The sequence below is a fragment of the Mobula birostris genome, chromosome 6 (assembly GCF_030028105.1).
Source record: "Mobula birostris isolate sMobBir1 chromosome 6, sMobBir1.hap1, whole genome shotgun sequence".
NCBI lineage: Eukaryota > Metazoa > Chordata > Chondrichthyes > Myliobatiformes > Myliobatidae > Mobula > Mobula birostris.
In genome coordinates this window covers 68,888,607-69,032,785 of record NC_092375.1, presented here as the reverse complement: position 1 = coordinate 69,032,785, position 144,179 = coordinate 68,888,607, and the positions used below count along the sequence as shown (strand labels likewise).

Genomic DNA, 144,179 nt, shown 5'->3' with positions numbered 1-144,179 from the left:
GTCTGTTTGCAGCCGCCCAGGGGGAAGCATCAGTGTCAGGCACTCCACCGGAGTTCCAGAGGTGCTGTGGTGTAACGTCCATGCTGAAGGTGGTGCTGTCCCCCAGTGTTCACTTGGCAGAAGACAAACTATTGTCTTCAATGCCAGACTGCTGCAATATTTATGGACTCAGGGACTTGGACAATATATCTTTTGTGTGACTGTATTTTACTGCTATCTGATACGTGCTTGCTATTTTATATTTACTATATGTGACTTGTGCTATGTATGACTGTTGGTACTGTATTTTGCATGTGACCTTGGGGTAACCCTGTTTCATTAGACAATATTCATGGGTATTCATGTATGGTTGAATAATAATTAAACTTGAATTTGAATTGTCGATCAGATGGGCTGAGAATTAGCAGATGGAGCTAAAAGTGAGGTGTTGCCTTTCAGGAGTACTGATGAGGCTAGGATATACACCATGGAAGTTCCAAGAGAATATTGAGGAACGGACTGGCCTGGAAGATAGCATTATGGATAAATAACGTGGTTAAGAATGCATTTGGGGTGCTGGCCTTCATTAATCAAGGCATTGAATGCAAGATCATGGAGGTTAGCTCCAATATTATAAACCAGATGTCCGCAACCACCAGGCCACAAAGCATGCGCTACTGGGCCGCGAGGAAACGAAATGATTTTGTGATAGGAGTCAGCTGCACCTTTCCTCATTCCCTGTCACGCGCACTGTTGAGCTCGAACACACGCGAGGTCATTACCCATGCGTCATCCATTTCAGCGCAGGAAGGAGATCAACTCCTCGAGCGGCCATTTGGAAGGTGTTTAGGGGTTGCGAGGTTGCTGGAAGCTGGCTGTGTTTTGCTTGTGGTTTGGAACCTGTTGAGGGAAAGAGAGTGGGGAAGGAACAGAAATTGCTGGGAGGGGGGTCGTGTGGGTCCGGTAATGGCGGACAAGATAAGAGGGGGGGTTGAGGGAAAGAAAGTGGAGAAGGAGCGGGATAGGGACTTGGGATCAGAGGTAGGCAGCTGGGGAGAGGTGGATTATTGTGAAGAGAGAAATAAAGGGGATGAGGAGGTAGTGAGGGGTCAGATGAATAAAAACCAAGACAAAGGGAATAAAAGAATAAGAAATGATAGTGGAGAAAGCTCTGAAGGTGAGGAAGATGAACAAGCTCAGAGAGGAGGTGTTGTCATAATTAGGTTTAATGAGAAGGCTCAGGGACATATGAAGAAATTTAACCCATTTGGGCTAACAACAACTCTGGCAAATAAGATAGGGGAAATAGTATTTGAAAAAGTCCTTAACGATGGCAACTTATTGGTAAGATGTGTGAATGAGGAACAACTTGAGAAAACACTCAAACTAAAAGAGATAGGAAAATGCAAGGTGGAATACACTGGGAGGGTGGGAGCACAAAATAGTGGTTGTAAAGGAGTGATCACGGGGGTACCAATGAGTATAGATATGGAAGTGTTAAAGAGGAATATCAAAGGAGGGAAAGTAATGAATGTTCAAAGACTGAAAACAACAAAGGAGGGAGTGAAAAAGGAAGGTGAATCAGTATTGATTGAATTTGAAGAAGAAAGAGTGCCAAGGAAGGTGTTCCTGGGTTTCATGAGTTACCCCGTAAGGGTGTATGTGCCAAAGCCACTGAGGCGCTATAATTGTCAAAGGTTTGGACACATAGCTACAAACTGTAAAAGGCACAGGAGATGTGCTAGATGTGGGGGTGATCATGAATATGGAAAGTGTGGAACAGGAGTTCAACCAAAATGCTGCAATTGTGGAGGAGCTCATAATGTTGCATATAGTGGGTGTGAGGTTGTGAGACGGGAAGATAAAATTCAAGAAATAAGAGTGAAAAGAAAGATCACTTATGCAGAAGCTGTAAGAATGTCAACAGAACAGAATAATGCTCCTAATGAACAGGGAGCAATGGGGATACGAGAGATGCAACAAAGAACAAATGACAGGATTATGCAGACAAAAAGGCTCTAGTAACATTCATTGCAGGAGTGATTAATAGTACGGCTGAGGTAAAGTCAAAAAGTAACAAAATTCAGCTGGTGGTAAAAGCAGCAGTAAACCATTTAGGGTTAGTAGGACTGACATGGGAGGAAATGAGGGAGAACCTCACTAATCAGTCAAGCCAGGAAGTGTCATGTGTTGGTTAATACTAATTATGGTGATTCTTTTACAATGGAATGCAAGGAGCTTACTGGCCAATAGCCAGGAATTCAAGCACTTTATTAAAGAAATGGTGGTAAAACTGGATGTAGTGTGTATTCAGGAAACTTGGTTGAAACCAACTTTAGACTTTGTGGTATATGGGTATACAATGATAAGGAAAGATAGAAATCTAGGGGGAGGAGGGGGTTGTGCTATGTTAATCAAGCAAGGTATACCATATAGGGTACTGGAAAAAGGAGATGATCAGGAATACATAGTGGTGGAAGTGTGGGAGAGAGGGGAGGGAGTGGTTATAATTAACTACTACAATCCATGTAAAAGGTTGGATTTGGACAGCCTATTAAAGATACAAGGACAAAACAGACATAAAATAGTGTGGTGTGCAGATTTCAATGCTCATAGCACAATATGGGGGGATCAGATTACAGATCCAAATAGAAAGTTAATTGAAGATTTGATGGAAGAAAGGGATTTAGTGTGTATGAATGATGGTAGAGACACAAGGATAGATATAACAACAGGAACTGAGTCAGTGTTAGATATTACGTTAGTGTCTAATACCTTGGCTGGCATTAGTAACTGGGGAGTTTGGACTGCTTCAACAGTAGGCAGTGATCACTACCCAGTTTTGTGTTCAGTGGGTGAAAGAGTTGAAGTAAGACCAGGTGGCAGAATCCCAAAGTGGGTGTTTGGAGAAGCAGATTGGGGTAAGTTCCAGAAGTTGAGTGAAGAAGGATTGACAAAGATTGATATTTCTGGAGATGTAGATGAATTAAACAGTCAGGTGACTTCAGCAATTATTATGGCAGCAGAAGGATCTATACCCAGGAGTAAAAATAGGATGAATAGGAAACTGGTACCATGGTGGACAGAGGAATGTTGTCAGGCTGTAAAAAACAGAAATAGAGCATTCAGGCTAGTTAAAAGAACCCATAATATGCAGCATTTGGTTCAATATAAGACAGCACAGGCAGTGGTGAGAAGAACTATACGTCAAGCTAAAAGGGCAAGTTGGAGGAGTTTTTGCGACAAGATAGGAAGAACAACACCTGTGGGAGAGATATGGGGAATGATTAAGAGGATGGGAGGAGATAAAAGGGATTGGGAATATCCAGTAATGATATCTGAGGAGGAAACTGCAGCCTCCAGTAGGGATAAGGCTGAGATCATGGCCAAGTCATTTGTACTGACACACAGTTCAGAAAATTTGTCTGAAGAAGGGAGAAGGAGAAGGGAAAGAATAATGAGCCAACACTCAGGTGTGTTAAACAGGAGGGAAGGTACAGATGATATAATTGATGATCCATTTACATTAGCAGAAATGGTGAGAGCAATAAAGGGATCGAGACCAACCTCCCCAAGGAAATATCTGATATGCTCTGTGATGCTAAAAAATCTAGGAGAAGGAGTGCTCTTGAAGTTGCTGCATTTTTATAACAGAGTGTGGAAGGAGGGAAGATTACCAAGTGCATGGAAAGAAGCAGTAGTAATTCCAATAAGGAAGCCTGGCAAAGATCCGTCAAAACCCACTAGCTACAGACCAATTGCATTAACATCAAGTATATGTAAGATAATGGAAAGGATGATAACAGAAATGTTATCGTATGAGCTTGAGAAAAGGGGAATGCTGGCAAGTTATCAGAGTGATTTTAGAAAGGGAAGGAATTCCATGGACTCAGTGATAATGTTAGAGACTGAAATAAGGAAGGCCCAGGCAAACAGAGAGTCAGTCGTGGCAGTGTTCTTTGACATTGAAAAAGCCTATGATATGATGTGGAAGGAAGGATTATTAATTAAACTGCACAAGATGGGGGTTGGTGGGAGAGTCTTTAATTGGATTAAAGATTTTTTGTTTGGTAGAAAAATTCAAGTTTGGATTGGATCAGGATTATCAAAACGGTACATAGTGGAAAATGGCACACACAAGGTAGTGTGATTAGCCCGTTACTTTTCATCATTATGATCAATGATGTCTTCACAAAGGTACCAGTGGATATAGGTAGGTCACTGTTTGTGGATGATGGGGCCTTGTGGAAAAGAGGCAGGAACATGGACTATATAATCAGGAAACTACAAGAAGCAATTGATGAAGTGGTGGAGTGGAGTTATGATTGGGGATGTAGATTTTCAGTAGATAAAACTCAAACTGTATTTTTTACCAGGAAAAGAGTTGAGGTAGGGAAGAAGTTAAGGATGTATGAGGTTGAATTAGAAAGGGTTGCATCATTTAAATTTCTGGGAGTTATATTTGATTCACGATTAACATGGGCAGACCATATCAGGAAAGTTGAGGAGAAATGTAAAAAAGTAATAAATGTGATGAGATGTTTGACTGGTAGGGAATGGGGAGCAAGTTGTTCAGCTTTGAAGAGAATGTATGTGGCTTTAGTGAGATCTGTGTTGGACTATGGAAATATAGTATATGGATCAGCAGCTAGGTCTCTTATAAGGAAACCGGATGTGATTCAGGCTCAGGCCTTGAGAGTGTGCAGTGGGGCTTTTAAAACGTCACCGGTGTCAGCCCTACAGGTAGAAATGGGAATAATGACTTTGGAACTAAGAAGGATGCAACTGATGGCAAATTACTGGGCTAACTTGCAGGGGCACAATGATTCTCACCCTGCTAAAGGAGTATTGCAGGAGTGCTGGGAAAATGGGAGGTTTCAGAGGGATACCTTTAGTCGGGTAGGGAATGATATCGCGAAAGAATGTGGAGTGTTTGATCTAAGGATAAGTCCTTCAGTAGTTTATCCGGTTGTAGCTCCATGGAACCTTGTATGGCCTGACATAGACTGGCATTTGTTAAAAAGGAAAGAAAGATATAAAACAGATTTGGTAAATGCATTTAACTGTCATGTGATGGAAAAGTATAGTGATTATACTCACATTTATACAGATGGTGCGAAGGAACCTGAAACAGGAGTGACAGGGTTTGGGGTGGTTATACCAGCAAAAGAAATTGGAATCAGCAGAAGAACATCTAATAAGTTAGGGGTGTTTACAGTGGAGATGCTGGCGGTGTTGGTTGCATTGCAATGGGTGCAGAAAGCCAGACAAGCCAAAGCACTGATATGTTCAGATTCATCCTCAGTTCTAGCAAGTTTAAGGTCTTTTCACACAAACAATCGGCAAGATGTACTTTATAAAGTCCTTCAGTTAGTTACAAGAATTGCAAATCAGGGAGGTCAGGTAAAATTTCTATGGGTTCCAGCACATGTAGGGGTGAAGGGGAATGAGAGGGTGGATGAGTTGGCAAAGAGGGCATTAACGAAAGAAAATGTGGAAATGCACATTAGTATCAGTAAAGCAGGGGTTAAGTGTGTAAGCAGAGGTAAAGTCAACCGAATGTGGCAAGAAAGATGGGACAGGGAGGGGAAAGGGAGGCATTTATATCAAATACAAAAGAGTGCTGCAGGTACTAGGGTAGGTAGTGGAAACAGAAGAGAGGAAACTGTGTGGACTAGGTTAAGGCTGGGGCATTGTGCATTAAAAACATTGAAAATGATAGGGAAACACCAGACAGGATTGTGTAGGGAATGTCAGGAAGAGGAGTCAGTAGAACATGTAGTTTTGTGTTGCAGGAAGTATGGGATACAGAGAGAGATGATGAGAATTAAACTAAGGGAGTTGGGGGTGCAGGAATTCACATTAAAAGGGTTGCTGGGCATGGGTGAGAGAGCACAGGTCCGGGTATTTTTAGCGTTCTTAAGGGGTACAGGGGTTTTTTATAGGATATGACGGATAAACAGGAATAGGGTACTAGGATGGTCAAAGATGGGAGGGTAAAGTGTGTGTGTGTGTGTGTGTGTGTGTGAGCGAGCGAGATTGGGTGAAGGGATTTAGAATATATGTCTTAAGTGCACATTCCAGAGCAGAAGGTGGCGGTAATGCACCATTAAGCTGGATGCCAACTGCCGTAAAACAAGATACAGACAGACAGACAGAACTCTTCGAGCTTGCAAATGACGGCGGGCTGAAAAGTATGTTTGACATAACATCTCTGCCTGCATTCTGGATCAAAGTCAAGGCTAAATATCCTGAGATAGCCATGTAAGCACTGAAAACGTTGCTTCCATTTCCAACATCATATCGCTGCGAAGCAGAGTTTTCTGCAATGAATGCAACGAAAACTAAATTGCGGAATAGACTGGACATAAGGAACCCCTTTGAGTATCACTGTCTCCCATCACCCTTCAATGGCACCGACTTGTTGCAGGAAAACAAGCCCAGGGCTCCCACTGATTCAGCGATATTGGTGTGTTGCAATGATTTTATATGTTCATATGGGGAAAATATGTGCTGTGTGTTTAATATTAAATTCGTTAGATAAACCCATTTAGAAACGAAATTGAGTGCTTAGCCACTGATCACCGATATTCCGGTCGTGATTAACCCCCCCCCCCCCCCCCCCACCGAACAGAATGGGGAAAAAACCGGTAGGTAGACGAGCACTGGTGCCCGCGCAAGGCTTCATGGTCATTGTAGTCTTTCGCTGGGTAAACACAACGTATTTGACAGCTACTCTTGGCCGTTGGCAACCCTACCCGACCCCCGGTCAGCCGGTCTGCAACAATATTGTCGATAGTAAACCGGTCCGCAGTACAAAAAAGGTTGGGGACCGCTGTTATAAACCATTTGTCCGACCATGTAGTTCTTTACTAAAAATAGCACTGGAGTTGAGGATGCCATCGTCTACTTGCTGAACCGTGTCTACGCCCACCTGGACAAGCCAGCGAGCACTGTGAGGGTCATGTTTTTTGACTTCTCCAGTGCGTTCAACACCATCTGCCCTGCTCTGCTGGGGGAGAAGCTGACAGCGATGCAGGTGGATGCTTCCCTGGTGTCATGGATTCTTGATTACCTGACTGGCAGACCACAGTACGTGTGCTTGCAGTGATCAGCTGCACTGGGGCTCCACAGAGGACTGTCTTGTCTCCCTTTCTCTTCACCATTTACACCTCAGACTTCAACTACTGCACAGAGGCTTTTCACCTTCAGAAGTTTTCGGATGACTCTGCCATAGTTGGATGCATCAGCAAGGGAGATGAGGTTGAGTACAGGACTACAGTAGGAAACTTTGCCACATGGTGTGAGCAGAATTATCTGCAGCTTAATGTGAAAAAGACTAAGGAGCTGGTGGTAGACCTGAGGAGAGCTAAGGTACCGGTGACCCCTGTTTCCATCCAGGGGGTCAATGTGGACATGGTGGAGGATTACAAATACCTGGGGATACGAATTGACAATAAACTGGACTGGTCAAAGAACACTGAGGCTGTCTACAAGAAGGGTCAGAGCTGTCTGTATTTCCTGAGGAGACTGAGGTCCTTTAACATCTGCCGGACGATGCTGAGGATGTTCTACGAGTCTGTGGTGGCCAGTGCTATCATGTTTGCTGTTGTGTGCTGGGGCAGCAGGCTGAGGGTAGCAGACACCAACAGAATCAATAAACTCATTCGTAAGGCCAGTGATGTTGTGGGGATGGAACTGGACTCTCTCACGGTGGTGTCTGAAAAGAAGATGCTGTCCAAGTTGCATGCCATCTTGGACAATGTCTCCCATCCACTACATAATGTACTGGTTGGGCACAGGAGTACATTCAGCCAGAGACTCATTCCACCAAGATGCAATACAGAGTGTCATAGGAAGTCATTCCTGCCTGTGGCCATCAAACTTTACAACTCCTTCCTTGGAGGGTCAGACGCCCTGAGCCAATAGGCTGGTCCTGGACTTATTTCCTGGCATAATTTACATATTACTATTTAACTATGTATGGTTATATTACTATCTATTATTTATGGTGCAACTGTAATGAAAACCAATTTCCCCTGGCATCAATAAAGAATGACTATGACTATGGATGTTGCCTGGGATGGGGAGCTTCAGTCATCATGAGAGTTTGGAGATGCTGGGTCTGTTTTCCCAGGAGCAGAGGAGGACAAGAGGAGGATGAGAATTGACAAAGCTATATAAAATTTGAAGGGTATTAGATAGGGTAGGCTGCAGAAATTTTTTCCCTTTATCATAGGTGAATTACACAAAAGGACATAGATTAAGCGAAAGGAGATTTAGGAGGGATCTGAAGCGGGGGTCGGGGGTGGGGGGTGGGGGGGTGGTGGAGTGGGCTCTCTCATCCAGAGAGCAGCAAGCACTTGAAATGCACTTCTGGAGAAGGTAATGGGAACAGATACCAATAATCCTGAAGTATCTACACAATCATCTCAGCTCAGAAGGCTGCAGACTGAGTATTAGAATGGGATGGAATGAACTGGAATATAAAAATATAGGCACTCACTGTTCAGTCTGAATGGCCTGCTTACTTGCTGTATGACTGCATAATACATTGGATTCTGTGGAAATGATAAAGTATAGCTATAATTCAGCTATAAAAGAGCATCGTTACAGTGCAACAGTCAATTTGTAGATAGTGATCTTCATCAGAGAGCTAATGAACGAATAACATCGTGATCTATTTTGTCACATTGATTAAGGCAGCAGTGTTGACAAAGATACAAGTAAGACTGTCTGATCATATTTAAGTAGTGCCATGGGATAATTTGAAAATGCAAATATATCTGCCCAAATTGTAGTTGCTTTTAAAGTGAAGACATTTATCAACTGTCCTCTTTGATCAGCACGTTCTCCCTTTCCCAGGGCTTGCAGGATTAAGAGTTTCATTTTTAATTAGTGTAATGAAGATGTTAATTCACAATTTATTTCGACTTCTGTATTGCAATTTTTCACAAGCTAAAACTTAAATTTTAATTCTCTCTAACTTGACTTTTAGGGTGTATGTTTTATAGGTCCACAGAGCATGGAAACAGGCTCTTCAGCCCAACCAAGTTGTCTATCCAAGCTAGTTCTACTTTCCTGCAACCTGCTAAACTTTTTCTGTCCACTTATCCATCTAAATGTCTTTGAAACATGGTCATTGTAAAACGAAACACTGCAGGTGTTGGAAATCCCAAGCAACACACATAACATACTGGAGGAACTCAGCAAGTCAGGCAGCATCCATGGAAATGAATGAAGCAGTTGACGCTTCAGGCTGAGACTCTTCTTGAACCAAAAACGTTGACTGCTTAGTAGAGGGTGGTAATTGTACTTGCCTCTACTATTTCCTCTTGCAGCTAGTTCCATATACTCACCAGTCTCTCTGTGAAAAAGTTGCCTATCGTGTTCCTTAAAATTTTGTCCTCTCACCCTAACTCTGTGCCCTTTAGTTTTATACTCCCCTTCCCTGCAAAAAAAATGACTGTGACTATCCACGTTATTTATGGCCCCCATGATTTTATATACCACTGTAAGGTCACATCTCAGCCTCCTGTGCTCCAGGGAATGACGTCCCAGCTTATTCAGTCTCTCCTTGTAGCGCAGATCTTCCAGACCCAGAAATAGCCTTGTGAATCTTCTTTGCACTTTTCCTAACTGTATAATATCATTCCTATAGCTGGTCTCCCTTCCCTTTATTCGTGACATTTTCTGTTCTGTTTTGTGCTGGGTGCGGGGGTTTTGGGGATGGATGACCAGGATACCATTCTTTTCTGTGAAGGAGGAGTTGGGTTTGGTAGTTTTCACTGAACAACTTATGTTCTTTCTTTGTTTTGTGGCTATCTGGAGAAGATGAATTTCAGGGTTGTGCAGTATACAGGTACATGCTTTGATAATATATAAACCTTTGAACCTTTGAAGTGTTGTATACAAAGGGCTCAAAGGATACCTACCACTCATCCCACTACCATCAGGAAGGAAGTACAGAAGTGCCAGGTCAAGGTTTGCCAGGCTCGATAACAGCTTTTACCCTGCCGCCCCCAAGGCTGTGAGACCAATGAATACCCTGGTTCCACTGAGGATTCGTCACTGGGACAGTGAGCTGTTTACTGTTTACATTTTGTCTGTGCTGTGCACTTCACATGTATGTTGAATTATATTTTATAAACTTATTTGTGATAATGTTTTGTTTATTTTGTTTTATGTGATGTGTGTGATATATGTATTGTGTGTGCAACATGGTCTGGAAGAACATTCTTTCATTTGGTTTTATATATGTATGTTCAGATGAGAATAAAGTTGAATTGACCAGAACTGCGCACAGTACTCCAAATGTGGTTTCACCAATTACTTGTACATCTCAACTCTTGCACTTAATGCCCTGACCAATGAAGGCAAGCAAGTCAAATGCCTTCTTCACCTCCCTGTCTCCTCTGTCACCACTTTTGGGAAACTGTAGTGAGAGTGAAGCTCCAAGATTAATCAGGGTCTGTGAAGGAACAGTGATTTATTTCCAAGTTGGGGTGTTTTTCAAGTAGGACCCTCTCACCAGGGCTCGTATACAAACTCAGCTTGTTAGCTAACTCTGCTTACAGCCACGTGACTCAGCAGTGAGACCACCTTTCATAAGCAGTGTATGTCTAGGGTCGGTATGATTTAGGGTTCAACCAAGCAGGAAAGTCATAATGTTCCAATTAAAGGAACCTCGACTTGAGTGAATGCTGTGTAAATCCTGCCCATGCACAGTCATCGGTAGCCCGGAAATCACAGATCATACACCAGCATAAAATTATAGGGGAAATTGTCAACTCTAACAAACAGTTGCAGAAAGAAGAAAAGAAAAATAAAAGGGTGCATTAGAGTTAAACAAGTCCAATGTGCACATGACCATTGGAGCTGATACTGGAGTAGTAGGGGATGTATCTTTACTCAAATGCTGGACCCACAGTCTGCAGGAAAGCACCCACCACATTCTGAACTCCCCTCAGAGACCATCTCCAATGATCTGGCTCTCTATCAAGAGTATTGGCCCTTCCACCTTGGAGCTATTCATCTGCATAAAGCACTCCTTGCAATGGGGACTCTCCTTCCAATGGCATTCTGTGGCATCTTCCGTTGTGCCCTGCTCCACAGCTCCATCCAAAAGAGCACAAACCATATCACTGTCCATCACAAATCTCTCTCTCCACCCAGCTCCCTCTGGAACCTTCTCCTCATCCCGCATCCTGATTGGCTGACACTACATTCCTAAATTGAACAAAATATCTCCTCATCTTCAGCCGAAAACAAATCATTCTACCAGATAACTACTAAAATAAAGTACCGCACAGCATGGCAATGGAAATCTTAACCAGAGCATCATGCCTGTTGTGGTAGATGTTGTGGCTTTGGGAGATGGTGTTGAAGTAGCGCCAGTGAATAAATGTAGTGCACTTTGTAGAGAGTACTCACTGCAGCTGCTGGTGTGGAAATGAATGCTTAGGGACCTGTCAGATGAAAATACAGAAAGTGACACTAAAAAGAACTTACAAAAGATTTGGAGTAGATGGGAAGGAAACTGATAGGGAAATTTGCATTAATTTCTCTCCAGAAAGCTAAAATAGAAAAGTAATTGTAAAATTCAGTATCAAAATCACCAGTTCTGCACAAAGGACAGCATGGAATTTGTTCCCCGGAATACACAGAAACTATTCAATGCGAAATGTTAAAAAACTCACCATTATCTAATCTAACGCATAAAATCTCCAATTTTATATGTGAACTACTTTTTGTCTGTGAACTATTTTCTAGTCTATGGACTAAAATCAGTGTAAGAGCATATAGTTTGGTTCAGGAACCTCCCCTATTAAATGCCCCCATTTGTCTGAATGAAAGAAAAATGCCATCTTAGATATCTTGGGAAGTAGTTACCTTTAAAACAATCAAGGTGCCAGCACTCTCTCAAAAACATAACATTGACTCTGTGTAGTGAAGCAGGTACATTTAGACAACAGATATTGATACCTGTCCTGTGTGAGAGCAAGCTGCAATATTCCTCCATGAAACAGTACTCAGTCAAATTTGATATGGCTAGAGGACATTCCTGTGATTGACAGAAAACTCTCTTCTGACTGTCATTCAAGCCAAGAAATATGGATTATAGGAATGGCAAATCTGAGAGCAGTTTCTATTTTGTTGCTGTGATTGAAATAGGCAAATGCAGGTGTTGTCGATAACAACAATATCAGTAAGACCTGCTGGAAGGACATGTTGACTTATAACCACTCTTCACATTATCGTTGTGAAGCTTGAAATAAATGAGGTATCAGAAAATGATTTAATTATTTGTACTAAGAATTTTTTTAACAAGCTCTCATGTTTAATTACACTTCACAGTGACAGCATCTGATTTTGTGCAAATGAATATATTTCCTTATTTTGGACCTAGAAAATAATATTAATTGGTGAGCATGGTGTTTTAAGAACAGAGTGTTCATTAAATGACCACAAAGTCAGGCAGGGCACCTCTTTATATTAAAGCATGCCTGATGCATGCAATGTGTAATCAATCGTCCAGTGAGACATTTAAGCTAACCTAGCACGAGGGCTTAGCTTTAATACTGAAATTGATTTGTAACTAATTGGATTTTGCATATGTTGGTGGAATTGTTTTTTCACGCATTTTCCCCCCTAAACAGTAAGCAAGCAGCTTGGAACACAATGATTTGGAGTATCACTTAGATAAGGAAGGTCAGGATCATTATGTACAATCTCAAGCATTTCATACAGTTGCTAATGAAACCATTCTTTATGCACTTGATGGTGCTGAGCATCATTCCATTCCATTCACACAGCTGGGGACCTATCTAAGGCTGATCATTGAATACATTCTGCTTGAATCTCATTGGATAAGAATTGACCTTTGTTTGTAACTGTAACATTCAATTTTGTTCCCAAACTCCTCAGTGGTGATGGGAAACTTGCTTCCTCTGTTATGCTTAAGTGGGCTTTGATACACTAGGCAACAGTAAGGCTGTGTGAATTATAAACTATCTGAACCGACTAACTTTAAATCACTTAACTAGAGAAGCATGTCTGCATTTACTGTCAGTAAGATATTTTGGTACCGTTTAGTATAACTCAGCAGAGTTGTAAATTGATTGCTCTCATTATGAAAGTAGTAACAGCACAGAAAGAGACCACTCACTTCACTGTTTCTGTGCCAGTCAGAAACTGTGACATTTCCTCCTTATAAAATTAATGAGAAGTTTTAAAGTTATTCATTCTCTCTGTTATGTGTTTTCTATGCTTATTATTAGGCCCCCTCATATGAACAAAACAATACCAAGTTCTTAAAAGCTTGTGAACTTGCCCCAGGTAAATTTATGCTTCACAAAACACACAATTGCAGGAGGAATAGTAGACGACTTATATCGAAGGTGGTCTATAAATTTTGAAACTGCCAGAAGCTTGTGGATTTCTCTATGTATTGAGTGCCCAGATTCTGTTACCTTCAATAAATGAAGACAGCCAGGTTTTAATACTCAGCTGAATGTGATTTTGGCTTCTTACTACATAAAAATCTGACCTGCATGAAGTGTCAGCTGGAAAAATCATAAACACTTTTGATTTATATTTCTTTCACAGTCATACCATTCCTTCCAACTGTCTATGTTTTTAAGGCAGAGGTAGATAGATTCTTGATAAGAAAGGTTACTGAAGATAGGTAGAAATGAGGAGCTGAGTTTATGGTCAGACTTGCCATCACCTGATTGAACAGCAGAACAGGTTTGAGAGACTGCATGGTCTATTTCTGCTTCTTACATGTTTGTAATACAAGGTAAAGCTTTATCTATGTAAGTTCTTCATCTAACATCATCAGAATTCCCTTTTATAGTCTTCTTTTCCAGGTTTGGCTCAATGCTTCAGAGATATTTGCCTGCATTATTTCTTGTATTGATGCTAATGACGCTCTCACAACTTGATGGGCATATGGGTTTCTTCTCAATTCACCATTGGATTTGTCCATAACAGTTTTATATTCTTGACTTACTTACCTTAGTGATTTACATGTCTATCCCACAATTTGAAGCATATCATCTACTAAAGCTGTCATGCTAAACTAATCTATCTTGTCATCCAACAGCCTCTTTTCCACAAATATGATCTTTTTCCTGATCAGTTCTGATAAGTTTTTTTTTGCACATTCTGGTTTTTATTGAACATGAAGAACAAAATCATACATAATAAAATATGGCTTAACCAAATTCAATCCATTGGATCTTGGTAAAACTTTGTTGTATTATAGAAATTAATTCTTTTGCTTTGTTTACTTCTTAAAAATACTAATTTGATTGACTGTCTCTCTCTAGAGCTCTTAGAAAACATAGTTTTCCAGTTCTACTTTGTTTTGTGTTTTCTCCTTAAAACTCAACTTTTTCCATTTCCCAATTCCCAAGGCATGGCTATATTTCATTAGGAGTTCAGAAAGTTTGATATGTCACCAATGACTCATACCAACTTCTACAGTAGTACAATGAAGAGCATTATGACTGGTTGAATCACCATCTAATACAGAGGCTCCAATATGCAGGATTGAAAGAGACTGCAGAAGGTTGTAGTCTCAGCCAGCTCAATCGCAGACGTCTTTATCATCAAGGATGTCTTCAAATGGTAAAGCCTCAAGAAGGCAAACTCCATCATTAAGTCCCCTCACCACCCGACATGCCCTCTTGTCAATACTATCTTCGGGGAAGAAGTACAGGAGCCTGAAGACACACACTCAATGTTTTAGGAACAGCTTTGTCCCACTTGCCAATGAGTTTCTGAATGGTCTATGATTCTATGAACGCTACCTTTTGTACTATTTATTTATTTATTGTAACTTATAGTAATTTTTATATCTTGCAGTGCCCAGTTGACACAAAACAGCAAATTTCATGGCATATGTCAATGATAATAAACCTAATTCTGGTTTCTCCTTATTGTCTATGGTATAATGCATCCAGCCAAGATATTCTCCACTGTGCATCCATAGATGTTTTTCAAAGTTTTTGGTGTCATGCTGAATCTACACAAACTTCTAAGGAAGTAGAGGTGCTGCCTTGTTGACGATACTTGCATGCTGATCCCAGGACAGATTCTCAGATTTGGTAATGCCAAGGAATTTAAAGCTATAGGCTTTCTCCACCTCCGGTCCACTGATGAAGATTGGCTCATGGACCTCTGGTCTCCTCCTCTTGCAGATGGTAACCAACCGTTTGGTTTTGCTGATATTGAGTGAGGTTGTTGTTATGGCACCACTCTACCAGATTTTCAATCTCTCTCTTATAATTTGTCGACATCTTTGATTCGCCGATAACTTAGCCGCACAGTCATAGGTATAAATTGAGTAGAACAGGGGGCTAAGCAAGCAGCCTTGTTGTGCACCTGTGCTGATGGTGAGTAGAAAAAGAGATGTTGTTGCCAATCTGTATTAACTGGATCTGCCAGTGAGGAAATCAAGGATCCAATTGTACAGGGAGGTATTGAGGCCTAGGTCTGGGAGCTTACTGATGAGTTTCGAGGGGATGATAATAATGCATGCTGAACTGTAGTCAATGAAGAGCATCCTGACATATCCATCTTTGTTGTCCACGTATTCCAGAGCTAGGTGAAGAGCCAATGAAATAATATTTGTCGTTGACCAGTTGTGACTTAGGAAATTGGAGTGAATCCAAGTCACTCCTCAGGCTGGAATTAATATGCTTCATGACCAACCTTTCAAAACCACTTCATCATTGTAGATGTAAATGCTAGTGGATTAGAGTTCTTATTAGCTCTGGCTACTAAAGCAGGTGGGTACCTCAGACTGGTACAGTGAGAGGATGAGGATGTCCATAAACATTCTTGCCAGTTGATTAGCACAGGTCTTCAGTACCTGGCCAGGCACTTTCCATGGATTCACCATCCTGAAGGATCCTCCACACTGGCCTCACAGACTGAAATCTCAGGGTTGTTGGGAGCTGTGGGGGTTTGTGCAGGTCCCTCCCTGTTCTGTCAGTCGAAGTGAGTATAAAAGGCATTGAGCTCATCTGGGAGTGAAATATCTTTGCCATTTATGTCACTTGGTTTTGCTCTGTAGAAGGTGATGGCATTCAAGCCCTACAACCGTGATTCAAGTTTGGTTTGGAATTGCCATTTTGCATGTGAGATGCCGTTCTGAAGGTCGTACATGTATCTCTTTTACTTTCCTGTATCACTTGTTCTAGCTGGCCTTGGTTGAGGCCTAAACAGATTGTGAATACCTTGGTTCATCTGGTTGGGGAAAATTCTGAATAATTTTTTGAGGACACAATCATTCTTGTGTGTCTTTATAATGTCCATATCAACTTTGCCATATTTATTCAGGCCCACTGATGAGTCTTTGAACATGGCTGGTAACTTGAAGCAGTCCTTTAGCTGCTCCTCTGCCTTCTGTGATCGTCTATTTGTTGTCAATGCCTCTGGTGCCTCGCTGTTAAGTTGCTGCCAATATGGAAGTTGGAGGGGGATAGCCAGATGGTCAGATTTCCTAAAATGTCAAAATGCTGTTGCTGGATTTCAGGTCGGGACTCAATACTATTGTCCCACAAACCTTGGTGAACAAACTCCTACTCCTCAGTCTAAATACACCACTGTGCAACACACATCAAAGTTGCTGGTGAACGCAGCAGGCCAGGCAGCATCTCTAGGAAGAGGTGCAGTCGACGTTTCAGGCCGAGACCCTTCGTCAGGACTAACTGAAGGAAGAGTGAGTAAGAGATTTGAAAGTGGGAGGGGGAGGGGGAGATCCACTGTGCAACTGGGTTTTGGAGCAACAGACCCCAGACTGTATTCACAACAGCTCCTATCATTCTCAACACAGGTGCCCTCCAGGGCTGTGTGCTATACACACTACTTACGCATGCCTGCACAGCCAAACAGCCCAGTAATCACATTTGTCAAGTCAGCTGATGACACGACAGTGGTCGGGCTTATCTCCAACAATGATGAGATGGCCTACAAAGAGGAAGTGGAAGAGTCTGAGGCCTGGCGCCAGGCAAATAATATCTTCCTCAGTGGCAACAATACAAAGGAGATGGTTATCGATGTCAGGAAAACCTGCACTACTCATATCCAGCTTCATATCAGCGGCATAACAGTGGGAACACCTGCGAAAGAACATCTCACACAACCTCTCATGTCTCAGAACATATCTCACACACTCAAGAAAGCTTACCAACGCCTTTACTTTCTGAAGAGGTTGAAGAGAGTTGGTCTACACACACCAATACTTACAACCTTCTATAGATGCACAGTGGAGAGCACCCTAACATGCTACACCACTGTGTGCTATGGAAACTGCACTGTGGTGGACAGGAAACCTCGACAACAGGTAGTTAAAACTGTTCAATGCATCACCAGCACTAGCTTACCTGTCATCAAGAACAGATATACAGAAAGGTGCTGGAAAAAGGCCAGCAATATAATGAAGGATCCCACCCACCCTGCTCATGGACTGTTTGAACTACTCCCATCAGGGAAGAGGCAACACTGCATTCATATCAGGACCACCAGGCTCAGAAACAGTTCCTTCCCCTGAGCCATCACACTGATCAACGCCTCCACACATAAAGCCACCCCACCACCACTATGTTCACATCACTTAGCGTCTCTTTATGTACATACAATCAGTCTCTGTGTAGAACAGTTACTTGTACATTGTGTTTTATTGGATTTCTTTTATATTTATATTTCATGAAGGTTTCTTTAGTATTTATCTGGTTCTTTATGCCTAATGTGTTTTTTGTCCGCTACATTGGATCTGGAGTATCAATCATTTCGTTCTCCTTTACAGTCATTTACAGAAGAATGACAATAAACAATCTTGAAGGATGGAATGGTAGGCTTGCTTGATGATAGTATAGCAGTGGTCAAATATATTGACTCTCTGGTGCTGCAGCTGATGGTAGTTGGGCAGTGATTTCTTCAAACTAGGCTGATTGAAGTATCCGGCAAGGTTGATAAAGACATCAAGGTAGGACTTTTCTCAGAAAAAGTAGACCAAAAATATCAATAAAGAATGATAAGGATGGTTATAGGAGTAGATTGGTGCAAAAGGTAAAAACCTCAAAAGCTTCATCAAATAACAAGGAAAGACTAGTAAGGACAAATATCATAGTGTGAGAGGATCCTGGAGTACCCCTATTAACTGTTTGGAGAGAGACATTTATCATTGATGGTTTGTTTGGAATGGAGAGAGAGACAGAGTTAGTTACCACCGATATGTTGCTTTTGAAGAGAGAGAGAGAGAGGAAGATTAACAGTTGGACTGTCACTTTAAGGCATTGGAAGTAACTTGGATTTTTACTGAGTTGGGAGTTGGAGACAGCACCGAGCAGCTGGAAGGTTGCTATAGTGACCGAAGGTGGTGGACACTCAATGTTATGATTTTCAGCAGGTTGTTGATGTTACTTCCAAGGACTTGTTGCCTGCTTGTACTCCTTTACAGACAAAGGAGGGAGGGACTCTTTGAATGACAGGTGATGCTCAGCACAGAGAAATAAATAGGAGGTCAGATGATACAGACCTCAGGACACATGATCTGGACACTGAATGGGCATTGTTATGCCCGCAGAGAAAGTGGGTTTTGGAGGATCAATCAGGCGGATTGATCTAAATTGCTATTCCAGTTTGAAGGAGAAGGGGTTGACTGGTGGGGAGTTGTCTCTGTGTCCACCCTCGCCTGGGTGATAGCTCCACCACAGAAGACCGGTCCCCCTGGTTAAAGTCACAGTCGGTGACTTGTGAAGGATTTCAGAGGACGACGAGAAGATTGACGGTATCAGCTCACCTGAAGCCTCAACACACACACACACACACACACACACACACACACACACACACTCTCCCTCTCTCCTCTCTCCTCTCTCCTCTCTCCCCCCCCCCAACTAAATACCACGAACTGAACTTTACTCAACATCGTAAGACTGTATCTTTTTACCCCTAGACTTAAAGAAGCTTGGTTTTTCATACTTCTTTTTCCACACTTACTTTTATATATAATCATTAACCTGTTTGATTTATTTACATTTATATTACTGTATTGCGTAGTCACTAATAAATATTATTAGTTTATAGCAATACGAGACTCCAAAGTGTTTTCCATCTCTGCTGGTTCTTAACCCCCGTCACGGGGTACGTGACATAAATTGGGGCCTGCATCCGCGATATGAACAAATTGGTCGGGAGGCTGGTTTGAATTGATTGGGAAAAGTTCCTTTGATTTGGTTGTGTGGAAAACAGCAGAAATGGATGTTAGAGACTTTCTGAAATTACCAGACCTGGTGACTTTGAAGTTTGCTAATAAGTATGAGCTGCGGGACATTGCTAAAGAATTGAGAATTGAGCTAAAGAAGGGTGTGAGTAAGGTAGAAATTCAAAGGAAAGTAGTTGAATATTATATAGATAAGGGTACATTTGATGAGGAGGCGTTAGAAGTGTTCGTGGAAGGTGAATCTGCTGAGGATGAGCTTCAGCTTCTGTTGGAAATATTGAAGAGGGAGCCTGAATTGAAATTAAAACAGCTGGAGAGGGAGGCTGAAGAAGCAGCAAAACAGAGAGGAGAGGCAGCAAAACGGAGACAAGAGGCAGAAAGAGAGACGTGGCAGAAAGACAGAGACAGCTCGAGAGGGAGAAATGGCAACGTGAAGGTCACGTGGCAGAAAGGCAGAGACAGTTTAAAAGGGAGAGGTTGCAGCAAAGACGTTTAGTGTCGGACCCTGATGATTTTTACAGCTTGGAAGGACTTGTTTTGTGTGATGAATTTAAAAGTTGTATTCCTGATGAGGTAAGGGCATATCCTATGGCAGAGGATGCCCCTACCCTGAAGGGGTCTGTTGAGAAAGCAGACGAAGAAGTTTTAACCCACGAGGTTGAGTTTACTCCAGAAAGTTGGCCAGAGAATAGCTGGGAGGTTCGAGATGACCTTGAATTTGAAACTGGGACAAGTGATGACAGTCCAGAAGAGGCAGTTGTTCCAACTGAATGTGTTCAGGTTGTTGAAGTACCTGTGAGTTCACAGGATTCTGAACCTTGTGTTGAAACTCAGTCAAGGTCTGAGGTGTCTGACTTGGTTGGAAAGGAAAGCAGTTTTTGTGTGTCAGATGATCTTGGTTCAGTGAGTAAGGGGTTAACCTTGGTACCAGCGGAAAGTGAGGATTCTCAGTCATTTGTAGTAGACTGTGTTTTAGAACCTGTTGAGGTCAATGTTGTTGGAAGTAATGGGAAAAGTGCTGTTCCTGGACTTTTGGATAAAGTGCTGGAAAAGGTTGGAGTGGTTGTGTGACCTTTGACCCTGTTTGCAGGACAAAGGCCTGCTGAGACAGGATGCGCTAGTTGGTTGGATTTTGTTTGGACATTTGGAAGTATGCACCTGAAAGGTCATGCTGTTATTCAGTGTACTGTGATGGAAGCAAGGTGTAGTGAAGGTCGGAGAAAGTTGATAAAGAGATTATTTAGCCTCTTTCATATTCTCATCAGCCTGATGATGATGCAGAATTTGGTAAACAATGGAGGCATGTTGAAGGTTCTCCAAGATAAGAGTGTTTCATCAATTCAGCTAATGAGCAAAGCTGTTGTTGGGGCCTATAGCAAGACCAGAGGTTTAAATTATTATGATGTGTCAGAGACTTTTCTACCTTCCAGATTTCAGCAGGACTTAGAGGGTAGTACAGCTGATAAGGGTAAGGTGTATAAGAAAGGTTGGAGGTTCAGAGAGAGTCAGTGGGATGTTACCTTAAAGATGGGGTGTCGATGAGGAGGTGGAGACCAGCCACTGTGCCTGCAAGTCACGTGGTGGTTCTGGAAGGTTACAGGGCTGAAATTTTAAACATGGCTTACAGTATGCCTTTAGGTGGACATCATGGAGTGAGAGAGACAGGGAATAGGATTGTGAAGGAATTTTACTGGCCTACTTTAAGGAATGATGTAGTGAATTGTGTGGGCCCATGGCAAAAGACTGCAGCTGGTTATCAGCATGTGTTAACAATTGTGTGTGCTGTGTCTAGGTCCCCTGAAGTAATGTCTTTTGAAAACACCGAGACCAAGACTGTGGTAACAGCATACAGTAAGTTTTACACACTGGTAGGTCTGCCCAAAGAAATTCAATTTGACCAGGGTAATAACTTTACTTCGAGAGCATTCCAGGGGATAGCTAGAGAATTAGAAGCTAAACACATGGTGTCATTTACATATCACACAGAGTCCAAGGGAGCCTTGGAACGGCTCAACTCAACTCTTAAGACCATGATTAAAGCACATTGTGTGAGAAATGAGGAAAATTGGAATGAGGGGGTCCCCCTCTTCTTATTTAGTGGTGGAGATTCGGTTCAGAAGGCAGTGAAGGGTAATTTGTTGGAACCTGTGTTCAGTTACAGGCCAAAAGGACCTTTGACCCTACTCAGAGAACTCTGGAAGGGATGTAGGAAAGTTTACAAAATGTTCGAGTCAAAATAAGACGCTTGTTTACTGAAATTGCGGTTGGGAGAATTGTCGTAGAACAAATTGGAATCGTGAAATCTGATAATGGAATGGAGAAACATGTTTTCTCACTGAATCTAGACTCACCAAAATGTCAGAATTCCATTGTTTTGAAAAATATTACTGATAAGGCCCATCAGTTGGACCCAAAACTGAAAAAACAAGTAAAAGGACTAATTGATGTTTTGAAATGGTATCTTCACAGAGTGAACTTTGAGAAAAGTAAAGTGGTTGAAGAAGGAATTAAAACAAGAAAGAACAAATAAAGAGAATGGATGACGGTATTGATAGAGTGGGGAAGGCTAAATACCTTATTAAGATTGACTTGTTAAAAGGATACTGGGGTGTTCCTTTAACAGAGAGGGCTAAAGAGATATCAACATTTGTGACACAGTCTGGACTGTATGAATACAATGTTTTACACTTCGGGATGAAGAATGCTCCAGAAGCATTTCAAAGAATAATCAATTCTGTGATTGGAGGGTTAGAAAGCACAGGGGTTTATATCAATGATTTTGTGGTCTGGAATGACACGTGGGAAGAGCATATTGCAGCTGTAGAGAAACGGTTTGACAGACTTTCCAAGGCCAATCTTACGGTGAACCTTGCTAAAAGTGACTTTGGCCATGCCACAGTCACGTATCTGGGTTACGTGGTGGGCCAAGGCCAAATGGCTCCTGTACAGGCCAAGGCTCAATCTATTGCTGAAGTTCCTGTTCTGACTGACAAGAAAGCTTTAAGAAGGGTTTTAGGAATGGTTGGGTATTAAAGAAAATTATGGAAGAACTTTGCTGACATCGCTCTCCCCCTAACAAAGCTCCTAGGGAAGAGTGAAAGGTTTGAATGGAGTGACCTTTGCCAGGAGGCGTTTGAACGTTTGAAAACCATCCTGTGCTCAAAGCACCTGACTTTTCAAAGCCATTTTCTCTAACAACAGGTGTTAGTGATGAAGCTGCTGGGGCAGTACTGTTACAGAAGGGAGTGGATGACATTGAACATCCAGTAGCTTATTTCTTAAAGAACTTTAATGTAAACCAGAAAAATCATTCAACTGTTGAAAAGGAATTGCTAGCACTTATTCTGGCTTTACAATATCTTGAGGCCTATGATCAGAGACCTCAAAACCTTTCTGTTGCTCAGAGAGCACTTGTGGTTTACATGGGTTATAATCCGCTGGTGTTTTTAAATAAAATGAAGGATAAAAAATAGAAGGTTGTTAAATTGGAGTCTAGTATTGCAGGAAGGTGACTTAAAAAAAATCAAACATGTAAAAGGTACTGACAATGTTATAGCTGATTGCTTATCCCGATGTTAAGTTGAAAACTGTAACCATTTTTGCATTGTCATCTGATGTTTTTCCCTGTATTGTTTAAAACCCTGTGATGGACATTTAAAAAAAATCGTCTTCGACAATTTTTTTCCCTGAGGAAGGAGAATATGAGGGGATCCTGGAGTACCCCTATTAACTGTTTGGAGAGAGACATTTATCATTGATGGTTTGTTTGGAAAGGAGAGAGAGACAGAGTTAGTTACCACCGATATGTTGCTTTTGAAGAGAGAGAGAGAGACGAAGGTTAACAGTTGGACTGTCACTTTAAGGCATTGGAAGTAACTTTGGATTTTTATTGAGTTGGGAGTTGGAGACAGCACTGAGCAGCTCGAAGGTTGCTATGGTGACCGAAGGCGGTGGACACTCGATGTTATGATTTTCAGCAGGTTGTTGATGTTACTTCCAAGGGCTTGTTGCCTGCTTGTACTCCTTTACAGACAAAGGAGGGAGGGACTCTTTGAATGACAGGTGATGCTCAGCACAGAGAAATAAATAGGGGGTCAGATGATACAGACCTCAGGACACATGATCTGGACACTGAATGAGCATTGTTATGCCCACAGAGAAAGTGGGTTTTGGAGGATCAATCAGGCGGATTGATCCAACTTGCTGTTCCAGTTTGAAGGAGAAGGGGTTGACTGGTGGGGAGTTGTCTATGTGTCCACCCTTGCCTGGGTGATAGCTCCACCACAGAAGACTGGTCCTCCTGGTTAAAGTCACAGTCGGTGACTTGTAAAGGATTTCGGAGGACGATGAGAAGATCGACAGTATCAGCTCACCTGAAGACTCAACTCACACACTCTCTCTCTCGCTCTCTCTCTCCATCCGTCACTACTCAACTAAATACCACGAACTGAACTGAACTGAACTTTACTCATTATCGTAAGACTGTATCTTTTTACCCCTAGACTTAAAGAAGCTTGGTTTTTTCATACATATATATTCCACACTTACTTTTATATACAATCATTGTTAACCTGTTTGATTTATTTACATTTATATTACTGTATTGTGTAGTCACTAATAAATATTATTAGTTTATGGCAATACGAGACTCCAAAGTGTTTTCCATCTCTGCTGGTTCTTAACCCCCGTCACGGGGTACGTGACAATAGAAAGAGATGCAAATATTTATAGGAATTAAACAAATACTTTATATCTGTCTCACAGAAGACGACATGAACAACCTGTCAGAGAGCCAAAGTTCTAGTGAGAATGAGAGATTAAAAGAAATAAGTACAACACAAGGTGATGAAACTAGAAGTTATTATTTTCTTCCAAACTTCTATATACCTTGGAATTGTTCCTGTCGATGAGAGGCCAGCAAATATTGAGAAAAGGAAAAATAGGAAAAACTGTGAGCTGCTGACCTGTTGGCCTAATGTCAGTGGAAGGAAAGTGTTAAGAATGTAATAACAGAATAGAAATGAGTAGAATCAACATGAATTTATGATAGGAACAATAATATTTGACTAATCTACTGGAGATTTTTGAGGGTCTGAATAGTAGAATGGATAGGGAGAACCAGTGATTCTGATTATTTCGATTTTTGAAATGTTTTCAGTAAGAGCTCTCCAGAAGGGTAGTAAGCAAAGTCAGAGCACCAGAACAATACAGATGGGGATAACATACAGGTATGGATTGAGAATTGGTTAATGGACAGAAGGCAAAGAATGGGAATAAATGGACTGTGACTGGTGGGATACTCCAAATATTGGTACTTGCAATCCAACTATTCATGTAATATATCAGTGATTTGATAGAGGAAACTAAATATTATACTTCTGAATTTGTTAATGACAGAAGGCAGTGGGAATATGAGCAGGGAGGTGGATGTAAAGAGTCATATGAACAAGCAAGTGAATGGGTAAGAACATGGCAGATAATGTGGAAAATGTGAAGTTATTTTACTTTGGTGTAAAAATAAGAGTAGAGTATTTTTAATGGTGAGCAAGTGGATAACATTGGTACTCAAAGGAGCATGGATGTATACAAGTCACTGAAATATTATAGAGATCATAAAGCAATTTGGAAAGCAAAAGCTATGTTGGTCTTTATTTCAAGAGGAATATGGATATTGTGGTAAGGAACCATTGGGTTTATTATATTGGGCCTTGGTGAGACAGCATCTGGAGTACTGTGTACAGTCTTGGTTTGCTTACATAAAAAAGTATCTGTAGCAAATCTCTATTAGACTGGTTCCAAGAATGGAAGGTTTCTGAATGTAAGGAGAATGTTTCTCTTGGCTGTGGAACCAGAACCAATTATAATAACTTATCAACAGAGCATTTTTCATACAAACAACACAGTTCAAAGTGCTGTACAATGGGCTAAAATGCAAACATGAAAATATGTTAGTTGAAAGCAAGGATAAATAAATAGGTTTTGAGCTGGCATTTATAAGTTTTAACTGAATCTGCATCCTTTATAGTTTCAGGTATTGAGCTCCATAGTTTGGGAGTGCAGTTCAAAAAAGACGACCTACCAATTTACTTTTGAGGGCGATTGTTTAAATCTAAGAGACTAGAAGAAGAAGACCTGGGAGCTCAAACAGGATTGTAAAATGAAAACGATTCTGTTCTGTGATGTACTCTGATTCCAGACCACTTAGAGCTTTAAAAACGAATAAGTGGATTTTAAGATCAATTCTGAAAGATACAGGATACCAATGTAGAGTAGATGGGACAGGGGTGATATGCTCCCTCATTCTGGTATTCATTAATAGTCTAGCAATAGCATTCTGAACTTTTAGTGCAGAACATTGCTGCTAGATTGGTTTGGAAGGCCATTAAAAAGTGCACTGCAGTAATCTAGTCTATTCATTATAAAGCCGTGTATTGGTTTTTGAGCATCATTATGGACCTCCCTTTCTTGCGTTGAAATGCTGCTCTGGTCACTTTCTTTATGTGGGATTTAAAATTCAAATCTAAGTCAAAGATAACACTGAAACTAGCTACTTCTGCTTTAACAAGGGGAGACAAGTTGCCAGGTTTATCAAGATGTTTCTCTCTTTTGGCAGCTACCACAATCTCAGAGTAAGTGAGATGCCGGTTAGGACTGAACTGAGGAGAAGATTTTTTCATGCAGAGACTGGGGATTTCTCCACCTCGAATGAGTGTGAATTCAGAACAGAGGTTGATAGGTTTCTGCAAACTGAGGGAATGAGAGATATGGAGGTAATACATATTGAGCTAAACGATCAGCATGAAATGATGCAGCAGGGTCAGATGGCACATTCATGCTTCTTATTTTTAATAGTCCTGTTGCAATTATTTCTTTTTTTTTTACATTTCCATCTATTTGTCATGTGACAAGAATACACATAGATTAAGATGTTAGCTGTCCTGTGCTGGCACGAGTGGGATCAGCAGTTGGTCTGCCACCTGTCTTCAGGAGAAAGAGAGATAAGGAAAACAATGGAGCAGCATTTGGAGATGTTAATGAATTTGGAGAGTTTAACAGAAAGAGAGCTGTCAGGATCGGCTCCCCCTTTGAACCCTGAACTGTTTGAAGTGATGGACAGGCGATACCCCAGCAGGGGGATAAAAAGGGACAGGTTCGCTAAGGCAAGACATACACGACACCCCGAGGTAACGAGACCCTGGAAGCGGTGCGTCTCCCACAAGTCAGTGGGAAGTTTTGGAAGGCTGGTCACGGGACCAAGCCATAGACGCACAGGGTGGAAAGGCACGATCAGCGGGAACCTGGTGTGTGTCCACCCTTGCCTGGGTGCCAGGTTCACTGCAGAGAAACGATCAAATCTGGAAATGGAGGGGTCACGGTTGGTGACCTCAGAAGACATCACAAAGGGCTTGCCCGAAAGCTGACTGCGAAGAATATCGAAGGCCTGTGTGGAAGCCGTTTGAATATTCATTCGTTTTGCTCTCTCTCTCCTTCCCCCACACTGTCCATCTCCCATGGCAGTGATTACTGTGAACTGAACTGAATTCAATTGAACTGAACTTTGCGCCACTTTGAAACTGGTCATTTACCCCTAGACGACAATAGAGCTTGATTGATCCTGTTATCTTAATTCTGTGTACATGTGTGTTTATCATTGCTGAACTGTTGCATTTATTATCCTTTTGATTAGAGTACTGTGTTGCTTGTTTCTTTAATAAAACTTTCTTAGTTCTAATAATCCAGACTCCAACTGAGTGATCCATTTCTGCTGGTTGGGCAACCCAGTTACGGGGTACGTAGCAGTCAACATTCATTTTCCCCATTTGTCTTCCATAGTTTCATTCTAATCTGCTCAGAATTATCTTTCCTCTGTCTGTTCCTTCCGTAGTAGTTTTACGTGTGTCATTCTCAATTTTTATTATGGTGCATGTCATGGATATTGACACTTTTGCTAGGGAAATGCATCTTGGACAAATGGTAATAAATGGGTATAGAAGCGATCACTTACTACTGAATGCAACTCAGTACATTAAGTTAATGATGCCTAAAGGCAGAAGTATCAAAGGTGGGATCCATACAGTCCTGGTGACCAAATGCACTTGTCCCTCTATGAATTACAGTTTATGATTGAAATGGAAGACATAGCAGTATAAATAATGAGAAAAAGAACAAATTTATGTGGAGGAAAATTATCAACTAATATAGACTGAGGTTATGGCTCATAAGTCACTGTTAAATAATTGCAAGGCTGTATTTGTTTATGGGTCAGTGGTATTCTAACTTCAGGCAATGAAAATATTGGATTAATCACAGCTGTATGATATGCATTTCTGTGCAATGAGCTTCACAAAGTTGGCATCGAACTATCTGGTTTACCATGGAAATACACAGGATGTCATGAAGCTGTTTTATTTGAATAGTAGACAGGAATACGTGTAGAATAAGTCGACAGTGCCACGTGTGTTGGCACGTGGCCAAGTGGTTAAGGTGTCAGTCTAGTGATCTGAAGGTCACTAGTTCGAGCCTTGGCTGAGGCAGCGCGTGTGTCCTTGAGCAGGGCACTTAACCACACATTGCTCTGCAACGACACCGGTGCCAAGCTCTGTGGGTCCTAATGCCCTTCCCTTGGACAACATCGGTGGCATGGAGAGGGGAGACTTGCAGTATGGGCAACTGCTGGTCTTCCATACAACCTTGCCCAGGCCTGCGCCCTGGAAACCTTCCAAGGCGCAAATCCATGGTCTCATAGGACTAACGGATGCCTATAAGACAGGAATAAAATCACAAGTTGTATTTATTTTCTAACAACTTTATTTTTTTCTTCGATTCTTATCACTCATTAATTGTTTCACACAGGGAGTCACAATCTTCAAGCTGTAATGTTTGGAAATGTTATTTTATTTATGTCTTCTTTCTCTTTTTAATTTCATTCTCTGACCCTGAATGATATGCATTCACTCTTTCTAATTTACACTTTCTCCTCAGTCTTAGGGGCATTAATGTTATAATTCTCTCTGAAAATAAAAGATGTGCACATCTTTGCCAGTTTGCTCAGGTTGAAGAGAACCAATTTTCCTTGCTGTGGCATTACCACCCTAAACCTTCAACAGCCTGTTGTATAAAAAGTGCTCGAACCTGACTGCGCAAGAGCACATTTAAATACCTGCAGATGCTGTTAAATGGATTCCTACAAGACATTATAACCAATTAAAACAGTTTGATTGAGAAAGATTTTAAGGAGTGTCTCAAAGCACAAACGAATAAGATGGAGAAACTCAGACAGAAAAAAATTTAGTTGAAAATAGAGCCACCAATTGTGAAATCAGGGACTAGAGAGATAAAAGAATGTTTGGAGCTAGAGGATGCTATAAATAAATAGACCAAGGCTATGCAGGAGCGCGGAAACAAAGGCAAAGACTTTAATACTGACACATGGGACTTTGTTGATGAGCAAGCTTAATGGATGAATGGACATTGGTGTAAATGATGGTAACACAGAAGAGAGTTAAAGGTAGAGGGAAAAACAAAAGCTTCCAATGTTGAAAGCAATCTATTCAGCCAACAGACACATATCACTGGATTCCTCTGCATCAGCTGCATTTTCATTTGTATTTCTGAAAACGGGTTGGAAAGCAAATAGGTAAAGAAATCCTTGAGTTTGATGAGGATAGTTTGGCATGGATGCCTGCACAGCAAAGTTTGGAATGCTTCGCAGTGAAAGAAAACACCTAGGTCTTACGCATTTATATTTATTATTATTATGGTTTTTTAAAAATTATTATTTTTTGCACTCTTTATTATGTTTTGTTTGTGCAGAGTAACAATTATTTTGTTCACCTTTACACTTGCGTTCTGGAAATGACATTAAACAATCTTGGATCTTGGAATAGTCCACAGGATATCATATCATAGAACATAGAAATTTACAGCACATTACAGGTGCTTCGGCCCACAATGAATTTCTAGGCCTAGAATTTCTCTACCGCATAGCCGTCTATTTCTTTACGCTGCATGTACCTATCTAAGAGGCTCTTAAAAGACCCTGTTGTATCTGCTTCCTCCACCGCCGCCAGCAATGCATTCCACGCACCCACCACTTTCTTACCCCTGACATCCCCTGGGTATCTATTTGCAAGCACCTTAAAACTATGCCCCCTCGTGTTAACCATTTCAGCCCTGGGAAAAAGCCTCTAGCTATCCACACGAGCAATGCCCCTCATCAACTTATACACCTCTATCAGGTCACCTCTCATCCTCCATCTCTCCAAGGAGAAAAGGCCAAGTACACTCAACCTATTCTCCTAAGGTACACCCTCTAATCTAGGAAAATCTTTGCAATATCCTGAAAATTGATATCCTGAGAGTGACTTGTGAAGAGCTAAAATGATAGAGCGGATAGGCAGCATTCATTGATGCACTTCTCAAATTTTCATTATAACATTTTCTTTATTAACTCTATGTTAAGTTTAATTTTGTAGGGGTTCGTTATGCTGTAAGTTAAAATTTCAATTGCTACTGCATCTCGATGATTGTACTTTTTAATATTGTGCCTGGGCATAATAAAGGTTAAGATCAAATCCACATAATTGCTAAGTATAAAAATTAGGAGACAATTACACAAAGTATAGACATTTAAACCTCTTCAAAGGAAAAAAAGTAACTGAGTAACTGCCTGTGGAGACAACAGAATTAATCTTGAAAGTTATAATGGACAAAAGCATTTTTATTAATAATGAATATTGCAGAGGATTTTATTTTAACTGGTGCGAACTCAAACACACCTGTTTGTTCTCTTCCTTTTATCCTTGAGGGGTAGGGTTTAAAATCAACAAGAGGTGAGGTGAGTCTCCTCTCACTGATGACTAGCAATGATTTAATGTGAGTTGAGCTTTATTTATCTAAGCCCCTTTTCCCACTGGACATGGGTTCAAAATAAACAGTGCCACAGGTGACTTATATTAGCATTGTTGGAGGTGAAGATGCTATCAGAATTCGAGATATGGGGAGGAAAATTTAAAGTAGAAAAGTATTCCATTAAATCACTGACATTGCGTGCATATCAAAATGATACATTTTAATATATATTGAACTTGTTGAGCAATAACATTCTTAAATATAAAATGTTATATTGTTTAATATTATAATGAATGGAATCCTGAAACAATTTTACTTTTAATGTTAAGACAAAAACATCAGAAATTAAAACAGACAATATTGGAAAGACAACATATCCATGTGTTTGAAAGGGAAAGGAAAGCTTAAATAATGTTTTGTGTTGGGAGTGTTTTGTATTATATCAGAAGTAAGTTCCAAACTTTTTAACTCATTTGCTTAGCTTTCAAATACAGGTATACCTATTCTATATTTTCAACACTTTATTTTGTTTTTTCCTTAATATTTGTTCCTTACCCCAGTACTAAAAAAATGTTGCTGGCGTTGTTTTTGTAAAACCCTCATAAGTTTTCACATAGTTTAGTGCATGTGTACCAAAAAAGTTTGGTTAAAGGCTTTGGTGTAAATACGTTACAGTCTAATCAATACAAAGCCCTTTTATGGACATGCAAAATACAAGATTTTAGATAGCCAATCATGCCTAGTAATCCCAGCATTGCACAGTATTCAGAAGTACTAATGGATCAGATGAAAAATCAATGCACAGAACAATATAATAAGAGCCACAGGCATTTCAGCAGAATAATCAATCCCGTTAGACAAAATTTACACTCATTCTGAAATAGTATCTATTCTACCTATGCCATTGCAATTGTTGAATCATGCAATGCCCAAGTTCTAGATTTCTAATTTAAAAACAATTAAATGGGTTAAATTGTTTTTAATTGTTTGTACAGTATTTCAATTAACACTGGGGAAAAATTCCCAAGCCTTGTTTGCAGAAGACCACTGAACAAACAAGCATGATTAAAGACTGAAGATTAGCTTTATTTGTCACAGGTACATTGAAACAAACAGTGAAACGCATCAATGGCTAACACAATCCAAATATGTGCAGGGGGCAGCTTGTAAGTATTGCCTTCCTTCCTGCGCCAACATAGCATGCCCACAGCTTAATGACCGTAAACCTTGTGTGTTGGAATGTGGGAGGAAACCATAGCACATGGAGGAACCCCATGGAGTTATGGGGAGAACACACAAACTCCTTATAGACAGTGGTGGGAATTGAACCCCAACTCCGGATTGCTGGCACTGTAAAGCATTATGCTAACTGTTCTGCTACCGAGCCACCAACACAGGATTAGTTTTATGTTTGAAGATAGACAATATTTCTTTGAGTTCTACCCCATCATCCCTGGACGCTAAAGTTCAGATGCACCCAGAAGGCTTAGTTCTTTGTGAGGTAATGATTCAATACCCGCAGGTGAGATAAAATCTATTTACTTTGGGAAGGTTTCCATTTGACATGGATTCAAAGACAATAATTGCCATAAGTGGCCTGAGGAGAGAAGTTCAGCGTTGACTTGTAGTTATGTAGTTTGGAATATTTCTTTCCAGTGCAAATATCTTGATACTAGTGGAACTCAACACACCCGACAGTATCTGCTGAGGTAAATGCATTCTATTTCCACCACATATGCTGCCTGACTCTCTCAGTTTCTCCAGCATCTTGTTTATTGTTCCAGTTTTCAGGATGTGAAGACTCTTGTTATAATGATACGTAATCCAATATATATTGTAGACTCATTCACGTGCAACTAATGGAATACATGAAAACAGAATAAATAATCTTGAATCCAATTTTATCATAACTGTTCATTCTAAAACAAATGTTGAATCCAAATAAACAACTTTTTATGAGGTTTCCTAAAGCTAAAAGTCTTGAAGACAAATACTCATTAACTGGAGATAATCAATGCAGATTTTTCCAAACTCACTCATTTGTCTTAATCAGAAGTAATGAAGTAGCTTTCTATTGCACTATGATGGATCCAGATGTCTCAGTGGAAGCTGTCAGATCATTTCCTATTACATATGATTGTGGTTTTTGGCTTGCATGGCATTTCCAGATCTACATCTGTTCCTAATGAAGTAGCTGTACAAAAAACATTTGAGAACAGTTCAATTACTGTTAATTGAGACAGCTGAGTGCATTCATTCATTCTTGTAATCTCTCATCATGGACATCTGTGTCCAAGCTGTATTCTGCAGTAAAGTAAATCTGCAAATAACTCAGGTATCTACAAGTGGTTTCAGCTGCAAGTCATCACAGATCCAAAAGTCCAAGCTTAATCAAGCTGTCTTTTAATTTTAAAAAAATGCTTTACTGAAAGCCAATGCTGAATGGAGATCCAACACTTGGAAAACTCCATTCAGCTCATGCATCTTTAGACTAATTTTGGGGAGATGATGTGATTCTGATCAATGAATAATTTTGGGTGATGTCCATTATATTTAGAGTCCAGTGGGCACTGTTTCACTTAAAGTCGTGTCTATTGTCACTCGTTTGAAAGGACTTTTTTGGATAATTTCCCATGGACACAATGGATCTCGTTCACTTGCAATATTTATCCAAATCAATAAAGCACAAAACTTGCTTTAAATGACTTCTTGCCTTTATTGACTTGGTTCTGGTCATAGAGGCATAGTATCACATACCAACCATTAACCCAATTACACTCATTCCAATTTTATTCTTCTTGTTTCCCAATAGCTTCCCCTGATTCTCCCCAGTGTAGATTAACCCATTAACACAATAATTGGAGCAATTTATAGTAGCCAATTAATTTTCCAATCTATACATCTAAGGGATGTGTGGGAAAACCTCAGCACCCAGAGGAAACCCACAAGTTCACAGGGAAAACATACAAACAAACATGTGACGACTAGGAGTTATGATTGAATGTGGGTCACTGAAGCTGTGAGGAGCAGTTCTACAAATTGCAACACTCCTCTGTTTTTCCTGTCGATGATGAACAGTTCTACAAATTGTATGACTCCCTCTCTGTTTTTCCTGTCTGCTACCATTAAGGTAAAATTAATGGTCCATTAGGCACTCACTGTTTTGTAGAATCTTGGGCTTCTGTAACACTTGCAGTCCTTTGGGGATCGTCACCTTGTCGTGGTGGAGAGGCTTGTGTGTTCCTGAGATACCGAAGGCAATGCCATCTGGAGCCTAGCTCCTAGTAGGGTCACCCATGGCAATAAAGTCAGAAGACATAGGAGCAGAATTAGGCCATTTGGCCCATCGAGTCTACTCCACCATTCAATCATGATTGATCCTTTTTTTCTCCTCTTCAACCCCATTTCCCGGACGTCTCCCCGTAACCTTTGATGTCATGTTCAATCAAAAACCTATCAATCTCTGCCTTAAATACACCCAACGACCTGGCTGGCCTCCACAGATACATGTGGCAACAAATTCCACAAATTCACTACCCTCTGGCTAAAGAAATTTCTCCATATCTCTGTTTTGAATGAACACCCCTCTATCCTGAGGCTGTGCCCTCTTGTCCTAGACTCTCCCACCATGTGAAACATCCTTTCCACATCTACTCTCTCTATTCCTTTCAACATCCGAAAGGTTTCAATGAGGTCCCCCCTCATCCTTCTAAATTTCAGTGAGTACAGACCCAGAGCCATCAAACTTTCCTCGTGTGATAACCCTATCATTCCTGAAATGATCAGTCCTCTGGACCTTCTCCAAAGCCAACACATCTCTTCTAAGATGAGGAGCCCAAAACTATGCACAATATTCGTGAGGCCTCAGCAGTGCCTTATAAAGCCTCAGCATCACATTCCTTCTCTTGTGTTCTAGATCAAGTCAAGGGGGAGGTTATAGGCAGTGAGCGATCCAAGCAAGAGCTCAGTACTGGAGCAGGTGGAAGATGATAACCAATCATTACACCAGTGAAGGTGGTGAAGGCTGCAGCAGTGAAGAGTCACCAGTCATCTTGCACACCGTGCCCCCCAATCGGTCATGGGTCACGTGGTGGCTCCCTGTGCATTAACCTCCACACATTAAAAAAGTCACAGACACGCATTCTCCATTTTGACAGAACATTATACTTAACTCTAGTGGTTGCACTATAACTACTAATGTGGATAATGACCTGTCTCTTTCTCACTCTGTGAACTTACAGATAAACTTCTCAATAGCAGTCAATAAATGGTACCAAGAAATGGCAGGTTCCACCCTATTTTAGATCAAGGACATAAAAAAACAGGTTGAAACAGTGCGTGTTCATATCAGAGTTTCAATATCTCACTTTACACTCACCAGTTGAATGATGAGGTCATGGTTATTTGTAACCAAATGGGGCTGGCTTACGGCTGGCTGCTATCTGTTTACAGCTCACCTCACCTCTGACTTTTGTACAAAATGAGCTGGAGGTCAGATATCTGTTCATTCAGCCTCTTGAACTCACCACAGAGCTCAGTGGTGGAGCATCAAAATGCTTAAGAGAAGGCAGTTTGCGAAATGCAAACCTCCTCTTCCTGACATCAAATTGAACACTTTGCTTTCTACGTGGGAACTGGTGGTACCTTGAAATATGTACTGTACATGAGCTGCTGTGAGTTCTACCCAAAAGTAACAATGGGTTGACATTAACGCTATTACAATTTCCAGGCTATTACGTAACTTACTATAAGGTCTCTACAAGCTTTCTTGCCACAGGTAATGGATTCCAGGCTAAGTGGCAGCAAGTCAGGCTTTTCCCCTGAGCATCTCTCACTCCTTCCAGTAACTAGATTGCAATTGTGCTGGCAAACTGGTTTATGTATGAAAATAAGATACCTGCCATTCTTCTTTCTCTCAAAATTGTTAACATGGAAACGTCTTTCAGAGATTCCCCAGGTGATGTATTTTAACAACGATATGATCTGTTGTAATCAAAGCTCTTTCAGGTTTACAGTTTACAGTTATACAGCTGATATTAGGATGAACAAATTTAAGCTAATAATCTTTCAGCCTTGTATGACATGATGTGTTAATATTTAATCAAAGATTAAAAATGTAGAACTGGAAATGACAAAATAAATAAAACAGAACAATGAGGAAACAGTTATATTTTCAAACAAAATTTACATCAAAGTTTTACAAGACTCAAAAGTGTTACTCAACCTTGTGCAATTTGGAGAATTTATTTATTATGTTATGGGGATGATGTATAGATAAGGCAAGCAATTCATCTTACAGAAGGCATGTAATTGTACTAATTACAAAATATTGTTTCCATCACAGAAATCATTATCTTTCACATATTTGAAAGATCTATTTACTGCAAAAGAACTAGGTTAATTTTTTTTCTATATACAAATTACCACAATACGTTGTTTACACTTCATGCAGGTATAATTGTATATTTATGGCTCCATTAGATTTAACATTGATTAATTGTGTAAATCATCCTTAATTTGCATATAGATGTTCTCATTTTACCACTAACGACAGTATTATGTATGTTAGTACTTGGAGGTTTTAAAAAACCATTGTAATCGGAATACATTTTACATGGTAGTAATATGTAGCATGATAAAATAAAAATGATTTCAAGAAATATGCAGTGACAGCAGTATGTAAGTAATGAAACTTTTATTAAATAAAGGCTCCTGTAGCATTAAAATGCAAACAAGTTAAATTTAACAGACCTGCAGGTAATTATATATGCAGCCATTATTCTATTATCAAAAATGTACAAAAATAGTTTATCTTCAACAGAGTTAATTAGAAACATAAATCTGTAACTTATATATTATCAATTCATGTTGTAACTGACATTAAAATCAACGTGTTTAACAGAAGCTATAGTCAGGACTTAAATGGATTCACAGCTTTATCTTTTCTTTTATATTATCCTTAGCATGAATGGGTTTTATGCACCAATATGGTTATGAGGGCTCATTACTTGGTTGTGCATATTATGTACATTTTGCTGAATTAATGTGAGTTTTCATATATGACAAATCAAGTATTATGAAAATCACCTGCCAGTCTTGCATACTGGCTATCTTGCAATTGTACTCTTGAATAGTTATTGAATACTCTTGAATATTGTACTCTTTTTACTTAAACCACCACAGCAGTTTCTGTACAGTCAGGTTTATATTGTGTCTCATCTTACCAAACTCTTCAAATCTATTGGTTTAGAAAAGCGGCTAACCTTGGGTCCTCATAGTCCTTTTCAAGCCCACAGATGCGAACATGATGTCTCAGAAACAAATTGCACTCCAGTTTCTAATGTGCTGAAAGTGGGAGTACAGGAAGGGGATTGTGTCTGCTGGGGCTCATTAAATCAGTAAAGCAAGTAGGTACCCTAACAATTAATTTTGTAAGATGGAATGAACCTCAATATAGGTTGTCTCAGTTTCTTTAGATAATCCATAAATCATTGAAACTTATTCTTGAATATCATTTAGGTGGCTATTTCAATTAGAAGAGAATTTTTAAGCAGACATCAGTGCTGGTAGTAGAATAAAGAGTTTGCAAGTACCCTGCTCTACTACCTGAGCTAACTTCCCCCAGGGATTTGTTGCTGCATCTTAAGCATTCTCTAATGGGATGATCTCAGACACATATCCTGCTTCTCCTACTTTTCATTTATGAAGTTACAGTGTAAAAGACAGTGCTGAAGAAAGCTGCGAACTGCGTTGCAGTGGATGGTAAAGGCAGACTAAGTACTGTGGGAAATGCTGGAGTTGTGCTGCAGGTCAGACAGTTTCTGGAAGATATAAATCATGTATTTGAAATTAAAATGGGCACCCACAGAAATTTAAAATTCTCCATACCCGAGCTACTGAAAGAGGTGTTTATGACCTAGAAATCCTTTTGCACTTTATAATAGGTGTTAACCTGATGCTCACAGCATCTTGTGAGACCATAGGGGATTGACCTACTAACATGTTACTCTAAATATTAGAATCTCTTGTCATTTATATTAATAAGAGGAGAAGCAAAGATCTCTGTATGTCTCAATGCATTGCTGAACCTTTTGGAGGGGAAAAAAGAGCCTATTTGCATGTAAGGGACATGGCCATAGAGCTACACACGTCAAAGTTGCTGGTGAACGGATGGGGTACGAGGGGGAGGTGGGGCATTAGCGGAAGTTAGAGAAGTCAATGTTCATGCCATCAGGTTGGAGTCTACCCAGAGGGAATATAAGGTGTTGTTCCTCCAACCTGAGTGTGGCTTTATCTTTACAGTAGAGGAGGCCGTGGATAGATGTGTCAGAATGGGAATGGGATGTGGAATTAAAATGTGTGGCCACTGGGAGATCCATATTGAGCTAAATGGCCACGTGATCAGATTTTCAGCTCTGCCATTTCAGAGATGAGGCAGCTTTTCTTTGAACTAATGTCATGGCATTATTTTCAGACCTTTGTTAGAGTAGGCATTTAGTTTAGTGTCTGATCAGAAATGCAGGCCCTTAGACTGTGCAGCATTCTTTCAGCACTGCCCTCACATCTGCTGCATTAAGGGCTTAAACCTGGAGTAGCCTTGTGCTTTTGAAATCTTGCATGTGCAAGAACTGAAACAATTACTTATGAAACAGGAACAAAACCTGACAGCACCATAATCATACATAATGTTGAAAGGAAAAATGTTATTAAAAATCGGGTAGTTTAGCAGCAATGGTGGAGAGTTAATAGTTTAGCTCACAGTAGCATAGGAATCAGTGGAACACTGGGTTCAATTCCCACCACTGTCGGTAGGATTTTGTGTGTTCCTCCTGTGACTGTGTGGGTTTCCACGACTGTTCTGGTTTTCTCCCACATGCGGATTCGTGGTGTAATTGGTCATATGGGTGTAATTGAGCTCATTGGCTGGAAGGGCCTATTATCATGCTGTACTTCTAAACAAATAAATTTTGAAAATGTTTCAGAAATTGACAGAATTTCAGCAAATACCAAGCCAAGGAAATGATAGCACTGAGCGTGTCATGGAATGGATGAGCGGATGGAATAAAAGCATTAAAAATAAGGTGAAGGGAAGTAGATATGTGGGAAAAGAACAGAATAATGGTGCAAGGGCAAAAAAAGAGGAGAAAATGGAAGTTATAAAGAAACAAAATATAGTTCTGGAGGAGGAATGAATGAACAGGTACAGGAGAAGGGGGCAGAGGCTTGACAAATGTGTTGAGGATATCACTCCCATGGTCCATGAATGTACAGGAAGGAAGGGAGGAAAATGCTGTGGTGAGGATCAGCTACTTAGTCAATCAGCTGACTGCAACGCGTGTTAAAAGGAAGAAAATTTCTAAAAATCAGGTGGTTTAGCAGCATTGCTGGAGAGGGGAAGAGTTAACATTTTAGCTCAATGGCCTTTCATCAGAACAGAGATGTTTCCTTCCTTTATCCTGAGTGATACAAGACCTGGTCATCCTCAGTTCCACAGGCTTTAGGATAAAGGACCTGCTCACAGAATAGAAGACACATAAAAATGTGTAGAAGAGATAACTGTTTTGTTCTGAAACATAGATTAGGAATATCAGCGAAGATCCACAGCAGCTGAAGGCAGTATAAGGTCTGGAAGGTTTTAACTTACCCCCTAGAGAAATGTAGTGCTCTTCAAGCTTGCAATTTGCTTCACTGGAAGAGTGTGAGCATCTGAGAACAAAGGAGGAGAGGGTGCAGCACCAAAACAGCGAGAATCCTTGCACCGTGCTTCTGAACAGAAATGACAGATTGAGTGATGAGATCGAACACAGACTGCTCACGGAGTAAAATTGGGAGAAGTGATGATTCCGAAGCTGGCGGTGAGATGGAGAAAAATTCCCCATATTGCAGAGCTTTAGCAAAGCCATTACAAAAAGAATCATGCCAGTTGTGGTATATATAACAATGAAAAAAACGACTGTGGATTTAGGGCTGCTGTCCCTTAGTAAGGCTTGTGTCATGTGACTAATGGTTCTCTGGACTACCAGATTTGTTGAAGATATCAGAGAATGTCTATAAAAAGTGAATAATTGACACACATAGTTCTTACATTGCTTGTGCCTCATGAATGTGTCTAAATTCTGTGGTGGATTGCTTTATTATGAATAAACTGTTACGCATTCCTTAATTCAGCAGTCCCCAACCACCGGGCTGCAAAGCATGTGCTACCGGGCCGCGAGGAAACGATATGATTTGGCGATATGAGTCAGCTGCACCATTCCTCATTCTCTGTCACGCCCACTGTTGAACTCGAACACACGCGAGGCCATTACCCGCGCGTCATCCATGTCAGCGCTGGAAGGAGATCAACTCCTCGAGCTTGCAAATGATGGTGGGCTGAAAGGTATGTTTGACATAACATCTCTGCCGGCATTCTAGATCAAAGTCAAGGCTAAATATCCGGAGATAGCCACGAAAACACTGAAAACGTTGCTTCCATTTCCAACATATCTCTGCAATGAATGCAACGAAAACTAAATTGCAGAATAGACTGGACATAAGGAACCCCCTTCGAGTATCACTGTCTCCCATCACCCCTCGATGGCACCGTCTTGTTGCAGGGAAACAAGCCCAGGGCTCCCACTGATTCAGTGATATTGGTGTGTTGCAATGATTTTATATGTTCATACGGGAAAAATATGTGCTGTCTGTTTAATATCCAAATGTTACTTAAAATGTTATAATGCTATTGACTTATAAGTGACATATAACCATATAACAATTAAAGCATGGAAACAGGCCATCTCTGCCTTTCTAGTCCATGCTACTCTCACCTAGTCCCACTGACCTGCACTCAGCCCATAACCCTCCATTCCTTTCCTGTCCATATATCTATCCAACTTAACTTTAAATGATAATATCGAACCTGCCTCTACCACTTCTACTGGAAGTTCGTTCAATACTTACTTCAAGCTCCCCTGTCCTCCCCTGATAATTGACTTATCGCTATATTCATGCGAGGAAAATATGTGCTGTGTGTTTAATATTAAATTCGTTAGATAAACCCTTTTAGAAAGGAAATTGAGTGTATTAGCCACTTATTACCAATATTCCGATCGTGATTAACACCCCCCCCAAACAGAATCACCAAAACGATTTGTAGAAAAAAATCGGCACATACAAGCATGCGCACTGGTGCCCGCGCAAGGCTTCATGGTCATTGTAGTCTTTCTCGGAGGTAAACAAACATATTTGACTGCTACTCTTGTCCATTGGCAACCCTACCTACCCCCCCCCCCCCCCCCCAGTTGTCTGGTCTGCAAGAATATTGTCAATAATAAACCGGTCCGCGTTGCAAAAAAGGTTGGGGACCCCTGCCTTAATTGGCCAATTTGGAAAAATGGTCAACAATTATGTGGTGGACATAAACCCACTAGCTATTTGGAAGGAACTGCAGGAAAGAATGAAAATTCATAACCCAATATTGGTTCTTTTAACTGTAATCATTAGTCAAGGAACAGGTATAATGATATTTGATGTCAGCCCCATTTTCACCTGTTTTTATCACACAGAGAACAAATTTTGTTTTAGCCTGCGGGTTACAGAGAACTTCCACTGCTGAGAAACATTCCTTTCTGAAAAAAACATTGGGATAATTTATAGGATTAACCTATGTTTATAAAAAGACAGATTCAAAATATATAATCCTTCAAAACTGTTGATGGGGAAAAGCATCAGAAAAAAGCATAACATATTCAGAGTTTTAACATGAGAGGAGATGGAGGCTGTGTTTAGAGCATTAACAGCCAGTGATAAATCTTGTTGCACAGTAGAGTGTGTTAATGATCTATCTGACAGAATTAAGTGACTTGTCAATATCCATTCTAATAACTTGATGCACAGCTAATCCCAAATACACTTTGTTCTTTTGAGAATATTTATAAATTAAAGTTGTTATGCTATTATTTGCAATATGCTCCCTAGGCTGGCTGTTGCTAGGCTGTTATTTGTTCATTTAAGAGAATCTTGGAAGGAATTAGATAGAATGCAAATTAGGACATTTCATTGGCTTTCTAAGTAGGAGATGAAAAGTCACACATTACATTGAGGTGTGCTCAATATTAAATAAAAGAAAATTAAAAGAGCATTACAGTTGCCCAGGTTTTCTTAAGAAGTGCCAGAAACTCCGAATGGATCTGCCAGTATTTTCCCCTACTACGTCAGGAAGTGTGTAGAAGTCCTGAACTTCCTGTGGAGAGCTCACTCGAAGTTTCCCTGTGCTGTTTAGACTTTGGCCTCCTTGGAACATCAACATGTGCCAGGGAAGCTACCTGTTGAACATTAAGCAGGTAAGAGCTGGCACAGGCCCAGCAATTTTACTCAGTCCTGTTGATAGGAACAATCGCAGGGATGGGAGGCAGCATGCGTCTTTTAAGTTGTTCATTCAAATCTTTAGCTTTCTAGTTTGTATCAATATCAGAGGCATTCACAAACCTTAAAATTGATTGACAGCTTTAATGTCAATGAGATTGGAGATACTGCGATCCAAACAGAACAGTGGATGGAGCTTCTTCAGTGTCATTTATGCCTGGTAGGACTTGCTCCTCATGATCTTTGCTGACCAAGAGCTGGCTGTGGTTGAAATTTGCTGCTGGAAGATCTCAGGCTGGGGAAGGGTAGAACTAGGATGTAGTGAAGTGTAATGTGGGCTCTATGTTTCCAGGAAATTCCTGGTCACTGTCTCTCAGATGGTGAGCCAGTGCATTTCTCTTTGTCAATTAGACCATAAGACCATAAATATAGAAGCAAATTGAGGCCACTCTACCAGGTTCTGACAACTACCGACAGTGTAGGGGCAATTTATGGTGGCCAGCTTTCTTTGGGATGTAGGAAGAAACCAGAGCCCCTGAAGGAAACCCATGCAGTCACAAGGAGAACATGCAAACTCCACACATGTAACATCCAAAATCAGGATTGAACACTGCTTTCTGGCACTGTGAACTCAATTCTATTGGCTGAACCACTGTGCATGCAATGTGCTCTTTCTTTCTGAGGAATTTGGTGCACAGTCAGGGAGGTATGGGTTTAAGGTGGCTGTTAAAGTTGATGGAGAGAATTTTACATGCTGTGCTGAAAAAATGGAACCAACTAACAGCAGGCACTGCTGAGGCAAACAACAGAGGCATTTTGAGGTGGGTGGTGGTGTTGTGGGCCTGGTGGTTCAATAAATATACAAGCAAAAGAAACAAAGATTCCTTAATGGAAATAGAGTGGTTTGAAAATTAAAATGAGGGCAGGCTCAAGTGAACTTAAAAACTAGCATGGATTAGTTTGGCCAAATAGCTTGTTCCCACACTGTAAATTCCATATAAATTTGATTAGTGTGAGATAAAAAATTGCATTAGACAATCAGCTAACAGCAATGTTATTGTCAACACATCCTTTACATCACCCAGCTCCATGCTGTCAACTCAGGGCAAGGTGCCATAGTGTTCATGTGTGCAGAACCTACAAGGAAAAAGCAAGGATGGTAATAAGACTGAACGAACAACATATTTTTCTCCTGACACTTTGTCCTCTGCTAGAGTCAAATGGTAATAAGACTGAACGAACAACGTATTTTTCTCCTGACACTTTGTCCTCTGCTAGAGATGGGCTTTGAAATGTGTTCCATGGCCTTTTTTGTCCAGGGCAGTCGTATGTATTTAAGGGGAGGCTTTGTGACTGCTACTTTTAGAGAGTTCCCAAATGGCTCCAATACCATTTCGACTATGCCACCTTCCCATCACTTTCTAGAAGTAAAGATCTTCACATTGGTTACTCTTAGGTTTATTGGATTTAGGCTAATGATCTATACTTGCAGATTAGACAAAGTAACGTGCTCCATCTGAATAATTTTGGAACAAAGATGGGGATTAAAATAAGTAAGATTTTCTAATGAATGTTCCAGTTTTATTTTGTTTGTCCGAGTTACTATTGATTCCTGTCATGGAGGGAAGTGCAGTGCATGTTGGTTTGGAGTCAGTATAAGTTTTGTAAAAATTAAAAATTAACTGCAGATTCTGGAAATATGAAACAATAGCAGAAGATTCTGGAAGCACTCAGCAAGCCAGGCAACATCAATGGAAAGAGTTAATTTTTCATCAGAACTGTAAAAAACTCTCTTCCGAGTTCTGATGATGGACTTTGTACTCAAGATGTTTATTCTATTTTTCTTTCCATAAATGCTGTCTGGCCTGCTGAGTATTTCCAGCAATTTCTGTTTTTGTAGTGGATAATTTTGCATTGTGCAAAGTTGAAACTACTTTGTAATTGCACTCCTGATAATTTCCACCCACTATTTCATTTATCTTGATCACACAAGCACAAAGTATGTCTCATAAAATGGCACTAAGGCCTCATTATTAGGAATAGGATCAAATCTCTTTTAGGGCATAAAATCTATTCAGCTATTTGAGTTGCATTTTTAAAATATTAAGCTTTATAATTAAATGATCAGAGTTTTGCAAAAGCTATTCTTTCGGTGAAATAATTGAAATCAAATCTGGTGAGGGTATAGTTATGTTTGTAACATCAGCAGATTAATCATTTGAGTCATATTCTTTTCCTGGTTTGTGTCATTTTTGTAGGTGTCAACTCATGTAGCTGGGATAAAGACTCCAATGTATACATTTTGTAAGATCTACATACATTGTATGCTAATTAGTAAATTTAAACAAGGCATTATTATTACTCACATTTTTCATGTATTTTGAAAGTGTCATGTTACAAAATTAACTTGTCAGGACTATCACTCCTAGAACTCAATTATTCCTCGTGTTACAAATCTGATATAATAATTTATAAACCTTGTGGTAGCACTTCGTATATCAAACTCTTTAAAGTCTTAGCGAGTTGTGAGGAAGTAGTATGTAAGTGGAGTCTTTCATTCAGTGTAGCTTTCAGACAGACAGACTGGAACCTTGCTTTTTGATCCATTAATTTATCCCTTGGGGAGCTGATAGAGAAGCTGCAATTAGGATGCAGCAAACCTGTGTCAGGGGGCTCAAACTGAAAATGGGTGTGTGGGGAAGGATGTCAGTCAGGGTTACCGTTATTTGTCCAGTTATTATAATCTCCAAAAATGTGTAAGCAATGACATGAATGCGCAATTTGGTCAGAAGCAGATTTTCTTTTTGGTATCAGGTTTGATCCAACATCTGATATCCATTGTTAAGACACACACATGAATTGTGGCTGTAAAGTACTCCAGCATTTTTGGAACTTTATGTTAGCAATGATCTGATGCTATCAGGAGAAGTGAGGAAATCAAATCTGGAAGGGATGTTTTGCTTTAAGAGCAGTCTGTGTAACTGGAAGATCTCCCAGTCTTTTTTAAAGAAAGGGGCTTCCCTTCCTCCACCATCAACTCTGCTCTCAAACGCCTCTCCCCCAATTCACGCACATTTGCTCTCACTCCATCCTCCCGCTACCCCACTAGGAATAGGTTTCCCTTTGTCCTCACCTACCACCCCACCAGCCTCCGGGTCCAAGATACTGTTCTCCGTAACTTCCGCCACCTCCAACGCGATCCCACCACTAAGCAAATCCTTCCCTCCCCCACTCTCTACTTTCCGCAGGGATCGCTCCCTACGCAACTCCCTTGTCCATTCGTCCCTCCCCATCCCTCCCCACCGATCTCCCTCCCGGCACTTATCCTTGTAGGCGGAACAAGTGCTACACATGCCCTTACACTTCCTCCCTTACCATCATTCAGGGCCCCAGACAGTCCTTCCAGGTGAGGCGACACTTCACCTGTGAGTTGGCTGGAGTGACATACTGCGTCTGGTGCTCCCGAAGTGGCCTTCTATATATTAGCGAGACCCGACGCAGACTGGGAGATTGTTTCGCTGAACACCTACGCTCTGTCCGCCAGAGAAAGCAGGATCTCCCAGTGGCCACACATTTTAATTCCACGTCCCATTCCCATTCTGATATGTCTATCCACGGCCTCCTCTACTGTAAAGATGAAGCCACACTCAAGATGGAGGAACAACACCTTATATTCCGTCTGGGTAGCCTCCAACCTGATGGCATGAACATTGACTTCTCTAACTTCCGCTAATGCCCCACCTCCCCCTTGTACCCCATCTGTTATTTATTTATATACACACATTCTTTTTCTCTCGCGCCTTTTTCTCCCTCTGTCCCTCTCACTATACTCCTTGCCCATCCTCTGGGTTTTCCCCCCGTCCCCCTTTTCTTTCTCCCTGGGCCTCCTGTCCCATGATCCTCTCATATCCCTTTTGCCAATCAACTGTCCAGCTCTTGGCTCCATCCCTCCCCCTCCTGTCTTCTCCTATTATTTTGGATCTCCCCCTCCTCCTCCCACTTTCAAATCTCTTACTAGCTCCTCTTTCAGTTAGTCCTGACGAAGGGCCTCGGCCCGAAACATCGACTGTACCTCTTCCTGGAGATGCTGTCTGGCCTGCTGCGTTCACCAGCAACTTTGATGTGTGTTGCTTGAATTTCCAGCATCTGCAGAATTCCTCATGTTTGCGTTTCTGTCTGTGGTGGGAAAGCTGTTGGAAAAGATTCTTAGAGATAGGATCTATAGGCATTTAGAGAATCATGGTCTGATCAGGGACAGTCAGCATGGCTTTGTGAAGGGCAGATCGTGTCTAACAAGCCTGATAGAGTTCTTTGAGGAGGTGACCAGGCATATAGATGAGGGTAGTGCAGTGGATATTATCAATATGGATTTTAGTAAGGCATTTGACAAGGTTCCACACGCTAGGCTTATTCAGAAAGTTAGAAGGCATGGGATCCAGGGAAGTTTGGCCAGGTGGATTCAGAATTGGCTTGCCTGCAGAAGGCAGAGGGTGGTGGTGGAGGGAGTACATTCAGATTGGAGGATTGTGACTAGTGGTGTCCCACAAGGATCTGTTCGTGGACCTCTACTTTTCGTGATTTTTATTAACGACCTGGATGTGGGGGTAGAAGGGTGGGTTGGCAAGTTTGCAGACGACAAAAAAGGTTGGTGGTGTTGTAGGTAGTGTAGAGGATTGTCAAAGATTGCAGAGAGACATTGATAGGATGCAGAAGTGGGCTGAGAAGTGGCAGATGGAGTTCAACCTGGAGAAGTGTGAGGTGATACACTTTGGAAGGACAAACTCCAAGGCAGAGTACAGAGTAAATGGCAGGATACTTGATAGTGTGGAGAAGCAGAGGGATCTCGGGGTCAGATGGGAAGAGGAAGAAGGAAAGAGAGGTGATGATAGAGGATTCAGGACTGAAGGCAACAGAGAGGAGATTTCCTGGATATGAAAGAGACTCCCAGATGTTTTTTTACCTCCAAGGATCCAGGATCAAAGACATCTCAGATCGCATCCATAGCATTCTTAAGGGGGAGGGTGGACAACTGCAAGTCGTATATATTGATACAATTGACATAGGTAGGAAAAGGGACGTGAAGTCCTGAAGAGCAAATAGAAGGAGCTAGGTAGGAATCCTAAAGCAGCACCTCATGGGCAATAATCTCTGGATTGCAGCCTGTGCCATGCACTGGTATGGATAATAATAGGATAATTTAGCAAGTGTATGTGTGGCTGAAGAGCTGGTTTCAGATTTGTGAATCATTGAAAACTCTTCCAGAGAAGGTATATCCTGTACAAAAGGGACAGGTTATACCTTAATTCAAGGGAGACCAATATCCTTGTGGGCAGATTTGCTTGAGCTATTGGGAAGGATTTAAACTAGTTTGGCAGGGGATGGGAAGGTCAGAAAATAGGCAGAAGGTGTAATGGTAGATTCAGCATGCGGACAGACTGTGAGGAAGAATAGGTACTGGATGGGGTATAATTGCAGTCAGTAGGATGTGTTGAAGTGAGTCTATTTTAATGCAAAGAGTATCAGGAACATGGGTGATGCACTTATAATATAGATCAGCACATGGAACTACAATGTTGTGATATTATAGAGACTTGGCTAACAGAATGGCTGTTGGCTGTTCCAAGGTTTAGATGTTTCGAAACGTACAGGGACAAGGTAAAAGAGAGGGGAAGAGGCATTATGAGAAGGGGATTGCATTTTTATACGTACCATAGTGGGAAGAGGTATTGTCCAGGTAGCTGTGAGAGTCCATGGGTTTATAGTGGACGTCAGTAGATAAGCTGTCTCCAGACATAGAGACAGAGAGATTGAGAAAGGGGAGGGAGGTGTCAGAAATGGACTGGGTAAATTTGAGAGCAGGGTGGAAGTTGGAGCCAAATTTGCATATATTGCATTATTACAAAATTACAGTATTACATGTATTTGTTGGTGAAAGTATGTGAACCTCTGGGGTAATGCCTTCTTCAAAAGCTATTTGGAGTCAGGTGTTCCAATCAATGTGGTAAGGTTGGAGGTGTGGGTTGTGGACGTGCCCTGCCCTATAAAAAAGGCTCACCAAGTTGGGTTACTGATAGAGTCTGCTGTTCTCAAGAAAGATCTGTTTATGTGCACCATGCCGTGATCAAAACAACTTTCAGAGGACCTTAAAAGAAGAATTCTAGAGATAATTTTTCTCAATAAGTAAATGAACAAGTATAATATTTTGTGTCATTTATTTAATTGGGTTCTCTTTATCTCATTTTAGGACTTAATGTGAAGATCTGATCACATTTTAGGTCATATTTATGCCAAAATAGAGAAAATTCTACAGGGTTCACAAACTTTCTAGCACACTGTATGTTCCAGTAAGAATTGTGACGAAAGGGGGTTACAAAGAGTACACATTCATTAAGAAGTTAACTGTCCTGTGCTGGCACCAGTGGGATCAACAGTTGATCTGCCACCTGTCTTCAGGAGAAAGAGAGATAAGGAAGACAATGGAGCAGCATTTGGAAACGTTAATGAAGAGACGAGAGAGTTTAACAGAAGGAGACACCGGTCTAAGAACTGTCAAGATCGGCTCCGTTTTGAACCCTGAACTGTTTGAAGTGTGATGGACAGGCGATACCACAGCAGGGGGATAAAAAGGGACAGGTTCACTAAGGCAGGACACACACAGCACCACCAGGTAACGAGACCCTGGAAGCGGTGCGCCTCCCACAAGTCGGTGGGAGTTTTTGGAGGGCTGATCGCGGGACCAAGCCATAGATGCACAGGGTGGAAAGGTACGATTGGCGGGAAGCTGGTGTGTGTCCGCCCTTGCCTGGGTGCCAGGTTCACTGCAGAGGAACGATCATATCTGAAACGGAGGGGTCACAGTCGGTGACCTCAGAAGACATTACAAAGGGCTCGCCCGAAAGCTGACTGTGAGGAATATCGAAGGTCTGTTTGAAATCCGATTTGAATATTCACTCGCTCTCTCTCTCTCTCTCCCCCACGGCGATGGCGATTACTGCGAACTGAACTAAACTGAACTCTGTCACTTTGAAACTGGTCATTTACCCCTAGACGACGATAGAGCTTGATTGATCCTATTATCCTAGTTCTGTGTACATGTGTGCTTATTCATTGCTAACCTGTTGCATTTATATCCTTAATATTAGAGTACTGTGTTGCTTATTTCTTTAATAAAACTTTCTTAGTTCCAGTAATCCAGACTCCAACTGAGTGATCCATTTCTGCTGGTTTGGCAACCCAGTTACAGGGTACGTAACATAAGTGGGGTTCTCGTCTGCGATTTTGAACGCTAAATTTGGGACAGGGTAAATTGATTGGGTTAAAATTCCCGAAAGAAAGAAAAGACAAACAGCAGAAATGGAGATTGAGGAATTTATAAAGGCGCCGACCTTGGAGGCATTAGAGGATGCCAGGAAAGCGGAATTGGCAGCTGTGGCCAAACGGTTGAGCCTTGTTAGGGGGAAGTCGACAATGAGAAGAGAGGAGATACACAGAGGTATCGTAGAGCACTATGTATCTAAAGGTGTGTTTCCCCAAGGGGCGCTGGAGGTGGTGTCTATTGAAAAACCTGGTGGAGACGCGGTACAGGTGCAGATTGAAAAACTGAGACTCGAGCACGAGTTCCAGGTACGGCAGCTAGAACACGAAGAGAAACAGTTAGAAAGGCAGGAGAGAGAGAGACAGTTAGAACGGCAGGAGAAAGAGAAAGAGAAGCAGTTGGAGCGAGAAGAGAGGCAGACGGAAAGGAAATTTGAGCTGGAGAAGTTAAAGATGATGGCAGAGCAGGGGCCCGTGCCGAACCAAGGTGGAGGGTTCAGGGCGACCCAAGAGGTTAGGCTGGTTCCCCCATTTGACGATACTGATGTGGATCGGTACTTTCTCCATTCCGAAAAAGTTGCTACAAGTCAGGACTGGCTGAGGGATAAGTGGGCTGTTTTGCTTCAGAGTGTACTTAAAGGAAAAGCCCAACAAGCTTACTCAGCTTTGTCCGCGGAAGATGCCCAGAGGTATGAGGTGGTGAAAGAGGCTATCCTCAGGATTTATGAGTTGGTCCCGGAGGCATACCGGCAGAGGTTCCAGGATGCGAGGAAGCAGTGGGACCGCACGTATTTAGAATTTGCCCATGAGATGCAGACATATTGTGAACGTTGGTGCGCCTCGAAGGGGGTGGATGGGGATTATGACAGACTGCTACAGCTTATCCTGATTGAGCAGTTTAAAGGTTGTGTCCCTGAAGGTATGAGACCCTACCTAGATGAGAAAGAGGCAGCCACGTTAGCCGCAACTGCTAAGTTAGCGGATGAGTACGCGTTGATGCATAAAATGAAGTTTGCCCCAAGTAAAGGCTACCAGAAGGGTAGTCAGGACGGCGGGGAGAGTCCGCCAGAAAAGTCAGAAAATAAGCCGGGGACTAGTGAGAAGGATAAGGTAGACCGGGAGCAGTCAGGTAGGAAGTCTCCTGGGTCGTCTGTTTTAATTGTGGGAAAGTCGGACACTTTGCGTCCAGGTGCTTTGCCCCAAAGAAGGAGACGGGAAAAGGAAATACGGCGATTTTGACTGGCTGTATTGAGCTGGTAAACAAAACGCTAGGAGAGGGAAGGTCTGCCAAAGTTCAGGAAGGGCGCGAGAGGTTTATCTCCGCCGGATTGGTGTCGGTGAAGGGGGGGTTAAACCCAGTTCCAGTGTGGATCTGGAGAGACACGGGAGCGTGTCAGTCATTGATATTGAAGAGTGTATTAGAGTTTAGTTCAGAGACCCAGACTGGGGAAGTCAAGGTCAAAGGTATTGGGGAAAGGACAGAGGCAGTCCCTTTGCGCCAGATACACCTACAAAGCAACTTGGTCTCTGGACTAGTCACGATTGGGGTGAGGCCCGAATTACCGATGAAAGGCATGGAAGTCTTACTCGGTAATGACCTCGCCGGGGGAATTCTGTTCCCAGCCATGAGATTGACAAGTCAGCCTGCCAGCATTGAGGCCCCGCCCATGGACTCACAGGTTCTTCCTGTTTGCGCAGTAACTCGCTGTTTGACCAGAGAGACTGCTGAGACGTTTCTGCCAGCCTTGTACGAGGAGGGAGTAGAAAGTGAAAAGAAGGAACGTACTGAAACAGGAGGAAGTGGGGAAATTAAGGTAGATTTATCATTAGAAAAGAAGGACTTTATACAGGCACAGGAGCGAGACGAGGAAACAGCTCTCTGTGAAACAGGATTAGGGAGGGAGACAGTGAATTATGGTGTGAAGGGGGAGGTGCTAAGGAAGGAAGGGAGACCAAGTACCGCAGATGAGGAATGGGGGATGGTGCCAAAAATCTCTGGGGATGAGATTTTTAACCTGACCCACAAGGTACCCCTCAGTGGACATTTTGAGGTGCTGAAGGAAACAGTCGGCGGAATCATGAAAGAGGTTTACTGGCTGCACAGGAGGAAGGATGTTATTGATTATGGCAGACGCGAACTGAGACTGTCACAGGCTTTTGATATGCTAATGAACCTAGTCGGTGTTAGCGCGGAAATCAATGAAGCTAGGGTCCCCCTGATAAGGGAAAAAAACCATTTTGAAAGGATGAGTATGGTATCGACCAGATGGGAGAAGGCTATTGTCTTGGCCAGCTCTGCTGATAAAGTCTCTCCCTTAATCCCCGAACAAAGCGACTCTTTAGGACAAGTAATTAAACGGCTCGCACATGTGTGTTTGATTGTCCCGAGGCGATGCAAAGAACTGGGACATTGGGTGGTGTTTGTCCGCTAGGTCGGCCTAGTGAGCAACAGCCCTATAGAATGAGTAATTCAGTGACGAAAGGGCTAACGAACACAGAAGTGTATATTGGCAATGTAATACGGCTGTCTGAAGCCAGCTTGATAGTGAACCTTGAAAAAATGAATTTGGCCACACGAAGGTCACTTGTCTGGGAATTGTGGTAACACAGGGGCAGCTGGCAGCGATACAAGCTAAGGTGCGAGCTATCTCTGACATTCCAACCCCGACAGACAAGAGGGCCCTCAGAAGGCTCTTGGAGATGGTGGGGTACTGTAGGAAGTTTTGCAATAACTCTGCGGTCACTACCCCTTCCCCTCCTACTAAGCCCTTGCGAGAGAAAACTAAGTCGGAATGGCATGACCCTTGTTATTGTGGTCCGGGACAAAACCAAATGAGAGGTTACATTGATCGCAATTCATCAGTGTTTTTGGTCACTATGAAGTTTGCTAAGTTGGAGCCTAAGGGATTATTAATAACACATATAAAAGGAACAGAAAATGTGATGGCTGGCTGACTGTCTGTCAGGTGTTGACAACTTCAAGCTCGCTGTATTAGCCAAATAGCTGATAACGATGTATATTTGTGTGTGTATCAAATAATGTATTCATGTTTGTAATTTTTACCCTGGTAAAAATCCTTAAAGGTGAGGGGTGTGACAAAAGAGGGTTACAAAGAGTACACATAGATTAAGATGTTAACTGTCCTGTGCTGGCACCAGTGGGATCAACAGTTGATCTGCCACCTGTCTTCAGGAGAAAGAGAGATAAGGAAGACAATGGAGCAGCATTTGGAAATGTTAATGAAGAGACGAGAGAGTTTAACGGAAGGAGACACCGGTCTGAGAACTGTCAAGATCGGCTCCTTTTTGAACCCTGAACTGTTTGAAGTGTGATGGACAGGCGATACCCCAGCAGGGGGATAAAAAGGGACAGGTTCACTAAGGCAGGACACACACGACACCACGAGGTAACGAGACCCTGGAAGCGGTGCGCCTCCCACAAGTCGGTGGGAGTTTTTGGAGGGCTGATCGCGGGACCAAGCCATAGATGCACAGGGTGGAAAGGTACGATTGGTGGGAAGCTGGTGTGTGTCCGCCCTTGCCTGGGTGCCAGGTTCACTGCAGAGGAACGATCGTATCTGAAACAGAGGGGTCACAGTCAGTGACCTCAGAAGACATTACAAAGGGCTCGCCCGAAAGCTGACTGTGAGGAATATCGAAGGTCTGTTTGGAATCTGATTTGAATATTCATTCGCTCTCTCTCTCCCCCACGGCGATGGCGATTACTGCGAACTGAACTAAACTGAACTCTGTCACTTTGAAACTGGTCATTTACCCCTAGACGACGATAGAGCTTGATTGATCCTATTATCCTAGTTCTGTGTTCATGTGTGTTTATTCATTGCTAACCTGTTGCATTTATATCCTTACTATTAGAGTACTGTGTTGCTTATTTGTTTAATAAAACTTTCTTAGTTCCAGTAATCCAGACTCCAACTGAGTGATCCATTTCTGCTGGTTTGGCAACCCAGTTACGGGGTACGTAACAGAATAAACCCAGCTATTCAATTTCTGTGTAGCCCATCATTCCAGGCAACTATCTGGTGAATCTCTTCTGCACTCTTTCTATTGTTACAGCACCCTCTCTCCAGTGTGGCAAATGGAGCTGTACCCAACACTCCAGTGTAGTCTAACCAATGTTTCATACAGCTATAACATGACACCATAACTCTTATACTCAATATCTCAGCCTACGAAACCAAGCAGACAAAATGTCTTCCTTGTTTTCCTATGCAGCTAGGTTACCATTTTCAGTGAGCTATAGACTTGCACCCAAAGGTCCCTCTATGCATCAATACTCCTAAAGTTCTTACCATTTACTGTACATATCCTACAAGGATTTGCTTTCCAAGGTGCATTAGCTCATTCCATTTACCATTCCTCTGGTTAACTTCCTGACTGATCTGTGTCCCGCTGTACACTTAGGCTACCTTCTTTGCTATCTACAACCTCCACAATTTTTTGCAACACACACAAAATGCTAGAGGAGCTCAACAGACCAGGCAGCATCAATAGGAAAAAGTGCAGTTTACATTTTGGGCCGAGACCCTTCAGCAGGCACAAATTTTTACCTCTTCTGTAAATATGCTATCAGACACATGCATTCTGATCCAAGACATATGTACGTCCAGTATAATTAGCATACCTTTGAGTGTTTTGGGAATAAATATTTGTGAAATAGTTGATTAGTTTTCTTTACAATATTCTATTTTATTTTTGTTTCACAGCTCAAAGTCCAATTGTGAAGACAAAGGAAAAAAATAACAGCAGTTTTCGGAGAAAGTCTTTCCTTCACTTGTACAACAAATTTAAATGATATTCTACAGGTGACCTGGCAAAATTTAAATTGTCAAACAGAGGAAAACATCGCCATCTATAATGAAAAGATTGGACCCAAAGTATTTGGACCATTTATGGATAGGGTGTCTATTTTGACATCAAGGCTGCAAGAATCCACCCTTGTACTTTCTGGAGTGAGACATGAAGATAAAGGATGTTATCAGTGTCTCTTCACGACATTCCCAGATGGATCAAATATTGGGAAGACCTGCCTGAATGTACTTGGTAAGACTTGTACAAATAAAAATAAAGTATGTCTTCAACCACCGAAGTCCACTTGGCTCATTAAGTTATCTCCTTCCACATTCCCTATGTGACTACTTAATCATGAATGCAAACTCGTGCAAGATTCCAGAATTTTTTTTAATTCTTGCATCATTCAAACTAACCTATTCAAATAAAACTCTCAATCTTTTTTTGTTAATTGTTATCTTGAAATAGAATTAATTGAATTAAAATCATCTATGATAGTCTATTCTGTAATTTCATTATCTCATGTAAAAGTGACTAAAATATTTACTTTTTACTTAAAAATATGACTGATATTTACTTACCTGAAGTTGATGTTAATTGGTAAGAATAAGCAATAAGTTATGTCTAGTCGATAATAGGGATTGTCTATTACTACTGAAAATTCAATTTGGATCATTTTGAAACACATATCTCATGGTGTGTTGATTAATTAAGATGTTTTATTTCCCATGAGGCTGACCTTGCAGCTGAGAAGCAATCAGGCAATTTAGCAGTCTACAGTCCACGGGTTTAACTGGATCACGGATAGGATGTTGCTCAGTTATGTGCTTAGCATCGTATGTTCTTAAACCATTGTACTTTCCTTGTTGCACTGACAGGTATTCTGCCTGGATCAGTAATTATGAGAGTACTTTGTGTAGTGCTAAGGAAACCATGTGGTCAGTTGTTAAATTGCAGGACTAGTAAGATGAAATAGAAGTTAATTCAAATTTCATTTGAGGACCTGAGGTAAACAGTGGGTTAAATAATCTAGATTCAAAATAGTGCTGTCCACAATATGCACTAATAAAGCTGTTGCCCCAGAGCTCCAGTGCCCGGATTCAATCTTGACCTCAGGTATTTGGACATTCTCTCCATGACCACACGGATTTCCTTTGGCTGCAGTGGTTTCCATTCACACATCAAAGATGTGCAGATTGATAGATTGGCCGCAGTAAATTGCACGAATGACAGGAATGTTGAGGGGAGAATAAAATGGGACTACTGTGAATGGATGCTTGCTGCTTAGTGAAACTTGGTGGGGAGGAAAGCTTGTTTCTGTGCTGTAATCCATTGATATCATTGGAATGGATTTCAAGGCAGACTATCACATAGTTAATGTAATAATGTATTTAGTAGTGTAGGATATTCCTGGGTTAAGAATTTTCAACTTATGAACACCCCTACATACAGGCATGCTCACAAAATTCAAATTCAAGAATTCAATGTACATACTTACAAACAGCAGAATTAGTTTCTTCTCACTCCACTTTTTAAAATTGTTCTTTCTTTATCAGTCATGTGTGCTTTTGATGCCACTCCTTGTAGTACTGTGGAGGTATGGTTACCATTGGTTATGATACCAAGTGATTTTTATTTTGTTGTTTATTTTCCATCATGGACAAAATCAACTTATGGACATCTATAAAAACATGAATGACCTGTAGCAACTGGGGATAAACTTTTATGTATGTAGTTTCCTAGTAGCTCACTAACAATGTCTTACCAAACTATAGCTGTTTTATCCCCACAAAGAATATCACAGATATTGCTCTTTATCTTTTAGACTTAAAATAATGAGTAACAATGGGAGTTCAAGAGTTCAGATGAGTAATTTCTGGCACTTTTGTTAAGAAACATGAAAAGGTTATATTCATGATGCTCCAGAAATAAGGCATTGCTATTAAAAGCACCAGAGATAGATAATGGGGCAGTGACTGGGAACCAAATACAGAGTTATGTGCTTTTTCATCGAGAAGAAATGTCAGGTGTGAGCCCTGCAGGAAAAGTAAAGTGCAGTACCAAAAGGACTTTACTGTACATATTTGATCCTTGCACGTAATCAGGGAATAATGGGTGTGGTACCTGCAGTGCTATAGAAACCAATATGATAACTGAGATAAAGATCAGCTGTCTTGCATCTTCTGACATGATATTCAGGTATATAAAAAAAGTATTTTTGGTGCTGTCCTGCAACAGATTCTTCTAGTTTTCCAGTTCAAGTGTTGTTGCCTATGAAAACTTATTACAGATTGAGGTGTGAACTATTTAAGGATTAGTTTAATAATGTTATTAATAATAAATGATTTGCAATCACTATTGGCCAGGGTCAGGAGAAAACTTGCCCTGTCCATTGTAAAGAGCTTTGTATCAGAGGAGCAGTCAGGGTCTCAATTTACCAATTCAGTTGAAAAGTACACTTCCAATACAGTGCTGCTCCTTCAAATCAGCACGGAAGTACAAGTCCAGGGTTTGTGCTTTGGGCTTTGGAGTGGAACAAAGCTGATGAGAATCATTTTACCAACTGTGGTAAAATCATTCATACCAATTTGAAAACTTCAAGGTCTTGACAGGAAATTTTAACTGTATTCTGTTTCCATTTCACAGCAAAAAGTCCACCTGAAGAGACTCAAGAGAATAAGACAGCAGTTATAAGTGCAGATGTTAACTTCAGCTGTACAACACAATTAGAAAATATTTAACAGGTTATCTGGAAAAAGCTAAGAGGTCAATCTGAGGAAAATATCATCAAGTTTAATGTAAAACTCAATACATATGAGAAACGTGATAAAAGAGCTTCTTTTATATCAACAAATGAGCCAGTGTACACAATAAAACTATCTGGAATAAAGCTTGAAGATGAAGGATGTTATCAATGTCTCTTTAATACATCTGAAATTGATTCAAGCTCTGGCAAGACCTGCCTCACTGTAACTGGTAAGTATAATACATTAATGAGCAGAAAAATGAAACAAAGACATGGACAACATTTCTGTCAATGAGTTATTAGATTTTTGAACAATACTGAAAACACTTAGCAGATGGAGTAATAAGTATGGAGGGAGAAAATGAGTTTTCATTTCAGTCAAAGACCTGGGCAAATTAATTACCTATAGTAAATTTGCAAAAATGTCAGAGGTAGTAATTCATCCCAGTCTGTATCATTTAAACAAACAAAACTGAGGATTATTGGAGTTATACTTTAAAACTTCTAAACTACTTTAAAGTTTCTAAAATTCATTTCACTGAAGTTAATGGAAGTAAATTTACCCAAGGGAGAATTAAGTGCCTAGAGAAGTGCTCCAAAAGTCAACAATTTGACAATTCTGAAATCACACAGGTTTAGTCTCTAGCTCATCAGTTAATACTTGCCAAGCTCCCTACAATTCCACCTTCCAACCCCTCCTGCAAAGACTTGAGTTTCCCGCTTCCTTCCCACTCACCAGGACCCTGACCTTGGTATCTTTGTCAGCCATAGGTGTGGCACGGGAGGATAGTTAATATTGTGCCTTTATTTAAGAAGAGCAGCAGGGTTACTTCAGCAAACTGCAGGCAAGTGAGTCTTGCATAAGTGGTGGGAAAGTTATTGGAAGGGATTTTCAGAGGAAGAGTTTATTAGCATTTGGAAGGATGAGGACTGATTAGCAGAATCACATCTCACAAATTAAATAGTTTTTTATTGAAGATGTAACCAAGAGACACGTGAGCACAGCAGTAGATGTTTTCTGCATGGACATTGTAGCAAAGTCTTCCACGTGGTAGACTGTGACAGAAGGTTAGAACACATGGATTCAGAGTGAGAAGGTTCAATAGATGAGGAAGCAGAGAGTGATAGTGTAGGGTTGCTTTTCCAGATGGGAGGCCTGTGATCTGTAGTGTGCTGCAGGGATCATTGCTGGATCCTCTGTTGTTTGCCACATAATGATTTGGATGAGAATGTAGGTAGCGTGATTGAGTAAGTTTGTAGATGGTGTAAAAAAGATGGTGGAGTCATTGATACTGAAGAAGGTGAAACTACAACAGGATAGAGATCAACTGAGAAAGGGAATGGCAGATGGAATTTAACTTGGACACAGAGATTGTGCAGATGGTGGAAATAGTTCCCTGAAAATGGGAATACAAGTAGACAGGGTAGTGAAGAAGGCATATGGCATGCTTAGATTCATTGGCTGAGGCACTGAATAGGGATGTTGGCACTTCAGGTGTCAGTTGTACAAAAGTTTGCTTAGTCTGCACTTGGAATATTATGTGCGGTTCTGGTCAGCGTGCTACAGGAAATATACAATTAAAACAGAGGCTGCAGAAAAGATTCATAATTATGTTGCCTGGAGCAGAGAACTTGAGTTAGCAGAAGGAATTGGATACACTGGGTCTGTTTCCCCTAGACTGTAGCAAGCTGGGAGGAGACATGATTAGAGGTATGTAGAATTATGAGAGGCATAAATAGCATAGATAGCAATGTCTGTTTCCCGTGGTGGAAATGACTAAAATCAGAAGCATAGATTTAAGGTGACCAAGAGAAGGTTTAAAAGGGATCTGAGGAGCACATTTTTCACACCCAGAATAGTTGGTAAATGGAATGATCTGTCAGAGGAGGTGATGAAATATATATATGAGGCATCTTGACAGGTACTTAAATGAGCCAGGGAGAGAGAGATATGGAATTCATGCAGGCAAATGGAATGACTATAAATAGACATGATGGTGAGAATACATGTGGTAGACTGAAGGGCCTGTTTCTATTCTGTACAACTCTGACAATGACTCTGGTAGACAGGTTGTCTAAAGGCAGACGATGGTTAATAATGACCCATAAAGTATTCACTGTGGTTTATTAATAATGAAGATTATGGGATTAAAAAGCCACATATACAATTTAAAATTGCAGATATGTGTAGATGGAACCATAAAATTACAAAAATGATATTTACAATTTGAAAATTTACCAAAACTGCAGCAAATAGATCTCACATTTGAATCCTCCATACCTCAGATAAAAATCCTGTACTACCAGTTTGAGAGTGAGAAGTTAAAATCAGGTGTATCAGTATTACAGTGGAGTAAAGAGAATTACCGAGGCATGAGAGAGGAGCTTGCCAAAGCTGATTGGAAAGTGACGCTAGCAGAGATGACAGCAGAACAGCAATGGGTGGAGTTTTTGGAAGCAATTCAGAAGTCACAGAATCAATACATCTCAAAGAAGAAGAAGTATTCTAAAGGGAGGATGAGGCAACTGTAGCTGTCAAGGGAAGTGGATGACAGCATAAGAGCAAAAGAGAGGGCGTATAATACAGCAAAGCTTAGTGGGAAGTTAGAGAAGTGGGAAGGTTTTAAACACCAACTGAAGGCAACTATAAGGAGAGAAAAGTTAATATATTAAGGTAAGCTGGCAAAAAATATAAAAAAGGATACCAAAAGATTTTTTTCACATATGTAAAGAGTAAAAGAGAGGCAAGAATGAATATCAGACTGCTGGAAAATGATTCCTGAGATGTAGTCATGGGGGAGAAAAAAATTGCAGATGAACTTAAAAAGTATTTTGTTCACTGTGGAAAACACCAGTAGTACGCCAACAATTTGAGAGCATCAGAGGGCAGATGTCAGTATGGATGCTCTTACCAAGGAGAAGTAAGTTGCTCTTATTGAGGAGAAGCTGAAACGTTTGGAAGTAGATAAGACAGCTTGACCAGATGGACTACACCCCAGGGTTCTGAAAATGGTACCTGAAGAGATTGTGGTGGCATTTTTAATGACCTTTCAAGAATGGTTAGATTCTAGAATGTTTCTGGAGGACTAGAAAATCGCAAGTGTCTCTCTACTCTTTAAGAAGGGAGGAAGGCATAAAAAAGGAAATTATAGACCAGTTAGCCCTACATTAGTGGTTGTAAATATGTTGGAAACCATTATTAAGGAGTTACCTGGAGTACTTGGAGGAATATGGTAAAATAAGTGAATGTCAGCATGGTTTCCTTAAGGGGAAATCTTGCCTGACAAACCTGCTGGGATTCTTTGAGGAAATAACAGCCAGGATAGGTGAAGGAGAGTCAGTGGATGTTGCTTACTTGGATTTTCAGAAGGCCTTTGACAAGGCTGCTAAACAAGATAGGAGCCCATGGCATTGTAGGAAAGGTAGAAGACTGATTGAAGGCAGAGTCAGAATGAAGGGTGCCTATATGTGTTGACTGCCTGGGACTAGCAGTGTTCCACAGGGGTCTATGTTGGGATAGCTTTTCACTTCATATGTCAATGATTTGGAGTTTGAAATTGATGTTTTGCTGGCTAAGTTTGCGGACGATACAAAGATAGGTGGAGGGATAGGTACTGCTGAGGAAGCAGGGAGTCAGCAGAAGGACTTGGACGGATTAGGAGAATTGGCAAGGAAGTGGAGGATTGATACAGTGTAGGAAAGAATATAGTCATGCACTTTGGTAGAAGGAATAAAAGTGTCGACTATTTTCCAAATGGGGAGCAAATTCAGAATTCAGAGGTTCAAAGGGACTTGAGAGAACTCATGCAGTGTTCCCTAAAGATTAACTTGCAAGTTGAGTCGGTGGTAAGGAAGGCAAATGCATTGTCAGTATTCATTTCGGGAGGACTGCAATATAAACGCAAGGATGTAATGCTAAGGCTTTATAAGGCATTGGTCAGACTGCACTTGGAGCATTGTGTGCAGTTTTGGGCCCCTTGTCTAAGAAAAGATGTGCTGGCATTGGAGAGGGTCCAGAAAATATTCACAAAAATGATCCCAGGAATGAAAGAATCAATATATGAGCAGAGTTTGATGGCTCTAGGCCAGTATTCACTGGAGTTTAGAAGAATGAGGGGCTCCCTCATTGAAACCTATTGAATATTTTAAGTCTTTGAACGAGTGGGTGTTCCCTTGTGCGGGAGTCCAGGCCCAGAGGGCACAGCCTCAAAATAGAGGGATGTCCCTTTACAACAACTACGAGGAGGAAATGCTTTTGCCAGAAGGTGGTGAATCTGTGGAATTCATTGCTACAGATGGCTGTGGAGGCGAAATCGTTTGATGTATTTAAAGTGGAGATTGATAGGTTCTTGAGTAGTAAGGTCGTCAAAGGTTACAGGTAGAAGGCAGGAGAACAGGATTGGGAAGGATAATAAATCAGAAATGATGGAATGGTGGAGCAGACTCAATGGACCGAATAGCCTAATTCTGTTCCTATCTTTCATGGCCTTATGGTTTTAATCAATCTATAGAGATTCCAATTGGAGAGGGTGTGGTACAGGATCTCTTATTAGAGAATGAGTCAGGGCAGGTGACTGAAATATGTATAGGCGAACACTTTGGATCTGGTGATCATAATTCCATTAGTTTGAAGATAATCACATAGAAGGATAGAACTAGCCCTTGGTTTGAGATTTTAAATGGAGAAAAGCCAATTTTGATGCCATCAGAAAGGATCTGGCAAGTGTGGATTGGGTTAGGTTGTTTTCTGGCAAAGGGATCTTTGGTAAATGGGGGACCTTCAAAAGTGAAATACTGAGAGTGCAGAGTTTGTATGTTCCTTGTAAGAATGAAAGGCAAGTCTAACGGGTTTAGGGAACCTTGGTTTCAAAGGATATTGAGGCCCTGGTTAAGAAGAAGAAGAAGTTTTAGCACAGCAAGTATAGGCAGCAAGGAACAAATGAGATGCTTGAAGAGTATAATGAATGCAAGAGAACACTTAAAAGGAAAATCAGGAGGGCTAAAAGAAGGCATTAGCTTGCTCTGGCAAACAATGTGAAGGAGAATCCCAAGGGCTTCTACAGATATATTAAGATCAAAAGGATAGCAATGGACCAAATTAGTCCACATGAGATCAGTGTGGTAATTTATACAAAAGAGATAGAGGGTGTGTTAGATTTTAAATAGAGTTTTTGATTATTTATTCTCGAGAGATGGATGCAGAGACTATAGAACTGAGGCAAAACATTACTGAATTCATAGACTGTATCTGAATTACAGAGAAGGACGTGCTTGCTGTCTTGAGGGAAAATTATGGTAGGTAATTCCCAGGGCCTGATAAGGCGTCCTCTTGGTCTATATGGGAGGCCAGTGCAGAAATTGCAGAGGCCCAGCCAGAGATAGTTAAAGCATCCTTAGCCACAGGTGAGGGGCTGGAGGTCTGGAGGGCTGGAGGATAGCTAATGTTGTTTCATTGTTCAAGAAAGGCTCTTGGAGTAAGCCTGGAAATTATAGGCTAGTGAGCCTGACTTGAATAGTGGGTGAATTATAGGAAGGTATTGTAAGGGAATGGATATATATGTAAGTATTTGGATAGCCAGGGCCTTTGACAAAGTCTGGCACAGAAGGCTGGTCCAGAAGTATCAGTTGCTTGGCATTAGACCATAAGACCATTAGACATGAGAGTAGAATTAGGCCATTCAGCCCATCGAGTCTACTCCGGCATTTCAGCATGGCTGATCCCAGATCCCATTCAACCCCATACACCTGCCCTCTCACCATATCCCTTGATGCCCTGACCAGTCAGGAATCTATCAACTTCTGCTTTAAATATACCCATGAGTTGGCCTCAACCTACAGACTCACCACTCTGGCTGAAAAAAATCCCTCCTTTCAGGATGAAGTAGTAAATTGGATTCAAGATTAGCTTTGCAGAAGACACCAGGGTAGATGGTAGCCTTTCTGTTACTGGTCGTGTGCCAGAGATTAATGCTGGGTCCGTTGTTCTTTGTCAACTAAGTGATCTGGATGATAAAGTGGCAAACTGGATCAGCAAATTTGTGGATAACCTTAAGAATGTGAGCATAGCGGACAGCAAAGAAGGTTATCAAAGCCTACAGTGGGATGTATAAAAGCTGGGAAAAATGGGCTAAAAATGGCAGATGAAATTAATGCATTAAGTAGTGTCACATGTAAATAGGGTCATAAAGAGAGCTTCTGGCATGTTGGCTTTAATAAATGAAAGTACTGAATACAGGAGTTGGTATGTTATGTTGAAGTTGCATGGGACGTTGGTGAGGCCAAATTTGGAGTGCTGTGTGAAGTTTAGGTCACCTACCTACAGGAAAGATATCAATAAGATTGAAAGAGTACAAAAAAACATATTACGAGGATGCTACTGCGACTTAATGATCTGAGTTACCTGTACAGGTTGAATAGTTTAGTACTGTACTTTATTCCCGGGACTGTAGGAGAATGAAGGAAGATTTGAAAGAATATACAAAATTATGAGATTTATAGATATGGTAACTGCAAGCAGGCTTTTTTCCACTGAAGATAAGCAAGCCTGGAAGTAGGTTATATGTTAAGGGTGAAAGGTGAAATATTTAAGGAGCCATGAGGGAAAAATTCTTCACTCAGAGGGTGTAGAGAGAGAGTGTGTGTGTGTGTGAAGCTTCCAGCTGATGTAGTGGATTTCAACATTTAAAAGTAGTTTGGATAAGCATATGAATGGGAGGGGTATGGAGGTCTATGGTCCAGGTGCAGGTCATTGGAACTAGGCAGAATGACAGTTTGGCGCAGGATTGATGGGCCAAATGGCCTGTTTCTGTGCTTTAGTGCTCTGTGACTCTATGACTAAGCTATGGAAATCCCTAATTGGATTAGTACAGAGGTAGTATGAGCAATTCTGGGTGCCACACCTTGAAAATAATGTATTGACCTTTGGCAGAATGCACTATAAATTTACCAAAATCATACATGAACAAGAAATTCACTAGAAATTACACAAATATGTTGTGTTATCTATTGTTTGTAAAACTTATAAAGTTAAGCTATGATTTGATCAAATCTTTCAAGTTAATAATGGGGAAAATGGAGTGCAGCTTTTTGACTAAATGGGAAGTCTTGGACATGTGGCATGGTCTAAGCAATTAGGGGTCCTGTCAGAAGTGAAGTTAGGAAATGCATGCATAGGCAAAGAGTTGAAGAAGCTTGTGATATCATTTTATAAAAATCACGTGTTTTTTGGTATTTTGTTATTTTTAAACCTGAGTTTGGTAGATTTTTGGTAACCAAGTTTATTTGAAGTTATCGGTCAATGGATAAGCATGGCCATTCCTTTAAATGCCAGAAAAGTTTGGGAGGCTACTGATGTTCCCATGTTCCCATAGTTCAATGCTCTGGTTGAAGTCTCCTGAATAAAGGGAACTTCACCTGGAAGTGTAGGCAGTGGAAGAAGTTCTTGGTATCATTTTGAGCTTGAAATGTTTGCAATATAGAAATGTGTGGTTGAAGCTGAGGCCTTTGTTGAGGATGGACTATTCAAGGTCTCAAAGGAGAAGCTGAAGATCTGAAGAAGGGATGAAAGACAGAATCAACTGAAGAAATGGAAGGGTCATTTTTTGTCTTATTCTAGTGTAAGCTCATTAGACTAAAACTGAAACTCTGATTTTTTGTCTTTGCTACCTGACCTGCTGAGGATCTGCATCAACATTTAACCTCATTTTAGATTCAGAGCATCTGCAGTATCTTGTTTCTGCTGCTTGGAACCCCAAAATCATACGGCAATCATAGAGCTTGTCTCCCCGAGCAATCTGAAAAGTATGACATGTTCTTCGGCTGAATTATTGGTTTTAAGAGTATTCCATGAAGAGCAGATGTGTCAAGCAGCAATCTTCTTAGAGGTTCTAGGTGGAAGTGTCATTTTGTTATTTAACAGTAGACACAAAAATTAATCTCAACTAACTACATGGTCGTTATTATGTTTTGTCTCCAAGAAGCTTCCTTAACTATCAAAATGTCACTGTTGCTGTCTGACGCTTTGGAAGCTGTCCAATAAAGGCAACACTTTGTATCACTTTCATCAGTACCAGGGCAGATGGGACTTATCAGCTGTGCTTGACAGCTTATCTGGGAGAAGGGAAACTCTGACCTCAAACCTCTGCTGCCTTCCAGCTATAACCACTGTTGGGGAGGCCTTTGGGAATAAACTCCAAGAAAAAATTCTGGAGCTGGAATCTCTAATGCAACCCTGTGCTGTGTTCAATGTCGACCGACAACTCCTGCAATGCTGTTCCTGTTATCAAGCCGTATTAGTCTCTGCCATTCCTGTAAGTTCATCAGCTGCATGGAGAGAGGGGGCCTGCAGCATGAACAACAGCTTGTTCTCCATATCGTGCTATCCTGGCTTGCATATCAACTATGTTGATAGCTAGGATGCAACATCCATAGTCATTCCCAACCAGCGGAGGCCCTCACATCAATAAAGGAAATCGAAATTCATCTTGAAGAATAACCCAGCTGCCCTGGGCACTTGCAAACTTTAGGCATCAGCCTCTATAATCTTTGAAAGATCTTGCAGAAAAGTTATATTTCAGGCATCTGAATTATGACAAATGCACAGGGTCCAGTAAATTAAGAGTAGTAGATCATTCAGCCTTTCTGTGCCTTCTCCACCATTCCATAGAAACACAGCTAATCGTTATCTTAATATCAGATTCCTGCTCTCTCCCAATACCTTTAATGCCTTTAGCATTAAGAATTTTCTTTCACTACTTATAAAATATATTTATGACCTTTCCTGTTTAGCCCTTCATGCTGGTGAATTCCACAGGTTCATCATCTTCTGAGTGAAGAAATTTTTCCTCATCTCAGTTTCAAGTGCCTCAGCCCTTATCCTGAGACTGGAACTCCTCACAGCCCACAGCCAAGGAAGACATTCTTGCTTGCCATCTATCTTGCCTTGTCAGCATTTCAATTAGGTTTCTTCTTATTCTTCTGTACTACCATGGATACAAACATAGTAAACCTAATATCTCCTCATTACAGCAGTCCCTACGTTAACCTTCACTGCACTCCCTCTATGGCAAGTGTATTGTTTCTTAGTTAAGGAGACCCAAAACTGTAGACAAGGTCCTAAATGCAGTTTCACCAAGGTCTTGTAGAATTGTATCAGGGCATCCTTGTTCCTGTACTCTATCCTCTTGCTTTCAAGGCTAAAATACTTTGCATTCTTAAATACTTGCTGCATTTAGTTGATACCTTCTGTAATTGGTGTACATGGATCCCCAAGTTTCTTTCTACCTCGACACTTCCCAATCTAAAACCATTTAACATGTCTTTCTGTTTTCTTGCTGAATGGAAAACATTTATCCATATTATACCACACCTAGTAAGATACTGTCCACTCACTCCATCAACTTCAGCTGCCTTGAAGCCTCTTTGTATCCTCCCATCAATGTGGTTCAGTGTCACCAGCATACGTTGAAATATTATGTTTAGTTCCTCACCCAACATGTGAATATACATGGCACCTGGCACTCAGAAGTCCCACTTATTATGAGGAAGGGTCCTTGATTTGAAACATTACCTGGCATCTCTTTCTACAGATTTTGTTTGACTGGCTGCGTACTTCCAGCATTTCTATTTTTGTTTTGGATTACAGCATTCACCATTTTATTTGCTGTCCATCTATTTATTCCTGTTCTATTTTCTGTTTACTAATTTGTGCCAATACATTGTTCCCAGTACTTATTAAAGGCTTTCTAAGGACCAGGTGAATCACACCCACTGATTTTCCCCTTATCAATCCTAACAGCTACATCCTCAAAACCTCCAGTGGGTTTGTCAAACATAACTTCCCTCCCAAAAATCTGTGTTGACTGTGTGTAATCCCATTGATATTTTCGAAGTGTAATGATATCCATTTCTTTTTAATAGTATCTATCATTTTCTTCATGACTAATGTTAGGGTAAGCTGTCTGCAGGTTCATGTTTTCCCTCTTTTTTTTCCAATATTCATGTTCTTCTTTGGTCACACCTCAGCATCAAGGACAACTGGCTTCTGCTTCACCTTTGTGGATTCCAGGGTGACAAATGAGGCCAGTGTGGGAAGCAGCAACTCTGACAGTTGGAGCAAGAGGCCAAGCAGCCATTGGGAGCAGAAGGCCACACAGTATTTGAAGGGGAGAAAAAGAAACATATTTAATGTTTCAGGTCACAGACCTTAGAGTCAGAACTGCAAGGGAGAGAAAATATATATATTAAATTATGGGATGGAGTAGAGGAGGGCTTATTGGATAGGACAACTAATTTTACAACTTGTGTCACTGACAATAAATCTGATTCTGGTTCTGACAAAGATTATATCTCTGTAAGGATGATGCCAAAGTTGCCCTATTGATCAACTGGAAACAACATAATCAAGTTGATGAGTTAATGGAAACTTTAGGGAGAGAAATAACATGGTCCTTTTCTCATAAAAATCATGAAATGACAGCAGTAAAGAGAGCGAATCACAGACAACGGAATGTAAATGTCAAAAACTGAAGGGCTGCAGAATATACTCAACAGATCAGATTGTACTGAGAGAGAAAAACTGATTCAATATCACAGATGGATAGATGACCTGACCCATTAATTTCAACTGCCTCTAGTTTTGAAACTCAACTCTTGAATTTCCAAATCCCTCTACATCTTTCTCCCCTCTTCACTTGCCTCTGATTCCATATCTCCGGCCAGTTCCATTCTGTGCTGTTCACATCATCCCTTCTGAACTTGTCCTTTTTCCCCTAATGGTGCTAGTTAAACATCCTCCCCTCCATTAGACTAATTCATTCCAATTTCAACAGACAGCTGCAAATTTCAACATAAAACTGGCTGCAATTCCCTTGAAATTCCTTTGAGAAGTTTCAAAATGCCAGGAAAATAAGTCAGAGGAAACAAATATGCTCTGTATGTTTCAGAAAAAGAATGACATTTCACAATCTTCCAGACTTAAATTTGTTCTGCAATTGAAAATGAAAAGGTTAATCTGCTATTTTCAATTATTTAATACTTCTTTTTTTGCTTTTCAGCACATGCATCACAACTTAGAACAGAACGTTATTTTTGGATTATTTTAGGACCACTGGCAATTTCTATAGTTTTTAATATTGTGTTTCCACTGGAATAAGAACACAAGAAGCTAAAAAAAGGTAAGGAAATTCCTTTTTGTTTTCACAGAATCACAAATTTGATGCCGACTGCTAAAGGGAGACATTTTTTAGCACGTTTTTGACAGGTTCTTTTCCCATCATATTATAGTTGAAAAGTGCTTGTGTAAGAACACACTGGAAGTCGAATTATTGATGTGGCAAGGTCCAAGAGAGACCTTGGGGTACATTTGGACCAACAGTGATATTCTTAGCTAGTGAAAATTCAGATAGTGAAACAATACAAGGAAGTGAAAAAGAGTGAAATCAAGTCAAACTCAAGTCTTCTGTTGGTTGGGGTCGACCATGGATGTTGTGTCCTAGCTGTATACGCAAGCCCGGGCAGTACGATATGGAGAGCGAACTGTTGCCCATGAATCCAAAGGAACAGCAGAGATCAATACAGTTTGGCTCCAGTGGTGTTGCCAGGAGTTGCCAGTCAACATTGAACTCAACGTAGGGCTGTCTTGGGGATTCCAGCTGTGAATTTTTCCTCAGGGTTTATTCCTGACGCTTTCCCCATGAGTGGTTATAGGCACAAGACAGTGGAGGTTTGAGATCAGAGTTTTCTTTCTACTAGATAAGCTGCCAATCCTAGCTGATGAGAGCCATCTGCCCGGAGTAACTGGTTTTAAGGCATCTTTGCCTCTCCTCCTGTCAGTAGAAATAGTTCTGCTGGCCTTTGAAGCTAAACCACATGTGAAGGCCAGGAGATAGATTTGGTTGTCAGAAGCTATTTGAGAAGCATACCATTGGGTTATTTTAATAGTTAGTGGGAGCTCATCGCCACTACATCTTCCCCTGGCTGTAGCAAACGTAAGGAACCTCAAGTCAAATTAGGTGAGGCAAAGTAAGACAGGCTCAAAGAGAGTCTGCTTTGCCACTCCAACATGACTGATTTATTTTCACTCTCAATTCCATTCTCCTGTCTTCTTCCTTTACTAATCAAGAACCTATCAACCTCTGTTTTAAATATACCCAATGACTTTGCTTCCACAGCCATCTGTGGCAATAAGTACCACCGATTCAGAACCCTTTGGCTAAAGGAATTTCTTCTTATCTCTATACAAATGGACAACTTTCTATTTTAAGGCCGTGTCCTCTGAATCTAAGGTCTCCCACTACTGAAACGTCATCTCGACATCCACTCTATGTACTTCTTTAAATATTTCGGTTTCAATGAGATCCCTTTCATTTTTCTCAGTTCTCTTGAGTTATTTTGAGTACAGGGCTTCAAATGTTTCTTCTATGTTAACCCTTTTCACACCAGAGATCATTCTTCTGAACTTTCTCTGGACTCCCTCCAGTACCAGCACATACTTTCTTAGATAGGGGACCCAAAGCTGCTCACAATACTTCAGATGTGGTCTGGCCAACGCCTTATAGAGTCTCAGCATTACATCCTTGATTTTATATACCAGTCCTCTCAAAATTGTATTGCATTTGCCTTTCTTACTACCAATTCAATCTGCAAGATAAAATTTAGGTAATCTTGCATGAGGACTCCCAAGACCCTTCACATCTCTGATTTCTGATTTCACTCCTCAGTTCAAGATAGTCTCTGTCTTTACTACTTCTACCAAAGCACATGACATACATATTCCAACAATGTATTCTATCAGGCACTTCTTTGCCCAATCTCCTAATCTGTTCAAAACCTTTTGCATACTCCTGCTTCGAAAACACAGCCTACACCCCTATCTCTGTATCATCTGCAAACTTCGCCACAAAGCCAACAATTCCATCATCTAGATTATTAACATATAATGTGAGGAGTAGCAAACCAAACACTGAACCCTACAGGACACCACTAGTAACTGGCAGCCAACCAGAAAATGCCCTCCCTTAATTCTCACTCTTTGCCTTCTGCAAGGTAGCCAATATTCTTTCCTGTAATACCATGGGTTCTTATCTTGTTCAGCAGCATTGTAACATTGTGCTTTTACATCACATTTCTATCTCCCATTGTAATTTGTACATCATGGCTGCTGTTTGGAAGCCTGTATATAACTCCAATCAGGGTAATTTTACCCTTGCAGTTTCTCAACTCTTCCCACAAGGATTCTACATCCTCTGGTCTTATGCCACTTCTTTCTAATGATTTGATTTTTTTTTAACCAACAAATGTTGATGTGTACTGCTTCTTTGAATGCTATTGTTGACATTTTGGGTCAAATCTTGTATCAGCATCTGACACAGTGTTTCAGTTGAAATGTAGACTGACTAGTTGTAAGTGTTAAATGAAGGTGGAAACTGGGACTGTAGTGTGTTGAAAGTTCAGGTTACCGTTCAAGTTGTCATATCAACTATATACATGTATACTGCCAAACAAGACAATGTTCCTCCAGATCAAGGTGCACAACACAATACATATAACTCACAGACAACACATAAAGTAGTATTACCACAAATAAATTAACAAATCATAAGGTGCATTTACAACACAAGTTAAAAGATAAACAGTATAACACTACCGGTGCTTCATACAGTACGCGCTGAGACCTGGGTGGTGGCAGGGAGTTTAGTAGCCCCACGTCTTGGGGGAAATTGTTGTTTCTCATCCTAACAATGCTTGTCCTAATGCTATGATACCTCCTGTCTGATGGTAGGGGGTCAAAGAGATTGTTAGATGGATGGGAGGGATCATTAAGAATGCTAAGTGCCCTGCGTACACAGCACTCCTGGTAAATATCTCAGATGGGTGGAAAAGAGATCCCAATGATCCTCTCAACAGTCCTTGCAATCCCTTGTAGATTCTTACAGTGAGATGCCTTGCAGTTACCATAACAGATGATGATGCAGCTGGTCAGCCCACTCTCGATGGTGCTACTGTAAAAATTGATTGGGGGCTCACCTCAGTCTCCTCAGGAAGTGGAGGTACTACTGTGCTTTCTTTTCTGAAGAGGTGGTTGAGGCACCAGGTAAGATCATTAGTTATGTGCACTCCCAGAAACTTGATGTTCTTAACTCTCTCCACAGAGAAGTGGTCAGCCTGCACCTTCCGAAAATCCACAAACATCTCTTTTGTGTGACATGCATTACCCTGTGAGCTAGATGCTGAACCATCTGGATTTTTGACCAGTCAGAGAGTTAATTATTGGAGTTTTATTGCATGGTGGCTAATATCTGGCTGCAGATCAGACACTAGGGACTGGCACTAGTAATGCCATCACTCTGAAATAATGTGTACTTTCACTGAGATCTGATATAAGATAAAACATGTCATCAGTCTTCACATGGAAATCTGACTCTTCCAACTTTGACTATTGTTATGGTCTTTTTCTGTCACTTTTCTGTCTCGTAGAGACTGCCATGATTGATTGGGGAAAATGTTTCAGAACTCACCCAAAGTTTTCATAATTTTTAACCAATATATTCTTTTCTTCTGAGTGGTTTTCTTGATGCTTTAACAACTTTGATTAGGGGACGTGAGTACAAGTGAAAATTAAATTACTTTGAATTAATTTACATATTCCAAAGGAATTAATATTGATAACCTAACATGCAAAACCAACAGACTTGTGAATAAACACGCTTGGAAATCATTGAAAAAGCAGCTTTTTTTGGTGCTGTGAAAAATTGCAGAAGGAGCAGAAACAAATTAACTGCAATTACGTTTCTTGTAGAATTCTGTTTAACTTCTATTAGTTATCCTAACTTAAAAGGACAATCCTGGTGGCCAAGCATGATACCTCTATTATATTAGAGCCATGAAATGAAAAAAGAAATACTTTATGCTTTATTGTTGCCGAACAATTGGTACTAGAATGTACAATCATCACAGCGATATTTGATTCTGCACTTCCCACTCCCTTGATTACAAATATTAAATATTAAGAATATTAAAAATAGTTAAAATTAGTAAATATTAAAAATTTAAATTATAAATCATAAATAGAAAATAGAAAAATTGGAAGTAAGGTAGTGCAAAAAAAAACGAGAGGCAGGTCCGGATATTCGGAGGGTATGGCCCAGATCCGGGTCAGGATCCATTCAGCAGAATATCACAGTTGGAAAGAAGCTGTTCCCAAATCTGGCCATACGAGTCTTCAAGCTCCTGAGCCTTATCCCGGAGGGAACAGGGACGAAAAGTGTGTTGGCTGGGTGGGTCATGTCCTTGATTATCCTGGCAGCACTGCTCCGACAGCGTGCGGTGTAAATTGAGTCCACGGACGGAAGGTTGGTTTGTGTGATGTGCGGCGCTGTGTTCACGATCTTCTGGAGCTTCTTTCGGTCTTGGGCAGGACAACTTCCATACCAGGTTGTGATGCACCCTAGAAGAATGCATTCTATGGTGCATCTATAAAAATTAGTGAGGGGTTTTAGGGGACAGGCCAAATTTCTTTAGTTTTCTCAGGAAGTAAAGGCACTGGTGGGCCTTCTTGGCAGTGAACTCTGCTTGGATGGACCAAGACAGGTCATAGTTGGAAATGAATACTCTATTCAGCAGATACCGATTTTTTTGTTTTGTTAACTGGTCTGAAACTCACACAAACAACAGAAGGGAACATCTAGAAAGAAAATCTAACTGGTATAAAGTTTGAGAAAAGTGGGTGCACACCTCTTTAGAAAGCCCCAGAACAGAAGTCCCAACAAATTGAATGCACAATTGCCTGCCTGTCTGAAGCTAGTTTGGGTTGATAGATATATTGATGGGAATTCTGTAAAATTACTCAAGAAACTCTGAAAGGGGAATAACAAGGGGCTGGAGCCTATTTTGATTATTAAAGTTATTTGGAGTTTAACATGAGATCATGCACTTCAGTAGGAAGAATTGAAAAGCAGATTATTATCTAACCCAGAGAGAGACTACATATGTTGTGGTCCTATTGATTCTTATGGAGATAGTTTTAAGTATTTTTCAGCACCAGATTTTTTTTTTTTTTTGTTTGTTACTGGAGCCACATTCTCTTCTGAATTGCATCTGCTGTTATCAGACTGTAATGAGATTTGGATGAAAATTTGAAAAACTGTAGATTTTGGAAATATAAAATAAAACAGCGAATGCTGGAAGTACTCAGGAGAACAGGTCACGCCTGATGTACAAGTTTCAGGTTTGGAACCTTCATCAGAGCTGAGGAAAAGTTAAAATAAACTTATTAAGCTGCAGAGAGAAAAAGGGAAAGAGTTGATAAGGAATAAAACCATAGTGTCCATGGCGATAAACTATAAAGTTAGGTGATCTAGAAAATGAGTAAATATAAGCAGTTGAAAGTGAGAACAGAGATGAATGATTGTGAAAGTTTCAAAATGCAGAGCAGATCAGGCTGGGCATGTCCTCCACAAATAGAAGATAAAAAGTAAATAAAAGATTAAAAAAATAACAGATTGAGCTACTGTCACAGATGGATGAGTGACATGGATATAAATATCAAGCTACCTGAAGCTGTAGAATTAATATTGAGTCCAGAAAGCTGCAGTATATCTAGGTGGGAGATGAGAAGATATCTCTCAAGCTTGGTGTTGGACTTCATTGCAACAGTAGGTTTCTCTGACTGTATCAGTTCTCTACTTCCATTGCCTTGCAGATATACCTACTGATGGAGAAGGCTTTGGAAGTAAACCCTGTAGAAAAATCCGGAGCTGGAATCCCTGAGGTAGCCCTACGTTGAGTTCAACACTGACTGTTAAGTGTTAACTCCTGTGATTCTGGACTATATTGGTCTCTGCTGTCCCTTTGGATGCATCAGCTGCATGGTGGGGGGTGCGGGGAGGGGGGGAGCTTGCTACAGGAGCAACAGCTTGCTCTCCATATTGTACTGCCCTGGCTTGCGTATCATGCAGACAGCTGGGGTGCAACATCCATGGTTGACCCGAACCAACGGAGGACCTCAAATTCGTTCTCAATGTATTAGAATGTCTTTGTTCTCTTCATTTTACAACTCCTGCATTCTTTGATCTATGCTGTCACTCCCTAATTGCACCTATTCCCTCATCAACCACTTATTCTCCTTTTGCAGCTTATCCCTCTGGTCAACCCAGTTTTCCCCTATTTTAGGTATCCCACTCCCCCACGCTCCCTATAACTGTACCAGCTCCTTTTGTTTTCCTTCCCAATTCTGATGTAGGGTCATCGACCAGAAATGTTAACTCTGTTTCTCTTTCACTTGATCGGACCTGCTCAGTATTTCCAATGTTTTCTGCTTTTATTTTGAATGATGGTTATTAATACTAACCACATGCAATGTGCAGTTCCCAGAAATTGGGCATTTCCTCAAATTACTGTGATATATCTGTAACTTTTAACAATATTTTTTTTCTGGGGAAGTGTTTGGCTCTTTGGAAAAGTAAATATACCTAAATATTTTAGTGGGTATTTCTTGCAGTGTTTGTTGTAGATATATTTTTAAATAGATCTAATTAAACTTGTCATAATATCTTAAAAACATTGTGTACAATTGAAACATGCAACAGCTGGCTCCCATGATGGTTCATTAATTTCACCTAGAGAATAGCCGAGCTAATGTAGATCAGGAAGAGTAACCAACCAACCATCCAGCAGTTGGTCTACCATTCGGTGTCCAAGCAGCTTGCAAAAATGCAACTGAACTTATCCAGGCGCAACATGCAACAACAGGAAGCTGGCAGAAACACTCAGAACATAAACAGCAGCCTGCTACCAAAGCCACGCACTCAGTAAAATCTGCAAACAGACTGAAGTTTGGCACCAGAAACACTCCTTAGCCCATTGGAGGTGAGGGAAGAAAGAATCCGAGGGAGACTACTGGACATTTATTTACAGAAGCTGTTGAAGAGTAACCTGCAAAATAGGTAACTGATATGTCTGCTCAGATAATTGAAGTACTATTCTGAAGATGACTTTCAAAGGCTTTACGAAATACTCTGATTCCTTTTTCAGTAGCTGGAAGACAACAAAAATAAAATGGCTTTGCATAGAGTAAATGGTTAAGGCTGCTGAACCATGAAAGTTTGCTCAGGGTTTTCATGCACAAAATGATGCCATAATGATAATGCAGTGAATAATTTTGGTCTCGTGGTGAAGTACAGAGACCTGAAGCATGCAGAATAAATAAATCATTTCCCTCCTCCTCATTTATCTTGCAGCCTCTCCAGTCACTGCTCAACTACCAGTTGCTGGTCCTTCCCTTCCACTCCACCAAAGTGTTTCTGTTCTTTGCATCAACTCTGCTCATCAGATTTTTTCTGCCTTTTCCACCAAGGAAACAACAGATAATAAAGTTTTGCATTCCTATAGCATAACTCTTGAGTTCAGATTGCAATGTACTTTAGGAGTGTAGCCATTGCTTTAATGTAAAATATGCATCAGCTAGTTAGTGCAGAACAAACTGACACAAACAGCAGGGGGCCTCTATGGAAAGTCTTATCTTTGTGTAAGGGGGTTTCGACTTTTATGTTACTGCGGAGGCTAATTAAAATGGCGTCTTTGTTATGTTAATGTTGGGAATGCAGCTTTGTTATATGAATATCAGGGGCAGAAGAACTGAGGGAGTTGAATGTAGTCCTTGTTCGAACAAGGTAGGAGGAAGTTTAGGGAAGGTAGCCGTGGAAGCCTGTAGGTTTGTAATTGTTTATAGTTAACTTATCCCATGAGATGGGAACAGAGGGATCTATCAAGGGAGCAGAAAAGTTAGATAACAGAACACAGAGCAGTATAGCATGGGACAGGCCATTGGCTCCAGAACTTTGTGCTGATCTTGATGGCAATTTATACTCAATATTCTCCTCCTCCTGTTTATCATCATAGCCATATGTTTATCTAAAAGCCTCTTAAACTTTACCAAACTGCCTGCTTCCACTACTCTGGTAAGCCATTCCAGGTATATACCACTCTCTGCATTTTAAAAAATTGCCCCTTACATTGCGTTTAAACTCCTCTGAAATCTTAAAAGCATTATAATGAGAGAGTAACAATGAGAAATTGAAATAAAAATTTATGATGATGACAAGAAGAACATAAATCTACCTCAGCAGTATTGTTTACTAACTTCAGTTGAAATTTTGAAAAGCTAGTCTGTGTGACGGCTTTATCAACTTAGACAAAAGACCCCCAGATGTTTATGAGGAGCAGTTTACAAGTTTGTCTGTACTGGGAGAATCTTTGTCTTGTCTAAGTTTGATGTCTGGGTCTGATTTTGTTCTTGTCTTTTTGGCATAGTGGCCATCAGTGCCTTGCTTGGCTACTTCTGCATTAGGTTTGGAGTCATATATTGTAACTTAGGTTTCCTACAGTAAAAGGCATGAGTCAAACAAATGGAGCTTCATTATATTCTGGCCATATTGTGACCCTCCTTTCTAATAATTAACTTGTTTTAAAAGTCCAGGATATTAACTGAGTTTTAAGTTTCACTTTTGCCAATGTGGGATTTGAACTGCAGCATCTCAAGTATTAGTACAGGCCCAATGAATGACAGGTCAGGTAACTGAACAGCTGCACTGCCACCACCTGCAGTCTCACTGCAACCTCTGAGGCTTCAGAGAAGTATATTTTAATATTTGCAGAAGGTCTAAACACTGAAAATAACTGAATGTAAATTCAATGGTATTTTTGGAAGGCAAAAGCACTTATTTCAATGTGAAAATACAGTAAAAGTGAAAAACAATTATTTTGGGCTGTGTCATAAAGTGAGCTGTGTGTGCAGTAATTTAGGTGCAGCACTTACTTTTAATCACAGTTTATTAGTATGGCATTGGTTTTCTTCTGCTTGATGATTACGGGCTCCATTGGCTAATTGGCTGTCTATTGGTCCTATACCAGCAGGGTCCACATCAATTGAAGAATGAATTTGGCAATACATGAATGTTACACACAGTTGGTGGGGAGGAAGAGTTAAAGTAAGAAAATGTTTCACATGGGGAAGAAACACTGGTACAGGTGATGAACTTAGTACTATATGATTATATTGTTTCAATGTTTCTTTAAAAGTACTTAGAATAAATCTGGTATCGTAAGGTACTATCAGTAATGATGATAGTAATGAATAGCTTGTAAGAAAAGTCACTGTTCACTGATACATTTCAGGAAAAGACATACATTGCCCTCACGCATTCTACTTTAGATTTTAGACCCTCCCATGTGGTTGATACTCAGTTACCCACTGAAATGGCCTAGAAAACTATTTGTATTAGAGGGCATTTGTGATGGATAATACATGCTAGCCTTACTAGCAATGCCCAGATGCTGTGAACAAACAAACAAAAAAAACAGACTCAGATAAAAATCTCAGTGATTGTACAGCTTGTTCTATATTATATGCAGTGGTCTAGAATTACTTCTCTTTTATCACATAGGCCAAATCACAGATCACAACTAATCCAAAGAAAGAGAATGTCACAGTACAGGACTCCCATGTCTGGCCATTTACCTATCGCCTCCATGCTGCCCCCACACCCCACTAACACCATCAGCACTTTTGCCTCAGTAATTTCTCAAAGATAAGTAGGCAAATAATAATGTAATGCATAAGGTAATGTTTTGAGTTATGGTTTGGCTTTCTGCCGGTACCTATTCCATAATTTTATGTGTGATTTGTGTTAGTATCTTTATGTAGAGTTAAACGGTGTGGAATAAAGACTATTTGGCTCAACTGACTCATACTGACCAAGATGCCAATGTAGATTAATCCTAATTGTCTGCATTGGGCCTGTATCCCTCTAGACTTTTTCTATCCATGTACCTGTCTTTCAGATGTTGTCATTGCAACTGTTTCTACCAAATCCTCTGGCAGCTCATTTCCTATCCACCACCATCTGGGATCACCTTTGCATCCAACCCCTCTCATCTGAAACCTATGCCTTCTAGTTTTCCCTCTCCTACGAGGGGAAAATGACTGACATTCCACTTTATTATGCCCTTCATAATTTTATAGACCTCTTTAAGGTCACTCCTCAGCTTCCTACACTCCAGGGAAAACACCCCAACCTATCCAATATTTACTGATTACTCAAGCCCTATAGTTCCACCAACATTCCTGTGAATCATTTTCTTGCAACCTCCTTCTGATAGCATCACTACCAGAACAGCACACAATATTCCAAGTGTAGTGAAACGAAAGACTTGTACCACTGTAACATGACACCATAAATGCTAAACTTAGTGCCTCAGCTGATGAAAGTAAGCTTACCATGTGGCTTCTTCATCACTCTCTCTACTTGCTTTGTGATTTCATGGCATTATATATGAGTACAACAAGGTCTTGCTATTTAATAGTGCTTGCCAGGGCCCTGTGTTTCTCTGTTTTATGTCTTGGCTTGGTTTAACTTCTCAAAATGCTTAACTTTTTATTGATGCAATTTAATTAGATATTTAAAAAATTTCTTTGGAATTCCCACTGACTTTCACTATATTCAATGAGGAAGTTGCTTAGTTTCCTGTTAGGAGCATAGAACATAGAAAATAGGTGCAGGAGTAGGCCATTCGGCCCTTCGAGCCTGCACCGCCATTCAGTATGATCATGGCTGATTGATTATTTATATATTCTAAACATGTATTGTACTAAAATGTTGGGGTGAGCCTAAATTCTGGCAAAGAAGTGTTAAGGTAGTACAAAATCTATTTCCTTTTTGAAAATATGGTTGCCGATGAAAAAAAACTATTCTTACATCAGATGTGGTTTTGATTATCAAAGACTTGCATGCTAAAGATAAGCTCTTGGTTTCCTAATCTCTGAAGCTGATTGAAGGCTGGATTTTGGAGTTGTATTCTATGGTCTTGTTTCTTCTACCAAATCAATTTATAACTGAAAGGGTCATGGATGGATCATCCATCATTATTCCCCTGTTATCAGTGACTATGTCTAAGAAGTTAGGAAGCTAACCACTACATTCCATACAAAAAAACCCCTCACCATTACTAGTAATAGGGAATGAGTCCCACAGAAGACTCCTTTCTCCAATGAAAGCCGTAAGAGTTTTCATTGATCCTCTTTGGCCTTCCATTCCTTTGTTGGTGCAAAAGACCCTGGCTTGATTCTAGTGAATGTTCATTGGATAAGTATTCAGAGGACAAGACTATTGATCCAAAGAGATGGGAAACTTAAATTCCAGTGAAAAAGAAAGATAATTGTAATTTAAAAAATGGAGTGTCTGGATTGCTATATAAAAATGCTTAGGCAGATGCACCTACGTTCTTCCTTTGTCCTCAGTTCAGTTCACGTGTGGAATATAATAAAAGAAATTAAAGAAGCTTGTATTCAAATGATAATATCCATAATGGAGGGCATGTAAGCTAAATAATGCCATCAAGAAGAATACCTGAGATTATTATCCAGTATGATATGCAGGTGACCATAGACTGACCAAAGTGGTTGAGTTTTAAAGCCATTAGAAATAGCAAGCCATTTAGCTTGGGGAGATAATTTTAATCATCTTTGAAAATAAATCTTGGTCTTCTAGTAACGTCTAGAACAACTGAACAACTTAAAGAATCTAAAGCACATTGAAGAAAGAACCTGCATTAATTTTCCATCACTATCTCTTAATGGTTTAAGTATTTGGAAGGAAGATATCAAGTTTCATAATGGCCTTGATTTGGGACAGAAATGTTAGCAATGTCATTGACGTTCATTGCTACTGCTCTATGAATTTAAACCAACTGTGGTTTTCATGCATACATGATAATGTTGAATTGAAAAATTTCTATTGGAGATTTGCTTTGCCTTTGCACATTGTGCTGTATGCAGTAAGGATGAAATTAATCGAACAAATGCAAACGTAAGCTTTTAGCAAACAAATCTCACTGTAACATACACTGAATAACTTATACTTGGTTAAACAAGGTCTAAGTGAGTTTTTAATAGTGAACTAAGCTGTAATGACTTTTTAGCAACCTCTAAGGCAATAAAACATTAATTTTATGTTTGTGCAGTGTAATTTCCTTTCTGAATATTAAAAATTTAAGGGATTTTAAATCAAGCAATGGAGATCAGAAATTCACTTACATGGAGCAACGTTTTTGTTCCTTACACAGGTAAATACCTTCTAAAACATATGAATAAGCAGATACATAAAAGTTGCTGGTGAACGCAGCAGGCCAGGCAGCATCTCTAGGAAGAGGTGCAGTTGACGTTTTAGGCCGAGACCCGTCGTCAGGAACGAAGGGTCTCGGCCTGAAACGTCGACTGCACCTCTTCCTAGAGATGCTGCCTGGCCTGCTGCGTTCACCAGCAGCTTTTATGTGTGTTGCTTGAATTTCCAGCATCTGCAGAATTCCTGTTGTTTGAATAAGCAGATAGCAGATTGCATACAACACACCTTGTGTTTTTTACTGCAAAAGTAGTTTTTACAAGTGAGGCCTATAATCAGTGTGGATCATTCCCACTAAAACATTTTAATTGGAAAATTAAGGCCTCCTTCAGTGCTGGTCAGAAGGGACTAACTTTATTTTATCCTTTACATTGAACTCCAAAATAGATGGATCGCTTATGGATTTTCATTACAGTCTGATTTCAACCACCAACCCACTCCCCCTCCCACTCCTCATCCCCCATCCTTCTACCCCTCTCCCCCCTCTCCCCCCTCCCTTCTCTCCTCTTCTCTCTCTGTAATGCATCTATTTCTTTTAGAGCAATGGCTCCCCTTATAATTGTATCTGAACTATAACTTACCTATCTGCATTCATTCTCTCTCTTTCCCCCCCTCCCCCCTCCCCCCACCCCTCTCTCCCCCACTCTCTCCCTCTCCTCCTCTCTCCTCCCTCTCTCTCCCCCACCCCCTCTCCCTTCTCTCCTCTTCTCTCTCTCTAATGGGTCTATTTCTTTTACAGCAATGGCTCTCCTTATAACTGCATCTGAACTGATAACTTACCAATCTGCATTCATTCTCTCTCTCTCTCTCTCTCTCTCTCTCTCTCTCCCCCCCCCCATGTGAATACTGCAGTTAAAGCCATTCTGTGTGCATGCTTTTAATTATTTGATATGTAGCTGCACAGACAAAACACTGTGTAAAGTCATGAGGGGCATAGATAAATGATAGAGTCAAAGGTCAGAAGGGAAGGATTTAATAGGAATTTGCTAGGCAACATTTTTATAGCCAAGTGGGTATGTACAGTGTATGGAATTAGCTGCCAGAGCAAGTGGTTGAGGCATATACAACACAATTTTGAAAAGACATTTGGAGAGGTACATTGATAGGAAGAGTTTTGAAGTATATGGGCCAACTGCAGGCATATGCGACGAACTTGGATGAGCATCTGGGCTGATATGGACCAGTTGGTCTGAAGGGCCTGTTTCCATTCTTTTTGACTCATCCCCATTAGCAACTCCATCCAGCACCTGAACACACTGTGCTCCAGCTCACTGCCTTAGATTTGGAATGATACGTTCATTGTTGAAAAGGCCTTCCTTTGCTTTTGGGTTTGTGTATTTCTCTGCAGAAGGACCTCACACAAAATTGGTGGAGGAGCCTCAAACACCTTTATTACAAAGTATTACTGGCATGCAGGTATTACTAGCACATACGCTAAAAAGTTATTTTTTAATGATACTTCAGCTTCCACTTTAATCATTTACATATGTTTGTATCTATATTGGGCATTTTGTGCATATATATGAAACATTTTTACTTTAGTTTGATGCATGAAAGAATTTTTAATATGTCAGCCAGCTTGATGATGCCCCACCTACTGGGTACCAGAGAAACAAATGAACAGACATTTTCACAGCAGCAGGTGCAGAGAAAAGGGAAGTTTTTGCACAGAAATCGTAGATCAGTGAGGTTGAGCTTTTTAGGAGGTAGGAGGAAATAGCATTGACTTGCGGCTGATAACAAATTATTAGCCACAAAATATTGTGCTCAGCTACAGGCACCAAGGTATTCTGGGCATGTTAAGTCAGCAAAACAATTCTCACATAAACTATGGAAGACATCAAAGACTTCTGATTTTTCTTTTTGCATTAATGTTGTGACACACACTTCCAAGGGACTGTGTTGCTTAAATTCTGAGAAAAATAATTTGTTCCTCCCATGTCATCTATAAAACACATCTGGCTTTTATCTCACGTTAAGCACGTTAAGACTGGTCATGGAAATAAACTATTTTGAACAATAAAAGCCTATATCTGTTGTTTCAAAAGCATGTGTAACTACCCCAACCCCACCTGATGTCAATGAGAGCTCATTTGTTTTGCTGACTCTAAGTAAAATGTTATTGTCATGACACCATGTTACTGAGCTATCTCCTTCCTGTACTCAAACTCACCATTATTTGAGTAACAACCGCTACAGTGCAAGCTTGTAGGTGGAGTTGGGGCAGAATCGGGCCACACAGTCATGAGAGAGCAGGCAGTAGAATAGAGTGCTGAGGACACAACCTTGTACAACATCAGCGCTGACAATAATTGTGGTAAGGGTGTTATTGGCTATCCTACTGATTGTGCTCTGCTGGTCAGGAAATTGAGCATCCAGTGGCAAGGGGAGATATTGACTCCTAGGTCTTAGAGTTTGGTGATGAGTTTGTTTGCAATTATAGTATTAAAGGTGGAGCTGTAGTTAATAAGCAATAGTCTAATGTAGGTGCCTTTACTTTCTAGATGTAAACAATTTGCATGAAAATATTGATAGATAGAGAATACAAAATATAGCAGATAAAATATATGAGGGAAGATAACTTGTTCACTTTTGAAGGAAGAGTGATAAAATTGATTTTTATTTAAATAGAGAAAGACTGCAGAAAGTTGCAATACTGAGGGATTCTCATTAAAGAAACACAAAAGGCTAGTATATCCAGGTGCACAAGATGGTTAATGATGCTGACTACTATTTGAGGATGGTTGGAGTATAACAGAAATGAAGTGTTATATAATTTTAATGAAGAACTAGTTATATTATTGAGTGTTTTGCTTCCCTTATTCATGACAAGATATAACTGGAGGCAGTTTAGAAAAGGTTCGCTGAGATTCCCTCTAAATTTTTTTTAACTTCTGTGTGGACCAACCATTGCTCTGAGCAGGAAACTTTTACATAGATTGAAAGCTGCACGGCACTTTAAATTGTTAAATGTTAAGAAAATTATAGCTGTACAGCAACAAGAACTATGTGTGCGGGAGCATTTCAGTTGCTGCGTGGCCATGCACCCCTGCAGCTTAGAGGGAACAGTGACTGGGATGATCCTATGTGTATGGGGGTAATGATCCTTTGAGGAAAGGTTGAACAGGCTGGGACTATACATCAATGGAATTTAAAATAATGATGGATGATCTAACTGAATCACCTCAAGTCCTTAGAGGGCTGGACAGGATAAAAAGTTATAAAAAGGTTTTCCTTTGTAAGAGAGTCTAGGAAAGAGAATGTAGTCTCATTTAAGACCAAGAAGAGGAAGAACTTCTGCCCTCAAAGTGTTGTGAGTCTTTGAAATTCTTTACTGCAGAAAACAGTGGTGGTTGAATCCTGGAATGTATTCAAAGCTGAGTTAGCTCAGTAAATGAATCAAGGAATCTGGGTATAGTGTGGGAAAATGGACTTGTAGAATGTCAAATCAGCCATGATCGTATTAAAGGGCAGAGCAGGCTCAGTAGATCAAAAAGTGCACTTCCATTGCTGTTCTTGTGGTCTCAAAGGCCCACTCCTAAAAGAGCTAGTGAAATCAATAAACAATGTTTTCAATACCTTGCATGTTATAAGTGATGGCTAATTCTCACACAAACATAGACATGCCCTTCCAAATGCTATGGTACTTAGTAAAATTATAGTATCATTTTATTGCATTTTGGTGTCTTAATTTTATTCATTTACAATATGGGTTTTTTTTAGAGTTGCATCTTATTTGAAGATTAAGACATCTTGTTCAACAATGGCAGCTCAAATGACAGAGCAGGAAAAATCAGTCATCTGATTACAAGCACTTTGACACCAAAACAAAATTTACACAAAGGTAAATATTAAAATATGCTGCTTCTCTATGTATTTGTTATTCCCTTATAAGATTGCCAGAGAATTTGAATAAAATATTGCACAGTGGGTAATTGCAATTAAACATTTACTGTATATCATTCAAATTTAATTCCTTTTAAAATAATCTCAATATTGTGACCAATTGTTTTTAAATAGCTAAAATCTGTCTTAACAAGACTTGGGGAAAAAAGATTTTTTATTTGTTTACATCTAAAATGTAAATTTGATGTATTAATATACTGTCAGGATCATTTCTTTATTCAGAAGCTATATTTGTTTATTTTCACAAATATCTTGCTGGTTTAATTTCTGGTAACTATATCTTATTACTAAAATATCAAATGTTGCATTCTGTAAGTAACTTTCTTATCAGTTTTATTTAGGAAGTTGTAATTGTCTTTTTGAGTTGTCAGTCATCTGCATGTAACATTCAGTTTTTTTCTGTGTATGTTTTACTGTTAGTAGGTATAATATGAAGAAATGAAAAAAATTATTACTTAGCTTTGAACATTTAACATAAAGCACATCGTTTTATTCCCAGCTGACTGTTCAATTTTGTACGTTGGAAAATTGATGTAACTAACTTCATCAAAACTTCCCATGAGGAACGTTATAACCAAAAGGTAACATCATACAACTGTGTGCTCGATAGACCAATGTTTGAGCATACTTAATAAGGCGATTAAGTTTAACCACATAATTGTTGTGACTAAAGTTACATGTAAACCAGAATATGTAAAAGCATTAGGAGTCCTCCATTCAAACGCATTAATAAACATGTTTTTAAACATAATTTGATGGCACTGTTATTGTTTTGGAGAAGAACGTACTAATTGTTCCCTACCTGCTTGTGTGATTATAATATGGTGCTGAATGGACAGTTGAGTCATGCTGTGTGTCTGTTTTGCAGTAACAACATTGTCACCTTCTGCCCAATTATTGTCTTAATCTAAATATCTGCCTAGCAAATAAACCACTAACCTTTTGGATAGATATTGTCACTCACTGCATTGCTACAGTGATCAATTGTGAATTTCCATCTTAGTGATTCATTTGATCACTTAAGCCTGTGAATCTAGTTTAAACATACAGGGAGATGCTTGTATCAGGCAGGCATCTTGAATTCAATTTTTATGTCAGTGCTAATATGAGATCTGGGCAGAGACTGAATGGATTAACAGAGCAATGAAACATAGCTAAGCAACAATATCAGAGCTGTGTAATTCTGCAGCATCTGGTCATGACTTTTGTGAGCATGTAAACTGCTAGCAAAAGAAGATGGCCTGAATTTGAATACATAATGGCTGAAATCAGGATCTTCAAGTATAGATACAGTACAGGATTTACTGAGCAATGTGAAAATGATCCGGATATGTTCACAAAACATAGGACACATTCAATCCACCCAATTAGTTTACACTCAAACATCAACAAAGTAATGGATGGTGTCAGAAACAGAATTATAAAGTGATAATTGAGCATCAGTGCGAAGGTTGGGTACCCAAAGGGCCACTGGCTTCAGAGCACACCACAGCCAAGTGTGATCAAGGAGCTGAGTTGCAAACAGAAGGTGAGCATGCCTGACCTTGACATCATGGCAACCTTTGACAAAGGGGCACAAGCAGGAAAGCACTCCAATGGACAGAGTTGTACATTGCACAAAGGAAGATCATCATGGTTTTGGAAGTCAATCGACCCAGCCCAATGACATCATGATAGGATTTCCTCAGGGTCAAACATCGTCAGCTGTTTTATCAGTGACCTACCTTCCACATTAAGGTCAGAAGTAAGGATATTTTCTGATGATTTTTGATGATAAGTTACTTTAAAAATGAAGTGGTCCACACCTAAATCCAGAATGACCTGAGCCATCATAAGTGGCAGATAACATTTGCACCATAATGTGCTAGGGAAATGTTACTTCCATCAAGAAAACTCAGCTACACGACATTTAATAGCATTATCACTGTTCAGTTCACCACCATCAACAACCTGGGGGTCATCAATGATCAGAATATCAACTGGACCAACCTCATAAACACAGTGGCTACAAAGCTGGTCAAAGGCTGGATATTTTGTTGTGAACAATTTACCTCTAACACCTTAGGGCCTTTCCACCATCTAAAGCAACAAGTCAATAACATGATGGAATACCCTCTGCGTGCCTGGATGAGTGAGGCCCCAATGACTCAGGAAGATCAACAGCGTCTAAGATAAATCCACTTGCTTAATCATTATCCTATCCACCACCTTAAAAATGTATTCTCCCTATCACTATTTACAGTAATATAATGTGTGCTATCAAAAACATGCATTTGCTTCCCCAAGCTGCTCCCAAATCTATTACCTTTATTTATCTATACTCCCAAGGAGAACAGGGCATTAAGTGCATGTTCCCCTCAGGTCACACAACATCCTGATTTAGAAGTACTCTATTTATCCATTCTTTCTTCATTCCTCACTACAAACCTGGAATCCCTATGTTACAGGGTTCCTTGGGGTACGATCACAAAAATATCTTCAGTAGTTCAAGAATGCAGCTCAACCCCACACCCTCTTATACTAGTCAGGCCACACTTGGGAGTATTGTTAACAGTTTTGGGGCCCATATCTCAGAAAGGATGTGTTGTCGTTGGAGAGAGTACAGAGGAGGTTCACAAGGGTGATTATGGGAATGAAAGGGTTAACACATGAGAAGCGTTTGGCAGCTTTGGGCATGAATTTAGAAGAATGTGGGGGGCATCTCATTGAAACCTACTGAACGTTGAAAGGACTAGATAGGTTGGATGTGGAGAGAATGTTTCCTATGGTGGGGGTATCCAGACCTAAAGGGCAGAGCCTCTTGTTACTTGTTACGTACACCTGTTCGGGCACATTCTCCAGATACCATATAAGGTAACTGTAGACTTCAGCCATGAGCAGATGTCATCACATGGTTCCCAACCTTCACAGAGTGTTTCAACCCTTAACCATGGCACTCTCCAGTTGGTGGGCAGGCAGTGGTGTACAAATCACTGCCCATCTGCTCCTGGCTTCCAGCTCCCCTCCTCTCACCTACTCCAAATCCAACAAGAGGCTCGTTCTGCCTACGAGCTGCTTGTTTTTTGCTCCTTTCATCCAGGCCCAGAGCTGACAACAACCGCCATGCTGATTTGGCTGGGAAACCTCTGCAGTCGATCTCCACGGGGAACAACCATGCCTGTCATCCCTTGTCTCTACCCTCCTGCACTAAGGGCTGATACTTCAAGGCCTTTCTCCCATGGGCCTCTTCCCATCCCTTCCCCTACAGCACAGTCAGCTCAACCAGAATTATTTCCTGTCTTCAGTTGACCACAGTACAACGTCCGGGCATAGGGTTGTGTGCACCACATCCGGGAACTGCAATCTCCTTCCCACATAGACCCTCATCTCCCAGGACCTGGCCGTTAGCAGCAGATTGGGCTTTGGTTGTTTGGTTACGAAAGGGGTCTTGCCGGACAGCACTGGGGTGCAAGCAGGATATCGCTATTAAGTATTTATCAAGCTTTAATGAGGGCCACATTGGATTAAGGAAGTGTAGTATGCATGTCAGCTGCAGAAAGTAATTTAAAAATGCTGGATGTTGAGCAAGCTCAGGCCCTCAGGATATGTACTGGTGCATTCAGAACATCACCTATATCAGCTCTTCAAGTCGAAATGGGGGAAGTACCATTAAGACTTAGAAGAATAAAGCTAATGCTAAATTACTGGGTTAACGTCATGGGACATAACGACTCACATCCAGCTAAAGCTATATTAAGACTGCTGGGAACATAATAAGTCAAATTATAGTAGCTTTGAATGGATCGGGGATGCAGCAGCACAAAAATATTGTCCACACAAAATGGTATATAGCCCTGCAGTTCCAATATCTGATGTTCCTCCATGGCTCTTTACAATGCATACAGCAGATAAAAACCTGCAACAACTTTTAAAAAAAGAAGTCCAACTATAGAATCAAACAGATAGTACAAGAATACAAAGACTTGCATTTTAGAAATGAACTTGTAATATTTACAGATGGATCAAAAGACCCTAGATCTGGCCACACAGGTATTGCAGTCTACATTCCTCAGTGCAAAACCAGTATCAGAAAAAGAACATCAAACCATTTATCAGTGTATACAATGGAATTAATGGCACTACTGAATGCATTATCTTGGACGGAAGAAAATATTATCAAAAAGGCTGTAACCTGTTCAGACGGTTTATCTGCATTAACCTCGATCAAATCAAGAAAATCAGAAAGTAGACAGGATATTTTATTGGAGATTCTATGCAAGTTATATACACTGACCAAAAAAGGGGTAGGAGTAAGCTTTCTTTGGATTCCTGCTCATTGTGAAGTGGAGGGTAATGAAAAGGTGGATAGTATAGCTGAACAATCGCTCAAATCATCTATAATAGCGGTCCAGATCGCTCTCAGCAAAGCGGAAGTCAAGAGCATTATTAAAACACGTATTGAGGAGACATGGCAGAAGGATTGGGATGAGATTAGATTTGATTAGATTAGATTAGATTATAAAGACTCACAGTCCTCTTTATTGTCATTTTTATTGTCAGAGTGTAACAGGGAGACAACTGTACAAAATACAGAGGAAAGTCAGATACAAAAGATTGTCAAGTGAATATAGAAAGACAAAAATGATCGTCAGTTGTCTGAGAATTGGACACACTAGTCTTAATTACTCAATACACAAAATAGAGAAACATGCAGCTGGGTTGTGTGAATACTGTAATCAACCAGATACAGTTGAACATGTATTGATAAAATGAAAGAAGTATCAAAAAGAAAGAGTGAAGATGATAGGAGTACTTAAGATAAACAAAAAAACTGATGTGGATATAGAAGACACCTTAAGTGGGAATTCAAGAGAAATACAGATCTGTATCATGAAGTGTCTGAAAGACCCGGATTTGTTATATGGAATATAGGGAATGCAATTCTTTTCCCTTCTCCTGCTTATCTAACGATCCACACTCCAGTCTAGCAGGTGGTGGTAATGCACCTTAAAGCTGGTTTGCCAACCGCCATTAAACAACACAAGAAGAAGAAGAAGAAGGAGGCCTGGCTCCCTCTTTGATGAAGGTGATGGGCTTCCTCAGATCTGTGCCAGCCATCCTCTTCTTGCATCTCTCTCACTCTAGTGTGTCAGCAAGAGCCAGAAGCACCTTATCATGGCGCCACGTATACCGTCCTTGAGTTAGAGCTGTTTTACACCCGGACAGTATATGAGCCAGTGTCCCCTTTTGACCACAGGGCTTACAGTTCAGGTCCTCTCTCATCTCCCATGTGTACAGATGTAATGGCGAAGGAAGGGTGTCATACACGGATCACAAGAGGAAGGAAATACGGAAGGGCTCCAGACTCCTTAACTCTGCCCATGAGATCTTGCGCTTGGGCAGATCCCATTTTGTCCAGGCACCCTGGGACCCTTGTTCTACTGCCTTTGACATCCGCTTCTTTTCCTCACGGATCCGTACTTCTGCCTGTACCATGTCACGCCTGTTCCTTATGCTTGAATTGAATGGCGACCTTTTAGAACAGAGGTAAGGAGGAATTCTTTTAGCCAGAGAGTCGTAAATCTGTGGAATGTTCTGCCACAGACTCTGGTGGAGGCCAAGTCTGTGCAGATATTTAAGGTGGAAGTTGATCGTTTCCTGATCGATCAAGGCATCAAAGGATATGACGAGAAGGCAGGTGTATGGGGTTGGGTGGGATCTGGGATCAGCCATGATGGAATGGCAGAGCAGACTTGATGGGCTGAATGGCCTAATTCTGCTGCTATGTCTTATAGTCTGATGGTCTTAACCACAAAATAATCTGCAGATGCTGTTGTCAAAGGAACACTCACAATGCACTGGAGGAACTCAGCAGGTCAGTCAGCATCAGTTGAAAAGATTAGTCGACGTTTCGGGCCGAAACCCTTTGTCGGCCCGAAACGTCGGCTAATCTTTTCAATTGATGCTGACTGACCTGCTGAGTTCCTCCAGCGCATTGTGAGTGTTCGTCTGATGGTCTTGTGGTCTCTCAAGTACAACCTGCCTTGGCAGCAATGTTATAATCCTAAAAAATAAATAAATGCAATACTTTTCTGAGACAGTTACCTAAGATCTATCATCTTTGGCATATGGTCATTATTTGGCAGATTAGATAATTCTCTTCGATACAGATATGTGGCATTTTTCAGGGGAGCAATTAAATCATTTTAAGCTTCTTGCAATAAGGAGTCATAAACAGAATAAAATTTCCATTTTTGGATGTTCAATAGCGTTGTCTCTGCGGAGTAGACAGTGGGCTGTTTTAATTACAGACACGAGCATTAGGTTGGTTTTGTTTTATATTTAAGAAGTGATTCAAATGCTGAGACTAATTTAGGAAAATCACATGCTCTTTTGACCTGTCCATTAATTTCTACTCAATGTGGGAAACACTTGCCTTGAAAATGCTAGGCCTATTTGGCACCATTTGTGCCATTTTCTACCATTACTGATTTATAGGTATTAAATGCCGCACCACTGTAATGTTGATGGAAACAATAAATGTTTGTGATGAATAGGGTAACAATTAACGAATCGCTGTGTACATCATGATTGCATAAAGAGCATCAAATACTCTTTGGTGGCCCCTTTAAAGGCACTGAAAACATACTCTGATAACATCCTTTTTCTGGTATATTGAAGGATTAATTTTCACTCTTAGAGGCCAGTTCTAAGTCCTCATTTTTTAAAATTTTCTGTTGCAGGTTTGCCATTCCTTTCACCCTATTTCTAAAGAGGTTAAAAGTGAACTCTAAATATCTGGAAGGTGTCACATTAACTGCGATCTTCCTGCCATCACAGGAGTTATTCAGCATTTCCAGCATTGCCTTCTTTTTTATTTCATATTTCCAATGTTTGCACTTGGGTTTTTAGTTTATATTTTTATAGTTCCTTCGGAATACCATCCTCTGGTACATATGGAGGACAAGCTGGACAAGAGGGTCACCGTACTGATGTGCCAGGACTAGTATTTACAGGATCCGCTCTGCTAGTACTGGGTTAAGGAAAGAAACCAAGATATCTTACAGTGCCTAAGAAGTACTTATAAAAATCACAAAGATGCTGCATTTTCTTTTGTAGTGTCTCCATTAAATAGCATTACTAAGAGTATGACGACACATAAAATAAATGAAAGAACGTTGCCAATGCAGACATCATGCATTACAATGGAATTTCTCACTATCTCATAGATCTAACAGATCACCTTCAGTATCCTCCAGATGCGGTTAAGATGCTTTAAGGCAAAAAGCATCTCCACTCCTCTGTATGTGACAGGGTACCATGGGTGCAAGCAGTGTTCTCTGATTCAGTGCACTGATATCCCTAGGGTCATCATCCTCAGGTCATTGGAGTGCATACTGGATAGTGGAAATTATTGCCTGTTAACTTTTCTTTTTCATTTTATGATTTGATCTTTTTTTTAGATTATGAGGACACGCTGTCCTCTCTTATTGTCATTTAGTAATGCATGCATTAAGAAATGATACAATGTTCCTCTGATCTGATCGTCAGTTGTTTCCCACTCTCTAAAAAGAATGCACAGTTGATGAATTTAGTTCACTTCGATGAGAAGGTTCCGAGATGTCTAAATATCTCTTTACAGATTAATAGAAAAGGTTAAAAAATTGTAATAGACGGAAAAGCATGAAACCTATATTTTCTGATATGTAGGGTCTGCAGTGATGCACGATTTAAAATCTGGTCTGCTGAAATAATAAGTTCCAGTTCTTTCGCATCACTTCCATAATCTACCGACGGACGAGAGTGAAATGAGGGATTCACTCGGTGCGGCTGCGCTAAAATGCTAATACAGGGCCGGAGCGAGCGGCTTGAAATGTAGTGACGTCACTGAGCTGCCAGGTGACGTACATCTCGTTACAATGTTGCCGGGACAACGATGAATCACAATAACCACGTGGTTGCAAGCGCGGCAAAAACTTAGCATTCGTGTTTGACACAGCTAGTAGCGAGCGAACGGCAATCACGGTTACGACAGAGTGGTGAGCATCCAGGAACCGAGCTCGGGTGAGATCAGTGCGGCTTGGAGCCGAGTGTACCTCCCGTAACTCTCTTCAAAGCAGGAATGGTGGAGGCCGGCGCCGCTGCAGAAAGCAGTCGCAGAGATTTGTTGCGTGGTTTAGTTGGGCGGCGTGAACTTCATCTTTTCTTTGTCCGAGATTGGGGTTAACCACTGGAGGCTTTCATCGGTACTTTGGGGAGGTTCAGGGAATCCCTGAAGACATCTCGCCTGCTGAAGATCTTTAGTGGGGTGGAGGGGGCGTCGCTTTGGACATTATTTCACTTGAAATTATTTCACAAAATCATTTTTGCTGCAAATCTTACATATTTTTGTGATGTTTTTGATTTGTTTCAAATAAATTACTTTACCGAGTAAGTTATTCATAGATTGCACGTTATTATTGGGTTAGCACTGCTCATGGATAATAGCGTTCCGTTAATATGTTTCAGAATCACTCATCTCTAATGTCATACTTTGTTTTCTTTGCTTACTATCTTCACCCTACTTGCTTTGTCAAAGTAGCCCTATGATGTGAACGATCATTGTATTTGTATTCTATGACAAAGATTTGCCTGAAAGTGACATTAGGATTTTTTTTTTCACTCAGCCAAAGGTTATGATCTGGAATTCATCTCTTACTAGCTCTTCTTTCAGTTAGTCCTGACGAAGGGTCTCGGCCCGAAATGTCGACTGTACCTCTTCCTAGAGAAGCTCCCAGGACCCAGGTTATTGAGAGAGGCAAGAGGTAAGATTGCTGGGGCCTTGACCAATATCTTCCTGTCCTCCCTAGCCAATATGGAAGTTATAGATCTGGGTTGTAGTTCCACTTCAATGGTAGGAATGTTACACAGGTTGATAGGTTGAGTTCAGGAGTTGGGAAGTTGTGTTGAATCTTTATATAGACCACATCTAGAGTATTGCATTCAGTTCCAGTTGCCCCTTTATAGGAATGATGTTGGGGCTTTGGAGAGGGTACAGATGAGCTTTAGCAGGATACTGCTTGAATTGGATTACATTGCTATAGGAGATGTTGGACAAAATTGCAATGTTTTCTCTGGAATGGTGGAGGCTGAGGAGAGTCTTATAGAGGTTTATAAGATTATGAGAGGCGTAACTATGAGCGGCCAGTGTATTGTTCACAGGGTTGAAATGCCTCATATTAGAGGGCATGTATTTAATGTGAGAAGGGGTAAGTTCAGAGGAGATACGCGGGGTTAGTGCTTTTACACAGAGACTGGAGGGTGCTTGGAGTGCATTGCTTGGGGTGATAGTGGAGCCAAGTACAATCATGGCATCCAAGAGGCTCTTATATAGTTGAATGAATGTGCAGGAAGTGGAAAAATATGGCATTGGGTAACTTGGATAATTAATATGGAGGTTTACCAGTAAATTAATTAAAAAATCATTCTTACTGGAAATCTGAAACAAAAACATAAATGCTGAGTATGTTCATTAGGTCAGGCAGTGACAGTGTTTTGTTTCTCTTTCCACTGATGCAACCTGATTTGCTGAGAATGCATACAGGTGTATTTTGCATTTGCCAACCTAGGTTGAAAGGGCTTGGTCATTAATGCCCAAACTAAAATTTAATTTACGTTTTCTTCATACTTTAAACTTTAGTCATTTTTTTTGCATGAAGTAGCATAGAGTTTGTTATTTCTAATTTTGAAAGTGCTTTCTTGTAAATGAGTTGATGTAAGCTCTCTTTATTCTGTTGCAGATACTGATTTCTAGTTGGTTTATCTGCAGCTGAAGTTTGATCCTGCAGTATTTCAGAGAAGAAATGTTTAGTCTCCTGACTAATTGTTGCTGCTGGCTGAAACGTTGGCGAGAACCTGTCAGGTATGATTTTAAATTTGCTTTGACTGAATTTCTTGTCAACAACGCTACATGATTGATCTGTGTACAATTGGATTGGAAAAGCAACTTCTCCTGAATGACAAGCTTCATTCTAATAAAGCCAAGGATATTTCCAAAATAAACTCCCCTCAAAAATGCAGTATTTTTCAAAAAGTTGCACAGCAATAATTCCTATCTGTATGTCAGACAGCAACATAAATTATACTATCAAAGGAAGGGAATTCGCCATTTCTAACATTAAATATTTACCTAATATTCTAGTTGTGCTTCAGTGTCTTTAGCGCTCTCAGTTATTTGTTATCAATGTAAGTTTGCTTGTGATTAATCTATTAATGTTGCTTAGATGTCTATGTGGTTAAAAACAAGTGGGTATGAATGGGGAAAGGTAATTGTTCACCTCAAAATTAATATTAGCGTTAGGCACATAAGATACAAAAAGAGGGTACCATGAATGCTGACAATAGAATCATTTGTTTTCAATCATCATTTTCATTTAACACTTAAATTATTTTTTATGCATGGAAGAACTGGGTTATGGGCACAGTGAGTAAATTTTTCTGTGGGTTGAATGCTACAATTTGTTTCTCTTTCTTATCTCCAGCGAAATTGGACATTCTCCCACATCTGTACTAACCTCGTGCAGATGCAAGTCTTCAACTCTCTTGGTTCACCTTGTCCTAATACTTTAGTATTTCCATCCCCCATCAAAAAGGTGTTAAGTCTCCATATTTTCTCTTTTAGCTCCTCCCACTTTCTCCAAACTCGGGGTGTAGCCCTCAGGGCCGTATTTAGTGGGTCCGGGGCCCCTGGGCTGGAGGCCCTGATGGGCCCCTGCCGACACCGTAAAATGCTACTGTACCAAGCAAAAAAAAGGCAAGAACAAGAGCAAAGGTCGTACTGGTCTAAATATCAAAGCTGATCCTGCATTTCTAAATTTCTGTATGTGCACCTTCAAAGACGGGTCAAACTCACTTATTACCTCTAGAATGCCCATGTAGTTGCCGTTACAGGCCTGCCAAATATGTCACTGGAACCTTCGATAGCCAGTCCCCTCTCGATCAAAAACTTCACAACCACCACCTCTCTTCTCAATACGTCGGTCCAGTAGACACACTCTGCCTCAAACTGTTTTTGCAGTTCTGTATCTATTCTTCCGCTGTCAGACGCTAGTGTAACATAGGTCAGTATTGTTTTCCTGGGTGTTCGCTATTTTCATGCTCTCCTATGCGCTCAGCGGCATGTTTCCAGTCGTAAAGCCAGTTTCGAGGATGGACTGACAGTTACCATCACTGAAGATGCGGCAAAACAAAACAGACAGCCAGTGGAAGGGGAATATAAGAGCCATTGCCTTGATACGTACTCACCATTTACCAGCTTCTGAAAGTGAAATTTGGAGAAAAAACCTCTCTGCTGTTTGTCTACTCGTTCCGAAGCTATGATATCCACATCGTTATTCTGGCAGGACTCCGGGCCTTTCTTAGCCCAGTACACTCGGACTGGATCATCTAACGTTTCCTTTCTCCAGCAGGCAGGATCAGTGCTGTAAGGATCCTCAGTAGCGGTAACGTTAACATTAATGGTTAATGTTAATTAAAGGTTAATGACTTGGTTGTTCGGAGGCCTCTGTGGTCGAGAATCCCAAAGTCATGCTCTCTGCCTCTTCAACGTTAGCTGCTGGCAAGGACGGTGGTCCTGTGCTAACGCTGGTTGTGAAAAGTAATTTAAAATAGAAACATGCACTAGCACATACACACATGATATTACAGTATAACAAATGAAACATAGGAGAACTGAATCTGCCACCAGTATAGATGATAAGCCAATGATCAAGTATCAAAAGTAATGCAGCACATTTATTTTACAGGAAGGTTACTCTACTAATGGTGGGATTGGATAATGCTGGAAAAACTGCAACTATAAAAGGGATTCAAGGAGGTAAGCAATCTCTGGAAAGACATTACGTTTTTACTCTAATTCTCTTCTAGTTGTAGGATTCAAAACACTAAGTTTAACTCAATTTTATCTAATAGGTTCAAAGGTCAAGTTTGATATCAGAGAAATGTATACAATATACATCCTGAAATGCTTTTTCTTCGCAAAACACCCACAAAAACAGAGAAGTGCCCCAAAGGATGAATGATAGTTAAATGTGAGAACCCCAAAGTCCACCCCCAAGCTCCCCCCGCATGTAAGTGGCAGTGAGCAACGATCCCCCCTCCCCCAAACAGCAAAAATAAATTCTCATCGGTACAATCACCGAACCCAAGCGTGTGCTAAGCAATAGCAAAGACACAGATCAAAGTTACCCCAAAAGCTTTCCATTTCATCCGAGTTCGACAACCCACAGGTTCTCTCTCTCCCTGGCAAGGGAGAGGGAGGTGTCCCCCATTTTCACGGCAAGCGGGAGACATAACAACAACTCGCTGGCTTACGATCTTAAAAGTCCATTTCGTCGCTTTTCTCGAGCTTTGTGTCCAAAGATGGCAAAGACCTTGGGTCTTCGGGCCCACGGTGAAAGATTTTCTGGCCTCCCCGACGGCACACGAGTCTTCGGCTGTGACACTGACCCTCCCCTCGATCCACCCGTCTCCAGAGCCCCAAGATCTTAGGCTTTCGAACACGATTCAGATTCTCAGGCCAAACTCTTGGCATGTCGAATAGCGGCCAGTCATGGAACCCCGAGAACGGGTCCCATTCCTGCAAAGAACCGAAGCCTGTGTGTAACTCCAGGTCAGGTTCTTCAAAAGAACCCTGAAAGGAAAAATAAAGATATTAAAGGTAGAAAAGTAGAAATAGAGCTGTTTCCAAAGATGCAAGCAAAGGAGTCGCCATTAAGCGCCATCATTCCTCCTAAGCTCCACCCCAATTCCTCTTGCTATACTCTGAACTTAGTTTAATCACTTGATCATTTAACTATGCTGTAGTTACAACTGGAAAGCTGGAAGGAAAAAGAAGCAGAGGCAAGCAGAGAATGAAAATGATAGATGGAATAATATCGTGGTTAGAAACAGGGGAGGCAACAACTACAATTCGGAGGGTTAGGGACCATGATGGATGGAGGGACATGATCGCCCACGCCGAATGGCAAGGCACCTGAAATATTGTAGAAGCATTAGTTTCAGCTAAGGATGCTTTGTACTTGCTTAGAAGAAAGCATGTTTGATAAATCTAATAGATTATGGGAAATCATCAAGATTATTATTCAGTGACCCTATGTATCATAGACTTTTAATTTGGTGGCCAATACGTTATAATAGAATCTTGCAGTCTGACTTTTTTTTGAATGTAGCTACTGCCATAGAATTGTATCTTTTAATGTACATTGAAAATAATCAAGAGTATTGAAGAGGGAACTATGAAAATGAAACTTGTACAGTCATTGTGAAATTTTATTTCACGATTATTCTCGAGAGCAAGTTATGGATTGGTGCCAAAAAGCCTGTAAATGTGCTGTCTCCTGAGCCTATTTCAAACTTTTTTGGTTTCAACAGTATGTCTGAAATGAATATAAATGCTATAATTTCCTATACTTCAGAGTGGTCCTTAAATTAAATATCAGATGCTTATATAATATGAGTTATTATATGCAAGTTAACCTTTAGGGAATCTTTGACAAGGATTCCCAAGTCCCTCTGCACTTTGTTCATTCTACATTATATTCCATCTGCCACTTCTTTGCCCAATCCCCCAATACAAGTCCTTTTGCAAACACTCTGCTTCCTCAACATTACCTGCCTTTCCACCTATCTTTGTATCATCTGCAAACTTAGCCACAAAGCCATCAATTCCTTCGTCCAGGTTATTGACATACAATGTGAAAAGAAGAGGTCCCAACACTGACCCCTGCGGCACATCACTCGTCACTGGCAGCCAACCAGAAAAGGCCCCCTTTATTCCCACTCCGCCTTTTGCCCGTCAGTCAATCTTCTATCTATTTTCTGTAATACCTTGGGTTCTTGCTTTGTTAAACAACCTCATGTGACACCTTGTCAAAGGCCTTTTAAAAATCAAACTACACAACATCCACCTATTCACCTTTGTCTATCCTGCCTGTTATTTCCTCAAAGAATTCCAACAGCTTTGTCAGGCAAGATTTCCCCTTTAGAAAATCACGCTGACTTTGGCCTGTTTTATCATGTGCCTCCATGAAATCTCATCTTAATAAACTCCAGCATCTTTCCAACCACTGAAGGCAGTCTACATGGCTTACAATTTCCTTTCTTCTATCTCCCTCCCTTCTTGAAGAGTGGAATGACATATGCTATTTTCCAGTCTTTAGGAACCCGCACAATGTTATTTTGCAATTGTGATCACTATTGATTTTTCTAACATGACAATACACAGGGCATTAAGTCTTTTCTGATTTTGTAGGGTAGAGCTTTTAAATTGGCTGCATGTTTTGATGGTTGGGGTTTAGTTAAATATACACCACAGATTATCTGCCATCGTGTTTGCAGGGTTAATTGGCAGTTTGCACTTTTTAGGGCTAGAGTTATCAGATGACCTATTCCTTCCTTTAGATAAGTGTTCACGTTTTAAAGTGGAAATTCAGATATTGTACATGTATATCATATAATCATATTTGTCACAAATCTCCACATAATATTTATCGGAGGTATACACTTATAGAAAGAAGAGGAAAGAAAGAACAATCAAAAGAAGAAAACTATGTACAGAGTAGGGAGTGATTTTTTTACAACACATTCATTGATTGTGAGAATAAAATCAGGCCTATGAGGTGCTATGTAGTTAAACCATTTTTTCCAGTATGAATAAAATTGTTCCAACTTATAATTAACAGATGTTGTTATCTTCTCCATGTTGTAAATGTCCATTGTAATTTCCATCCATACATTTAAAATTGGGCTCTCTTGAGATAACCATTTCCTGGTAAGGGTCTTTTTACCAGCCACCAGCAGTACATTCATTAAATATTTATATTTATCTCTTTTCAACCATTCTTGAGGTATATACCCAAACTATATGGTCTTACTCTCTAAGTGTATTTATCTGTTAGTATATCATAGAAATTTGCAGAATATAACTTAATCGATCCGAACAAATAAGAACCAAGAGAAGTGAATAATGTAACAAAAGGTAATGAAAGTGTGGTTCCAAGGCTGGGGTCTCTAGATGACCCTGGGTTGGGCTAGAAGAAAAGTCTAGCTGTGGGGGATAGCCCCTCCTACCTGTGGGTTGAGGGCCCCTGTTGCAGTACCTATAATAAGTAAAAAAACTCTGTCCATTACACAGAAATGATTTCCCTGTGTATTCCTCCCATGTATATATTCTCATTTAGGTGGGGTAAAAGGAATGAATAAATGAATTTTTAAAAAAATTGAGTAATATAAAATCAACATTATAACATGTATTTCTCGAGACAGGTATATCACCGTCTATTTTTGCTTCCGTTTAGTTTATCAGCACTTTTAAAGTTAGCCAAACCTTATGGCTCTTCTGGAGGAGGTGAGGGCTGCCCTCAGAACTGACCGTCTCTTCCTAAAATCCTCCTCGCGTCCTTCTCCCGTCCCCTGCTTTCTAGGTTCTCTTACTATTTCCCAAGCAGCTCGGGACAACTGCTCAGCCAGAGTTTCTCTTGGTTTGAACATGCTAATGGGCAGTCCTCCGTTGTTCATGTCTGTAGTCGCCTCCTCCACCTTCTGGTCCAGATACACCCCTTCTTGGTAAAATACCCTCAGTTTAGCAGGGTACAGGATTTGGAATTTAATCTTTTCTTGCTTTAATATCCGTTTCGCTTCAGAATATTCCTTCCATTTCTGTAGGACCGCTGGAGGATAATCATGATCGGAGTATATTAACTTCCCGTTCCAAAGCACTTTCTTCTTACCCCAGGCCCTTTGTAGGATCTCCGCCTTGCTCTTGAATTGAAGGAATTTAAGTACTATGGAGTGCGGTTTACCTTCTCTGTCTCCGGGAGGCCACTGGACAAGCGAATGATGCGCCCTTTCAATTTCAGTCTCCATAGTCTGAGGAATCTCCAGCACTTCCCGCAGCAGCTTGTCTACAAAGTCCATCATCGACAATCCCTCCACTCCTTTGGGAACATTATAAATCCTGATACTTTTCCGACACGATCTTCCCTCCTGGTCAAGCAATTTACTTTCCTGTTGATTTAATATTTTTATCATCTTAATTAGTATCTGTTCCACGTCTTGCACGCGATCTTCCATCTTCTCAATTCGAGTCTCTGCCACCACTATTTCCTGATTGACGTTGGCGAGCTCTGACTTTATATCATTGAGTTGCTGCTTTATATCTTTTTGGACTTCCCTTATCTCTTCCAGAATCTTTATCATATTTGCCGCTTCGCCCGCACGAAGCCCAGCGTCAGCTTCGCCGCCACACGCACGTGTAGGAGAGCCGCGCGTTGTACCTCTCTCTTGCATAGGCTCCGCAGTAGTGCTTTTTTTCATCTCGATTCTTTCTCCCCATTCTTGCCCCCCTTATCAATTCTGATATTTTCAAAAGATCTTATACTTGATAGATTAACTGGGCAAAATACGCATTTTTCCGGAGGAGCTGTTGATTTAAGCTGCCATTCTGAACGATGACGTCACCGGAACCTATTGTGGTGTTTCTAAGTCCTGTACCTTTTTCTTGCTGGCTCTTGGAGAACATGATATAAGGGTATATTTTAAAATCTAGTAATCATGTTTTCCTTATTTTCTGCTTAACATAGTATAACGGACAATAAGCTGCAGTTCTAAATTCAGATTGGATTATGAGACACATCTTTTTGGTCTGTAGTTAGACTCTGAACCTGTCCTGTTAAGTTTCTATTTCATGACGTTCGCCTTTGGCTTCCTGTACTACTATAATATAGCTCACACAAACAACAGGAATTCTGCAGATGTTGAGTATTGAGGCAACACACATCAAAGTTGCTGGTGAACGCAGCAGGCCAGGCAGCATCTCTAGGAAGAGGTACAGTCGATGTTTCAGGCCGAGACCTTTCGTCAGGACTAACTGAAGGAAGAGGTAGTAAGAGATTTGAAAGTGGGAGGGGGAGGGATGGAGCCAACAGCTGGACAGCTGATTGGCAAAGGGGATATGAGAGGATCATGGGACAGGAGGCCCAGGGAGAAAGACAGGGGGGGTGGGGTGGGGGGGAACCCAGAGGATGGGCAAGGGGTACAGCCAGAGGGACAGAGGGAGAAAAAGGAGAGTGAGAGAAAGAATGTGTGTCTAACTTCTGCTAATGCCCCACCTCCCCCTCGTACCCCATTCGTTATTTATTTTTATACATACATTCTTTCTCTCACTCTCCTTTTTCTCCTTCTGTCCCTCTGGCTGTACCCCTTGCCCATCCTCTGGGTTCCCCTCCCCCTTGGCTTTCTCCCTGGGCCTCCTGTCCCATGATCCTCTCATATCCCCTTTGCCAATCACCTGTCCAGCTCTTGGCTCCATCCCTCCCCCTCCTGTCTTCTCCTATCATTTTGGATCTCCCCCTCCCCCTCCCACTTTGAAATGTCTTACTAACTCTTCCTTCAGTTAGTGCTGACGAAGGGTCTCGGCCTGAAACGTCGACTGTACCTCTTCCTTGAGATGCTGCCTGGCCTGCTGCGTTCACCAGCAACTTTGAGGTGTGTTGCTGTGATATAGCTCAATGGAAGGTTGTGGAGCAGTACCTAATGAGTAGTTACTTTGTAAGCTTTGACTGATCAATTGTATTCCATTATTCTGGTCATAATTAATTTTGCCCTTTCTATTATTTTGAGACATTTCCTTTGTCATTTACAACTCATCTGGACTCTTGTCCCGTCATCATTCCATCATTTCATTTAATTCCTCTAGCCTTTCACTTTATTGTAGACCTTCTGTTTTATTCATTGCTCCCCTATCCATTTTTGAAAGCAATAATATCTCCAGCAGTTTGCATCTTTTTGTATAATGTCTTAAATATACCATAAAGATATAGGGGTGTTTGTCAAAAGAAACAGAAAATTGCCAATGAGCCACAGGTGAATTACAGCAGATGACCCTACACTTGGTCAGATGGAGATTTTAAACAGCCTACCAAATATGGGAAGAGCTACAGAAGTATTGTGATAAAACAGTTCTCTAACAGAAAAGTTAGATGAACAGAGAAGATTTGGTGCCTGTATAACTGGTCCAGGTATGAGGTTGGATCACCCTGGGCGCAGAGCCGATTTGAAGAGCTCGAGAGTGGCTTCAGGCTGGATGGCGAAATATGGGCCCAGATTGAGTCGCTAGATGGTGTGGTCTAGGCCTGGAGCCTTTCACTGCCACTGTGTCCTAGTGTGAGGTACAATTTGCTGTTTAGACAATTTTAACGCTGACCCAGATCGGAGGCGAGAGCGGATTCTTGCTCGTTCTCTGTGATGGTCACTCCTTTCACCCGGGTTCCAGAGCCTTTCACTATTTAGCTAATTGGTCAATTTAAACACCAGCCCAAATAGACTGGAAAGATAGGGTGTTGGCATCTGGGGTGATAGCCAATTTTGCTCACTGTCTGTGATGGTCACTCCTCTCCATAGCATTGAGGCTATGAAGACTGCCCTGGCTGCTGTGCTCTGTGCCTGCTAATATGTTTAACTGCTCAGCAAAGCTTTGGGTCGACTCCGGGTTACTCCGTGGTTCAGATCTGAGGACTCAATTTTGGTTTGGAATATTGTCGTTCGCTTCAATTGTTTGCATGATTTGTGTGTGTTTTTTTTCTTTCTCTTGCGCATTGGGTGTTGGTCTTTTTACTTTTCTTCTTTAACTGAGTTCTTTTGGCTTTCTTGCTTTGTGGCTACCTGTGAGCAAGCAAATCTCAGGATTGTATAATTTATACATTCTTTGATAATAAATGTATTTGAACTTGATATAAAGAGGAGATTCTAGAGCTTTAGCAGTTGAAGGTATAGCTGCCATTGGTGAAGTGGAATGAAGTTTCTTGTGTAAGAAGCCATATATAGACATACTGAGGGAGAATGCTGAAGAAGTTACTGAAAAGAAAATGGATGCAATTATAGAAAGATTCGAAATGGTGATGAGGGTTTAAAAATGTATCTGTTGCTTAGGAATGGTATAGATCAGAGAATGCTGAGTGAATGGACTTGCTTTTGAGTTAAGATGTCCTCAGGTTATCTAATATACATAGAGAGATGCCGCTCTCCAAGTCCACGCCAACCATCAGCCACCCATTTCCAGGAGTCGTACATTAACCCAATTTTTAAAAAATTCTTTCTACATTCTCATCAACGTCTACCTCTATACCCCAGCCGATCTAGATTCCACCATCTACACATTTGGGGCAGTTTACAGTGCCAATTAATTTACCAACCCACGTGTCTTTGAGATGCTGTTCCCCACAGATGCTTCCTCTGCTTAAACATATAAATGCTTTCTTGTTTTTTTATTTCATATCTCTGACACCTGTAGTTCTTAAATTTTCTTTTTGTTTTTTTTTACAGAGCCTCCATATTTTACAGATCCAACAGTGGGGTTTTCAAGAGTTGATATAAAACAGGGGAAATTCGAAGTCACCATTTATGACTTAGGTGGCGGGAGAAACATCAGATCTATCTGGAAGAACTATTATGCTGAATCCTTTGGCGTTATTTTCGTTGTGGACTCCAGTGATATTATTCGAATGGAAATAGTTAAAAAAGCTGTGACTGACGTCATAAGGCATCCTGGGATTTCTGGAAAACCTGTGCTTGTGTAAGTGTCTCATCTGAATATAAAACAAAGCCCATCTCTTTGCGATGTTTACTTCCTCCAATTCCTGGAAAAGTAATAACACACAGTGCAGTATTATGTCTGATAGCAAGAAGCTGAATCTCTAGTAGCTAAACCTTTGGGCTCCTCTGCTTCTCCGGACTCAATTGCAAAATTTCCTGTTTTGCTGTAGGGCACAGAATGGAAATACTTGATCTTGGGCCATTATGATCAAGGCATTGGATTTATCATGTCAGCTTAACAAATTCAAACAAAGGAGAAAAGCAAACATTTCAATTATTATGTTGACAGCTGAGTTTTACAATGTAATATTTCATATTGACTGTACTGGGTCTTTTTTTTTTGTTAAATTTAAAATGGCTTCTTTTGTTATGTTATACTGGGGAATGCTGAGAAAGTCTCTAGATAGACAGTTGCTTGGGTTATTATAGATAGCAGGGTGCTAATAGCCAATGTGTGGTCATGTATCCTTTTGATTTCGGATATAATGCTGTATCATATGACTGTGGACGGGGTTTTTGGCGGGGAGTCGGAGGAGAGACGAGGAGGACGGTGGACGTGCGGAGAGGCTGCGGTCGATCACTTCGGGTGATCCCGAGCCGTGAGTCGACAGGATTCGGGTGGTCGTCCGGAATCGATTGAGCTCCAACAGTTGCGTGCAAAGAACTTGGACTTTGATAAGTGTTGGCGTCTTTTTTTTCATTACTTCCTTTTCTGTATCGAATTTATATTAATGTCATAGAATTAGTAATATCTAAAAAGTGTACTTGGTAAAATTTACTGGGTGTGCTGGCTGATGATTGATGTTTGGGCTTGATTCGGGCGGTAACCGATTCCATGGGAAGCGTTGAGGCAGGTGCTGGGTGGGATTTCCCCTGGCCATATACGAGCCAATATAACTGAGCGTTACATACCACTTCATTATTCATTTCTAGATGACTTGTGTGTTGCAGTAAAATAGCTGACTCATTGTCAAAACATCTTTACAGAATTAATGGAATAAGTTGTGTCAGTGGGCACAGTTATTGTTGGCGGGAGGGATAAGACTGAGAATTCAGAGCGTTCTTGAGGGAATTTCACGTGAATGCAGAAGTGATAAACTTCCTGAAAGGTTCTCGCTTTGTTGTTCTGACTACACTCTGACATAGACTGCCAATTTCGTATAGTTTCCTAGCAGTAACAATGGTAAATATTGTCAGCAGATTATTTTTCCATTTTAGTCTCGGAGATAATGTGGTGATTCTGTTGATTCCAGTGAAGAAGAATGTTTCTGAGAGAAACAGTAATGTAGGTTATGTGTAATTAATCTGATTAATTCTGTTTAAGTATGTTAACACAAAATAATCTGCAGATGCTGGGGTCAAAGCAACACTAGAACACAACACGCTAGAGGAACTCAGCAGGTCGGACAGCATCCGTGGAAAAGATTGGTCGACGTTTCGGGCCGGAACCCGTCAGGACAAAGGGTTCTGGCCCGAAATGTCAACCGATCTTTTCCACGGATGCTGTCCGACCTGCTGAGTTCCTCTGGCGTGTTGTGTTTAAGTATGTTTTAGTCTTTAAATGCATTAAAATTAGATTTTTTGGAGAAATGCTTCTTTATTAATTTTTAATAGATTTTGTCTGATACTGAATGTTAATGAATATTGAAGATGTTCACAGTAATTTGATGTCTTTAGGTACTAGGCATTTTTGTAGGCAGAGTTTGCTATTTATGGCCAGGAAAGTCGTGAGGGCATATCGATTAGGAATTAGGTTTGCGCCTCATTTCCAGTGCAATTAAGAGCAGTGAAGCTGGAAATGCAGATGCTCGTGGCGTACTGAGTCAAGCTTGTCTATTACCAGTGCCCTATTGTTCATTCATTTATCCTATCTTGTATATGACTGCTACAGTTTCCAGTAGTGTGTGACCCTGGGTATTTTTTGGGCTTTAGGTTACTGTAGAAATCCAGTAGCTCCTTGTAAACTACTTTTTTATCTCCTAATTTAATCTAGCATTTAACTGGTAAAATAATAAGTTAGCAGCATGCTAAAAAAATGAAATATGGTTTGATGAAGGCAAAGCCTTTATTTGGTCAACCATGTCTGTGAAAAGAACTTGTAATGCAATTGTGACATTATTCGTTTTTCATTTGCATATAAACAGCATCAAGTATCAAATATCTGAAATCATATAAAATTGCTAAGCTAACTCCAGCCTTGTGTAGAAAGTAAGGAAAAATCAGTACTATAGTTGTGCTGATATTTATCCTGTATAGATAGGATAATTAGGAAAGATTGAATAGGTTAGGACTTTATCCCTTGGAATGTATAAGATTAAGAGGAGATTTGATGGAGGTATACAACACTGATGGGTATAAATAGGGTAAATGCAAGCAGGCTTTTTAAATCGAGGTTGGGTGGGACTACAACTAGAGGTCATGGCTTAAGGGTGAAAGGTGTAAAGCTTAAGGGGAACATGAGGGAAACTTCTTCACTGGAATGAGCTGCCAGCACAGGTGGTGCATGTAAGCTCGATCTCAATGTTTAAGAGAAGTTCAGATACATACATTGATGGTAGGAGTACCTATAGTCCCAGTGCAGGTCGAAAGAAATTGGCAGTTTAAATGGTTTGGCATGGACTATATGCGCTGAAGGGCCTGTTTCTGTACTGTATTTTTCTATGACTCAAGAAATCCAAAGTGGAGAAATTGTCTTTAATATCAGAGTTAAATTGAGTGGTAACACAGCAATAACCTTGCACTCAGTACCAGTAAGACCAAGGAATTGATTGTGGACTTCAGGAAGGGGAAGTGAGGAGAACACACACCAGTCCTCATTGAGGGATCAGAAGTGGAAAGTGTGAGCAGTTTCAAGACCCTGGATGTCAACATTGTTGAGGATCCATCCTGGACCCAACATATTGATGCCATTACAAAGAAGGCACAACAGCAGCTGTATTTCGTTAGGAGTTTGTGGAGAATTGGTGTGTCACCAAAGACAATTGCAAACTTTTACAGATGTATCATGAAGAACATTCTAACGAGTTGTATCATCATCTGATATGGAAAGGGCCACTGCTCAAGATTAGAAAAAGCTGCAGGAAGTTGTAAACTCAGCTGGCGCTATCATGGGTCCTAGCCTCTCCAGCATCCAGGATACCTTCAAAAGGTAAAGTCTCAGAGAGGCAGCATCCATCATTAAGGACTCCCTTCACGTTGGACATTCCCTCTCCTCATTGCTAAAATCGAGGAGGAAGTACAGGAGCTGGAAGACATGCATTCAATGTTTTGAGGAACAGCTTCTTCCACTCTGCTATCAGATTTTTGAATGGACAATGGACCCATGCACACTAAATCAGTATGGTTTTTTAAGTCACTTTTTAGCACTACTTATTTAATTTTTTATATGTACTTATTGTAATTTATAGTTTTTATGTATTACACTGCACTGCTGCCACAAAACAACAAATCTCGCAACAAGTGCCAGTGACGTTGAACCTGATTTTGCTTCTAGTTCTATTTCTCTTTAAATGCAAAAGCTTTGAAATTGATTAGATAGGCTAGAATGCGCCTTTAAAGTAACGTTGAACCGATTGTTACTTGCACATAAAAAGGGACTGCAGTTTTGAACATAGAGCATTGAACAATACAGACAGTATAGGCCCATGGACCATGATGTTTTCCCAACCTTTTAACCTACTCTAAGATCAGTCTAGCCCCTTCCTTTCACATAGTGCTCCATTTTTCTTTCATTCTTGTGCCTATCTAAGAGTTTCTAATGTATCTGCCTCTACCACAATCCCTGGCAGTGTGTTTCATGTACTTACCACTCTGTGTTTTTTAAATAACGCAATCTCTGACATCCCCTATACTTTCCTCCAATCATCTTAAAATCTTGGCCTGTCCTATTAGCTATTTCCACATTTTTTGTGGGGGGGGAGGCACTAGCTGTCCACTTTAACTATGCGTCCTATGAAGTTAAACATCCCCATCAAACCTCCTCTCGTTCTTCTTTGCTGCAAAGAGAAAAGCCCTAGCACACTCAACCTTTCCACATAGGGCATGCTCTCTAATCCAGGCAGCATCCTTGTAAATGTCATATCCTGCCTTTAATGAGGTGACCAACATTGAAACAATACTTCAAGGGTGGTCTAACCAGAGTTTTATAGAGCTGCAACAGTACCTTCTTGCTCTTGAACGCAAACCACTGACTTATGAAGACCAACACACCACATGGTGTCTTAACCATTCTCTCAACATGCGTGACAACTTTGAGGGATCTCTCGATATTGACACCAAGATCCTTCTGTTCCTCCATACTGCTAAGAATCCTGCCACTAGTCCTGCACTCTGCCTTCAGCTTTGACTTTCCAAAGTTTATCATTCACATTTTTCCGGATTGTACTCCATCTAGCACTTCTCAGCCCAGCTCTGCATCCTATTAATGTCCTAGTAACCTACAACAGCTTTCTACACTGTGCACAGTGCTACCAATCTTTGTGTTGTCGGCACCTTTCTAACCCACCCTTCCACTTCCTCATCTAAGTCATTTATAAATATCACAAAGCATGTGAGTCCCAGAACTGATTACTGTGGAACATTAGTCATGGACTTCCAGGCAGAATACACCCCCTCAACTATCACCTTATGCCTTCTGTGAGCAAGCCAATTCTGAATCCACACAGTCAAGATTCCCTGGATCCAATGCCTCCTGAATGAGCCTGCCTAAGGGAAACTTGTCAAATTCCTTCTTAAAATTCATTTATGTTGATACTGTATCCACCGTTCTACCTTCATTGTCACTTCCTTGAAGAATTTAGTCTGGCTTGTGAGGCAGGACCTGCTGCCACCCGCACCCCCCACAAAGCCATGCCTGCTATCCCTAATCGGGCTATGTTTATTCAAATGGTTGTAAATCCTGTTTCTAAGAATCCTCTCCAATAGTTTGCTTACCACTGAAGTAAGGCTGACTGGTCTATAATTCCCAGGATAATCCCGATTGCTTTTCTTTTACAAAGGAATAGCAGTTGCCTTCCTCTGGTACCACTACTCGTGTGGCCTGTGTGCAAGCAAAGATCATCACTAAAAGCACATAATCTCTTCCGTCGCTTTCCGTAGTAACCAGGTTTTGTTCCCTGATAGGCTGAAAGCTATTCTTGCTTTGACTGACAGAACATGGAGACATCTTCATGAATCCCCACAATTCCTGGTGACCCTGTGATCTTAAGTCTCTTGAGGCCGATGTGAGACCATCCTTTCGGTGGGGGGGGGGGGGGTCAATTTACAGAAAGCATCTGGTCCAGACAGCGTAACTGGCCAAGTACTGAAGGCTTGTGCAAGTCTCATTACAAAACTACCTCAGATTGCCAAAGTAAGAGATTGGACATCTTCAACTTCTCACTTCAGCAATCTGAGGTACCCACCTACTTCAAGCAGGAATCAATCATAATATTGCTCAGGAAGAACATGGCAACTTGCCGCAATGACTACTATCCTGTATCACCTACATCCGCTGTGATGATCTGCTTCGAGAGGTCAGTCATGAAGCATATCAAATCTTGCCTGAGGAGTGACCTGGATCCATTACAGTTTGCCTACAGTCACAACCGATCAACCAGAGATGCCATTTCATTGGTTCATCACTCAATTCTGGAACACATGGACAATGAATATGCACATGTCAGGATGCTCTTCATTGACTACAGCTCAGTATCCAACATTGTCGTCCCCAATGAAATTCATCACTAAGCTCCATGATCCTGGTAGCTCCCTGTGCAACCGGATCCTTAATTTCCTTACTAGTCGACCCCAATTGTGCAGATTGGCAACATCATCTCAACACTCACAACACGCTGGAGGAACTCAGCAGGTTGGGCAGCATCCGTGGAAACAATGAGTCGACGTTTCAGGCCAGAGCCCTTCGTCAGGACTGTAGAGGGAAGGGGCATAGGCCCTCTCCAGTCCTGACGAAGGGTTCCGGCCCAAAACGTCGACTCGTCGTTTCCACGGATGCTGCCCGACCTGCTGAGTTCCTCCAGCGTGTTGTGAGTGTTGCTTTGATCCCAGCATCTGCAGATTATTTTGTGTTGTGTTGGCAACATCATCTCCTGCATGCTCACCATCAGCACAGATGCATGTTAGGGCTGTGTGCTTCGCCCTCTGCTCTACTCGTTTTACACTATGATTGTGTCACTAAGTGCAGCTCCAATGGCGTATTTAAGTTTGCTCACAACAGCACAGTTGTTGGTCGAATCAAAGGTACTGATGAATCAGCATGTAGGAGGGAGATGGAGAATCTGGTTGAATGGTGCCTCAGCAACCATCTCTCGTTCAAAATTAGCAAAACCAAAAAGCTGATTATCGAGCAGGAAGGAGCCAGAGGTCCATGAGACATCCCTCATTGGAGAATGAAGCTGGAGAGGGTCAGTTGCTTTAAATTCTTTTGCACTAACATATCAGAGCATCTATCCTGGGTCTTCATATAGAAGGTGTAACAACACCTCTACTTAGAAGTTTGTGTAGATTTGGCATGACACCAAGAACTTTGACTAACTTCTGTAGATGATCAGTGATGAGTATCCTAACTGGTTGCATCAGAGTGTGGTATGGAAAAACCAATGCTCAGTTTGATATGCTTCTAGTGGTAATACAAAGTATAATTCTGGAAAGCTCTGGAAGTTTCTTTGCGTTACTTGAATTATGACATTCATGAGTTCTTGTATTAACTGGTCATTCTTGATCGGGGCAACAGACACAAAATGTTGGAGGAACTCAGCAGTCCAGGCAGCATCTATGGGAAAAAAAGTACAGCCGACATTTCAGGCCGGAACCGTTTTACAGGACTGGAGAAAAAAAGATGGGGGAGGCAAGAGAGAAACACAAGGTGATAGGTGAAACCAGGAGGGGGAAGGATGAAGTAAAGAGCTGGGAAGTTGAAAGAGATACAGGGCTGGAGAAGGGGGAGTCTGATAGGAGAGGACAGAAGGCCATGGAAGAAAGAAAAGGGGGAGGAGCACCAGAGGGAGGCGATGAGGTGAGAGAGGGAAAAGGGGATGGGGAATGGTGAAGGTGAGGGGCCATTACTGGAAGTTTAAGAAATTGATGTTCATGCCATCAGATTGGAGGTTGCCATGACAGAATATAAGGTGTTGTTCCTCCACCTTGAGTGTGGCCTCATCGCCATAGTAGAGGATTGACGTATCAGAATGGGAAGTGGAATTAAAATGGGTGGCCACTGGGAGATCCTGCTTCTTCTGGTGGACTGAGCATAGGTGCTCGGTGAAGTGGTCTCTCAATCTACGTTGGGGTTTCACCGATTATATATGCAGCCACACCAGGAGCACTGGGCACAGTATATGACCCCAAAAGACTCACAGGTGAAGTGTCGCCTCACCTGGAAGGACTATTTGGTGCCCTAAATGGTAGTGATCCTTTGGTGTAGGGGCAGGTGTAGCACTTATTCCCCTTGCATGCTCAGGTTGGGAGGAATCAGTGGAGACATTCGCTGATCTTCCTTACAGGCTTCGATCAAAGTTTTCTGTTCTGCCTGTTGCACAGAGGTACCAGGAGCCATGCTTCCCGATGCCAGCATTCCAGTTTCAGAAACAACAAGGCAGGATGGCACAACCGTGGTTAACAAGGGAAGTCAAAGCCAACGTAAAAGCAAAAGAGCTGGCATAGAATAGAGCAAAAAAATAGTGGGAAGATAGTGGATTAGGAAGCTTTTGAAAATCTGCAGAAGGCAACTAAAAATGCCATAGAAACCATAGAAACTACAGCACAGAAACAGGCCTTTTGGCCCTTCTTGGCTGTGCTGAACCATTTTCTGCCTAGTCCCACTGACCTGCACACGGACAGTATCCCTCCATACACCTCCCATCCATGTACCTGTCCAATTTATTCTTAAATGTTAAAAAAGAACCCACATTTACCACCTCGTCTGGCAGCTCATTTCATACTCCCACCACTCTCTGTGTGAAGAAGCCACCCCTAATCTTACCTTTAAACTTTTCCCCTCTCACCCTAAACCCATGTCCTCTGGTTTTTTTCTCCCCTTGCCTCAGTGGAAAAAGCCTGCTTGCATTCACTCTGTCTATACCCATCATAATTTTATATACCTCTATCAAATCTCCCCTAAATGGTAGTGATCCTTTGGTGTAGGGGCAGGTGTAGCACTTATTCCCCTTGCATGCAAAAAGGAGCAAAAAGATGAAATATGAAGGTACACTATCCAATAATGTCAAAGAGGATGCCAAATGTTTTAACATTAGTAAAAGAGGCGAGAGTAGATACTAGACTGCTGGAAAAAGATGCTGGAGATGTAATAAGTACTTTGCACCAGTACTCACTGTGAGAAGACACTTAGCAGTATGTCAGAAGTTTGAGAATGTCAGGGAAAAAGTGAGTGTGGTTGCTATTACTAGGGAGAAGGGGCTTGGGAAGCTGAAAGGTCTAAAGGTAGTTGAGTCACTTGGACCAGATGGATTACACGCGAGGGTTCTGAAAAATGTAGTTGAAGGGATTGTGGAGGCATTATTAATGATATTTCAAAAATCACTATATTCTGACATTGTTCTGGAGGACTGGAAAATTGCAAATGTCACCCCACTCTTCCAAGAAATGAGGGAGGCAGAAGAAAGGGAATTATAGGCCAGTTAGCCTGACGTCAGTGGTTGGGAGATGTTGGAGTTGATTGTTAAAGATGCTGTTTCGAGGTACATGGAGGCACACACTTACTCATCAGTGCACAGAATCAGATGATTGGAGTAACAATCAACAGCACACTGTCGGTCTCCATGTTCTGAGTTGAGACTGCCATTACGTGTTTCTTGTTGACATACAGGATAAATGTTTACCTGTATCAGGGATACAATACAGATGCAGAACAGAATGTCACCTTTAAAGTTTGAAACACTGAGTTGCTCTTAACTAAGAGTTTGAGGACTTGCTGTCCTTCAGCAGACTTGAGTAGTTAAGCAATTGTTGATGGATCTGTCACTGACTGGTCAATGTATTGATTTACATTGGTTTCCTCTTCAGTCCTACGTGTCTTCACTCCTTTGGTCTTCATTGGAGCAAGCTGTGACATAGCTGTCAATGTTATTGTTCCATCACTGTCATTCTCCGTTGAGTCGGTCAGGGCTACTATAGCGTTTTTGTCACGTCCATCCTGTAATTCCTCAGAGTTCAGGTGGTGTCACTGTCTCTGGAGTCTGTCTGATATTAGGTGTAATTCTCAAGAGTTTGGATGGTGGTGCTGTATGGGGAGACTCAATTGTTCAATGTGAATTTTCATTCCTTGGACGGAGCTTCAGAAGTAGGTGTTTCCTAGGGCGGAGCACTAGCAGTAGCATCACTGGCAGGACCACCCACTTGAAGTCGTGGCTGCACTTTTTGCATTTCATTTTATTTTGCTTCTGAGCTCGGCAGAATACACTTCAATTGAATTACTACGGAAGTAATTATTTATTGTTACATATTGTTCATAAATAGAAACTATTCTACATAATTCACAAACCACTTCATTAATTGTTGTGTTCACTTTAAGAGATGGTGTCTGACATAATGATGTTAGTGTAAGGCAACTGCTTTTGGTTTTGTTCGTAATGGAAGTAAAGGGTTGCGGCTTTCAAGCTCATAAAATGACTCATGTTTTATTCACAAAATCCTACAAGTGTATTGCTACTTTGCTTGTTCAGTTAATGCACTGATTTGCTTTTCATGCTTTATAACTGTCTTTATCATGCTGTTTCTGTAGTTTATAGCAAGGTTCGCATTTCTTTTGATTAGTAAAAGACCTTACTTGTCCTGTTATCTCTTTGAATCGCTTCCACATTTGATCATACTGACCATGCGGTTTTATCTCTAAATCAGTAGCAGGTGTTTTCTGGATTTTATCCCGTGCTTTCATGGTATCATTTAGGAGCTATGTTTCATTAGATTCAATATTGATCATATATTCCGTCCAGTTTCTCGCATTAAACTTAACAAATGGAATGTTTTATTCATGTAGGAGCTCAAACGCTCAAATATCTGTTCCCATGTAACTGGAGATTGTGTAGTTGGTTTTTCGACTTCGGACGTTGCTTTAATTCGATCTTAATTTGTACGCTCTTTTTATTATTTGGTGATCGTGAAGTATTTATAGTATTACAGCCAAAATTTTAATAAATTGTCCTGCAACCCAAGTTTATTTTTTTCTCTTAATGCTCTGCCAGCTTGTAAGTATGTAAATTCTCTCATGCACTCTGCTGACCTGTGCAAATTTATTATCTGTTTATCTGTGCTCCACTGCTTGTATAAATTTCATTTTTTGACAGTCTATCAGCTTGCATATTTAATCCACACTCTACCAGTTTTGCACGCGGATCTACCGAGCTGCATTTCTTTAAAAGAGCAGTGTAGCAGTCCTCACTCCTAACACCCATCCGATGATGTTGAAGTCAGAACTAATTCTCTCTCAGATAATTTGGAACATAAAGAGGAAATTCTTACCGCTTTTGTTTAGGCGTTGACAATTTCACTTTTGGCTTTGATTGTTGCAAGTTCTAAATCTCCACAACCGTGCTGCTGACTTCGCCACTTGTTGGATTTTGATGATTAAATCCAAGGTTCTTTCAGAAGTTAGAAAATGGGGGCAAAACTTGTTCCTTCACGATCATTTTATTAACTGTTGAAAGAAACAGGAGCAGGAGCTAGAAGAAGAAGTCTTAAATTCAAGAAGTTTAAGACGGCGCTGCTTTGTGTTCAGCTGTTTTATACCTTCGGATAAGGAAAAATCCATTTAAATCTATAGATAAGATTTAACCAATTAGAAAGCAGCTATGCAATACTGGTAGTGCCATGTTAACCAATGAGTATGCACTTATGTAAGTAATTTCAGAGCAAAGAAATATACAGAGCTTTCTAGAATTATACTTTGTATTTTAATTGTTAGAATGCAAAGAAAGATACAATTATAGGCTAATCTAGAATTAAACTGTCGGATGCAACAATATTTAAAAAAGAATCAAAATTAAAGAACAGCCCTGAGACATCTCAATTTCCTACCTTGTTCTGAAAATGAATTGTCTTTATAATGTACAGTGCTTGACGTAAGAGAAAAATATATTCTATTGCAGATTTCAAAATTACTTGAAATATGAAACTCAAATAAAATCAGTGTTTTGGAGAAGCATGATGATGCTTTTGGGCTGCGTAGCACAATCCTTGCTGATTTTATTTGATGCAAATGATACACCTCACTGCCTGTTTCAGTGTTTTCTTGTACGTGTGACAAATAAAGCTAATTTCTTTTTTCTTTCTATTTAAATATCTACCAGCTTTATGCACAAAAAATGCTTTGCATCAACTTACCATGAATCTTAAACACAATAAATTCTGCAGATGCTGTAAATCCAAAGCAACACACACAAAATACTGGTCAGGCAGCATCTATGGAAATGCATGAACCGTTGACATTTCAGGCTGAGACCCTTCTTGAGGATGGGAAATGCAGAGGTGGGGTAGGGTGGAAGAGATGACAAAATAAAAAGGTAGGGAGAGGGGAAGGATAGCAGGAAGGTGATAGGTGAAGCCAAGTGGGTAGGAAAAGTAAAGAAAGGGAGAGGAAGGAATCTGATGGGAGAGAGGTGGACATAGGAGAAAGGGTAGGAGGAGGGGACCCAGGTAGAGGTGATAGGCAGGGAAGGTGAGCAAAGGGGCCAGAGTGGGGAACAATCAGGTTGGAGGCTATGCAGATGGAATATAAGGTGTTGCTCCTGCAACCCGAGGGTGGCCTTATCGTGGCATGGACAGCTGCTCAGATGCTAGCAGAGGTTTTTTTTAAAATTATGCTCATAGCTAAAATGCAAAAATATGTGCTAAAATGCAAAAATAGAAACATGTCTAAATTTGTGTATAACATTTCCTTTGAAGCCTAATTGCTGAGATTATTATACACAGTTGAAGTCAGAAGTTTACATACATCTTAGCCAAATACATTTAGACTCAATTTTTCACAATTCCTGGCATTTAATCCTAGAAAACATTCCCTGTCTCAGCTCAGTTAGGATCACTACTTTATTTTAAGAATGTGAAATGTCAGAATAATAATAGAGAGAATGATTTATTTCAGCTTTTATTTCTTTCATCACTTTCCCAGTGGGTCAGAAGTTTACAAACACTTTGTTAGTATTTGGTAGCATTGCCTTTAAGTTGTTTAACTTGGGTCAAACGCTTTGGGGTAGCCTTCCACAAGCCTCTCACAGTAATTTGCTGGGATTTTGTCCCATTCCTCCAGACAGAACTGGTGTAACTGAGTCAGGTTACAGTTTGTAGGCCTCCTTGCTTGCACACACTTTTTCAGTTCTGCCCACAAATTTTTTGTGGCCAGCTAAGAGTCTTTCAATTCTTGTTTGGGGGATTTTTGCCCATTCTTCCTTGCAAAAGGCTTCTAGTTCTGTGAGATTCTTGGGTCGTCTTGTATGCACTGCTCTTTTGATGATGTTTCCTTCCTTTCATGCCCTTTTTTCTCCAAACATACCTTTGTCCATTGTGGCCAAAATTCAGCGTCAGAAGTTTACAAAGGAACATCTAAAACAAGCCTAATACATGCTGGAAACAAGTCCTGTGGACTGATGAAGTTAAAATAGAACCTTTTGGCTGCAATGAGCAAAGGTATGTTTGGAGAAAAAAGGGTGCAGAATTTCATGCAAAGTACACCTCTCCAACTGTTAAGCACGGGGATGGATCGGTCATGCTTTGGGCTTGTGTTGCAGCCAGTGGCACGGGGAACATTTCACTGGTAGAGGGAAGAATTAATTCAATTAAATACCAGCAAATTCTGGAAACAAACATCACACCATCTGTAAAAAAGCTGACGATGAAAAGAGGATGGCTTGTGCAACGGGGTAATGAACCTAAACACACCTCACAATCCATAATGGATGACCTCAAGAGGCGCAAGTTGAAGGTTTTGCCTTGGCCCTCACCGTCCCCCGACCTAAACATCATCAAAAATCTGTGGATAGACCTCAAAAGAGCAGTGCATGCAAAACGGCCCAAGAATCTCACGACCCTAGAAGCCTTTTGCAAGGAAGAATGGGTGAAGATCCCCCAAACAAGAATTGAAAGACTCTTAACTGGCTACAAAAAGCATTTACAAGCTGTGATACTTGCCAAAGGGGGTGTTACTAAGTACTCACCATGCAGGGTGCCCAAACTTTTGCTTCGGGCCCTTTTCCATTTTTGTTATTTTGAAACTGTAAAAGATGGAAATAAAAAAAAGTAATCTTGCTTAAAATATTAAAGAAATCTGTCATCTTTAACTTCATGGCTTTTGGAAATCAGGTCATGTTTTACTGGCGTAGCTATTCACAGTAACAAATGTTGACCAGGGGTGCTCAAACTTTTGCATGCCACTGTATATGAACTAATGACTGTCTAATCCCTTTAAAGACTAATCTTCCTTCAAGAAATGTGAAAAATATGAGATCACCCTAGAGCATCCCAGGAAGTTCAGTTGCAAATGCCCAAATGATAATTTAGCCCATTTTCTAAGTGTCCAATAATTCACCAAGTATGTTATTACTATTGGTAAAATGAACAGTTAAATTGAAATATAATCAATGCTTTGTCTATTTTAGATTGGCAAACAAACAAGATTGTGTTGGTGCTTTAGGAGAGGCTGAACTCATAGAGCGCCTTTCATTGGAGAAGTTGGTCAATGAAAATAAAAGCTGCTGCAAAATTGTAAGTACCTGTGCAGTCAATGACTTCAATAAAAATCCTTTCCATTCTTCTTCACTGTTAAAGCCGTTGTGTTATCACAGTGATTTTTTTCTTTCCTCTCTATCATCTTAATGTCTTTCCTGAACGAAGGTAATAAAGTCTAAAGAGAACATATTATTGATTTTTATGGGTTTATATTGTATTTCCCAGCTCACAAATGTAGATCTCATTATTACACTTCGTGATTTGTGTTTCTGAGCTACTAATTGTTACTGCTACTATATTTGCACTCAGTATTTGTTCCCATTCATATCGTCTGAATGGAAACAATACCTCAACACCGTCAACATTGATATTTAATTTGCTTACTTTAATATTTAAATATAACTTAATATCTAATAAGACCAGATTTTGTATTCCCATCAATATTTTGGTACATGAAGCTGCAGAAAGATTTGGCAGTAGTTACTTTCTAAAAATTACATCAATAGCAGCCTTCATTTATGGATTTTTGTTCAATTTCCAGGTTAAGCAGGCATGACGTATATATTCTCTTTTATTAAAATCCTAATGTATTTTTTTAATGCTCAAAGAAAGATTAGGACTTCTTGAATAGTATATTACTAAACATGCAAAGGAAAATATATCTTAGATCTGGTCCCATTTAACGAGCCTGTTAACATTAACTACCTCATAGTTCAGGATCCTTTGGAAAGAGTGAACACAGTTTGGTTGAATATCCCATTCATTTGGAAGGTACAATAGTTCAAACTGTGGTTGGCATCTGACTGTCTCGAAGGACAATGGGTGATGATCAAGATCACAAGCCTGGACGGAAGGTATGGAGATCCTGAGATGCCCAGTGTCAAGATCCCTCTGTCTGCTTCACCAGTGTAATCCACCAGCTTGGCTGCAGGAGCTGCTGTAAGGATGTTCAATGGTGTCCAGCTGTCTTAGGCACTCCACTCTGGATTTGCTGTCTGAGTTCACTTCCGTCGTCGTCGCCTCTCCTGAGGCTGCTCACAATGTAGTGGAGCTACTTACCCATAGCTGGGGATCTGGTTCACAAGCACCAGGGCGTGTCTACACACCAGTGCGTCAGCGTGCTGCATGTGCAGGGACCAGATCTCCTCCCTGTCTTCTGTAGTTCAGCCTTTGTCTGAAAGGAGTCCGTTTCTGTGTGACGCCAGTGAGGGGGCAGTACATGAGGCTTGCTGTTGGAGAGGCCGTATACTGGCAGGGAGAGACTTGCGAAATGGAGAGGTGGATGTGCAAGTCTGCTAGCCAGCAGTAGAAGCTAAAGTGAGAGCCGCAAGCACTATCCACCACACTACCACACTAGATACATCACAACAACCATTTTCAATCTAAAACCCATGTATTATAACTAAGTAGTGGGCATGTGGCCAAGTGGTTAAGGCATTCGACTAGCGACCTGAAGGTCGTGAGTTCGAGCCCCAGCCGAGGCGGCGTGTTGTGTCCTTGAGCAAGGCACTTAACCACACGGTGCTCTGCGACGACACTAATGCCAAGCTATATGGGTCCTAATGCCCTTCCCTTGGACAACATCGGTGTCGTGGGGAGGGGAGACTTGCAGCATGGGCAACTGCTGGTCTTCCTTACAACCTTGCCCAGGCCTGCGCCCTGGACAGTGAAGACTTTCCAGGTGCAGATCCATGGTCTCGCAGGACTAACGGATGCCTGAGTCAGGGTGGGTTGGTTCGTGTACACATACCATATGTGGGAAATTTGTGGAAGAGTGGAAATCAGATTTTTTCACAGTGCTCAAGAAAATTATATTCTAGTTAAAAGCAAGAACAGTTAGTGTGGGTTGAGCCAAATGGTAGGTAGTGTAGCAGTTAGCGTAATGCTATGACAGAGCCAGCGATCTGGTGTCAATTCCGCCGACGTCTGAAGGAGTTTGTGTGTCTTCCTCATGACCTTGTGGGTTTCCTCCCATATTCCAAAGACATTCTGGTTAATAGATTAATTGGTCACACGTGTCTAATTGGATATTGTGGGCTCTTTGGGCTGGAAGGACCTGTTACCAGGCTGTATCTCAAAAAAAAGAATCCGCTAAGCAAGCAATAAGACAATATAGATTTTGAGAGTAAATTAAAATTTAAAAAAGTATTTTTTTTTTGGAATTATGTAAAGTGAATGTAGGCTCCTTGGAAGATGAGAAGGCAAATTAATAGTGGGTAATGTGGAGATGGCTGAGGCTTTGAATGACTATATTGTGTCACTTTTCACGATGGAGGACATCTCAAATATGGCAAAGAGAGATATAATGCTCATCATCCCTCTGCAATTGAACCTTGGACTTTCTGACTAACAGACCCCAATCAGTTAAGTTAGACAACCTCTCCTCCTCCACTCTCACCATGAACACCGGCGTGCCTCAAGGCTGTGTGCTGAGCTCTCTTCTGTACTCCCTTTTCACCTATGACTGCGTTCCTGTACATGGTTCTAAATCCATCATCAAGTTTGCAGACAACACCACGGTGGTTGGCCTGATCAGAGGGGATGACGAGACGGCCTACAGGGATGAGGTCCAGCACCTGGCCGCGTGGTGTGCCAACAACAACCCGGCCCTTAACACCCAGAAGAGCAAGGAAATCATAGTGGACTTCAGGCATGCTAGGGGCCAGACTCACATCACGTCTACATCTACATCAACGGAGCTGTAGTGGAGCGTGTATCAAGCTTCAAATTCCTTGGTGTCCACATTTCCGAGGATCTCACCTGGTCCCTGAACTCCTCCATCCTGATCAAAAAGGCGCAATAGCGCCTATATTTCTTGCGGAGCAGCAAGAAAGCTCACCTCTGTCCCAGGAGACTGACGGACTTTTACCACTGTACCATTGAGAGCATACTCACCAACTGTATCTCAGTGTGGTGTGCCAATTGTCCCGTATCAGACCGCAAAGCACTCCAGCATGTGGTGAAAACTGCCCAGCGGATTATCGGCACCCGATTCCCCACCATTGAGAACATCTACCTTAAGCGCTGCCTGAGCAGGGCGAAAAGCATTATCAAGGATGCATCTCACCCTAACCATGGACTTTTTACTCTCATCCCATCTGGTAGGCGCTACAGGAGCCTCCGCTCCCGCACCAGCAGGCTGAGGAAGTGCTTCTTCCCTGAGGCTGTGACCCTGCTGAACCTCACATCACAGCGCTCAGCAGTGTTGCACCCATATTGTACTGTCTCAGTACTTTTATATTTGTGTGCTGCAGCAGTTACTTTTTATTCGCAGTTATTTTGTATATAACACTATTCTTTGCATTTCTGGTTAGATGCTAACTGCATTTCATTGGCTTTGCGTCTGTACTCGGCACAATGACAATAAAGTTGAATCTAATCTAATGGGTGCAATGGCAGGTGAAGACCTCGATACAGTCGTTAATACTAAAGAGGTAGTGCTGCACAAACTAGTGGCCTTAGAAGTAGGTCGGGCCCCTGGTCCTGATGGAATGCATACCAGGGTACTGAAAGAAATGGCATAAATTATAGTAGAAGTGTTTCTGATAATCTACTAAAATTATCTGGACTCTGGGCAGGTCCTGGCAGATTGGAAGACACTGAATGTCAACTACTGTTTTTTTAAAAAAAAGGATATAGGCAAAAGGCAGTTAACTATAGGCCAGTTAGCTTAACATCTGTAGTCAGCAAAATGCTTTAAGCTATCACTAAGGAAGAAATGGTGAGATGACTGGATAGTGGCGGTTTCCTCAGGAAGCACAAGTCCTGTTTGCCAAACATACTGGAGTTCTTTGAGGGTATAATAAGTGCAGTGGATGGATGTTCTATACTTGGATTTTCAGACGCGTTTGATATGATGTGGTAGAAAAGACTTACGAAGTTGAAGAAAGCCATAAGAAGAGTATTGGTTAACTAATAAGAGACATACAGTTGGGATAAATAGGTTTCTCTGGTGAACAGTGTGCTGCAGGGATTGGTGCTGGGCCCGCAGCTGTTCACAATATACAAAGTGTTTGTACATTAACCATTTGGAAGAGGGGACCAAATGCAGTGTTTGCCGATGAACTATATAGAGTGGGAAAACTAAATTGTGCAGAGGATGTGAAGAGTCTGCAGAGGTATATAAGTGAATGGAGCAGAGTTGATCAGATGGAGTACAATGCTGGGAAATGCAAAGTCACCCACTTTAGAAGGAAAAATTGGAAGATGGGATTTTTTTAATGGTGAAAGATTGCAGCATGCTAATGTGCAGAGGTTCTAGGGAGTGCTTGTGTATGAATCACAAAAGATTGGTTTGCAGATACAACAGGTTAACAAGAAGGCAATGTTGTCCTTTATTGCAAGAGGAATTGAATTTAAGAGCGGAGAGATCATGCTGCAACTATACAGGGTACTACGGAGGTCACAGCTGAAGTACTGCATGTGGCTCTGGTCTCCTGACTTGAGAAAGTATATACCAGCTTTGAAGGTGATGTGGAGGAGATTCACCAGGATAATGCCAGAGATGATGGGGTTAGCCTACAAGAAAAGATGCAGTTGCCTGGGACTATATTCACTCGAATTCAGAACAATGAGTAGAGGGAATCTTTTAAGCACATATAAAATTGTGAAAGGGATGGAAGCAGAAAATTTGCTTCCATTGGTAGGTAGAACTAGAACTGGGGGACTATAGCCTCAATATTTTGGGGATTAGATATAGGACTGAGATGAGGAGGAATTGCGTTTTCCACAGAGGATTGAATCTATGGAAATCTCTGCCCTGGGAAGCAGTTGAGGCTTAAAATTATTTAATTGGCTTATTAAAGTTCTTTCTATGATGTGTATTAATCACTATCACAGAACTTCTTCTCAAAGCTAAAGGTTTTGTCTCCCTTAGTCACCTAATACACTCAGATGTATTATTGACATACATTCAGCGGCCACCTTATTGGGTACCTCTTGTATCTCATAAAGTGGCGCTGAAGGTATGTCCATCGTCTTCTGCTGTTGTAGCCCATCCACTTTGAGGTTCGATGTGCTGTGTGCTCAGAGATGCTCTTCTTCTCACCCCCATTGTAATGCGATGTTATCTGAATTACTGTTGCCTTCCTGTCAGCTTGAACCAGTCTGGCTATTCTCCTCTGACTTCTCTCATTAATAAGGCAGTTTTGCCCACAGAACTGCTGCTCGCTAGTTTTTTGTTTTTGTTTTTTGCATCATTCTCTGTAAACTCTAAGGCAGGGGTCCCCAACCTTTCTCGTACTACGGACCGGCCGAGTGGGGGGAGGGGGGAGGGTTGCCAACGTACAAGAGTAGCAGTCAAATACATCGGGTTACCCCGAGAAAGACTATAATGACCATGAAGCCTTGCGCGGGCACCAGTGCGCATGCGTTTACGTGCCGCTTTCTTAAAAATTGTTTTTGCCGATTCTGTTGGCGGCGGTGGCGTATTAATCACGACCGGAATATAGGCGATAAGTGGCTAATACACTCAATTTCGTTTCTAAAAGGGTTTATCTAATGAATTTAATATTAAACACACAGCACATATTTTCCTCGCATGAATATAGCGATAAGACAAATATCAGGGGAGGACAGGGGAGCTTGAAGTGTTGAACAAACTTCCAGTAGAAGTGGTAGAGGCAGGTTCGATATTATCATTTAAAGAAGAATTGGATGGGTATATGGACAGGAAAGGAAAGGAGGGTTATGGGCTGAGTGCAGGTTGATGGGACTAGGTGAGAGTAGCGTTCGGCACGGACTAGAAGGGGCGAGATCGCCTGTTTCCATGCTGTAATTGTTCCATAGTTATATAAGTCACTTATAATAGCATCATAACATTTTAAGTAACGTTTGGATATCAAACACACAGCGCATATTTTCCCTGTATGAACATATAAAATCATTTCAACACACCAATATCGCTGAATCAGTGGGAGCCCTGGGCTTGTTTCCTTGCAACAAGACGGTCCCATCGAGGGGTGATGGGAGACAGCGATACTCGAAGGGGGTTCCTTATGTCCAGTCTATTCCGCAATTTAGTTTTCGGTGCATTCATTGCAGAGATATGTTGGAAATGGAAGCAACGTTTTCAGTGCTTTCCTGACTATCTCAGGATATTTAGCCTTGACTTTGATCCGGAATGCCGGTAGAGATGTTATGTCAAACATACTTTTCAGCCCGCCGTCATTTGCAAGCTCATGGAGTTGATCTCCTTCCCGCGCTGACATGGATGACGTGCGGGTAATGATCTCGCGTGCATTCAAGCTCAACAGTGGACGTGACAGGGAATGAGGAAAGGTGCCGCTGACTCCTATCACCAAATCATATCGTTTCCTCGCGGCCCGGTAGCGCAAGCCTTGCGGCCCGGTGGTTGAGGACCGCTGCTCTAGGGAATGCTGTGTGTTTAAGAATCCAGATCAGCAGTTTCTGAGATACTCAAAACACTCCATCTGGCACCAACAATCATTCCACAGTCAGTCATTTCAATCACATTTCTTCCCCATTCTGATAATTTTTTTCTGAACAACTGAACCTCTTGACAATGTCTATGGTTTTGTGCATTTGTTGACATATGATTGCCTGATTCGATATTTGCATTAACAAGCAGGGGTACCAAATAAAGTGGCCACTGAGTATATAATTCAAAAACATGAGATAACTCAATATAAAAAAGAAATGGGAATAGGCTATGTGGTCCCTCAAGAATATTGATCTTCTACCACAAGCAGAAATCTAAATATCTGTGTTATTCTTATTTTTGAATACAGTGAGCCTCTGCAGCCCTCTGTGTTAGAGACTTGCAAAGCATCCTCTGACTGAAGAAATTTCTCCTCATTCCAATCCTATGTTTGAAATTTTGACACTTAGTTCCAAACTCTAGCTATTGGGAAATGTTTTCCATAATCAAGCACGCAGACAGTTCAGTACTTTGCAATAAGGTCAAACTGCAGATGACAGAGGCCTTGCTTACTTGATCTCTCAGCATACAGCAATGAATCTTCACTGCATACATCCTAAGTACTTCCATGTTTTTAAGGAGTCATAGAGCAATACAGCACAGAAACTGGCCCTTCAGCCCAATAAGTCTATGTCAACTACAGTACCACCTAGTCCCAATTTCCTGCATTCCCCTCAAAACTTTGTCCTATGGTACCCATCTCCTTCTGATAAAAACATTTTTTCCCCCTTCCCTCTTCTATTTCCCTACATCTTATCACCTGCCTAGCCACCCCCCACCCCCGAGTACCTTCCTCCATCCCTTTCTCCTATGGTCTATTCTCTTCTCCTTATCAGATTCCTTCTTCTCCAGCCCTTTACCTTTCCTACCCATGTGGCTTCACCTATCAGATCCTAGCTATCTTCCTTCCCCTCCCCACCTTTTTATTCTGTCGTCTTCCCCCTTCCTTTACAGTCCTGAAGAAGGATTTTGCCTGTTATGTTGACTGTTTATTCATTTCCATAGATGCTACCTGACATGCTGAGTTCCTCTAGCATTTTATGTGTGATGCTTAATATACCTAAATATATCAAGCATACTTTCTTCAGCCAATGATTGGTGTGTCAAGGCTGACCTGGATGGGAAAAGCAGTTTCCCGGTGCAAATAGCTTTCACCACATTGCGTCCAAATATAATCATTTGGTCTGACACCAGTAGAGAAGTGGTTATTGGTTAATTCACAGTCCCCTGGGAAGACAACATCGATGAAGCCCATGAGCGCAAGTTAACCAAGTATGCAGAATTAAGATCAGAGTGCAGAGACAGAGGGTGGAAGGTCTCATGCTATCCATTCAAAGTAGGTTGCCGTGGCTTTATGGTGTTCACTTTCCAGAAGTGGCCGTGTGACCTTGACTTCACTAGAAGAAAGATCAAGTCAACCAGCAGGGGTGTAGCTGAGGCAGCAGAGACAGGATCATCATGGGTGTGGACCAAGTATGTCCAGAGGGGCAGATAGTCAGACAGTGTATACATCTTTTGCAAACCCTTCAGTAGTTGCATGGACACCTGAAGAGCAGACTATCTGTTGGATGGAAGCGACCAACAACTCTGATAGAGGCATATGCCAAGTTTTTAAGCTCACCAGTGGGAGGTGGTGCTTTAGCATTGCTGGCCCACCACCTTGAGGGAGTCTTGACCATAAGCGGGCCGAAACTCCTGAAGACAGGTGGCAAGTCAACTGATGATCCCACTGGTGATAGCACAGGACAGTTAACATCTTAGTCCAAGTGTATTTTCAATTCAATACCTGCTGCTATTCTTGTTGTCAGTTTGCAGAATGCCTGTTGTGTCATAGTTAACCTTTGCAGCCTTTGCACCCATGCAGTACTGCTACTTCCAACCTTGCAGCGGCAAAGACATTGTTTGACATCCACCGTCCCAGTTGCATATTTAAATGATCTTTTCCAGACCCCAAATTCTATTGAAACCAAACCTCAGAATCACACAATTCAAGATGACCGCTGAAGCGATGTGTAACTGTCTCAGAGACATGTTTCATTGAGATGTTTATTTTATATGTTTCTGCCATAAATTCATAAGTATTTGAGTTCATAGCTGTAAAAACGATTAAAAATGTAATAAATAAGATATTAAAAGGGTAACATTCATAAAAAAAATTGTTTAAAACATATTACCTTAAAATATTGTTTGATTAAGAATTTTGTGCTTTTTATATAAGGTTTTATTTACTGTAGAGCGTAATGGGTCACATGACCAGAGTTTAATAAGAGCATGACTGTGGCATTATGGGTCAGAACCAACATGGAGGCAGAGAAAGACTTATGGTCCTAAAATAATCTTATTCTGCATGTGCTCTAAGAGGTGCACACGGTAATTGCTTTTTTAAAATTTGTTTTCTATTGTGCATAATGTTGTTGATATGCCTTTACATGGACAGTGTGCTACATTTTCAGTGATTTTATTTGATTTCAGCACACTTCTGTTTTGCTGACGCGTTGAGCCTGTTTATCGGCAGACACTAACTTGAGAGACTTTAAAAGACTGAGAGATATATGTTTCAAACCCTTTATGTCTTTTATTTTCTTGTAGTTTTCACGGTGTCTGCTGAAGAAAGAGAGAAATAAAAATAAATCTTCAAGGACATCTGTAGGTTGCGTGGCCATTATTTCATGGGACTGGTGCACTTGCACTATGGGAACTGTACATTCTCCTCTGGTTGCAGTCAAATCCGAGAGGCTTCTACACAATTCTAATAATTCCTCTTATCACTAGTGTTAAACAACTGTGCATCCCAAGCTTTGTCACAGAATCCTAGAAACTAATGAAGGATAATTCAGTTCATTGAACTCATGCTTTCAAAGCAGTGAAAGAATATAAACAATTATGTCAACCTTACAGTTGTCAAATACATCACAAAGTTATGGAACTTGATTTCCGGACAATGTTGAAACAGCAGTTTCTTCAAATGATCTGTTTCTATTGCAGATTCTGTCTGCTTAAATGCAAATGGAAAATGCATCTCAACACGTGTTGTCCTTTTTAGTGAAGTAGTAATTGTTCACTGAGCATATTTTTTTCCCATTTATATCAATAGCAACCATGTTCTGCTGTTTGGGGATATGGAAAAACATTGGACAAGGCAATTAAGAAAGGCCTTAATTGGCTTTTGGTTACCATAGCAAAGGATTATGATAACCTTCAAGAACGGGTTGAAAGAGATACAATGGTGCAGAAGGCACGGGAAGACCAAGAGAAATGAGAACGTGCAGAAAGAGTACGAAAAATCCAAGAGGAGAGGTAAAAGATCAAACAGTTATGCTTGCCTTACTTAAAAATTTCTAATCTTCAACATTATGACTTTTGAAACATTTCTTTCAAGCTCTTTGAAATTTCCCCAGCTTATCATTTTTTAAAATTGCTATTACCTTCTTTCAGTTACTCTGTCTTTGGGACATCTGTTCTCAAGGTGAGACTTTCCATTCCAGAACATCTGAGATTTCTCTTTCTTTCAAAGAATGGGGTTTTCCTTTCATCACTCGAAGAGTGCCTAGGAACATATCCAGTGAAGAGTTAATCAATCCTGGGACAGCCTTGATTCATGTGTAATCCACATTCTGCTTCCCTGGTGTGGTGCAGCCAGATTTTAAAATCCTTTAGATGTTTTGCTGGCATTGAGGCTTTAAATATTGCTTCTGAAACTGAGCCGTGTGTGTTGTCACTACACTCACTCAGTACCATTTGCCAGGATGTTGAAAATGCTGTGTTTATGTTCTGTTTTCAAAGTGGTTCTGCTAGTTGGACTGCAGGATACTTTTGTTCTGCTGCCCACTGGCGGTCCCCTTTGTTTCTAGTCCATTAAGATGTCAAAATTCAACCTTTACATTTCTAAAAATTATGGAAAAGCTCAAGTGTAAATAATATGCATTGAGCAATACTTAAAGAAAAAATATTTATTAATATAACCAATGTACAGTTCACATGAATCTGGGTCACATTTAGAGTCCTTATTTTAATGCCTAGTGCACAAAATTCTTATATTCTAAAAGGCATTGATTCTATTAAATGCAATCACAGTCACACAAGTATCTCTCTGGCAGGGTGGGGGGGTGGGGTTTGAATTTGCCATATTTACCATTCTGGCCTATAAATGACTGACTAGTTCCACACTATCGTTGTTAACTCATAAATCCCACTATCATGTCAGGAGCAGTTGTGTCTCACAGCTGAAGACAATGAAATATGGGTATAAAGCTAACACAAACACTTATCAGGAATTAATTTTCAAAATCTAATCACTGAAGGCAAAAACAATTCACAGGAAAATCACAATCAGTTTTATTATCACCGACATGTGACGTGAAATTTGTTAACCTAGCAGCAGCAGTTCACTGCAATACATAAATGTAGCAGAGAGAGAGAAAAAAAATAATAAATAAAATAAAACAAATAGACAAGTAAATCAGTTACATATATTGAATAGGTTGTTAAAAAATGTGCAAAAACAGAAATACTGTATATTAAAAAAGAGTGAGGTAGTGTTCAAAGCTTCAAAGTCCAGTTAGGAATCGGATGGCAGAGGGGAAGAAGCTGTTCCTGAATCGCTGAGTGTGAGCCTTCAGGCTTCTGTATCTCCTACCTGATGACCTTGATATTATTTAAACATTCATGTCTTTGCAGAGAACTGAAAGAAAGGGAAGATGCTAAAAGAGATGGACACCTGTTAAATCAAGATGACAGTGATGAACCAGATCCACAAACAAACCCCTTTCAACCACTACCCAAGGTCACTTCTGTGGTGGGTATTGGTGCATCTGCTCAAAATCCTCCTGTCAACTTCTAAGGGTATCCCATTTAAGTGTTCAATTTTAAAATAAACATCAGCTTGTAATGTCTAACTGTAGTTAACGTTAATGTAATCTGATAATTTTAATCTCGTGGTGTCTGTGGCATAATGTAGTTAAAAGTTTGTAGTAAAGACTGACTTCACCTTTGGCACTTATTGTTTGTTATTCCGTTTCTTCCAGTTCTTATTCTCTCCTGACTTCTTGTTCTCTAGTTTGTTTACCTGGCAGTATTTTTGTGTTATTTCTATTTTTCAGACAGGTACAAAGTAATTGTTAATTCCTCTGCTATTCCTTATGCTCCTTTCTAAATACTCCTATCTCTGCCTGTAAGGGGCTCAACCTGCCATTACAAGTATTTTCCTTTTTTCTTTCCCCCTCATCCTACAATTTATTTAATGTTCAGACCTTTCTGGTCTTGTATTCTATCTTGCAACTTTTAAACTCGTTTTCATGGTTCAGCATTGTTAATTTCCAAATGCTGTGGTTCCTGAGATCATTTTAACAGCTATTTTAACAGCTTTGTTAGCTTCTTTGGAGTTCATTCTATCTTCATCTCTCTTGTCAACCATGAATGAATCACTTTCCCTGTTGGATTCTGTGCATTGAAAGGATTTTTGTTGTTTATGTTGATGTCAGAATGAAGAGGAAATAGAAGGGCAGAAAGAAAAGAACAATCGAATCCCTAATGGAGACCCTCCACTAAATATTGTAGAACAGGGACCATCTAAGATGGAAAAGAGTACCGGAGATACTGTTCCAAATGATCAGCCACTGAAATTGGGTGCCACTGCAGAAGCAGTAACTGATAAGCTCCAAGTACCTGGATCGCACCAGAAAATGCAAGACTCTGGTAATTAAACAATGTTGCTTGGAAAGTGTAAACAGTGTGTCAAATTCCTGTGCAGTACTATGTTCAGATTTAAAATGGTTGTTATGTATCAATCTTCACATTCAAATGTTCATATTTTGCTGTATATTTACAATTGTGTATTTTAAACAGTGACAGGGAAGAAAAAGTCCAAGAAGTTTCGTATGAAGACAAAGAATATTGTAGAACCAGGCAATGTAGGTGATGCCTCTGGAAATTTAAGGGTACTTCGTTTGGTAAGTAAAAATACTTTCGGTCTGATACACTCACAGGGAAACAATGTATTGACAGTAAACAGGTTGCTTGAAATGAATTGATTACCAAAAGGAACACATGGATTTAAGTAGTGTGTGTGGATTAACATAAATAATTCTTTATCTGTGAAATTAATATAGTTATTTATTAACAAGATTAGTTAGTACATCTTCACCCTTTCTTAGCCGCAGTCCAAAAATCTGATTTCTAATTGTATATATTGCATAATGTTGGGTAGTTCAAATTAACGCAGATCAGGAGAAACCAACCAGTTGCTTTGTGTCTGTTGAACAAGTATGGATGAACAACAGCCACAGTTAAGTGTTTGCTAAAATCTATATAATTGTAATGTAGCAGAACTTTTAAGAAGCAAGTTACTGGTGAGATAGCAATAAAGAAGGAATATGATACTGTACTGTCCAAATGAAGGTCTGAGTCCTTTAATATTGTGATGCAGGATATTCAAAGCCACTTTTTTTCCCCATGTACTTCACCCGATTGTCAATTGAAATTTTATTGCTTGGTGTTTGTAAAATGAAGAAAATTATTTGCAATAGAATAAATGCCACAGACCACTTTTAATGGAAGGTTATGACCTGAAGCATGCTCCCTGACCTGCTTAGTATTTCCAGTACTTTCTGTTTGTATACCCAAGTTCAGGATTGTTCTCTGCTCTGAAATGAAATATTTAACAAAATTAAATCTATATTTGGTCTTCTCAATGTGCATTGACTTGCTAGTTATAGTAGTATTATATTTTCATACTTCATTGGTAGCACTTTATGTAAAGGTAGAATTTTAAGTTTTATCCATTGGCTCTGCTGGTATATCCCATTGTAGACATTATTGAAAGCAGGTTCTACTATAAATGTAGTCAAGAGTTGTACTTGAATGATCCCCTGATAGGGTATTTTGGCAGATCAGCTGAATTCAATGCTTGCAGCAGAGGTACACTTATAAGGTGTAAATTTTTTGGTAAAAGTTATCATAACCTCCAGAAAACTGAACGGAAATAAGGAAAACATAGTATGTTAATAAACAATTAGGAATCGTATTCTCTTGTAGTCTTTCAGGTTACCTAATTGTCCTTGTAATTATTTACAGTGGAACACTACTTGTATGAAAATGAAACATTTATCCACAAGTTTACACCCTTTATCTGGTCTTTTTAATAGTAAGTCATACAGAAACAGTAGATATAGTTCTCCACACCATGCGCATCTCTCTTGCACAGATACATATGTTCCTGGGCGATTATATGATCTCTCTTCCATGGCTTCAATTAAGTAAAGGCCCCTGTAACATCCTTAAAAATTTTTAATAATATTTAACTAAATGAAGTCCTTAGTGATCTCAGTTTGAAAATTCATATGATGATTGCTCATAGGGCAGTTAATGCATTTTCATCGGAGAATAATTGATTGGCTGAGGTGTCAAAATATAAATTAACATGGTTTGTTGAGAAATGCACAGAGCAATGCAATAAAATTCTGTAACACAAGAGATTCTGCAGATGCTGGAAATACCTGCAGGTCAGACAGTGTCTGGAAATGAATAAACAGTTGACATTGAATCCTGATGAACTGTTTCAGCTCAAAACATTGACTGTTTATTCATTTCCATAAACACTATCCTGTAATGTCAGTAGGGCTAAATGTATAAAAGATATTTTGCTGATGGCGACCTACTCCCCACACAGAAGTTCAATGGCATGTTTTCGGACGAAATGGAATTGGCACAATTGCTTTGTAGTTTTGATTCTACTTAGAAAACTGTATTGTTTCTACAATTAACTTGGTGTATTTTCCATGTAACCTGTTTTGCAGATTTTTACACTAAGCCATTGCCACCAGTACCAACAAGTCAGAAATCAGACTCTGAGGCCGATGATGTCTGAAGGTCTCAGCGGTCTGAAGGTCGTGATTCTCTTTAAACAGAAAAAATTGTATGTATAGTCATGACATAAAAAAAAGTTGTTTTATGAAATCAGGAAAGACCTGTGGGACCTACCACTAAGAAGAAAAAGAATTGAATATTGCTCCAGAAATTGATCCTTTGTACTGAAAAACACTGGCATTTTAGCAATGCAAAAAATGACAGACTTTGAGGAAAGTTTTTTACAGATCTACTGAAAACTGGCAGAGTAAAATAGTTGCAACAAAAATCAGTTTTAATATATTACAAACCACTATGAAGTCTTCGGAGCTTAATGGAGATAGAAGAGACTGCAAATGCTGGAAATCGGGAGCAACACAAAGTTGGAGGAGCTCAATAAGTCAGGCAACGTCAATGAAGGGAAAATGTATACACACCTTTGAACTGTTGGGCTGCTTCTGGTTAAGCTCCAATAACTATTTTAAGATGTCATTAAAGTGGTTCATTCTCAGCAAACAGAAATCACATCTATGTTGATTATGGTCAAGTGAAGAATTGTTACAGTTGGAACTTGGGCTTCCCATTCTGAGATGGCGATATATGTTTTTCCAGAGAGCACTTTTTAATATAGGTATGTTGGTCGTCACTAAAGGTATATGTGCAATTTAAGCTTTATCTTCATAACTGAAGAGTCCATTTTACTCTGCAATCAAGAGTTTACAGAGACTACCTGAATACCTTTACACATCTGTCAAAGATGTCTTCAAGCACTTTAGTTTTCAAGCACTTTACATACCTTTCAAAATAAAGAGTCATTAAGTTTCAGAAAATACTAGTTTTTAAAAGGATTCCTGTTAAATTGCTTTGTATTATAAAGCACCATGAGTTTAAATTGTAAAATTGAAATTTCATTTGAATAAACTTTTTACTTTCAAAACTACTGTATTTAGAATCCAATGAGATGTTGAAAATACCCATGATTGTCACTTCAGTTTGAGAGTAATGAGATAGTTTGCTTGTGTTTTCTGAGAAAGAAGTTGTTAACATCACAACTACGATCAGCTCGACAGTATATATTATGTCATGAATTGTTTTTATTCCACTTTTCCAATATCCCTTTCTGTATGTATTTTTAAACTACATCAATCACAAAGCTATTTAACAGTTGTATATTCTCATACAGTAACTGAATCCTAATGGATTTTCTTCAATGAAACATTTAACATTCAAGCATTGTTTCATCAGTTAAAATGATCACAACAAATCCAAATATATTTCAGTGCAAGATAACATTTTTCAAATGCAGTTGGTGCTTAGTTAGATTTTGTACATCTCATAAAATTATAAATTTTGAAGTTTTCATGAATTTTGTTTTTCTGAAACCGTACAGTAGATGAGTCCCAACCCTTTAAATACTGTCTTCTCCCAATAATACAACCTGGTTCACCTGAAGACATTGTTTCATATTTAAAGTACAAATGTCAGCAACCATCAGGTATCTTGCTGAGTAGGGATGTTATATGTTATAAGCCTGAACATATTTTTGTTACATAAATACCTAGCTGATATGAATGAAGAATTGCAACATTGCAACTCAAACCAAAGCTGTTTTCCAAAATTCACACTTGAAATCCCATGGATAGTTCTCAAATAATTCCCTGTGCTCTGGCATTACTTGCTTTACCTTCCCCTCTCACTGATCCACATATTTGTCATGATCTAGGGCTAAATCTGTGACTTGTTTGTACAGAATACAACTAATACAGTGGCATGCAAAAGTTTGGGCACCCTGGTCAAAATTTCTGTTACTGTGAATAGCTAAATAGTAAAATGTCTTGTACTCAGAAACTGATGTCTGATATGTTAATATAATATATATTATATTATGTTATATAATATAAAATATATATTAATGACTTGGATGAGGGAATTAAATGCAGCATCTCCAAGTTTGCGGATGACGAAGCTGGGTGGCAGTGTTAGCTGTGAGGAGGATGCTAAGAGGATGCAGGGTGACTTGCATAGGTTGGGTGAGTGGGCAAATTCATGGCAGATGCAATTTAATGTGGATAAATGTGAAGTTATCCACTTTGGTGGCAAAAATAGGAGAACAGATTATTATCTGAATGGTGGCCGATTAGGAAAAGGGAAGGTGCAATGAGACCTGGGTGTCATTATACACCAGTCATTGAAAGTGGGCATGCAGGTACAGCAGGCGGTGAAAAAGGCGAATGGTATGCTGGCATTTATAGCGAGAGGATTCGAATACAGGAGCAGGGAGGTACTACTGCAGTTGTACAAGGCCTTGGTGAGACCACACCTGGAGTATTGTGTGCAGTTTTGGTCCCCTAATCTGAGGAAAGACATCCTTGCCATAGAGGGAGTACAAAGAAGGTTCACCAGATTGATTCCTGGGATGGCAGGACTTTCATATGAAGAAAGACTGGATGAACTGGGCTTGTACTCATTGGAATTTAGAAGATTGAGGGGGGATCTGATTGAAACGTATAAGATCCTAAAGGGATTGGACAGGCTAGATGCAGGAAGATTGTTCCCGATGTTGGAGAAGTCCAGAATGAGGGGCCACAGTTTGAGGATAGAGGGGAAGCCTTTTAGGACTGAGATTAGGAAAAACTTCTTCACACAGAGAGTGGTGAATCTGTGGAATTCTCTGCCACAGGAAACAGTTGAGGCCAGTTCATTGGCTATATTTAAGAGGGAGTTAGATATGGCCCTTGTGGCTACGGGGGTCAGGGGGTATGGAGGGAAGGCTGGGGCGGGGTTCTGAGTTGGATGATCAGCCATGATCATAATAAATGGCGGTGCAGGCTCAAAGGGCCGAATGGCCTACTCCTGCACCTATTTTCTATGTTTCTAATAGGTTATTAGTAACCTTCAGGGCTCAATTTCTTAATTGAAAATTTCATGATGTTTTTGAAATAAAAGAATTACTCTTAAAAGCGCTGGAGAGTGTTTTCTCTATATTTATAAGTTTGGAGACTGATGTCTTTTTGCCCTTAAAATGAATACTATTCAGAAAACATCTCTGAAGATCACTATCAAGTGTCCTGAATCAACTCCAAATTACATTCCCATTTCATCACTTACAAGATAATAGATTTTGCTGTTAGACAAAGGAGAATCAGTTGATGTTGTGTACTTGGATTTTCAGAAGGTGCCACAAATGAGGCTGCTTAACAAGGTACAAGCTCATAGTAGTACAGGGAAGATTCTAGCATGGATAAAGCAGTGGCTGACTGGCAGAAGGCAAAGATTGAGAATAAAGGGTGTCTTTTCTGACTGGCTGCCGGTGACTAGTGGTGTTTCACAGGGGTCTGTGATGGGACAGATTCTTTTTACGTTATATGTTAATAATTTGGATGATACAATTGAGGACTTTGCAAAGTTTGCAGACAATACAAAGATAGGTGGAGCAGCAGGTAGTTCTGAGGAAGTAGAGAGGCTACAGAAGGACTTGGATTTGGAGAATGGCCAAAGAAGTAGCAAATGGAATATAGTGTCAGGAAGTGTATGGTCATGCACTTTGGTAGAAGAAATGAAAGGTTTGACAATTTTCTAGAGAAGAAATACAAACACCTGAGGTGCAAAGGGACTTGTGCAAGATTCTCAAAAGATTAATTTGCAGGTAGAGTCTGGTAAGGATGTTAGCATTCATTTTAAGAGGGCTAGAATATAAAAACAAGGATGTAATATTGAGCCTTTATAAAACATTGATGAGGCCTCACTTGTAGTATTGTGAGCAGTTTTGAGCCCCTTATAGAAAGGATGTGCTGGAGCTGGAGAAGGTTCATGAAAATGATTCCAGGTTTGAGGGGGTTGTCATATAAGGAGTGTTGAATGGGTCTGTGCCTGTCTTCACTAGTATTGAGAAGAGTGAGGGGTGACCTCATTGAAACCAATCGAATGGTGAAAGGCCTTGATAGAGTGGATGTGGACAGAATGTTTCCTCTGGTGGGACAGTCTAAGACCAGAGGACACAGCCTTGGAATAAAGGGGTGTCTTTTTAGAACAGAAATGAGATTTCTTTAGCCAGAGAGTGGTGAATCTGTGGAATTCGTTGCCACAGGCAGCTGTGGAGGCCAAGTCTATATGTATACTTAAGGCAGAGGTTGATGGAATCTTGATTGGTCAGGGCATTAAGGGATATGTGGAGAAGGCAGGAGATTGGGGCTGAGAAGAAAAATGGATCAGCCATGAAATGACAGCAGACTTGATGGGCCAAATGGCGTAATTCTACTTCTATGTCTTAAGGGTTTATATCTGGACTGAGACTTATCATTGGCAATGCAGAAATACCACTGCTGTGGTAGCAGTTAACGTGGATAATGCTGTTCCTTGCACATAATTTAAAATATTTGCAGCTATCCTTGTATTCAAGACCTTGTTGTTCCTGTTATATCCTCTGATCCCTGATTGATTCCGTTACTTTTACAAGACATCCATGGGAGCATTAGTTGATGCATTTTAAGACAGTCACCCTTGTGATATGAAAGGAACGCCAGATAATACTGTTGAGGTTAAAATATTTATCCTGCGAAATCCTTCCAAGGTATGAAACTTTGTCCCTGTCCATGTTCTCATTAATGTGTGGGCCGCTTGGTAATTTAATTATTCATTAATTGTATACAAAAAATGTACATCACCCAATTGTACTCAATTGTTTACTGCAAGTGGGACATGTTGTTCACTTGATCCTGGACCGCTTCCCAGCACAATCATGAAGAAGGCATACCAATGGCTCCATGTTGTTAGGAGTTTGAAGAGACTTCGTATATCACCAAAGACTCTTGCAATCTCAATAGATCTGTAGTGGAAAGCTTGGTATGGATGCTCCAATGCACAGGATTGCAAGAGGCTATAGGCTCAGCCGCCTTTATCATGGGCACAGCCTGCCAACCGTAGAGGACATATTCAAGAGGCAATGCCTTAACAAGGTGGCACATCATCAAGGACCCTTGCTATCAGGTGTATGTCCTGTCGTTACTACCATAGAGGAGGAGAAACAGGACTTTGATTTAGGAGTGTGATTTAAATCACACAATGATTTAGGAGCAACTTATCCCATGCAAATGTTATGTCTTTCACTGTTCTGCTGCTGTAAAACACCAAATTTCATGTCATATAAGATGGTGTTACAGGGCAGATGGTGTTAAAGATGCAATGATTTCCCAAGAAGTACAATATCCCCACTGATCCTAGGGAATCCTTGCCTATTCACAAAGGACCATTTAGGATGGCGGCCCAAGTCCTTGCATCCATAAGATACAGTGGTCCAAGGTAAACTCTGCATCAACTGACCGCTAGCTTGTCAGCTCTCATTGGCCTCAACGGCAGAACGGAAGCAGAAACTAGTCATTCTCCGCGGTGAGGAGTTGTTTATCCTCAAATCCCCTACTCCCTCGTAATTTAAAAAACAGAACTGTTCGGGCGATCTGGAGAGGAGCAAGTGGTAAAATCCGGAGAGAGCTCCTGCGCTCCGGTGTCTTCAGTCCCTAGCTCTAACAGATGGGTGGGTTGTGACGACCCCGACCATGGCTCTGATGGGGAGAAACTGCACTTCATAGAATCAGGAAGGCAATCGGGGCGGTGCAAGGCGGGCGAACGGTCCGAGGGCGGGCAGTCAGGCTGTCCAGTTGGGGGCGCCCGAGGCCACGGCTCTGCAGGCGGTGTGAAGGGCTCCCGATTAGCTTCACTTCCTTGGCGGCTGGGTCGGACACGCGGCCTTGCATTCGGAACCCAGGCACAGGTACAGAGACAGGATAGACCGCTGACGAGGCTGGGCACAGGCCTGGTTGCTGAGATGCCAAGAGAGAACTGGGAGGGGGTGCTTTCTGGTGGAAAAGTTGGAGAGGGGAGGCCAGGGCTTTGGATTTCGGTGGTTGAATGGGAGGAATGTGTGGTTAGCGTAGAAGTTAGTTTTAATTTAAGAAACCAGAAATCCCAAGTTGAAAATCTGCAATTTACAAGTATACAGTAAATGGGAGGGTGCTTAAGTAAGGTTGATGAACAGAGAAAATTTGGGGATCAAGACCATAGTTTCCTGAAAGTCAAAATACTAGTTGATAAATGTCTGAGCAGGTAGTAATACTCCCTTTTTAAACCATTAAAATATTTAAAAATCTGCAGATGCTGGAAATACAAAACACACACAAAATGCTGGAGGAACTTAAAACCTCGGTTTACCACAACTTTATAAACAAATGCCAGACATCCCACCCTGCAAAAAATCATTTCAGGGAGGTAGCACCACCATTTCAGGGAGGTAGCACCCCCGCGCCCCCCCCCCCCCCGCAACCCCATATTCCTCCCCCCTCCCCTGTCGACCTCCAAGGGTGTATGTAATACTTTGTTTAGTGATTTTGTCTGATCTGTAAACCAAGTTGGGTATATGCAGAAAATGTGACATTAAAATATGTACTTATATTATCATGTTTATAAGCAAGTCTAGAGGGAGTTTGGCCTCATCACGTAGGACATCAATAGCGTAGCTCCTTAGCAGCCAGCCAGCTAGTTTAAATAACGTTAGCTATGCTAATAAACGAATGACACCTGTTAAACTCATCTCAACACGTCTTTTACATTTTAACCCACCATGGACAATAGAAAAGTCACTGTTGCAAACAGTGCAGCGAGCAGCACTGTCATTATTTTTGAGGTCGACTGTAAAGCCCCCCCACAAAGAAAACTGATAGGTCTACTCAGCAGGGGTCCCCAACATTTTTTGCCCCGCAGACCGGGCCGCGAGGAAACGATATGATTTGGCGATAGGAGTCAGCTGCACCTTTCCTCATTCCCTGTCACGCACACAGTTGAGCTTGAACACACGCGAGGTCATTACCCGCGCGTCATCCATGTCAGCGCGGGAAGGAGATCAACTCCCCGAGCTTGCAAATGACGGCGGGCTGAAAAGTATGTTTGACATAACATTTCTGCCGGCATTCTGGATCAAAGTCAAGGCTAAGTATCCTGAGATAGCCACAAAAGCACTGAAAACGTTGCTTCCATTTCCAACATATCTCTGCAATGAATGCAACGAAAACTAAATTGTGGAATAGACTGGACATGAGAACCCCCTTCGAGTATCGCTGTCTCCCATCACCCCTCGATAGGACCGTCTTGTTGCAGGGAAACAAGCCCAGGGCTCCCACTGATTCAGCGATATTGGTGTGTTGCAATGATTTTTATTTTCCTTGTATGAACATATAGTGCCGTGTGTTTAATATCCAAACATTACTTAAATTGTTATGATGCTATTGACTGTTCGTGTGTGCTAGAAAGTGGGTCGCCACATAACCACCCCCCCCCCCCCCCTCAGAACCGGCAATACTTCCCCAATGTCCACAGTCTGGATCGGCCTCTGTTTGGCAGGTCTGCTCCCGTGCCGCGGTGCCTGAGCCTGGACCGGCTGCGCCAAGTCCACATGGGCCGGTTTGAGTCGGTCCACTGTGAACACCACCTCTCTCCCCCCAGTGTCCAGCACGAACGTGGACCCGTTGTTCCTGATCACCTTAAACGGCCCTTCGTAGGGCCGCTGTAGCGGTGCCCGTTTGGACTTGATTGGAAGGCGGAATTCACTCAGGCGGGAGTAGAGCTGGTGGAGGTGAGACAGATGCTCTTGACGACTACTGCTGGCTATGATGATGTCGTCCAAATAGATGAATGCAAAGTCCAGGTCACGTCCCACCGCGTCCATTAGCCGCTAGAAAGTCTGTGCGGCATTCTTCAAGCCGAACGGCAGTCCGAGGAATTCAAAAAGTCCAAACGGGGTGATAAGTGCTGTTTTGGGGATGTCGTCCGGATGTACAGGGATTTGATGGTATCCCCGGAAGAGGTCTACCTTGGAAAAGATCCTTCCTCCGTGTAGGTTTACTGCGAAGTCTTGAATGTGCGGCACAGGGTAGCAGTTTGGCATTTTCGCCTGGTTCAGTCTGCGGTGGTCACCGCATGGTCTCCAGCCCTCCCCCCCCCGTTGCCTTGGGCACCATGTGCAGGGGGGAGGCCCACGGGCTGTCGGACTGTCATATGATCCCCAATTCCTCCACCTTCTTGAACTCCTCCTTCGCCAGTCGGAGCTTGGCCGGGGGAAGCCTTCGAGCACGGGCGTGGAGGGGTGGTCCCTGGGTCGGGATGTGGTGTTGTACTCTGTGTCTGGTCATGGCTGCCGTGAACTGCGGTGTAAGTACTGATGGGAAATCCGCCAGGACCCTGGTGAATTCATCGTTGGAGAGCGTGATGGAGTCCAGGTGTGGGGCTGGCAGCTGTGCTTCACCCAGGGAGAACGTTTGAAAAGTCTTGGCGTGGACTAATCGCTTCCCTTGCAGGTCGACCAGCAGGCTGTGGGGTCGCAGAAAATTCGCCCCCAAGAGTGGTTGGGCCACGGCGGCCAGTGTGAAGTCCCACGTGAACCAGCTGGAGCAGAACTGTAGTCGCACCGTGCGGGTGCCGTAGGTTGGTATTGTGCTGCCATTTGCGGCCCTCAGGGTGGGTCCCGGTTCTCTGTTGCGGGTGTCGTAACTCGTTGGAGGTAAAATGCTGATCTCTGCTCCGGTGTTGACCAAAAAGCGGCGTCCTGACTGCTTGTCCCAGACGTACAGGAGGCTGTCCTGATGGCCAGCCGCCGTAGCGATCAGCGGCGGCTGGCCCTGGCGTTTCCCGGGAATTTGCAGGGTGGTCTATAGCGGCGGGCCTCTGTGCCCCACCACTGGTGGTAGAAGCACCATTGTTCGCTGGGCTCTGCTGCCGGGCCTGGTCTGGTCTGTCGTTGGGCACGCGGCTTGGTGATGTGTGCGACGGATGCCCCTCTCTCCTTGGCAGTCCACAGCACATCTGCCCGGGCCGCCACCCCCCGGGGGTTGCTGAAATCTGTGTCGGCCAGCAGCAGGCATATGTCCTCGGGCAGTTGCTCTAGGAACGCCTGCTCAAACATGAGGCAGGGTTTGTGTCTTTCAGCCAGGGCCAGCATTTCGTTCATTAATGCCGACGGCGGCCTGTCTCCCAAACCATCCAGGTGCATTAAGTGGCGTGCTCATTCGCGCCGTGAGAGTCGGAAAGTCCTTATGAGCAGGGCTTTGAATGCTGTGTATTTGCCGTTCTCCGGGGGCGACTGTATAAATTCCTCAACGTGTGCAACAGTCTCTTGGTCCAGCGAGCTCAGCACGTAGTAGTAACGAGTGGACTCCGAGGTTATCTGCCAAATGTGGAATTGTGCTTCTGCCTGTTCAAACCACAGACGGGGTCCCAGTGGCCAAAAGCTTGGCAGTTTTAACGAAACTGCATGAACAGATGCGGCATCGGTCATCTCTGGTCCAAATATCGTTTGGGCCGTCGGGGTCACCAAATGTAGCGGTGTGCTACACACAGCGCTAGAATAACCACACGGAGTCGGTGAGTTGGAGGTGCGATAAAGAGATTTATTCAGACTTCGCGGCCTGCTTTAAAGCCTTCCCGTTCCCGCCCTCCCTGGGGCGGGTCTGCTGTGGGGAATGCATATTCCCAGACCCTTTCCGCGCACGGGATTTTCCCCCTGCTGGTGAAGGTGGCCTGGCGCCCTTTCTGGGGCGGGCCCTCTGCCTCCGCGCGCTGTTTCGTGGGCCGGTTCGTGTGTGCTAGAAAATGGGTCGCCACAATAAGTCAATTATTAGTCAATAGCATCATAACATTTTAAGTAACGTTTGGATATTAAACACACCGCATATTTTCCCCGTATGAACATATAAAATCAATGCAACACACCAATATCGCTGAATCAGTGGGAGCCCTGGGCTTGTTTCCCTGCAACAAGACGGTCCCATCGAAGAGTGATGGGAGACAGTGATACTCGAAGGGGATTCCTTGTGTCCAGTCTATTCCGCAATTTAGTTCTCATTGCATTCTTTGCAGAAAACTCCGCTTCGCAGCGATATGATGTTGGAAATGGAAGCAACGTTTTCAGTGCTTACATGGCTATCTCAGGATATTTAGCCTTGACTTTGATCCGGAATGCCGGCAGAGATGTTATGTCAAACATACTTTTCAGCCCACCGTCATTTGCAAGCTCGAGGAGTTGATCTCCTTCCCGCGCTGACATGGATGACGCGCGGGTAATGACCTCCCGTGCGTTCGAGCTCAACAGTGTGCGTGACAGGGAATGAGGAAAGGTGCAGCTGACTCCTATCGCCAAATGATATCGTTCCCTCACGGCCCGGTGGTTGGGGACCACTCTTAGCACGAAGAGAGACCAATCAGGATGCTCGCTCTCCTTCTCCCTCAAAAAAATCTATTACCGGGATATTGTTTATAATTTCCGGGCATCAGGGAGCCACTATCGATATGCGGGAGACTCCCGGAACTTCTGGGAGAGGTGGGATGTCTGAAATGCCATTATTAGTCTGTAAAAAAAATCCAGGCTAAACATTAGTATTAGACGCACAAGAATGTACTGTACTGGAATCTGGAGAACAAACGATCTGCCACGGGAACTCAACAGGTGGAGCAGTATCTGTTGGATGAAAGAAACTATCCATGTTGGCTTTATGCAGGATTTTGACCGGAAACATCGACAGTTCCTTCCACAGATGTTGATTCACCCTTTGAGTTCCAGCAAATTATTGTTACTATTAGACTCATAACTCAAAACCAGAAACTGAGATTTAAAATATGTTTCTAAAACTATGCTCATGAGACAAACTACAAACCCCATTTCCAGAAAAGTTGGGATATTTTCCAAAATGCAATAAAAACAAAAATCTGTGATATGTTAATTCACGTGAACCTTTACTTAACTGACAAAAGTACAAAGAAAAGATTTTCAATAGTTTTACTGACCAACTTAATTGTATTTTGTAAATATACACAAATTTAGAATTTGATGGCTGCAACACACTCAACAAAAGTTGGGACAGAGGCATGTTTACCATTGTGTTACATCACCTTTCCTTTTAATAACACTTCTTAATCGTTTTGGAACTGAGGATACTGTAGTAGATTTGCAATTGGAAATTTTGTCCATTCTTGCTTGATATAAGACTTCAGCTGCTCAACGGTCCGTGATCTCTGTTGTCTGATTCTCCTCTTCATGATGCACTATACATTTTCAATAGAAGATAGATCTGGACTGGCAGCAGGACAGTCAAGCACACGCACTCTGTGTCTACAAAGCCACGCTGTTGTAGTCCGTGCAGAATGTGGTCTGGCATTGTCCTGCTGAAATAAGCATGGACATCCCGGGAAGAGACGTCGCCTTGATGGCAACATATGTCTCTCTAAAATCCTAATATACACCTCAGAGTCAATGGTACCTTCACATACATACAACTCACCCATGCCATGGGCACTGATGCACCCCCATACCATCACAGATACTGGCTTTTGCACCTTTCGCTGATAACAATCTGGATGGTCATTTTCATCTTTGGCACGGAGAACTCGACACCCGTTTTTTCCGAACACTAGCTGAAATGTGGACTCATCTGACCACAGCACACAGTTCCACAGTCTTTCGGTCCATCTGAGATGAGCTCGGGCCCAGAGAACTCGCCAGCGTTTCTGCATAGAGTTGATGTATGGCTTCCTCCTTGCGTAATACAGTTTCAAGTTGCATTTCTGGATGTAGCAACGGAGTGTGTTGAGTGACAATGGTTTTCCAAAGTAGTCCCGAGCCAGGTGGCTATAATTGTCACAGTAGCATGACAGTTTCTTAGGCAGTGCCGCCTGAGGGCTCGAAGATCACACGCATTCGACAGTGGTTTCCGACCTTGCCCTTTGTGTTGAGAAATGTTCCTTTTAAACTGACTAACAATTCTCTCACGAATTTTGGCACAAAGTGGTGAGCCATGACCCATCCTTGCTTGCAAAGACTAAGCTTTTGATGAACGCTACTTTTATACCCAGTCATGATACCTCACCTGCTACCAATTAGTCTGCTGAATGTGGAGTCTTCTAAACCGGTGTTACTTGAATATTCTGTGCACTTTTCAATCTTATTTTAACTCTGTCCCAACTTTTGTTGAGTGTGTTGCAGCCATCAAATTCTAAATTTGTGTATGTTTACAAAATACAATTAAGTTGGTCAGTAAAACTATTGAAAATCTTTTCTTTGTACTTTTGTCAGTTAAATAAAGGTTCACGTGAATTAACATATCACAGATTTTTGTTTTTATTGCATTTTGGAAAATATCCCAACTTTTCTGGAAATGGGGTTTGTACATTGACTGAACAACTCGTGAGGATGATGGAGAAGATATCTGGCGTTCTTGTTTCATTGTAAATGGAATGTAATATTTGGGACGTTACTTTACAAGTTTAGAACCCATTTAGAAGTATTGTGTGCAGTTCTAGCCTTCACACTACAGGAAAGATGTGACTGCTGCACAGTGTGCAAGGAAGATTCTCCAGGATGTTGTCTGAATATTCAGTTTATTTCAAATTATGTTTGCATTTCTGTAATGTGCTGAAGCTGCAAAAAATTAATTTCATGGCTTTTATACACTGGGTATGTTTGAACATAGAAAAGTACACCACAGTACATGACCTTTGGCCCACCATGTTGTGCCAACCTTTTAACTTACTCCAAGATCAATCTAGTTTAGTGGATAGCACAACACTTTACAGTACCAGTGGCCCAGGTTAAATTCCCACTACTGCCTATAAAAAGTTTGTACGTTGTCCCCATGACTGCATCAGTTTTCTCAACCGTTGGAGCTCAAATACCTCCAATGCAAGTACAGCCTACCTTAAACATGGAAACCAAACTTGTACTGTGTTCCAGGTATGTTCTCACCAGTGCCTTGTAAAGTTGCATTAAGACTTGGCTACTTTTATACCTTATGCCCTTTACAATAGAAGTTAATATTCCAAGGGATATTCTAATTTCCATATGCTGACTTTTTGTGTTTCATGTAATTGGATCCCAATGTATGGGTAGTTTCATATCATAATAATTTTTTTCTTTTTTCATTCTTCCATGCAATGTGGATAACATTAAACCATATTTTCCCATGTTAAAATGCATCTGCCAACTTCTTACCCACACACATAACCGTTCTCTATTCCTCTGAAAACTGTTGTTCTCTCCTTTCTATTTGCTAACCCACCTATTTTACTACATCAACAACTATCTTAACTGTACATTCAGTCACTTCTTTTAAATCATTAATGTAGATCACTCACACAGATGTTTCAATGTCATGAAATACTGTAAAATATATACGTGGTATATCAAAAGGATTTTATCAAAAATATGATGGTGTCAGA

The 144,179-nt window shown here is 41.0% G+C and overlaps 1 pseudogene; it reads left to right on the top strand.

Moving 5' to 3' along the window:
- Positions 1-58,883: 58,883 nt before the first annotated feature.
- On the top strand, positions 58,884-131,808 carry LOC140199812 (ADP-ribosylation factor-like protein 13B; annotated as a pseudogene).
- The last annotated feature ends 12,371 nt before the right edge of the window (positions 131,809-144,179 follow it).